The sequence below is a fragment of the Ornithorhynchus anatinus genome, chromosome 4, assembly GCF_004115215.2.
Source record: "Ornithorhynchus anatinus isolate Pmale09 chromosome 4, mOrnAna1.pri.v4, whole genome shotgun sequence".
NCBI lineage: Eukaryota > Metazoa > Chordata > Mammalia > Monotremata > Ornithorhynchidae > Ornithorhynchus > Ornithorhynchus anatinus.
Window position 1 is genome coordinate 130,966,327 of NC_041731.1, and position 144,179 is coordinate 131,110,505.

Genomic DNA, 144,179 nt, shown 5'->3' on the forward strand with positions numbered 1-144,179 from the left:
AGGTGTAGGCGGGAAGTGGGACACCCCCCATGACAGCTCTGATGTAGATATAATAATGTTGGTATTTGTTAAGCGCTTACTATGTGCCGAGCACTGTTCTAAGCGCTGGGGTAGACATAGGGGAATCAGGTTGTCCCACGTGGGGCTCACAGTCTTAATCCCCATTTTACAGATGAGGGAACTGAGGCCCAGAGAAGTGAAGTGACTCGCCCACAGTCACACAGCCGACAAGTGGCAGAGCTGGGATTCGAACTCATGAGCCCTGACTCCAAAGCCCGTGCTCTTTCCACTGAGCCATATTTATAAATATATATATTTAAACCAATAATTATAAATATACATGTTGTGAATATACATGTATTTATAAGAATTATGGTATTTGTTAAGCGCTTAATGTGAGCTAAGCACTCTAGGGCAGGGAGCTGTCAGTCGGGGGCCGCGAAGGCTTCTGGGAAGTGTAGGCCCAGCCGGGCAGGTGACCCCCCCCCCAGCTGACAGGGGTATTCATTCATTCAGTGGTACTTACTGAACGATTCCTATGTGCAGAACACTGTACTAAGCGCTTGGAATGGACAATTGGGCAACAGATAGAGACCATCCCTGCCCAACAAGTCTAGAAGAGGGGGAGACAGGCAAGGCGCGAGGCCTTCTGGGAAGTGTAGGCCCAGCCGGCCGGGCAGGTGACCCTCCCCCCCCCAGCTGACAGGGGTATTCGTTCAATCAGTGGTATTTATTGAGCGATTACTGTGTGCAGAGCACTGTACTAAGCGCTTGGAAAGGACAATTGGGCAACAGAGACATAATCCCTGCCTAACACCGGCCTCACAGTATAGAAGGGGGAGACAGACAGGCCGCGGGGGTTTCTGGGAAGTGTAGGCGGCCCCCTCCCACCTCTGACAGCGGCAGCCCAGGGGAGCTGTCAGGCCGGAGCCGCGGGCGCTTCTGGGAAATGTAGGCGGCCGCCGCCAGGTCAGGGGAGCTGTCAAGCCTGGGCGCGGGGGCTTCTGGGAAATGTAGGCGGTGGCCGCCCGGCCCGAGGAGGGGTCAGCCCGTACCGCGAGGGCTTCTGGGAAATGTAGGCGGTGGCCGCCCGGGCAGAGGAGCTGTCGAGCCTGGGCGCGGGGGCGTCTGGGAAATGTAGGCTGCGGCAGCGCGGCCAGGGGAGCTGTCAGTCCGAAGCCGCGGGGGCGTCTGGGAATTGTAGGCGGGCTGCGACCCCCTCCTCCCCACCTCCCCGCGGCCTCCCAGCGGCCCCCGCGCCTCCCTCCTCACAGCCTTCATTCAGGCCTACTGCCTGAGCGCCTCCTCTCTGCAGAGCACTGTACTAAGCGCTTGGAAACCCCAATCCTGCCACAAATAGAGCCAACCCCCACCCAACAATGGGCCCCCCCACACAATGGCTCTCGCCCCCCTTCCAAGCCTTACTGAATTCCCATCTCCTCCTCCAAGAAGCCTTCCCTGACCCAGCCCCGTTTTCCTTTTCTCCCACTTATTCATTCATTCCATAATATTTATTGAGCGCTCACTAAGTGCTGAGCACTGTAGTAAGCGCTTGGAATGGACAATTCAGCAACAGGGAGAGACAATCCCTGCCCAATGACCCCCTCAAAGTCTAGAAGGGGGAGACAGACAACACAACAAAACATGTAGTCCCTTCTGCCTCACCCTGACTGGCCCCCTATAATAATAATAATAATAATAATGAAGATGGCATTTGTTAAGCACTTACTGTGTGCCAAGCACTGTTCTAAGTGCTGGGGAGGATACAAGGTGATCAGGTTGACCCACATGGGGTTCACAGTCTTCATCCCCATTTGACAGATGAGGGAACTGAGGCACAGAGAAGTGAAGTCCACAGTCACACAGCTGACAAATGGCAGAGCCAGGATCCATGATCTCTGACACCCAAGCCCGGGTTCTTTCCACTGAGCCATGCTGCTTCTCTATAATAATAATGTTGGTATTTGTTAAGCGCTTCCTATGTGCAGAGCACTGTTCTAAGCGCTGGGGGAGATAAAGGGTCATCAGGTTGTCCCACGTGAGGCTCACAGTCTTCATCCCCATTTTACAGATGAGGTCACTGAGGCACAGAGAAATGAAGTGACTTGCCCACAGTCACACAGCTGACAAGGGATAGATCTGGAATTCGAACCCATGACCTCTGACTGCCAAGCCTGGGCTCTTTCCACTGAGCCATGATGCCATCTCCCAGCATCACACCATTTAGGTCCACATCTGACATTTATTTACACATATTAATGTCTATCTTCCCCTCCGGACTACAGGCCTGTTGTGGGCAGGGAATGTATCTTTTGTGTTGTAGTGTACTCTCCTAACACTGAGTCACTTCACTGCCCTGTGCCTCAGTTCCCTCATCTGTAAAATGGGGATGAAGACTGTGAGCCCCAAGTGGGACAGGGACTGAGTCCAATCTAATGATATTGTATCTACCCCAGTGCATAGTAATAATAATAATAATAATGTTGGTATTTGTTAAGCGCTTACTATGTGCCAAGCACTGTTCTGAGCTCTGGGGGAGATACAGGGTCATCAGGTTGTCCCACGTGGGGCTCACAGTCTTGAGAAACAGCGTGGCTCGGTGGAAAGAGCCCGGGCTTAGAAGTTGGAGGCCGTGGGTTCTAATCCCGCCTCCGCCACTTGTCAGCTGTGTGATCTTGGGCAAGTCATTTCACTTCCTCTGTGCCTCAGTGACCTTATCTGTAAAATGGGGATGAAGACTGTGAGCCACACGTGGGACAACCTGATTACCCTGCATCTACCCCAGCACCTAGAACAGGGTTTGGCACATAGTAAGCACTTCACAAATACCAACATTATTATTGTTATTCATCCCCATTTTACAGATGAGGTAACTGAGGCACAGAGAAGTGAAGTGACTTGCCCAAAGTCACACAGATGGCAAGCAGTGGAGCCGGGATTAGAACCCATGACCTCTGACTTCCAAGCCTCTCAACTAAGTGCTTAAAAATTATCATAATTATTATTTCTTATTATTACCTCATCTGTAAAATGGGGATGAAGGCTGTGAACCCCATGTGGGTCCGGGACTGTGTCCAACCGGATTGGCTTTTATCCACCCCAGCACTTGTGCAGTGCCTGGAACATAGTAAGCACTTAACAAATACCGCCATTATTATCATTGTAATTTATTAATCGATACACTTGAATGAAGGACTCTAGCAAAGAGAGCTGTCACTCCAAGCCTCTGGGAAGGCTGGCTCTCAGATCCCCGTCGACCCCTGGCCCACGTCCTCCCGCGGTCCAGGAACGCCCTCCCTCCTCACCTCCGCCAAACTCATTCTCTTCCCCTCTTCAAAACCCTACTTAAAGCTCACCTCCTCCAAGAGGCCTTCCCGGACTGAGCTCCTCTTTTCCCTCTGCTCCCTCTACCCCCCCTTCACCTCTCCGCAGCTAAACCCTCTTCTCCCCCCTTTCCCTCTCCTCCTCCCCCTCTCCCGTCCCACCCCCTCAGCACTGTATTCGCTCGCTCGACTGTATATATCTTCATCACCCGATTCATTTTGTTTAATGAGATGTACATCACCTTGATTCTATTTATTTGCTATTGTTTTAATGAGATGTTCTTCCCCTCGACTCTATTTACCGCCATCGTTCTCGTCTGTCCGTCTCCCCCGATTAGACCGTGCGCCCGTCAGAGGGCAGGGACCGTCTCTATCTGTTGCCGATTTGTCCATTCCAAGCGCTTAGTCCAGTGCTCTGCACATAGTAAGCGCTCAATAAATACTATTGAATGAATGAATGAATCCCCAGTGGCTTGTGCTCTAGACCGTGCTGAAATCAAACTGGAATCAATCAATCAATCAATGAGATTTTTTTGAGCACTTAGCGTGGGCACTAAAACGTACACTTAAATTATATATTAGAAATGATTTATTTGTATTAATGTCCCCCCCTCTAGACTGTAAACTTGTTGTGGGCAAGAAACCTGTCGACTAAAACTGTTAGAGACTCGTCGTGGACAGGGAACACGTCTGCAGCTCCGTTAGATCGTATACTCCCGAGAGGTTAATACAGTGTCGGTCAGGCAGTCAGGCGGTTGTATATATTGAGCACTTGGGAGAAAACAAAATAGAACCTCGGGTCCCGGAACCAGAACCAGCAACGATGGGCTTCGCGGCCCACTTAAGGGACACCCAAAGGCCCAAGGGCAGCTGATCCAGCACTGGGCATTCACTTATTCAATTATTTTTCAATTAACAATAGTAATAATAGTGGCGTGGCTCAGTGGAAAGAGCCCGGGCTTGGGAATCAGAGGTCATGGGTTCTAATCCCGGGCTCCGCCGCTTGCCAGCTGTGTGACTGTGGGCAAGCCACTTAACTTCTCTGGGCCTCAGTTACCTCATCTCGCTCAGTCCAGTGCTCTGCACATAGTAAGCGCTCAATAAATACTATTGAATGAATAAAATGGGGATTAAAACTGTGAGGCCCCACGTGGGACAGTCTGATCACCTTGTACCCCCCAGCGCTTAGAACAGTGCTCTGCACATAGTAAGCGCTTAACAAATATCACCATTTATTTTTAGACTGTAAGCCCGTCGATGGGCAGGGATTGTCTCTATCTGTTGCCCAGCTGTCCATTCCAAACGCTTAGTACGGTGCTCTGCACATAGTAAGCGCTCAATAAATACTATTGAATTTGTTAACTGCGCACTCTGCTAAGCGCTGGGGTGGATACAAGCAAACCGGGTTGGACCCAGTCCCTGCCCCACGTGGGGCTCCCAGTCTCCATCCCCATCTTACAGATGAGGGAACTGAGACTCAGAGAAGTGAAGTGACTTGTTCAAGGTCCCACAGCAGACAAGTAATAATAATGTTGGTATTTTTTAAGCCCTTACTATGTGCCCCCGCACTGTTCTAAGCGCTAGGGTAGATACAGGGTCATCAGGTTGTCCCACGTGAGGCTCACAGTCTTCATCCCCATTTGACAGATGAGGTCACTGAGGCACAGAGAAGTGAAGTGACAAGTGGCGGAGCGGGAATTAAAACCCATGACCCTAGGACTCAAGGGGGCTGCTCTCTCTCCACTACGCTGTGCCGCTTCCCTAAGCGCTTAGTACAGTGCCCTGCATAGAGGAAGTGCTCAATAAATACCATAGTTTGGTTGATATCGAGTGGAGGAATTCAGATTCCCTTCGGGGGGGGGGGGACACAGAGCTTGCTCAATAACCCTTCAGAACGTAAAGGCTAGAACACTGGTTGATTTAAATGAAACAATAGGAGGGATGGGTTGATCTCAGAGTCTCATGTGAAAATCATTGTCTTGTCTTCCCAGCATAGAAGACAAGTGGCCTCGTTACACAACAGGAAAGAAAAAAAAAATCATTCTGTGTCAGGGAAGGCCGGGCGAAAAGCCTTTCTGTTGCACACCATAATACACAACTCCTAATTCTTCCCGATAACGAGGAATAGATGACTGAAATCTGCAGAGAAGGCCCCAAACGTCCGGCCTTCTCTTTCGCCAAACTTTCCACCTGCAGTTGCTACCAAGAAGAAGAAAAAAAACAAACCAAAAAAACAACTGGCCTGATTTCATTTGTTTTCATTTCCCCTGCCCGGGAAAATTGCCGGAGGGAGAGGAGAGAGAGGTTAAGGGGAGAGAAGATAAGACGCCATTGCCGAGCAAGTCTAAACGTGCAACCTTCCACTCTCTGTACTAGGGAACTGATTCAAGCCGTCAGCTCATCAAGATGCTTGCGCAAGCCCGGTTCCCGAAAACGGATGCTTTCCAAATCGTTAACCCCCTCCATTTGGCTTAATTCAGCCTTTGGGGAACATGGTGAAATGGTTCTGAGAAAGAATAATAATAATTATTAATAATGATAATGTTGGTATTTCTTAAGCGCTTACTGTGAGCAGAGCACTGTTCTAAGCCCTGGAGTAGATACAGGGTCATCAGGTTGTCCCACGTGAGGCTCACAGTTAAACCCCATTTGACAGATGAGATCACTGAGGACCGGAGAAGTTAGGTGACTTGTCCACAGTCACACAGCTGACAAGTGGCGGAGGTGGGATTCGAACCCATGACCTCCGACTCCCAAGCCAGGGCTCTTTCCACTGAGCCACACTGCTTCTCTAATAATAATAATATTGGTATTTGTTAAGCGCTTATTATGTGCAGAGCACTCTTCTAAGCGCTGGGGTGGTACAAGGTAATCAGATTGTCCCACGTGGGGCTCCCTGTCTTCATCCCCATTTTACAGATGAGGGAACTGAGGCCCAGAGAAGTGAAGTGAGTTGCCCACAGTCACACAGCAGACAAGTGGCAGAGCTGGGATTCGAACCCATGACCTCTGACTCCCAGGCCCGGGCTCTTTCCACTGAGCCACACTGGGAATGATTGAGCGCTTACTTCATAAAAGCACTTACGCTACTGATGCCTGCCTACTTTTTTGTTTTGTCGTATGTCTCCCCCGATTCTAGACTGCGAGCCCGTTGTTGGGCAGGGATCGTTTCTATCCATTGCCGAATTTTAACAAAAATAATAATGATGGCGTTTGCTGAGCACTTACTATGTGCCGAGCACTGTTCTAAGCACTGGGGTAGACACAGGGGAATCAGGTTGTCCCATGTGGGGCTCACAGTCTTCATCCCCATTTGACAGATGAGGTAACTGAGGCGCTGAGAAGTGAAGTGACTTGTCCAAAGTCACACAGCTGAAAATGGCAGAGTCGGAATTAGAACCCACGACCTCTGACTCCCAAGCCCCTGCTCGTTCCACTAAGCCCCGCTGCCTCTCATAAAATAATAGTGGTATCTCTTAAGCACTTACTACGTGCCAGGCACTGTATTAAGTGATGGGTGGAACACAAGAAAATTGGGTTGGACACAGTCCCTGTCATTCATTCATTCAATCATATTTATTGAGCGCTTACTATGTGCAGAGCGCCGTACTAAGCGCTTGGAATGGACAATTCGGCAACAGATAGAGACAATCCCTGCGCAATGATGAGCTCACGGTCTAACGGGGGGAGACCCATGTGGGACTCACGGTCTCGATCCCCATTTTACAGATGAAGCAACTGAGGCCCAAAGAAGTCCAGTGACTTGCCCAAGGTCACACAGCAGACAATTGGCAGAGTTGGGATTAGAACCCATGACCTTCAGACTCCCAGGGCTCTGCTCTAGCCACTACACCATGCTGCTTCTCAATACAGTGCTCTGCACAGAGTAAGCGCTCAATAAAACGATTGAATGAATGAATACTGAGTTCAGAGCACTGTACTAAGTGCTTATTTCACAAACACCATCAAAAAAACTAAAAAAAAAAAAAAAAGCAAACGCTTAACAAACACATGGTGATGAGGATTAGAGCAGCGTGGCTCAGTGGCAAGAGCCCGAGCTTGGGAGTCAGAGGTCATGGGTTCGAATCCCGGCTCTGCCGCTTGTCAGCTGTGGGACTGTGGGCAAGTCACTTCACTTCTCTGGGCCTCAGTTACCTCATCTGTACAATGGGGATTAACTGTGAGCCTCAAGTGGGACAACCTGATGACCCTGTATCTACCCTAGCGCTTAGAAGAGTGCTCTGCACATAGTAAGCGCTTAACAAATATCAACATTATTATTATTATTATTATTATCATCTGTAAAATGGGGATGAAGACTGTGAGCCTCACGTGGGACAACCTGATGACCCTGTATCTCCCCCAGCGCTTAGAACAGTGCTCTGCTCATAGTAAGCGCTTAACAAATACCAGCATTATCATATAGGATGATCAGATTGGACACAGTCCCTTTCCCTCACAGGGTTCAAAATCCTCAAGGTATTTTGTAGATGAGGAAACTGAGGCACAGCCAGGTTGGATGACTTGATCGACACCGGGCTGGTGGCAGAGCTGAGAAGGAGCGCGACCTGATGGCTCGAGCACTGGCCTGGAATTCAGAATGACCTGGGTTCTGAACCCAGCTCTGCCACTCGTCTGCTGTGTGACCTTGGGCAAGTCACTTCGCCTCTCCGGGCCTCAGTTCCCTCATCTGTCAAATGGGGATTGAGACTGTGAGCCCCAAGTGGGACAGGGATTGGGTCCAAACTGATGAATTTATATCTACTCGAGCACTTATTACAGTGTCTGGCACATAGTAAGCACTCCATTCATTCATTCATTCATTCATTCATTCGATCGTTCATTCCAACCTGACTAGCTAGTATCTACCCCAGAGCTTAGTAATAATAATGTTGGTATTTGTTAAGCGCTTACTATGTGCAGAGCACTGTTCTAAGCACTGGGGTAGACACAGGGGAAACAAGTTGTCCCACGTGGGGCTCACAGTCTTCATCCCCATTTTCCAGATGAGGTAACTGAGGCACAGAGAAGTGAAGTGCCTTGCCCACAGTCACACAGCTGACAAGCGGCAGAGCTGGGATTCGAACCCATGACCTCCGACTCCCCAGCCCGGGCTCTTTCCACTTAGTACAGTGTCTGGCTCACAGTAAGCACTTAATAAATGGTATTTGTTAGAACTCGGGTCTCCAGGCCGTCAATCCCGTGGTATTTTCACTTTAGACCACACTGCCTCTGCTCAGATTCAAGAAGGAAGTCAGTGTTTTAGGTGGAGGGAATGAGAATATTTCTTCCCCTGGATAATAATGATAATAATAACTATGACATTTATTAAGCGCTCACTTTGTGCCAGGCACAGTTCGAAGCACTGGGGTAGACACGAGATTAGACTGTAAACCCATGAGTGGGGAGGGACTGTCTCTCTCTGTTGCCGATTTGTCCATTCCAAGCGCTTAGTACAGTGTTCTGCACATAGTAAGCACTCAATAAAAACTATCTGAATGAATATAAGCGTTTGGCTCAGTCCCTTAGCCCACACAATCCCCATTTTCCAGATGAGGGAACTGAGGCCCAGAGAATAATAATAATGATGGTATTTGTTAAGCGCTAACTATGTGCCGAGCACTGTTCTAAGCGCTGGGGTAGATACAGGGTAGTCAGATTGTCCCACGGGGGGCTCACACTTCTTAATCCCCATTTTTACAGATGAGGTAACTGAGGCCCAGAGAAGTGAAGTGACTTGCCCAAGGTCACACAGCAGACAAGTGGCAGAGCTGAGATTGGATCCCGTGAGCTTCTGAATCCCAGGCCAGTGCTCTATGATGATGATGGTATTTGTTAAGTGCTTATTATGTGCCAAGCCCTGTTCTAAGCTCTGGAGTCTGCGAGCCCTAGGTAGGACAATCTGATGACCTTCTATCTGCCCCACGCTTAGAACAGGGCTTGGCACATAGTAAGTGCTTAACAATATACCAACATTATTATTATTTATTATTATTATTATCACGAGGTTATTCATTCATTCAGTAGTATTTATTGAGCGCTTTCTATGTGCAGAGCACTGTACTAAACGCTTGGAATGGACAGTTCGGCAACAGATAGAGACAATCCCCGCCCAGTGACGGGCTCACGGTCTTATCGGGGGAGACAGACGGCAGAGCAAAACGGAACGAAACAAAAACAAGGCAACATTATCACCATAAATAGAATCAAGGGGATGTACACCTCATTAACAGAATAAATAGGGTAATAAATAATATATACAGATGAGCACAGTGCTGAGGGGAGGGGAAGAGCAGAGGGTAGGGGGGAGGGGAAACAGAGGGAAAGGGGGGGGCTCAGTCTGGGTAATAATAAGCGTGATATTTGTTAAGTAGGTTGTCCCATGTCGGGCTCACAGTCTTCATCCAAATTTTCAAGATGAGGTCACTGAGGCCCAGAGAAGTGAAGTGACTCGCCCAAAGTCACACAGCTGACACATGGCGGGGTCAGGATTAGAACCCACATCCTCTGACTCCCAGGTCCGACCTCTTTCCATTAGCCACACTGCTTCTCAAATAATAATAATAATAATGATGATTAGACTGTTGATGGGCGGGGATGGTCTCTATCTGTTGCCGAATTGTCCATTCCAAGCGCTTAGTACAGTGCTCTGCACATAGTAAGCGCTCAATAAATACTACTGAATGAAGGAATGGCATATGTACACTAGGCCCTGTCTTAAATGGCTGTAGTGGATTAGCTGGCTCGGGGATAAATCTACCAACCCTCCAAATTTGGAGTTTTGTCATTAATAATAATGTTGGTATTTATTAAGCGCTTACTATGTGCCGAGCACTGTTCTAAGCGCTGGGGGAGATACAGGGTCATCGGGTTGTCCCACGTGAGGCTCACGGTCTTAATCCCCATTTTAACAGATGAGGGAACTGAGGCCCCGAGAAGTGAAGTGACTCGCCCACAGTCCCACAGCTGACAAGTGGCAGAGCCGGAAGTCGAACCCACGACCTCTGACTCCCAAGCCCGGGCTCTTCCCACTGAGCTACCCTGCTTCCCCAAATTATACATTCCAAGTGCTCAATACAGTGCTCTGCACACAGGGAGCGCTCAATAAATACGATTGAATGAATTAGTATTAGTGAATCAAAGAGCCGGGCAATTATGCTTTTTATTTTCTTAATGTTTCGACTAGCAACACGCTGAGAGAATTCCAACCAAGAATGGGTTGATGAGAAGAAATCACTTCATTGTAAATAGACACGATGTCTTTAAATACACCCCCAACCTCCATTCTACAACTAAAAATGAAAGTACAGTCGGGGAATCAATCGATAGTTCACCCCCCGACACCCCACACCAATTGTGTACTTATCTTAAACTCCTGTTGCTTCCCCTACCTGTTATTTATTTGACTTCTCTCTCCCACGCTCCATCGTAAGCTCTTTGAGGACAGGAATCCTGCCTTATGAACTATATCCTTCTCTCCCAAGCGCTTAGTACAGCGCTCTGCGGAGAGTAAGAGCTCGAGGAATGATACTTCCTGATGGGTTTATCGATTGACTGCTAGTTGAAGAGCACCGTTCTGGGTTTTGGGGGTCAAGCCGTCCGCAATCGATCGTATTTATTGAGTACTGGGTGCAGGGCACTGTACTGAGCGCGTGGGAGAGGGCAATACAACACAGTTGGTAGACCCTTTCCCAGCCCATCGGGAGCGTATAGTGTAGGGGGAAACACCCTTTAAAATGAATTGCAGAGCTGTACGTAATTGCTGTGGGGCTGAGGGTGGAGTGAATATCAAGCGCTTAAAGGATAATCATAATTGTGCTATTTGTTAAGCGCTTACTGTGTGCCAGGGCCTGTACTAAGGGCTGGGGTGGATCCAAGTAAATTCAAGTCCCTGTCCCACATGGGGCTCGCGGTCTCAATCCCCATTTTACGGATGTGGCACCTGAGGCTCAGAAAAGCAAAGTGACTGGCCCAAGATAACACGGCAGACAAGCGGCGGAGCCGGAATTAGAACCCACGACCTTCTGACTCCCTGGCCCGGGCTCTGTCTGCTTGATTCTACTTATTGTTATTGTTCTTGTCGGTCCGTCTCCCCCGATTAGACCGTGAGCCCGTCGAAGGGCAGGCACTGTCTCTGTTACCCATTTGTACATTCCAAGCACTTAGTACAGTGCTCTGCACATAGTAAGCGCTCGATAAATATTATTGAATGAATGAATGCCATCCTGCATCTCGCCACCAGTCCATGTGTAAGGGTGACCCAGAAGGGAGAGGGAGAAGGGGACCTGAGATCTAATCCTGGCTCTGCCACATACCCACTGGGTGACCTTGGACAAGTCACTTTACTTCTCTGGGACTCAGTTCCCTCATCTGTAAAATGGGGATTAAATCTGTGAGCCCCCTGTGCGACAACCTGATTACCTTGTATCCACTCCCCCAGCGCTGAGCACAGTGCTTGGCACATAGTAAGCCCTTAACAAATGCCATCATTATCATTATTATTACAATTTGGCAACAGATAGAGACAATCTCCGCCCAACAGTGGGGGGTATTGTACTCTCCCAAGTGCTTAGGACAGTGCTTTGCACACAGTAAGTGCTCAATAAATATGATAGAAGTGAATCTATTTCAGTGCTTAGGACAGTGCCTAGCCTATAGTAAGCACTTAACAAGTACCCACTGTTATTATTATCGGTATTATTATTAACAAATATGATTTAAAAAGGTCGATATGAAGGAGACAATAATAATAATGATAATAACGTTGGTATTTGTTAAGCGCTTACTATGTGCAGAGCACTGTTCTAAGCACTGGGGTAGGTACAGGGTAATCGGGTTGTCCCACATGAGGCTCACAGTCTTCATCCCCATTTTCCAGATGAGGGAACTGAGGCCCAGAGAAGTGAAGTGACTTGCCCACAGTCATACAGCTTACAAGTGGCAGAGTCGGGATTCGAACCCATGACCTCTGACTCCCAAGCCCGGGCTCTTTCCACTGAGCGGGGTTTAGGGGATAGACCAATTATCTGACAAGGTGCCTAATAGAGAAGCAGCAGAGCGTAGTGATAGAGCCCGGGCTGGAGAGTCAGGAGGTCATGGGTTCTAATCCCAGCTTCGCCACTTGTCTGCTGGGTGACCTTGGGCAAGTCACTTCACCTCTCCGGACCTCAGTTCCCTCATCTGTAAAATGGGGATTGATATGGTGAGTCCCACGTGGGACAGGGACCCTGTTCAACCCCATTCGCTTGGATCGACCCCAGCGCTTAGTACAGGCCCTGGCACACAGTAAGCGATCAACAAATAAGACAATTATTGTGATTATTACCCTTTAAGCACTTGATAGTCACTCAGACTGCGAGTCCCACGTGGGACAGGGACTGTGTGATTTGGTTCATTCATTCAATAGTATTTATTGAGCGCTTACTATGCGCAGAGCACTGTGCTAAGCGCTTGGAATGGACAAATCGGTAACAGCTAGAGACAGTCCCTGCCCTTTGATGGGCTTACGGTCTGATCGGGGGAGACGGACAGACGAGAACAATGGCAATAAATAGAATCGAGGGGATGAACAGCTCATTAAGACAATAGCCAATAAATAGAATCAAGGCGATGTACATCTCATTAACTAAAAAAGTCGGGTGATGAAGATATATGCAGTTGAGCGGACGAGCACAGTGCTGAGGGGAGGGGAAGGGAGAGGGGGAGGAGCGGAGGGAAAGGGGGGAAAAGAGGGCTTAGCTGATGTCCACTCCAATGCTTAGTACAGGGCCTGCCACATAGAAGGCGCCGAACACATACTATGATGATGATGATGATTAAAAATAATGATAATCAATACTGGGGCACCAGTTTATTCGCTTCAGGCTGAAAACTGGTTTGGAAGCCCGGTGGTTTTAGGGGCTGAATTGGATTCTACCCTGGGAACTTCCTTCTTTGGAGGGAAGAGTCCAGAGATCACATTCTTTCGGTCATTTACCGTGGCTGCGGGGAATTCTCCCGTTCCTTCTCTTCCAGGAAAGTTTCCCTGGCAGAGGGCTCGGCGGAGCGGAACGCCGTCACTGGTTTAATGTTTACTCGGGAATCATACATTTCCCCAGTTCCAAGAAGGGGCCAGAGAACAATATACCTGAGCTCTTCCCACCTGAAACCATCACGGTGGCATTTTTAAGCGCTTACTATATTCCAAGCACTGTACTGGAGAAGCGGCGTGACTCAGTGGGAAGAGCACGGGTTTGGGAGTCAGAGGTCGTGGGTTCTAACCGCTCCTCTGCCACTTATAATGTTGGTATTTGTCGAGCGCTTACTATGTGCAGAGCACTGTTCTAAGCGCTGGGGGAGATACAGGGTCATCAGGTTGTCCCACGTGAGGCTCACAGTCTTAATCCCCATTTTCCAGATGAGGTCACTGAGGCCCAGAGAAGTGAAGTGACTTGTCCACAGTCACACGGCTGACAAGTGTGACAAGACCCCACTTCCCCCTCCAGTTATCGCCCTATCTCCCTACTACCCTTCCTTTCCAAAATCCTAGAACAAGTCGTCTACGATCGATGCTTAGAATTCCTGAACTCCCATTCTCTCCCGGACCCCCTCCGATCTGGCTTCCGTGCCCTCCGCTCTACCGAGACCGCTCTCTCTGAGGTCACCCGTGACCTCCTTCTTGCCAGATCCGATGGCTCCTACTCCATTCTGATCCCCCTCGACCTCTCTGCTGCCTTCGACACCGTCGACCGTCCCCTCCTCCTCCATACCTCATCTCACCTCGGCTTCACGGACTCCGTCCTCTCCCGGTTCTCCTCGTACCTCTCCGGCCGGTCCTTCTCGGTCTCCTTCGCCGGCGCCTCCTCCCCCTCCCATCCTTTAACTGTCGGAGTTCCTCGAGGGTCAGTTCTCGGCCCTCTTCTCTTCTCCATTTACACTCACTCCCTCGGTGAACTCGTCCGCTCTCACGGCTTCGACTTCCATCTCTACGCAGATGACACGCAGATCTACATCTCCGCCCGTCCTCTCCCCCTCCCTTCGGGCCCGCATCTCCTCCCGCCTCCCGGACGTCTCCGCCCGGATGTCGGCCCGCCACCTAAAACTCAACGTGAGCAAGACCGAGCTCCTCGTCTTCCCTCCCAAACCCGGTCCTCTCCCAGAATTCTCTATCACCGTGGATGGCGCGACCGTCCTTCCCGTCTCTCGGGCCCACAATCTCGGTGTCTTCCTCGACTCGTCTCTCTCGTTCACCCCGCACGTCCTATCTGTTACCGAGACCTGCCGGTTTCACCTTTACGATATCGCCGAGATCCGCCCTCTCCTCTCCACCCAGACGGCTACCTTACCGCTACGGGCTCTCGTTATATCCCGGCTAGACTACCGTGTCGGCCTTCTCTCCGATCTCCCTTCCTCCTCTCTCGCCCCGCTCCGGTCTGTCCTTCGCTCCGCCGCCCGGCTCATCTTCCCGCAGAGACGATCTGGGCCTGTCACTCCCCTTCTTAAACAACTCCAGTGGTTGCCTATCGACCTCCATTCCAAACAAAACTCCTCACTCTAGGCTTCAAGGCTCTCCATCACCTTGCCCCTTCCTACCTCTCCTCCCTTCTCTCTTTCCACCGCCCACCCCGCACGCTCCGCTCCTCCGCCGCCCACCTCCTCGCCGTCCCTCGGTCTCGCCTTTCTCGCCGTCGACCCCCGGGTCACGTCCTCCCGCGGTCCTGGAACACCCTCCCTTCTCACCTCCGCCAAACTGATTCTCTTCCCCTCTTCAAAACCCTACTTCAAACTCACCTCCTCCGAGAGGCCTTCCCAGACCGAGCTCCTCTTCTCCCTCTACTCCCTCTACCGCCCCCCCCTTCACCTCTCCGCAGCTTAACCCTCTTTTCCCCCTTTTCCCTCTGCTCCTCCCCCTCTCCCTTCCCATCCCCTCGGCACCGTACTCGTCCGCTCGACTGTATATATTTTCATTACCCCATTTATTTTGTTAATGAAATGTACATCGCCTCGATTCTATTTAGTCGCCATCGGTTTTTACGAGATGTTCTTCCCCTCGACTCTATTCATCGCCATCGTTCTCGTCCGTCCGTCTCCCCCGATTAGACCGTGAGCCCGTCACAGGACGGGGACTGTCTCTATCTGTTGCCGATTTGTACATTCCAAGCACTTAGTACAGTGCTCTGCACATAGTAAGCGCTCAATAAATACTATTGAATGAATTAATAATTTTCTATGAAAGAAACATTTAGCAGTTCCGCGTTCAGAGAGGAGGCCGTGTCGCAACTCATTTTGGAGCTCTCCAATTGCCCATGCGATGTTTGAAGTCAAGAAGGGAATTAATTATCGAGGAATGACGGAAGCTAATGAGAGGACCAACTGGGGTTGATTAAAGATTAAAATTATCATTCAGGATCAAAGAAGACTGGATGAGAGGATTGCAGAGGAGTTATGAGTCAAAGCCTTCTGTTGTCCATGGAAAGAATGACAAATCAGATAAATACTGCTTCGGGGAAAATCGAGGAGGGGTGACTCGGGAGTCAGAAAGAGCTCCGCCACTTGTCTGCTGTGTGACTTTGGGAGAGTCACTTCACTTCTCTGGGCCTCAGTTACCCTATCTGGAAAAGAGAAATTAAGACTGTGAGCCCCACGTGGGAAAGGGACTGTGTCCAACCTGATTAACTTGTATCTATCCCAGTGCTTAGTACAGTGGCTGGCACATAGTAAGCGCTTCACAATCAAATACCATAGGGAATTCAGACTCAAGGTGGGAATGGTAAGGGACTTTTCTCTCCATCTTTTTGATAAAATGGCAGAGACAGTTCCCTGAGAGATTGGAAGCAATAATTGGTGGTGGAAAGAACACAGAGAGGGGGCGGTTACGAGATTCGGGTTTGTGTTCCATTTATGTCGGGGCCCTCCTGTCTACCTTCTTGGGTAATAATAATATTGATATTCGTTAAGCGCTTACTATGTGCCGAGCACTGTTCTAAGCGCTGGGGTAGATACAGGGTCATCAGATTGTCCCACGTGAGGCTCCCAGTCTTCATCCCCATTTTCCAGATGAGGGAACTGAGGCCCAGAGAAGTGAAGTGACTTGCCCACAGTCCCACAGCTGACAAGGTGGCAGAGCTGGGATTCGAACCCATGACCTCTGACTCCCAAGACCGTGCTCTTTCCACTGAGCCAAATCACATAACCTCTCTGGGCTTCGTAATGATACTAATAAGGATTATAGTTCTTGTTAATCGCTTACTATGGGCCAAGCACTGTATTAAGTGCTGGGGTAGATACAAGTCAATCAGGTTGGACACAGTCCCTGTCCCACATGGGGCTCACAGTCTTATCCCCATTCTACAGATGAGGGAACTGAGGCACAGAGATGTTAAGTGACTTGCCCTAGGTTACACAGCAGATATTTGGCGGAGCCAGGATCAGAACCCAGGTCCTTCTGACTCCCAAAAGACACGGGGAGGAGGAGTTAGGGGACCTAGGTTTGAGTTCCATTTTTGTCTCTGGCCGGCTGTGTGACCTTAAGTAAATTCATTCATTCATTCATTCATTCATTCATTCATTCATTCACTAGTATTTACTGAGCGCTTACTATGTGCAGAGCACTGTACTAAACACTTGAAATGTACAAATCGGTAACAGAGACAGTCCCTGCCCTTTGACGGCCTTACGGTCTAATCGAGGGAGACGGACGGACGAGAACAATAGCAATGAACAGAATCAAGGGGATGAACATCTCATTTAAAACAATAGCAAATAAATGGAATCAAGGCGATGTACATTTCATTAACAAAATAAATAGGGTAATGAAAATTTATACAGTAGAGTAAATCACATAACATCTCTAGTCTTCAAAATAAGAATAAAAGTTATGGTACTTGTCAAGAGCTTATTTTGTGCCAAGCACTGTTCTAAGCCCTGGGGTAGATACAAGATAATCAGGTCGGACACAGTCCCTGTCCCGCGTGGGGCTCACGCTCTTAATCCCCATTTCCCAGATGAGGGAACTGAGGCCTAGAGAAGAGAGATGACTTGTCCAAAGTCACACAGCAGACATGTGGCGGAGCTGGGATTAGAACTCAGGTCCTTCTGACTTTCAGGCCCGGGCTCTACCCACTAGGCCTCGCTGCTTCCTCAGCTGTAACATGAGGCATCGGCTTTCCATCCCTCTTTGATTATGGATCTGTTTCTCTAGACTGGAAGCTTCCTGTGGGCAGGGAACGTGTCTACCAACTCTATTCTATAATAATAATAATAATGTTGGTATTTGTTAGGCGCTTACTACGTGCAGAGCACTGTTCTAAGCACTGGGGGAGATACAGGGTAAGCAGGTTGTCCCACGGGAGGCTCACAGTCTTCATCACATTTTCCAAATGAGGGAACTGAGGCGCAGAGAAGTGAAGTGACTTGCCCACGGTCACACAGCTGACAAGTGGCAGAGCTGGGATTCGAACCCGTGACCTCGGACTCCCAAGCCTGGGCTCTTTCCACTGAGCCATGCTGCTTCTCTCCCAAATGTTTAGTACAGTAGAAAGAGCCCGGGCTTGGGAGTTAAAGGTCATGGGTTCTAATCCCGGCTCCGCCGCTTGCCAGCTGTGTGACTTCGGGCAAGTCACTTCACTTCTCTGTGCCTCAGTTACCTCCTCTGGAAAATGGGGATTAAAACTGTGAGCCCCACGTGGGACAACCTAAACACCTTGTAACCCTCCCAGCGCTTAGAACGGTGCTTTGCACATAGTAAGTGCTTAACAAATGCCATCATTGTCATTATTATCATTACAGTGCTCTGCAAACGGTAAGAGCTTCATAAATATCATTCCTCGCTTGATTTTTCCCCTTTCTGGGGGGAAATGACCACTTGCTATCCTTCATAATTATTAATCATTATTGTCCCACATGGGGCTCACAGTCTTAATCCCCATCTGATATTGTAAGCGCTTAACAAATACCCTAATTATTATTATTATTACTATGATTACTCCTAAGGCCAGTGTAGGATAGGGAATGAACCTGAGCCGATCCCCTTGGGTTTACCGGAGTGTTCGGCTCAGAATAAGGAATTAAAGAGTGTCAGGGTAAACGGGGAACGTCACCTATGGACTTGTGGCTTTTGCTCCGGTGCGCTGTTTGCTACGGATCATCCGGAAATAGCGGGAATCGCGGGAGGAATTCCTTTCCGCTCGGAGCCAAAGAGGCAGCTGCAGTGAAGTAGCCAAACAGGATGCCGAATTGTCGGAGCGAGGGAACACGACGGGAGTGAAAGGAAATGTATCCTTACCCAGGAAGGTATCCCGACCTCCCCCACATCACTCTTTTCAACTGAGCTTTAAAAGAAATTAAATAAAAAGGAAGATACGGACGAGTTGCTTTAAATTCCTTCTCAGCATTTTGGAAGCAGGGTCGTTCAGTGGTTAGAGCCCAGGCCTGGGAGTCAGAGGACCTGGGTTCTAATAGAGGCTCTGCCTCTTGACTGCTGGCTGACGGTAGGCAGATCACTTCTCTGGGCCTCAGTTCCCCCATCTGCAAAATGGGACTTCAGTACCTGTTCTCCCTCCTATTTACACTGTGAGCCCTGTGTGGGATCTGCTGATAATAACAATAATAATGTTGGTATTTGTTAAGCGCTTACTATGTGCCAAGCACTGGTTTTTTTTGTGGTATTTGTTAAGCGCTTACTCTCCGTGGCTCAGTGGAAAGAGTATGGGCTTTGGAGTCAGAGGTCATGCGTTCGAATCCCAGCTCGGCCACTTATCAGCTGTGTGACTTTGGGCAAGTCACTTAACTTCTTGGTGCCTCAGTTACCTCATCTGTAAAATGGGGATGAAGACTGTGAGCCCCACGTGGGACAACCTGATTCCCTTGAGTCTACCCCAGTGCTTAGAACAGTGCTCTGCACATAGTAAGCACTTACCAAATACCAACATTATTACCTTGATCACCTTATATCTACCCCAGTGCTTTTAACAAATACCAAAGCCATTATCGTTATCATCACTAAGCCATTAAAAAGCTCAATAAATATCGCTGAATAAATGAATGAACTTCCCCGGGCCTCAGTGACCTCCTCTGTAAAATGGGGATGAAGACTGTGAGCCCCGCGAGGGACGGGGACTGTGTCCAACCCGATTTGCTTGGATCCATGTGGGACGGGGACTGGGTCCAACCCCATTTGCTTCTATCCACCCCAGCGTTTAGTACAGTGCGTGGTACCTAACGAGCCCTTCAGAAAAACCAACCACAAATACCAACCACAAGCTTTCGAATCCAAGGCGGAGCGCTGCTAGTGGGCAGAGCGAGTCTCCTCAGGGCCGGGAGAAATAATCTGTCCGTCGATGACATTTATGTTGGTATTTGGTAAGCGCTTACTATGTGCCGGGCACTGTTCTAAGCGCTGGGGTAGACACAGGGTAATGAGGTTGTCCCACGTGGGGCTCACAGTCTTCATCTCCATTTTACAGATGAGGTAACTGAGGCACAGAGAAGTGAAGTGACTTGCCCACAGTCACCCAGCTGACAAGTGGCAGAGCTGGGATTCGAACTCATGACCTCTGACTCCAAAGCCCATGCTCTTTCCACTGAGCCAAACTGCTTCCCATTTATCAAGTACTTAATGAGTGTTGGGCACTTAACCTTATCCCTGAGGATGATGATGAAAATAATAATAATAATAACGATGGTAGTGGTTAAGTATTTACTTCTAAGCTCCGCTCTAGACTGCAAGCACATTATGGGCAGGGCTTGTTTAATCGTTGGGTTGTCCTCTCTCAAGTGCTTAGTACAGTGCTCTGCACACAGCAAGCGTTCAATAAATATGATTGATGATTGATTTCGTACACATCTGTAATTATTTATCCTCTTGTCTGTCTCCCCCGTTTAAAGTGTAAGTTGGTTGTGGACAGGGGATATGTCTATTTGTTGTACTGTGCCCTGAACATAGTGAGCACTAAATAAATACGATTGACTGACTTATTATGTGCTATGCACTGTACTAAGTGCAAACAGGGCGGGTCTGGGTTGTGGCGTCATATAATAATAACAAGAATAATGGTATCTGTTAAGCGCTTACTTCGTGCCAGGCACTGTACTAAGCGCTGGGGTGGACACAAGCCAATCAGGTTGGACGCAGTTCCTGTCCCACATGGGGCTCACAGTCACAATCCCCATTTTACAGATGAAGTTACTTAGGAATGGTGAACCGGGGGGCTGGGAATTAGTTGGGGAAGACTTCCCGGAGGCGGCGAGATTGTTTCAGAGGCAGCTTGGCCTAGCGGAAGGACCCCCGGTCTGGGAGTCAGAAGGACCTGGGTTCTAATCCTGATCTGCCACTTGCCTGCTGGATGACCTTGGGCAAGTGATGGCACTTCTCTGGCCCTCAGTGACCTCATCTGGAAAATGGGGATTAAGAATGTGAGCCCCGTGTGGGACAACGACTGTGTCCAACCTGATTAACTTGTATCTTCCCCAGAGCTTAAAAGAGTGCTTGGTACATAGTAAGCACTTAATAAGTGCCATAATTATTATTACAATTATTACATGGGAGTTATTGCCTAAGCTTGCTATTGTTTTTGTCCATCTGTCTCCCCCGATTAGACTTTAAGACCATCGATGGGCAGGGACCGTCTCTACCTGTTGCCGATTTGTCCATTCCAAGTGCTTAGTACAGTGCGCTGCACATAGTAAGCGCTCAATGAATACTATTGAATGAATGGATAAGGTTGGAGTGAGAACAGCTTTCTTGCCTGCTGTGAGCCTCAGATTAAGTCATTTAAGAAGCAGTGTGGCTTAGTGGATAGAGCCCAGGCCTGGGAGGCAGAATAATGATGATAATGGTATTTCTTAAGCGCTTACTATGTGCCAAGCACTGCTTTAAGCGCCGGGGTTGATACAAGGTCATCAGGTTGTCCCACGTCGGGCTCACGGTCTTCATCCCCATTTTACGGACGAAGGAACTGAGGCACAGAGAAGTTAAGTGACTTGCCCAAGGTCACACAGCTGACAAGTGGCGGAACCGGGATTAGAACCCACGACCTCTGACTCCCAAGTCAGGGCTCTTTCCACTAAGTCACGCTGTTTCTCAGAAGAACCTGGGTTCTAATTCTAGCTCTGCCACTTGTCTGCTGTGTGACCTTGGGCATGTCATTTCATAATAATAATAATGATGATGATGATATTCGTGAAGCTGTGTGTACCAAGCACTGTTCTAAGACTTGGGGTAGATACGAGGTAATCGGGTTGTCGTCCGTGGGGCTCCCAGTCTTAATCCCCATTTTACAGAGGAGGTAACTGAGGCACAGAGGAGTGATGTGACTTGCCCAAAGTCACACAGCTAAGTGGCATAGCCGGCATTCGAACCCACGACCTCTGACTCCCAAGCCCGGGCTCTTTCCACTGAGCCACACTGCTTTATTTCTCTGAGCCTCAGTTCCCTCATCTGGAAAATGCAGATTAAGACTCTGAACCCCACATGGGACAGGGACAGTTTCCAACCCAATTACCTTTTATCTACCTCAGCCCTTACAGCTGTATCTCACACATAGTAAATGCTTAATAAATGCCATTAAAAAAATCCATTAACTTCTCCGTACCTCTGTTTCTTCATTTGAAAAGTGAGTCTGAGCTACCTGTTCTTAATGTTGGTATTTGTTAAGCGCTTACTATGCGCCAAGCACTGTTCTAAACTCTGGGGGGGTTACAAGGTAATCAGGTCATCCCATGTAGGGCTCCCAGTCTTCATCCCCATTTTACAGATGAGGTCACTGAGGCACAGAGAAGTGAAGTGACTCGCCCACAGTCACACAGCTGACAAGTGGCAGAGCCGGGAGTCGAACCCATGACCTCTGACTCCCAAGCCCGGGCTCTTTCCACTGAGCTACGCTGCTTCCCCGTTCTTCCTCCTCTTTAGATTGGGAGCCTTATGTGGGCTGGGGACTGGATCTGACCAGTCAATCCTATTTATTGAGCGATTACTATGTGCAGAACACCATACTAAGCGCTTGGGAGAGTAAAATACAACAATAAACAGACACCTTCCCCGCCCATATTGAATTTACAGTCTAGAGGGGCTATTCAGAATAATAATAATAATAGCAATCGTGATATTTGTTGAGCGCTTACAATGAGCCGGGCACTGTACTAAGCACTAGGGTGGACCCAAGCAAATCAGATTGGACGCAGTCCCTGCCCCACATGGTGCTCACAGTCTTCATCCCCATTTTACAGACGAGGTCACTGAGTCCCAGAGAAGTGAAGTGACTTGCCCAAGGTCACACAGCAGACAGTGGCGGAGCCGGGATTAGAACCACGAGGCTCAGTGAAGCACTTAGCAAGCATCAGTCAGTCAATCATATTTATCGAGCGCTTACCATGTGCACAGCATTATACTAAACACTTGGGAGAGCACGGTATAATTATATAACAGACACATTCCCTGCTTGCATTGAGTTTACAGTCTGGAGCAATATCTGTTGCTGAATTGTCCATTCCAAGTGCTTAGTACAGTGCTCTGCACATAATAAGCACTCAATAAATACTATTGAGAGAAGCAGGGTGGCTCAGTGGAAAATGGGGATGAAGACCGCGAGCCCCACGTGGGACAACCTGATCATCTTGTACCCTCCCCAGCGCTTAGAACAGCGCTTTGCACATAGTAAGCGCTTAACGAATGCCATCATCATCAAAAAGCCCCAGGCTTTGGAGTCAGAGGTCATGGGTTCTAATCCCAGCTCCGCCGCTTGTCGGCTGGGTGACTTTGGGCAAGTCGGTTGACTTCTCTGGGCCTCGTTTACCTCATCTGTAAAATGGGGATGAAGACTGTGAGCTCCACATGGGGCAACCTGATCACCTTCTATCCTCCCCAGCGTTTAGAACAGTGCTTTGCACATACTAAGTGCTTAACAAATGCCTTCTTTTTTTTTTTTTTTTGAATGAATGGATGGAGCATCACCAGCGATTCTTCTGGTGGAGACTGTCCCGCCGGGAGAAATGGGAGCCAAGAGGTCAAATCCCTCTGTCCCCGCTTGGCCTGCTTTTCTAAATGGGGATCCCTGCCCTGGAAGTGACCATTTATTGGACGGCCCGGATGGGACGGAGCCACTTCTCAGCTGGAATTGATCAGGAGGGGCAGGTCTGTCAGCTGAAGGTCGCCAGGGGGTTGGCCGCAGTTGGCTGCTGGGGAGGATAAAGGGAGAGGAGGCAGGGAATGGGGGGCAGAGTTTGGAGAGGATTTCTAAAGTCCATTGGGGGTGTTGAAGGGATTTGCCTTGCTTGGGGGAGTGTGGGTGACCATCCCGCCTTGGGTGAGGTGAGTGAGGGGCGACATCTTGGCTTGGTTGAGGGAGGGGTGGTCATCCTGGCTCAGGTGAGGGAGGGAACCATCCTTGTCTGGGGAGGTGGTAAGGTGAGGGAGGGGGCCATCCTGGCTTTGGGGAGGAAGGGAAGTGAGCGAGGGGGTCATCTTTGCTTGGGTGAGGAAGTGAATGATGGTATTTGTTAAGCGCTTCCTATGTGCCGAGCACTGTTCTACTGTTCGGGTTGTCCCATGTGGGGCTCACAGTCTTCATCCCCATTTTACAGATGAGATCACTGAGGCAAAGAGAAGTGAAGCGACTTGCCCAAATTCACACAGGTGATCAGTGGCGGAGCCGGGATTAGAACCTACGACCTCCGAGCCCCGGCTCTTTCCACCATGCCATGCTGCTTAGTGAGGGGGCCACCTTTGCTTGGGTGAGGAAGTGAAGAGAATGAGGGGGCCATCTTTGCTTGGGAAAGGAAGTGAAGTGAGTGATGGGCCATCCTTGTTTGGATGAGGAAGTGAGGTGAGTGAGGAGGCCATCCTTGCTTGGGAGAAGAAATGAAGAGAGTGAGGGGGCCATCTTTCCATGGGTGAGGCAGTGAAGTGAGGGAGGGGCCCCTCCTTGCATTGGTGAGGAAATGAAATGAGGGAGGAGGCCATCTTTGCTTGGGTGAGGAAGTGAGGTGAGGGAGGAGGCCATCTTTGCTTGGGTGAGGAAGTGAGGTGAGGGAGGGGCCCATCCTTGCTTGGGTGAGGAATGAAGTGAATAAGGGGACCATCTTTGCTTGGGTAAGGAAGTGAAGTGAATAAGGGGACCATCTCGGCTTGGCTAAGGAAGTGAAGTGAGTGAGGGGGGCATCCTTGCTCGGGTGAGGAAGTGTAGTGAGTGTGGAGGCCATCTTTGCTCAGGAGAGGAAGTGAAGTGAGTGATGGGGTCATCTTTGCTTGGCTGAGGAAATGAAGTGAGGAAGTGAAGTGAGTAAGGGGACCATCTTTGCTTGACTGAGGAAGTGAGGTGAGTGAGGAGGGCATCCTTGCATTGGTGAAGAAGTGAGGTGAGTGAGTAGGCCATCGTTACATTGGTGAGGAAATGAAATGAGTGAGGAGGCCATCTTTGCTTGGGTGAGGAAGTGAGGGGAGGGAGGGGCCCATTCTTGCTTTGGGGAGGAAGTGAGGGGAGGGAGGGGCCCATGCTTGCTTTGGGGAGCAAGTGAAGTGAGTAAGGGGACCATCTTTGCTTGACTGAGGAAGTGAAGTGAGTGAGGGGACCATCCTTGCATTGGTGAGGAAGCGAGGTGAGTGAGTAGGCCATCGTTACATTGGAGAGAAAATGAAATGAGTGAGGAGGCCATCTTTGCTTGGGTGAGGAAGCGAGGGGAGGGAGGGGCCCATCCTTGCTTGGGTGAGGAAGTGAGGTGAGTGAGAGGGGTATTCTTCCTTAAGTGAGGTGAGGGGGCCATGTTTGCTTGGGTGAGGAGGTGAGGTGGGTGTTTAAGCTCCGGTTGTAGAAGGGCCAGTGCTCCTGGGAGGTAGTCGTGAGCGGGAGGAGGAAGAGATTCAGGGGCTGGTCAGGGGCTTTAGGATACTGGCTGAGGCTCAGGTTGGTTCCAATCCTTTTCCCAAGAACCTTCTCCCAAGTTCTGCCTTGAGGTCTTCTTTTTTTTAAAGAAAAAAAAATGGTGTCGAAGTGCTTCTTATATGACAGACACCGTGCTAAGCACTGGGGTAGTTCATTAGGTAGGACACAGTCTGTGTCCCACTGGGGCTTGCAATAATAATAATGTTGGTATTTGTTAAGCGCTTACTATGTGCAGAGCACTGTTCTAAGCACTGGGGTAGACACAGGGTAATCAGGTAATGAGGCTCACAGTTAATCCCCATTTTCCGGATGAGGTCACTGAGGCCCAGAGAAGTGACCTGCCCACAGTCACACAGCTGACAAGGGGCAGAGCCAGAATTCGAACCCATGACCTCCGCCTCCCAAGCCCGGGCTCTTTCCACTGAGCCGCGCTGCTTCTCTGCAGCCTTAATCCCCAGTTTCTTGTCTTATGCCGTCGAGTGGTTTCCAACCCATAGCGACGCCAAGGACACATCTCTTCCTGAAGGCCCCGCTCTCCATCCGCAATCGTTCCGGTTGTGGATCCGGAGGATTTTTCTTGGGAAAAATCCAGAGGCGGTTTACCATTCCCGTCTTCCGTGCGGTAAACCTGAGTCTCGGCCCTTGACTCTCTCCCGGGCCGCCCGGCACGGGGGAGTCTTGACTTGTAGCCGATGGCCTGCCGCTCGTTAGCCACCGCCCGAGCTGGGAATGGGATGGACAGGCCTCGGCTTCACTCTCCCTCTCGTAGCCGAGACTGGTAGAGGACTGGAAACTGTCCGGGTGCCACCCTGAGAGGGGAATCCCCACTTTACAGACGAGGTAAGCCAGTATAGAGGAAGTGAAGTGACTTACCCAAGGTCACGCAGCAGACAGGTCCTAAACTGGGAGATTAGAAGGCAGGTCCTCTGACTCCCGGGCCCGTGCTCTAATAATAATAATAATGATAATAACGTCGGTATTTGTTAAGCTCTTACTATGTGCAGAGCACCGTTCTAAGCGCTGGGGGAGATACAGGGTAATCAGGTTGTCCCACGTGAGGCTCACAGTCTTAATCCCCATTTTACAGATGAGGGAACTGAGGCACAGAGAAGTGAAGTGACTTAATAATAATAATAATAATGTTGGTATTTGTTAAGCGCTTACTATGTGCCGAGCACCGTTCTAAGCGCTGGGGTAAACACAAGGGAATCAGGTTGTCCCACGTGGGGCTCACAGTCTTAATCCCCATTTTACAGATGAGGTAACTGAGGCACCGAGAAGTGAAGTGACTTGCCCACAGTCACACAGCTGACGAGTGGCAGAGCCGGGTGTCGAACCCATGACCGCTGACTCCGAAGTCCAGGCTCTTTCCACTGAGCCATGCGCTCTATCCACCAGACCACGCTTCCGTCAGAGGGAGGAATGTCCCAGCATGAACAGACCAGTAAATTTGCCAGTCCTGCCTCTCTTTTCCATAGGAGAGGAAATAGGGAAGTGTTGGGAAAAATTTAATGGATTCCTAAACTTCTCAAGGAGCCCTATTAAATGATAAGCCCTTTGAGGGGAGGTGATGTGGGTTTAGCTTCCATTATATTCTTGAGCTCTTAATAGGATGCTCTGTACTCAGTAATAATCATAATATTTCTTTTGTGTCAAGTACTGTCCTAGGCACTGAGATTGACATAATAATAATAATAATAATGTTGGTATTTGTTAAGTGCTTACTATGTGCAGAGTACTGTTCTAAGCGCTGGGGGAGACACAGGGGAATCAGGTTGCCCCACGTGAGGCTCACAGTTAATCCCCATTTTACAGATGAGATCACTGAGGCCCAGAGAAGTGATTAATAATAATGTTGGTATTTGTTAAGCGCTTCCTATGTGCAGAGCACTGTTCTAAGCGCTGGGGGAGACACAGGGGAATCAGGTTGTCCCACGTGAGGCTCACAGTTAATCCCCATTTTACAGATGACGTAACTGAGGCACAGAGAAGTGAAGTGACTTGCCCACAGTCACACAGCTAACAAGGGGCAGAGCTGGGATTCGAACCCATGACCTCTGACTCCCAAGGCCGGGCTCTTTCCACTGAGCCAAGATGTCCCACATGGGATTTAATCTGAGGGAGGGAGAACAAGTATTTTATCACTTCATTGATGAGACTGCTGAGGCACAGATAAATTGCTTGCCCAGAATAATACGGCTGGTAAGTGAAATGGCAGAGCTGGGATTCAAACCCAGGTCCTCTGACTCCTCTGACATTGCCAGGCACTGTATTAAGCGCCAGGGTGGTTACAAGTAAATCGAGGTGGACAAAGTCCCTGTCCCAATCAGGCCTCACAGTCTTAATCCCATTTTACAGATGAAGTAACCGAGGCACAGGGAACTGAAGTGATTTGCCCAAAGTTACACAGCTGACAAGTGGCAGAGCTGGGATTAGAACCCATGACTTCTGAATCCCAAGCCTGGGCTCTTGCCACTAGGCCATACTGCTCCATTACTATAATAATGGTATTTGTTAAGTGCTTGCTAGGTGCCAGGCACTGTTTTTAGCATTGGGGGAGACACAGGGGAATCGGTTTGTCCCACATGGGGCTCACAGTCTTAATCCCCCCCTTGACAGTTGAGGTAACTGAGGCACAGAGACCTTAAGTGATTTGCCCAAAGTCACACAGCTGATGTGGCAGAGCCAAGATTGGAACCCATGACTTCTGACTCCCAAACCCATGCTCTTTCCACTAAGCCATGCTGCTTATCTGCTCTGTGTTCTTGGACAAGTCACTTGACTTCTCTGTGCCTCAGTTTCTTCGCCCTGCAATATGGGGCTCAATACATGGAATAGTGGATAGAGCATAGGCCTGGGAATCAGAAGGCCATGGGTTCTAATCCTGGGTCCCCCACTAGTCTGCTGTGTGACCTGGGGCAAATCATTTCACTTCTCTGGGCCTCAGTTTCTTCACCTGCAATATTGAGCCCCACATACATGGCATAGTGGATAAAGCTCAAGCCTGGGAGTCAGAAGGTCATGGGTTCTAATACAGGGTCCCGCACTAGTCTGCTGTGTGATCTTGGGCAAGTCATTTCACTTCTCTGAGCCTCAGTTACTTCATCTGTAAAATGGGGATTGAGTCTGCGAGCCCCAGTGAGGACAGGGACTGTGAACTACCTGATTTGCTTTTATTCACCGCAGTGCATAGAACAGTGTCTGGCACAAAGGAAACACCTAAAAAAATACCACAATTATTATTATTGCTATTATTTGTGTTCCCTCCTACTTAGACTGTGACCTCCATGAGGGATCGGATTATCTTGTCTTTACCACAATGCTTAGCACATAGTCCTAAACAAATACCATAGTCATTATTGGGATTATCATTATTAATAAACCTTCTCCAGTAACCCCTGGGAGTACAGGGCTTGCCTCTATAAGAAGTGCTTAAATATTGTTATTACTCTAAGTATTATATAGTGTCCCGAGGTGCTCATTATGGGCAGGGAAGGTATCTGTTATATCGTACTCTTCCAAGCGCTTAGAACGATGCTCTGTCTGCACACAGTAGCACTCAATAAATATGATTGAACATAATAAGCGCTCAATAAATACCACTGATTGACTGAGAAGCAGCAGGCTGCCACTAACTTCACGGCAGCAGGGACTGATCAGCTGCCATTTTGAGCTACAACTCTACTGCGCAACTGAGAAGCAGCGTGGCTTACTGGAAAGAGCCCGGGCTTGGGAGTCAGGTGTCATGGGTTCGAATCCCCCCTCCGCCACTTATGAGCTGTGTGACTTTGGGTGAGTCACTTCACTGCTCTTAGCCTCAGTTACCTCATCTGTCAAGTGGGGATGAAGGCTGTGAGCCCCATGTGGGACAACCTGATCACCTTGCATTTCCCCCAGCACTTAGAACGGTGCTTGGCACACAGTAAGGACTTAACAAACCATTATTATTATTGCTAATTCAATCGTATTGAGCGCTTACTGTGTGCAGAGCCCTTTACTAAGCGCTCTCGGGAGGCCAATGTAACAGATTTGGTAGCTCGTTCCCTGCCCACAGTGAGCTGGAAACCAACAAAGAGTCAATCCTGTGTATTATCTGCCTCGTTCCTACTACTGGGTTTGAATAGAGATGGAATGCAAAAATGCTTCCGTTTATTTTTGGCTTGCTTGAGCTGGGTTATTAATGAGTTATTCTGATTCAAGAACTTGGACTTTATTTTTTAAAAACATGTCTCTGAGCTAGCAGACTTTGGTTTTGGGAAAATTCTAAACTTTACTGACAGGTTGATATGTTTTTTCACTAATGCAGTTGGTTTCCTATTTTAAAAAATGGTATTTAAGCACTTACTATATACCAAGCGCTATACTAAGTGCTTGGGTAGATGCAAGGTAATCAGATAACACTATGAGCTCCATGTGGGACTGTGTCCAACTTGATTTGATTCATTCACTCTTATTTATTGAGCGCTTACTGTGGGCAGAGTCCTGTACTAAGAGCTTGGAAAGTACAATATGGCAATAAAGAGAGACAATCCCTGCTCACATCCACCCCAGCACTTAGTACAATGCTTCGCACATAGTAAGTGCTTAACAAATAGTACGGTCATTATTATTACTATTGTTAGTAGGTCGGACACAGTCCCCGTCGCACGTAGGGCTCACAGACTTGATCCCCATTTTATAGATGAGGTGACTGACGCCCAGAGAAGTGAAATGCCTTGTCCGAGCGGATGGTTGTTGGAGTTGAGATTAGAACCCAGGTCCTCTGATACCCAGGGTCCTGCTACCAGACCTCGCTGCCTCTTTAGTTGTCGGAAAAATGGTTGGAGCCACTGCCTAGTCCAATGGTAGTATCCTCTCCCAAGAGCTTAGTACAGTGCACCGCACACGGTGAGCACTCGATAAATACGATTGAATGACTGAAATTGTCACTTTCAAGTTGTCCTGGAAGGGTTCGTACTCCTGTACAAACTAGGCTCTGTTTGGTAAAACCTGTGGGTTTCTCTTCCCCCGTGCTGTAAATAATATCAATGTTATTTATTGAGTGCTTACTTTGTGCAGAGCACAAAGCACAGAGTACAAAGCCCGTGAGAGAGTACATTAAAACAAACCTGCAGTCTAGAGTCTTCATCTCTTCCCCTCTTCAAAACTCTACTTGAAAATCAACTCCTCCAAGAAGCCTTCCCAGACTAAGCTTCCCCTTTTCCCGCTGCTCCCTCTACCCTCCCCCTTCACCTCTCCGCAGCTAAACCCTCTTCTCCCCCTTTTCTCTCTGCTCCTCCCCCTCTCTCTTCCCCTCCCCTCAGCACTGTACTCATCCGCTCAACTATATAGATTTTCATTACCCATACTAAGGCCCCATACTAAGAGCTGGGGTGGTTGCAAGCAAACTGGGTTGCAAATTGAGGCCGTGTCCCACTTAAGGCCCTAAATCTCAATTTCCTTTTTATAGATGAGGTATCGGAGGCCCAGAGAAATGAAGTGACTTGCCCAAGGTCACACTGCAGGCCAGTGGCAGAAGGGAGATGAGAACCCAGGTCCTTCTGACTCCCAGGGCCGGGTTCTAGTCACCAGGCCAGGAAGGGCAGGAATTTAATCCTCATCTTACAGCTGAGAAATCTTCAGCCCAGAGTAGTGAAGTGACCCGCCCAAGGTCACACAAGTGGCAGAACCAGAATTAGAATCCAGGTCTCCTGACTTCCAAACCGATGCTCTTTCCAAAGACCACTCAGCTTCAGAAAAAGGCTAGAAAGGGTTTCACTGGCTCTTAGAATTTATTGAGCAGGAAATGCTTGGGTTTGGGGGTTTTATATGCACGAAAGGACATTTAAGGAAGCAGCGTGGCTTAGTGGCTAGAACCCCGGCCTGGGAATTAGAAGGATCTGGGTTCTAATTCCGACTCCACGCGTCTACTGTGTGACCTTGGGCAAATCACTACACTTCTCTGAACCTCAGTTCCCTCATCTGTAAAGGGGGCATTGAAACCGTGAGCCCCAGGTGGGGCAGGGACCGTGTCCAACCCGATTTTGCTCGTCTCCACCAGAACGCTTAGGACAGTGCTGGGCACATAGTAAGTGCTTAACATATAAGACTAGTATTTATATTCGAATTATGGCTTTTTAAAGTGTTTTGGGTCAAGCTCTCTAGCTGACCTGGCTCAGAAGATCCCGGGGAGGAGAGGATTAATCACACTGCAAAACACTCATTTCCTGCTTCCCCACATCGCCATAAATCTCAAATCAAATGAACTAAAAGGCCCAGAGCGCTGGTAGAAGTTAAATGGCAAACCCCTTAGAAAAACTTGAAAAAAATCAGCCTTCGCGTGTCATTTTTGCCCTTAATCTCCGTGTACGGAGGGAGGGGGGGAAGAATCAAAAGTAAAAGGACGGCTCACGTCGTTTCACAACGGCAGATAAAATGATTTAAAACTGAGGAGAGGCCAGTGGGTGATCAGAAATAGTTACGACACAGCAGAAACCCAAGGAAAGATAAGCGCTTTCCGTGGACTTCCCCAATCTTTCCTGTTTATAGTTCTAGAAAATATCTCTACTGAGCCTAGCCCTGTTTCCAAAACATGAAGAACTTCGGTGAGGGAGGCAGACCCAGCTGCCCCCGGGGATTTGTAGACCCGGATCAGGGAAACCGGGGGTATCGGCCGGTTGAAGATTAACTTTTTTTATTCAGATATCCACGCTGGGCCGGTGAGAGCCGACAGGAAAAAGGCAAAGAGGTCAAACAGGAAGGGATGGATCCCTAGGCGGTTTGAAAGGGGGCCGAGGGCCGGCGGTTGGTGACCGGGATGTTGGGACGGAGCTGATTCCCGAAAAGGTAGGAGGAAAATCGAAGTCTTTATCGCTGGGATCCGAACGAGTTTGCTTTGTCCTGGGAACCGAGGGGTCCTGAAGGCCGGATGTCCTCTCCCCGAGAACGAATGTGGAGCTTTCGATGGAGTGGACTTGGGGGAAGGAAGTAAGGAGAAAGCTTGTGGTGGAGTTTACCTCGTGGGGGAAGGACGGCAACGATTTTCTGCCGCCTTCAGCCCCTACGGGGTTGTCTCCCGGCCTGCCTCTATGCTTCCCGGGAGGAATATTTCACTATTTCGATCTGGGACTGGCCGAGCGGGGAAACTGTGGGCTTTAGGAATCGGAGAAGCTCCCTTGGTGGTGTAGGAACGGGTCAATCGACATGCTTTCAAGGGGGATGTTCTGATGCGAAATGGAAAAATTCAAGCTGCTTTCCAGGACGTGGTTCTCAGTGGGGAGAAGGACAAGGTTACGGACTAGTTTTTCAGCCCAAGAGCGAGCCGAACGAGGTCTCGCTGACACTTTAACCAGGTCGTGCGAATGCTGACAGGGACGGGAACTGGAGAGGGAATGAACTCTGACATGCCTGTTTAATCATTTTCTCGTTTCACTGAGCTCGCCGAGGTCGGGGAATGTCACTGTTTATTGTTGTATTGTAGGTGCTCTGCACACAGTAAACGCCTAATAAATACCATTGAGTGAATTCATTCAATGGTATTTATTGAGCACTGTGTGCAGAGCACTGTACTAATCGCTCGAATGAAGAAAACCATGCTGACCTCTAGGCGTAAAAGGGAGAGCTGAGTTGTGGTCTAATCGTGTTTTTCTAAATGAAATCTGTCGCGAATATCAATGCCGAACAGCAAAGGCCCAGAGGCCGGAAGTGTGATGTATTGGGTGGTTTTTATTGAACATTTCCTGTTTGCAGAGCACTGTGCTAAGCACTTGGAAAGTATAAGGCAACAATAGACATATATTCCCAGCCCACAACGAGCTGACAGTCTAAAGGGTTTTCAGAAATAACAAGTTTTGCCCTAAGAGACTGCTGCTGGGGAGGGGGAAACTGGAAGGTGGAGATGGCTGCGGAGTGGAATTCTGGATACAGTACTTGAAGATGGAATTCTGCTTAGGGTGGTCAAATCTGTCCAACTTCCAGACACCTAAAATTGCTTCTTGTCTTAAAAATTAAAAACCTTTGCAAGAAGCGATGGGCAGCCCAGTTCATTCATTCAATCGTATTTATTGAGCGTTTACTTTGTGCCAAGCACTGTACTAAGCACTTGGAAAGTACAATCCGGTGACTGAGAGAGACAATCCCTACCCGCAAAGGGCTCTCGGTCTAGAAGGTGGGGAGGGGGACAGGCATCCTAGTAGAATGGTTTGAGAAGCAAGCAATAAAAGGTATTTATTTAGCACTTACTTTCCGGAGAGCGCTGTAGTAAGTATTTGGGAGATGACAATATCATAAAAATAACCATAATAAGGATAATGTTGGTATTTGCTAAGCGCTTACTGTGTGCAGAGCACCGTTCTAAGCGCTGGAGTAGATTCAGGGTAATCAGGTTGTTCCAAGTGAGGCTCACAGTTAATCCCCATTTTACAGATGAGGTGACTGAGGCACAGAGAAGTCATGGTATTTAAGTGCTTACTATGTGCCTAACACTGGGGTAGATGAAAGATTGAGGTCAGACACAGCGCCTGTCCCACATGGAGCTCACAGTTAAGTAGAATGGGAAGCAGATATTTAAGCCCCATTTTACAGAAGAGGAAACTGAGGCACAGGCATGTTAAGTGACTTGGTTAAAGTCACACAGCAGGCAAAAAGTAGATCCACGTTTAGAAGGTAGCATGGCTTAGTGGAAAGAGGTTGTGGGTTCTAATCCCACCTCTGCCACTTCAGCTGTGTGACTTCAGGCGAGTCATTGAACTTCTCTGTGCCTCAGTTACCACATCTGTAAAATGGAAAGTAAGTCTGTGAGCCCCAAGTGATAACCTTGTATCTCCGTCAGCGCTTAAAACAGTGTTTGGCACTTAGTAAGTGGTTAACAAAACCATCATCATCATTATTAGAGAAGCAGCGTGGCTCAGTGGAAAGAGCCCGGGCTTGGGAGTCAGAGGCCATGGGTTCTAATCCGGACTCCGCCACTTCTCAGCTGTGTGACTTTGGGCCAGTCATTTCACTTCTCTGTGCCTGTTACCTCATCTGTAAAATGGAGATTAAGACTGTGATCCCCACGAGGGACAGCCTGATCACCTTGTATCCCCCCCGCAGCACTTCGCACACAGTAAGCGCTTAACAAAGCCATCGTTATTATTATTTGTTCATTCAATCGTATCTATTGAGCACTTATTAAGTGCAGAGCACTGCACTAAGCGCTTGGAAAGTACAATTGGGCAGCAGATAGAGACCATCCCTGCCCAACAACGGGCTCCCAGTCCAGAAGGGGGGAGACAGACAACAAAACAAATAGGCATCGATAGCATAAGAGCAAGGTTCACTTCTCTGGGCCTCAGTTGGCTCATCTGTAAAATGGAGATTGACCCTGTGAGCCTCACGTGGGACAGGGACACTCGGGCCTGGGCTATTTCCACTAGACCACACTGCTTTGTGAAAGACCTGATGGACTTGTTCACTGTCCACTAGAGTTTAGTGAAGCCGGGGAAGCAGACATTAAATAAACTACGTACTTAAGTCCTCAGGGTCTGAGGGTGGGGTGACTATCGACTAATAAGAATGTTGGTAATAGTGTTGGTATTTAAGCGCTTACTATGTGTCAAGCACTGTTCTAAGCGCCGGGGTACATACGAGGTAATCAGTTTGTCCCATGTAGGGCTCACAGTCTTCATCCCCATTTTACAGATGAGGGAACTGAGGCCCCAGGAAGTTGTGACTCGCCCAAGGTCACGCAGCTGACAAGCGGAGGAGCCGGGATTAGAACCCATGACCTCTGACTCCCAAGCCGGGGCTCTTTTCACTAAGCCACGCTGCTTCTAGTGCTCAAGGGGCATAAATCCAAGTGCCTATAGAAGAAGGGAGAGGGGAAAGAGGAAATGAGGGAAGGCGTCTGGGAGGAGGTGTGCTATTAACAACGCGTTGAAGGTGGGGAGGGGGTGGCTCAGTGGAAAGAGCATGGGCTTGGGAGTCAGAGGTCATGAGTTCGAATCCCGGCTCTGCCACTTAGCTGTGTGACTGTGGGCGAGTCACTTCACTTCTCTGTGCCTCAGTGACCTCATCTGGAAAATGGGGATTAACTGTGAGCCTCACGTGGGACAACCTGATGACCCTGTATCTACCCCAGCGCTTAGAACAGTGCTCGGCACACGGTAAGCGCTTAACAAATACCAACATTATGGTCTGTTGCATGTGAAGGGGAAAGAGGTTCCAGGGTAAGAAGTGAACGGCGAGATAAGATGAGATCGAGGTGCACGGCGTAGGGTGGTGTTAGACGAGAAGCGGCGTGGTCTAATGGAAAGACTCCGAGGTCAGTCCTGAGTTCTAATCTTGGTTCTCCCACCTCCCTGCTGTGTGACCTCGGACCGATCCCTTAACTTCTCTGTGCTTCCATTTTCTTGTGGGTAAACTGGAGGTTCAGAACACATTCTCCCTCTCCCTTAGAATGTGACCAGAGACCTCCTGACCTGAGCGTATTGTATTTCAGTGCTTACTATGTGCAAAGCACTGTTCTGAACATGGTGGGGATGCAAGGTGATCAGGTTGTCCCACGTGGGGCTCACAGTCTTAATCCCCATTTTAGGGATGAGGTCACTGAGGCCCAGAAGTGACTTGCCCAAAGTCACACAGCTGACAAGTGGCAGAGCCGGGATTAGAACCCATGACTTCTGACTCCCAGGCCCGCGCTCTTTCCACTGAGCCACGCTGCTGTTTTTCATCCCAGGGTTTAGCACAGGGCTTGACACATCATAAGCACTGTTGTGTTATACTGGGCTCTCTCGAGGACTTAATACGGCTTTCTGTGCCCAGTAAGTATTCAATAAAAATTCGATGGGCTGTTGAAGAAATACCCCAATTTATTATTCTGATCACTCGTTTGGTTTTATTTATTCAATTCATTCATTCAATCCTATTTATTGAGCGCTTACTGTGTGCAGGGCACTGTACTAAGCCCTTGGGAAGTACTTTTCAGCAACAGAGACGGTCCCTTCCCACAACCCACGAGAAGCAGCGTGGCTGAGAAGCAGCGTGGGTCAGTGGAAAGAGCGTGGGTTTTGGAGTCAGGGGTCATGAGTTCGAATCCCAGCTCTGCCACTTGTCAGCTGTGGGACTGTGGGCAAGTCACTTCACTTCTCTATGCCTCAGTTCCCTCATCTGTAAAATGGGGATGAAGACTGTGAGCCCCACGTGGGACAACCTGATTCCCCTGTGTCTACCCCGGCGCTTAGAACGGTGCTCTGCACATAGTAAGCGCTTAACAAATACCAACATTATTATTATTAACCGGCTCACAGTCTAGAAATGTATTCACTGAGCACTTACTGTATGTGAAGCACTGTACTAAATGCTTGGGAGAGTACAATACAACAATAAACAGACACAACCCTGCCCACGACGAGCTGACAGTCTAGTAATAGTAACTGTGGTATTTAAGGGCTCACTCTGTGCAAGGCACTGTACTAAACGCTGGGGTGGTTACAAGCAAAGCGGGTTGGACACAGTCCCTGTCCCACATGGGGCTCACAGTCTCAATCCCCGTTTTCCAGATGAGGGAACTGAGGCTCAGTGAAGTGACTTGGCCAAGGCCACACAGCAGACAAGTGGCGGAGGCGGGATTAGAACCCAGGACCTTCTGACTCCCAGGCCTGGGTTCTTTCCGCTAAGCCGTGTGTATTCGCTGGTGCAATTGCTCATCTCCGGAAAGAGAGGAGAAAAGGCATTAGGTCCAGTCCTTGCTTCTCTACATTTTGTGGTGGTTTCTAGGGTGCTGGTCCCTCATGCCTGTGGGAGGAAAGGAGGTGGTTACACAGCTCACGCCTATTTTTCTTATATTTGTTAAGCACTTACTATGTGTCAAGGACTGTTCTAAATGCCGAGGTAGATATTCATTCAGTGGTATTTATTGAGCACTTACTGTGTGCAAAACACGGTATTAAGCACTTGGGAGAGGACACTATGAGAATACTGTACTTTCAATAACGCAGCGTGGCTCAGTGGAAAGAGCCTGGGCTTGGGAGTCAGAGGTCATGGGTTCGAATCCCCACGCTGCCCCTTGTCAGCTGTGTGACTGTGGGCAAGTCCATTCATTCATTCAATAGTATTTATTGAGCACTGTACTAAGCGCTTGGAATGAACAAGTCGGCAACAGATTCATTCATTCATTCAATAGTATTTATTGAGCGCTTACTATGGGCAGAGCACTGTACTAAGCGCTTGGAATGAACAAGTCAGCAACAGATTCATTCATTCATTCAATAGTATTTATTGAGCGCTTATTATGGGCAGAGCACTGTACTAAGCGCTTGGGATGAACAAGTCGGCAACAGATAGAGACGGTCCCTGCCGTGTGACGGGCTTACGGTCTAATCGGGGGAGATGGACAGACAATGGGCTTAGTCTAATCACTTCTCTGGGCCTCAGTTCCCTCGTCTGTACAATGGGGGTGAAGACTGTGAGCCTCACGTGGGGCAACCTCAGTCCCCTGTATCTCCCCCAGCGCTTAGAACAGTGCTCTGCATGTAGTAAGCGCTTAACAAATACCAACATTATTATTATCATTAGAGTCCCCGTCCCACACGGGGCTCACAGTCAAGTAGGAACAGGTGCTTAATCCCCATGTTGCAGTTCAGGAAACTGAGGCGCAGAGAAGGGAAGTGACTTGCCCAAGGTCACACAGCGGACGAGTGGCGGAGCCGCGATTAGAAGCCAGGCCAGTACTCTACCCGCTGGGCCACATTGCTCCACGCCTTTTGTGAGCGTGAAATCTTGCAGAGCTCAGAATACATTTCCAGGATCTGTCTTACCATCAGTTCAGTAGACGTGATAAAATTCAGGAAGGAAAGAGAGGAAAGGAAGCAGGGCTACAGGGCAACGATAAAAAAGAAAATCATTCCATTATCTGGTCTTGTAAAGAGATTAGTATTCCCGGGAATGAACAAATGAGGGAGGTAGGCTGTATGGAGATTGTTTGGGACAGGCAGGTTTTTCGCTCACTTGCAATTTTTGAGGTAAAAATGTTCAAAACCCCCTGTGGTCCTTCAGGACGAAGAGGGAACGGGGGTGATGTGAGAAGCGACGGGGCGGATGGAGCCTGGGCCTGGGATTCAGGTCACGGGTTCTAATCCCGGCTCCGCCGCTTGTCGGGGTGTGACCTTGGGCAAGTCCCTTTGCTTCTCGGGGGCTCGCTTACCTCAACAATAAAACTGTGATTGAAACTGAGACCCACATTGTTTCCAACCCGATTTAATAATAATAATAATGTTGATATTTGTTAAGCGCTTACTATGTGCCGAGCACTGTTCTACGCGCTGGGGTAGATACAGGGTCATCGGATTTACTTGTATCCACCCCACTGCTTAGGTCCAGGCACGGAGTAAGCGCTTAACAAATTCCATTATTATTATTATCACCACTTTTCACGGAAAAAAGATACTCAGGTATCCAAGGCAATTGCATTCAATAATATTTACCGAGCACCTACTGGGCTTCATAGTTCTTGGGAGAGGAATCAATCGGTGGAATTTACTGAGCGCTTACTATACACAGGGCAGTGTATATGTTAATTATTACCCTATTTATTTTGTTACTGAGGTGTACATTCGCTTGATTATATTCTGTTTTGCTTTGCTGTCTGTCTCCCGCGTTTAGACTGTAAACCCGTCATTGAGCAGGGATTGTCTCTATCTGTTGCTGAATTGTCCATTCCAAGCGCTTAGTACAGTGCTCTGCACAGAGTAAGCGCTCGATAAATACTATTGAATGAATGAATATTAAGCAACCGGGAGAGTACAGTTCAGTGGATAAACTCTTTGTGGGCAGGAAATGTCACTGTTGTTGTCGCATTGTACTTCAAGTGCTTAGTACAGTGTTCTGCACACAGTAAGCACTCAATAAATACAATTGAATGGTAGACTCGCTCTCTGCCTGCAACAAACTTCTAGTCTAGAGAGGAGCTCACAGTCTAGTAAGAGAAAATCACTGCCCTTAGTACAGTGCTCTGCACATAATAAGCGCTTAAATGCCATTATGATGATGATGATGATGATGATGATATTATTTATGATCAAACAGGGAGACAGACCCCCAAATTGTCTAAGTGTAGGAGGAGAAAGAGAATGGAAAGATGGGTATTGGGTATAGGAGAGTCCTTAAATCACTTTAGTCATTTGGTTGGGCTTCAGAGTGCAGAACACTGTACTAAGTGCTTGGGGTAATATTCATTCATTCAATAGTATTTATTGAGCACTTACTATGTGCAGAGCACTGTACTAAGCGCTTGGAACATACAAATTGGTAACAGATACAGTCCCTGCCCTTTGAGGGGCTTAAGGTCTAATCGGGGGAGAGAGGCAGACAAGAACAATACCAATAAATAGAATCAAGGGGATGAACATCTCATTAAAACAATAGCAAATAAATAGAATCAAGGTGTTGTACATCTCCTTCCTGAATCAATAATAATGTTGGTATTTAACTGCTTACTATGTGCAGAGCACTGTTCTAAGCGCTGGGGTAGATACAGGGTGATCAGGTTGTCCCACGTGGGACTCACAATTTTTTAATCCCCATTTTACAGATGAGGTCACTGAGGCCCAGAGGAGTTAAGTGACTTGCCCACAGTCACACAGCTGACAAGTGGCAGAGCTGGGATTCGAACCCATGACCTCTGACTCCCAAGCCAAGGCTGTTTCCACTGAGCCAGACGCCCCCCAACTAGACCATAAGCTCAATGTGGGCAGGAAACACGTCTACCAACTCATTACGGCAGGAACTGTCTCTATCTGTTGCCGACCTGTTCATCCCAAGCGCTTAGTACAGTGCTCTGCACATAGTAAGCGCTCAATAAATACTATTGAATGAATGAATACTCTCCCAAGCACTTAGTACAGTGTTCTGAGCACAGTAAGCACTTAATAAATACGATTGATTAGTAAGTGTTTAAATACCACTGGAAAAAAAAAAATTCTACAGGAAGCAAGACTGCGTAAATGCTCAGTTGGTATCTGGGAGGAACAGTGTGATTTTGTTGTTGTTGTTAGTTGTTTAAAAAGGGATCATCTCAAAACCATAGAGATGCAAGGGGTTCCTGACCCTTTGCTGAGCCATTCATTCATTCAATAGCATTTACTGAGCGCTTACTATGTGCAGAGCACTGTACTAAGCGCTTGGAATGGACAAATCGGCAACAGATCGAGACAGTCCCAGCCCTTTGACGGGCTTACGGTCTAATCGGGGGAGACGGACAGGCAAAAACAATAGCAATAAATAGAATCAAGGTGATGTACATCTCATTACAACAGTAATAGTAATGTTGGTATTTAAGTGCTTACTATGTGCAAAGCACTGTTCTAAGCGCTGGGGTAGATACAGGGTGATCAGGTTGTCCCAGGTGGGGCTCACAGTTTTATTCCCCATTTTACAGATGAGGTAACTGAGGCCCAGAGAAGTTAATGATAATGGTACCTGTTAAGTGCTTACTATATGCCCAGCACTATTCTGAGCACTGGGGAGATGCAGGCTCATTAAGTTGGACACAGGGCCTGTCCCAAATGGGGCTCCCAGCCATCATCCCCATTTTACAGATGAGGTCACTGAGGCCCAGAGAATGCAACTGACTTGCCCAGGGTCACACACAGCAAACGTGGTGGAGGCGGGATTAGAACCCAGGTCCCTCTGACTCCCTAAGCCAGGCTGCTTCTGGAAAATCCTACATACTCTGTATAGCAACAATATCTGATGGGGTTTTCCATCTGGTTTTATGGTTTTGCATCTGTTTTGTTAATCTCGGGGATTCCTGCTCTTCGCTGGGCAAGATTATTTGTGATAACCTCATTTTCCCAAGATGGGCCCCTCTCTGCCTATTTACTCCAGCTCAGAGGAAAAAGCCCCTCCTCCCCTTCTCCGCCCCCCCGTCCATCGATCTGGGATAAAACAGGAAAAATATCTTTCCCGCTTCCACTTGTGGGCTCTTTTAATCTAAATTGTTCTTCTGCCTTTCCTTTCCTATGACAATTAAAATGGCGGGAATTCTGGAAACCAGGTAGGGTAGCCCAGATGGCTAACGAATCTAAATCATAAACATCTCTGTGTTTGTTTTATTTATAACCTAAGCCTCAGCACACCTCCCTTACACAGAACTTCAATCCCTGGCTTATTTGAAAACAGAGTTTGAATCTTGTATCCGCACACCTAAGCCAGTTTAAACAGGGAAGAGGAGATTACAAAAGCCTTTGATCAGTCTGGTGTTCAAAACATTCACCGGGAGGCTACTCCTTTCCCTAAGTATTTCACTAGCTTTGATAGTAAGCGCTTAACAAATACCAATATTATTATTACTATGTGCAGAGCACTGTTCTAAGCGCTGGGGTAGACACGGGGGAATCAGGTGGTCCCACATGGGCTCACGGTCTTAATCCCCATTTTACAGATGAGGTCACTGAGGCCCAGAGAAGTGAGGTGACTTGCCCACAGTCACACAGCTGACAAGTGGCAGAGCCGGGATTCGAACCCACGACCTCTGACTCCAAAGCCCGGGCTCTTTCCACTGAGCCACGCTGTAAGCACACAGCAGATACAGTTGGATGAGTGAGTTCTTCATATGCTGGAACTAAATCCACTCACTCCACCGAATTCTTCCAAGCTCAATACAGTGCTCCAAAAACAGTAGGTGCTCACTGAGCACTATTGATTGAAAAAGGGCTCTGGGTTTTTTTCCAGGGTAAAAAACCACATAGTAAGCACTTAACAAAAACCATTATCGTTATTATCTGGCCATACAATCAATTGGGAAGACTAACAGGAGGGTGGATTCCCACAGACATAAATAAATCCCTGCCGCACGGACAGAAGCCGACAACTCTTTCATTCATTCAATAGTATTTATTGAGCGCTTATTATGTGCAGAGCACCGTACTAAGCGCTTGGAATGAACGAGTCGGCAACAGATAGAGACGGTCCCTGCCGTTTGACGGGCTTACAGTCTAATGGGGGGAGACGGATAGACAAGAACAATGGTAATAAATAGGGTCAAGGGGAAGAACATCTCGTAAAAACAATGGCAACTAAATAGAATCAAGGCAATGTACATTTCATTAACAAAATAAATAGGGTAATGAAAATATATACTCTGGTGTAGCACGATCAGTTTTCCAATTTTCCGATCCCCTTGCAGGCTATGGAAAAGGGGGAAAGCCCAGTTAAGATCCTGCAAGTTTGGAATTGTCACGGAGCGGGATAACATTGCTTTTGTCCTTGAGTTGGACGGATTCAATCAGTGAGTCAGGAACAAGGCGACAAATCTTTCCACGGCACTGAGTTGGCAATGGTATTCTCGCGTTAAATTTTCTTGGCACAGACAAGGTCTAAGAAGTTGGAAGTCCAAGCCTGGCTACAAAGCTCACGATTATTATTTTTACACAATCCCTGTCTCACACGGGGCTCACAGTCTTCATCCCCATTTTACAGATGAGGTCACTGAGGCACAGATAATTCGAGTGCCCTGCCCAAGGTCACACAGCAGACAAGTGAACCTGGGGAGAAGCAGCGTGGCATGGTGGAAAGACCCCGGGCTTGGGAGTCAGAGGTTGTGGGTTCTAATCCCGTCCGCCACTGATCAGCGGTGTGAATTTGGGCAAGTCACTTGATTTCTCTATGCCTCTGTTACCTCCATCTGTAAAATGGGGATTAAGACTATGAGCCCCACGTGGGACAACCTGATGACCTCGTATCTATCCCAGCACTTAGAACAGTGCTGGGCACAGAGTAAATGCTTAACAAATACCATCATTCTTCTTCTTATTATTATTATAATAATAATGTTGGTATTTATTAAGTGCTTACTATGTGCAGAGCACTGTTCTAAGCGCTGGGGGAGATACAGGGTGATCAGGTTGTCCCAAGTGGGGCTCACAGTTTTAGTCCCCATTTTACAGATGAGAGAACTGAGGCACAGAGAAGTGAAGTGATTTGCCCACACTCCCTTCTGCTGCACCCTGACTTGCTTCCTTCATTCATCCCCTGCTTCCAGCCCCACAACACTTATGTCCAGAGCTGCGATTCCTTTATTCCTACTCATGTCTGTCTCCGTCTCTCGACTCTAAGCCCGTGGTGGGCAGGGGGATGTCTGTCTACTGTTCTATTGTACTCTCCCAAGCGCTTAGTACAGTGTTCCGCACAGAGTAAGCGCTCACATAAGATTCACTGACTGGGCCATGCTCTTTCCACTAGGCAGACTGCTTTTTTTTCTCTTCAACTGCTAATACCCTGCTGGACCCCAGGAAACCAAATTCCAGCTCTGTTGTCTTTCAGAGCGCGTGAATTCCTAAGGCCACTTGGAAGTGTGTGGTGATTCTCAGTGTAAATACAACCACTCCTCTCCATTTTGTCCATTTTGAGTTCTCTGGCATTTCTTGCTTTGTCTTTGAGTGGACCTTCACTTTGGCCTTGCCCTGGTCTTTTAGAGGCAGTGTTGTTGACTATCCTGAGGGTTTGGCTTTGCTCCTTAATACGGTTGGCTTTTAAGTGGAAAACACAAGATTAGCTAGATGAGCAAATTCAGCCTTCTCTCCAAGAAAGGGCCGGACTCTTTAGACCCTTAAGGAACAGTCTTCATTCATTCAATAGTATTTACTGAGCGCTTACTATGTGCAGAGCACCGTACTTAGCGTTTGGAATGGACAAATCGGTAACAGTCAGACCCCTGCCCTTTGACGGGCTTACAGTCTAATCGGGGGAGACGGACAGACAAGAACGATGGCAATAAATAGAGTCGAGGGGAAGAACATCTCATTAAAACAATAGCCAATAAATAGAATCAGGGCGATGTACATCTCATTAACAAAATAAATAAGGTAATGAAGATATATACAGTTGAGTGGACGAGTACAGTGCTGAGGGGATGGGACGGGAGAGGGGGAGGAGCAGAGGGCCTGCTTTCTAAATTGATGGGTAATTATCTAAATTCACGCATTTATTCAGGCGTATTTACTGAATGCTGACTGTGTGCAAAGCACTGTACTAAGCGCTTGGAAGAGTACAACAGAGTCCCTGCCAAAAACGAGTTCACGGTCTAGAAGGGGAGAGAGACATTAATATACGTAAATAAATGAATGACAGATATGTACGTAAGTGGTGTGGGGCTGGGAGGGAGGATGAATGAAGGAGCAGGTCAGGACGACGCAGAAGGGAGTGGGGGAAGAGGAAAGGCGGGCTTAATCAGGGAAGCCTTCTTGGAGGAAATGGGCCTTTAATAAAGCTTTGAAGTGGGGAGAGCGATTTTCTGTCTGATAGGAGGAGGGAGGGTGTTCCAGGCCAGAGGAAGGTTGTGGGCGAGAGGTTGGAGGTGAGATAGATGAGATGGAGGCCCAGTGAGGAGGTTGGCGTTAGAGGAGAGAAGTGTGCAGGCTGGGTTGGAGTAGGAGAGGAGCGAGGAGAAGTAGGAGGGGGCGAGGGGATGGACCGCTTTGGAGCCAAGAGTGAGGAGTTTTTTGTTTGATGTGGAGGTGGATGGGCAACCACTGGAGTTTCTTGAGGAGGGGGGGGAGCATGGTCTGAGTGTTTTTGAGGGAAAATGATTTGGGCAGCAGAATGGAGTATGGACTGGAGTGGGGAGAGACGGGAGGCAGGGAGGTCAGCAGGGAGACTGATCATCCTCAAGGCAGGATAGGATAAATGCTTGTATTAATTTGGTGACGGTCTGGATGGAGAGGAAGGATGGATTTTAGGCATGTTATGAAGCTACACTGCGAGCCCGTCATTGGGCAGGGATTGTCTCTATCTCTTGTCGAATTGTCCATTCCAAGCGCTTGGTACAGTGCTCTGCACTTAGTACGCGCTCAATAAATACCATTGAATGAATGAAGGTAGAACTGACAGGATTTAATGAAGGCTTGAACATTTGGGTTAAATGAGAGAGAGGAGTCAAGGATAACGCCAAGGTTATGGGCTCGGGGGTCAGGAAGGGTGGTGGTGCCGTTCACAGTGAGGGGAAGGCGAGTGGGAGGACAGGATTTGGGTGGGAAGATAAGAAGTTCAGTTTTAGCTATATCAAGTTTGAGGCGACGGGAAGACATCCAGGTAGAGCTGGCTTGAAGGCAGGAGGAGATGCGAGACTGCGGAGAGGGAGAGTGATCTGGGCTGGAGATGGAGATTCGGGTGTCATCAGCATAGAGGTGAAGGGGAAGCCGTGGGAGAGAATAATAATGTTGATATTTGATATTTAAGCTCTTACTATGTGCAGAGCACTGTTCTAAGCGCTGGGGGAGATACAGGGTAATCACGTTGTCCCACGTTAATCCCCATTTTACAGATGAGGTAACAGAGGCCCAGAGAAGTGAAGTGACCTGCCCACAGTCACACAGCTGACAGGCGGCAGAGCCGGGAGTCGAACCCATGACCTCTGACTCCGAAGCCCAGGCTCTTTTCCACTGAGCCACGCTGCTTCCCCAGAATGAGTTCTCCAAGGGAGTGGGAGTAGATGGAGAAGAGAAGGAACTGAACCTTGAGGGAGCCCCACAGTTAGGGGGTGGGAGGCAGTAGAGGAGCCCGTGAAAGTGACTGAAAATAAATCACCAGAGAGAGAGGAGGAGAACCAGGAGAGGACAAGGTCAGCGAAGCCGGGGTTGGATAACCTTTGCAGGAGAAGGGGGTGGTCAGAGAAGAGGGTGGTTAGAGAAGCAACGTGGCTCAGTGGAAAGAGCCCGGGCTTTGGAGTCAGAGGTCATGAGTTTGAATCCCGGCTCTGCCACTCGTCAGCTGGGTGACTGTGGGCAAGTCACTTCACTTCTCTGGGCCTGTTACCTCATCTGTAAAATGGGGATGAAGACTGTGAGCCCCACGTGGGACAACCTGATTCCCCCGTGTCTACCCCAGCGCTCAGAACAGTGCTCTGCACATAGTAAGCGCTTAACAAATACCAACATTATTATTATGGTCCACGGTGTCGAAGGCAGCTGAGAGGTGGAGGAGGAGGAGGATGGAGTAGAAGCCATGGGATTTGGCAAGAAGGAGATCATCGGTGACCTTGGAGAGGGCAGTTTCTGTGGATTGAAGGGGACGGAAGCCAGATTGGAGGGGGTCAAGGAGAGAATTGGAAGAGAGGAAGCGGAGACGGCAAGTGCAGACAACTCACTCAAGGGGTTTGGAGAGGAATGGAAGAAAGGAGATGGGGTGGTAACTGGAGGGAGCGGTGGGGTCAAGGGAGGCTTTTTTTGTGTTTTTTTTTTTGGTACGGGGAGGTAAGGACACATTTAAAAGCAGTGGGGAAGAAGCCATTGGAGAATTAACAGTTGAAGATGGTAGAGAGGGAATAATAATAATACTAATAATGACGGTATTTAAGAGCTTACTTGTGCCAAGCACTGTTCTAAGCACTGCCGGGAGGGATGCAAGGTAATCAGATTGTCCCACATGGGGCTCACGGTCTTAATCCCCATTTTCCAGATGAGGTAACTGTGGCCCAGAGAAGTGAAGTGACTTATCCAAAGTCACACAGCTGACAGGTGGCGGAGCCGGAATTGGAACCCATGACCTCTGACTCCCCAACCCATGCTCTTTCCACGAAGGGAGGGGGAGATTTTTGCTAAGGTGCCAAGGAATGGGGTTGGATGTGCAGGTGGAAGGGGTGGATTTTGAGAGAAGGCAGGAGGTCTCCTCTAGAGGTATTGCTGGGAAAGAGGGAAGCGTTAAAGAAAAGGCAGGAGGCGGGGAGGGGATATTTGGGGGCCAGCACATCGCAGAGTGGAAATTCTAGTGATAAAGTAGATGGCCAGGTCTTTGGGGGCAAGAGAAGGAGGCAGGGGTTTTAAGGAGGTCATGAAACACGTGGAAAACTGGTGAGGGTGATGGGCATGGGGGGTCAGTAAGGATGGAGAAATAATTTTGCCGGGGAGAGGAGAGGGCAGAGTTAAAGCATGTAGCGCAAGGTGTTGGTGATCAGGGACAAAGCCACTGACCAGTGCATCTCATTTTCCTTTCCATATTTTCCTTGCATAATGAATAAATGGTATTTAAAAAGTGCTTACTCTGTGCAGAATGCTATACTAAGCACTTGGGAGAATAATAGACAACTGAGTGGTAGACACGTTCCCTGAGCTTAGAGGCTAGTTAAACTCTGAGTTTAGAGCTTACTGTCTGACTTTCATTGTCAATGGTGGGGTTTTTTTTTTTTTTAAGAGAAGCAGCGTGGCTCAGTGGAAAGAGCCCGGGCTTTGGAGTCAGAGGTCATGGGTTCAAATCCCTGCTCTGCCACTTGTCAGCTGTGGGACTGTGGGCAAGTCACTTCACTTCTCTGGGCCTCAGTGACCTCATTTGGAAAATGGGGATGAAGACTGTGAGCCTCACGTGGGACACCCTGATTCCCCTGTGTCTACCCCAGCGCTTAGAACAGTGCTCTGCACATAGTAAGCGCTTACAAATGCCAACATTATTATTAATACAGAACGCTGCACTAAACGCTTAGCATACGATAGAATAGAGTTAGTAGACACATTCCCTGCTCTCAAGGGATTTGGGCTCTAATCCCATATCTGCCATTTTTTTCTTGTGTGACCTTGGGTGAGTCACTTAGCTTCTCTCGGCCTCAGTTTCCTTGTCTGTAAAATGGGGACTGAGATTGTGAGCCTCGTGTGGGAAAGGGACTGTGTCCAACCTGATTAGCTTGTAGCTACCCCGGTGCTTAGAATAGTTCTTGACACATAGTAAGCACTTGACAAATACCGTTTTTCAGTAATTTCTTGGATTTGTTCCTTAATCGGGATGGCAAGATGAAGGTGGAGTAAATACTTCTGTGCCTCAGGTACCTCATCTGGAAAATAATAATAATGATGGCATTTTTTTAAGCACTCACTATGTGCCAAGCACTGTTCTAAGGACTGGGAAGGATACAAGGTGATGAGGTTGTCCCACATGGGACTCAGTCTTAATCCCTATTTTACAGATGAGGTAACTGAGGCCCAGAGAAGTGAAGTGACTTGCCCAAGGTCAATGGCTGACAAATGGCAGAGCTGGGATTTGAACCCATGACCTCTGACTCTCAAGCCCAGGCTCTTTCGACTGAGCCATGCTGCTTTTCTTGGGAATTAAAACTGTAAGCTTCATGTGGGACAGGGACCGTGTCCAACCTGATTATCTTGTATTTCCCCCAGGGCTTAGTACACCGCCTGGCATATAATTATAATAATAATGATGTTGGTGTTTGTAAGGGCTTACTATGTGCCGAGCACTGTTCTAAGCACTGGGATAGACACAGGGCATTCAGGTTGTCCCACGTGGGGCTCACAGTCTTAATCCCCATTTTACAGATGAGGTAATTGAGGCACCGAGAAGTTAAGTGACTTGCCCAAAGTCACAGCTGACAAGTGGCCGAGCCGGGATTCGAACCCATGACCTCTGACTCCAAAGCCCGTGCTCTTTCCACTGAGCCACGCTGCTTCTGGCATTTAGTAAGCACTTAACAAATAACATTATTAAAAAAAAATAAAAAAGGCACTCACAGATAGAGGGGAAGATGGATGTTAATATAAAAGAGGGGAATCCTCCTATCAAAACAGGTTTGGATCAATCTGGGATTCTCCATCCTGACCGGATTTAGCCTGGCCCTCCTGGATTTTCTGTCGGGGGATTAACCCGTTTATCAAAGCCGTTAACTTGGTTTTCCACAACAGAGCTGTTCCCTGAGGGCTCGGATCTTGTCTACTTTTCTACTGTACTCTCCCAAGCGCTTAGTAATAATAATAATAATAGTTTGTATTTGTTAAGCACTTACTATGTGCAGAGCACTGTTCTAAGTGCTGGGGAGATACAAGGTCATCAGGTTGTCCCACGTGGGGCTCACAGGCTTCATCCTCATTTTACAGATGGAGGTAACTGAGGCACAGAGAAGTGAAGTGACTTGCCCAAAGTCACACAGCTGACAGATGGAGCCGGGATTAGAACCCATGACATCTGGCTCCCAAGCCCGGGCTCTTTCCACTGAGCCACACTGCTTCGCTAACCACGCTGCTTCTACTATTCTTATTCTTATTCTTCTTATTATTACTATAACAATACACTGAAGCAGCATGGCTTGGTGGCCAGAGCCCGGGTTTGGGAGTCAGAGGTTGTGGGTTCTAATCCCGGCTCCGCCACTTGTCCGCTGCGTGACCTTGGGCAAGTCACTTCACTTCTCTGGGCCTCAGTTACCTCATCTGTAAAATGGGGATTAAAACTGTGAGCCCCACGTGGGACAACTCAATTACCTTGTATCTGCGCCTGTACTTAGAACAGTGCTTGGCACGTAGTAAGTGCTTAACAAATACTTTAATTATCATTATTATTAACATTATTATTTATTCTATAACAGGCCCATTCCCTGCCCACAACAATCTTCCAGTCTTGAGGGGGAAACACACATTAATGCTAATTTTAATATTAATTAATATCAAAAAGCAGCACGGCATAGTGGAGAGAGCCCGGGCCTAGGAGTCAGAAGGTCATGGGTTCTAATCTTGACTCTGCCACTTGTCTGCTGTGTGACCTTGGTCAAGTCACTTCACTTCTCTGGGCCTCAGATATCTCATCTGTCAAACGGGGATTGAGACTGTGAGCCCCCCTTGGGGCAGGGCCTACATCCAACCCGATTTGCCTGAATCCACCTCAATGCTTAGAGAAGCAGTGTGGCTCAGTGGCATGAGCCCGGGCTTGGGAGTCAGAAGTCTTGGATTCAAATCCTGGCTCTGCCGCTTGTCAGCTGTGTGACTGTGGGCAAGTCGCTTCACTTCTCTCTGCCTCAGTTACCTCATCTGTAAAATGGGGATGAAGACTGTGAGCCTCACGTGGGACAATCTGATTACCCCGTATCTCCCCCAGCGCTTAGAACAGTGCTCGGCACATAGTAAGCGCTTAACAAATACCCACATAATAACTCTGTGGTATTGTACTCTCCCAAGCTCTTAGTACAGTGCTCTATGCTCAGTAAGCATCGATTGACTTGTCTGCTGTGTGACCTTGGGCAAGTCACTTCATTTCTCTGGGCCTCCTTGACCTCATCTGTAAAATGGGGTGAAGACTGAGAGCCCCACTTGGGGCAACCCGATCACCTAGCGTCCTCCCCAGCACTTAGAACAGTGCTTGGCACACAGTAAGCGCTTAACAAATGGCATCCTTATTTTTATTATTACAGTGCCTGGCACTCAGTTGCCATTCTGTTGCCGAATTGTCCATTCCAAGCGCTTAGTACAGTGCTCTGCACATAGTAAGCTCTCAATAAATAATAATGTTGGTATTTGTTGAGCGCTCACTATGTGCAGAGCACTGTTCTAATCGCTGGGGGAGATACAGGGTCATCAGGTTGTCCCACGTGAGGCTCACAGTTAATCCCTATTTTACAGATGAGGTAACTGAGGCACAGAGAAGTGACGCCCACAGTCACACAGCTGCCAAGCGGCAGAGCCGGGAGTCGAACCCATGACCTCTGACTCCGAAGCCCAGGCTCTTCCCACTATAAAGACTATTGAATGAAAGAGCTTAGCATAGATCACTATTATCATCATGACTAGTAGACTATTTGATTAGACCGTAAGCCCGTCAAACGGCAGGGACCGTCTCTATCTGTTGCCGACTTATTCATCCCAAGCGCTTAGTACAGTGCTCTGCACATAGTAAGCGCTCAATAAATACTATTGAATGAATATCATTTACGTTATCCTTAGCATAAATGAATGGCCCGTTGAGGCCGGTTTGCGGAGCCGAATGTCTTCTCCGTCCTTCGTCACAGAAAGCTGGCCATGCCCGTCGTGGAGGGGGGCCCCGGCCTGAATCCCATGGAGGCCGCAATCGTCAGCGGTCGCGACTGGAGCCCCCGGGGCTCGGCCGAGGGCCCGGGAAGCCTGGGGCAGGAGGAGCGGGACACCGACCAGGCCGACGCCGGCGACGACCTTCCCGGTCGACCCCCAGATTCCCCCCGACGCCCAGGAGATCGGGAAGGACGAGGCGACGGTCCGCCACAACCGCTGGGTAAGAACCGCAATGTCGAAAATCTCCCCCGATTAGACCGTGAGCCCGTCAAAGGGCAGGGACCGTCTCTATCTGTTGCCGATTTGTCCGTTCCAGGCGCTTAGTCCAGGGCTCTGCACCTAGTCATGGCTCGATAAATACTATTGAATGAATGAATACTTCAATCAAGTTTCTTTGATCCTGCGGATGGACTTCAGCTTGGTTTTCTGGAGAACCAGAAAACCTTGGAGAAGCAGCGTGGCTCAGTGGCAAGAGCACGGGCTTTGGAGTCAGGGAGTCATGAGTCCGAATCCCGGCTCTGCCACTTGTCGGCTGTGTGACCGTGGGCGAGTCACTTCACTTCTCTGTGCCTCAGTTCCCTCATCTGTAAAATGGGGATTAAGACTGGGAGCCCCACGTGGGACAACCTGATTCCCCTATGTCTACCCCAGTGCTTAGAACAGTGCTCGGCACATAGTAAGTGCTTAGCAAATACCAACATTATATTCTAATAATAATAATAATTGTGGTATTGGTTAAGCGCTTACTAGGTGCCAGGTCCTTGGAGAGGCTTCCGTGATGCAGCCTGGGCCTGGGAGTCAGAAGGTCATGGGTTCTAATACGGGCTCTGCCCCTTGTCTTCGGGGGAGCGTGGCTCAGTGGAAAGAGCCCGGCCTTGGGAGTCAGAGGTCATGGGTTCGAATCCCAGCTCTGCCCCTTGTCAGCTGTGTGACTGTGGGCAAGTCACTTCACTTCTCTGTGCCTCAGTTACCTCATCTGGAAAATGGGGATTAACTGTGAGCCTCAACGGGGACAACCTGATTACCCTGTACTACCCCAGTGTTTAGAATAGTGCTCTGCACATACCACTTAATGAATACCCACATTATTATTATTATTAGTTCACTTCTCTGATGATGGGATTTGTTAAGCACTTGCTATGTGCCAAGCGCTGTTGTAAGCGCTGGGGTAGATTCAAGGTCATCAGGTTGTCCCACGTGGGGCTCACAGTCTTCATCCCCATTTTACAGATGAGGGAACTGAGGCACAGAGAAGTGATGTGACTTGCCCAAAGTCACTCAGCTGATAAGTGACGGGTTCAGGATTAGAACTCATGACCTCTGACTCCAAGCGCGGGCTCTTTCCGCTAAGCCAGGCCGCTGGCCTCACCACCCTCATCTGTAAAAATGGGGAAGGAGATGTTGAGCCCCATTTGGGCCAGGGACCGCGTGCACCCCGATTTGCTTCTGTCTACTCCACTGCTTAGTACAGTGCCTGGCACAGAGTACGCACTTAAGAAACACCATTATTATTATTATTATCATTATTACTAAGATCTGGGGTGGTTACAAGCAAATTGGGCTTTCTTCATCCGTAAAATGGAGATGAAACCTTATTCATTCGATAGTATTTATTGAGCGCTTACTATGTGCAGAGCACTGTACTAAACGCTTGGAATGGACAAATCGGTAACAGATAGCGACAGTCCCTATTCCCTCCTCGGACTCCGAGGCCCATGTGGGACCGGGACTGCGATCAACCCGATTTATCTTTTATCTACCCCAGAGCTCAGTCGAGTGTTTGGCACAGAGTAAGTACTTAATGAAAACCATAATTAAGTACGTAATTTTTACTGAGCACTCGCTCCGTGCCGAACACTCTGCTTAACGCTAGGAAAGGTGGAATACCATCAGATGCGTCACTGATCTGACACCTAGGGGATGCACCGTTTATGATGGTGAGAAGCAACGTGGCTCGGTGGAAAGAGCCCGGGCTTGAGAGTCGGAGGTCATGGGTTCGAATGCCGGCCCCGCCACTAGTCAGCTGTGTGACTGTGGGCAAGTCACTTGATTTCTCTGTGCCTCAGCTACCTCATCTGTAAAATGGGGATTAACTGTGAGCCTCACGTGGGACGACCCGATGACCCTGTATCTCCCCCAGCGCTTCGAACAGTGCTCGGCGCATAGTAAGCGCTTAACAAATGCCAACATTATTATTATTAATGGTGAGGAGAACAGGTATTTTATCCCCGTCTTTACAGATGACGAAGTCGAGAACTAGGGAGGTGAAGTGACTTGTCCAAGGTCACCCAGCAGGCGGGTGGCAGAGCCAGGATTAGAATCCAGGTCTCCTGACTCCCAGCAGGCCTGGGATCTTTACACTGTCGGGTTTCCTCATGTGGTCTGAAGGATAACAGCCTGCATTTTTTTTAGATATCTTGCAAAAGCTTTTCTCGTGAAGGAAATAAGACAAGGCTCACAATTTCCTAGAAAAGCAGCTGAAAAATGGGAAAAGCGATGTGGGCTGGGGGAAGGGAGGCCAAGAAAAAGAGCAACGTTGCCTAGTGATTGCAGCCAGGGCCTGGGTTCTAATCCCGCCTCCACCACTTGTGCGTTCTGTGACGCTGGGCAACTCAATTCACTTCTCTGGGCCTCAGTTCCCTCATCTGTAAAATGGGGATTAAGACTGTGAGCCCCAGGACTGTGTTCAACCCGATTAGCTTGTATCCACCCCAGCGCTTAGTACAATGCTAGGCACATAGTAAGTGCTAGAGAAGCAGGGAGCGCGGGCCTCGGAGTCAGAAGGACTTGGGTTCTAATTCCAGCCTCTCTGCCATGTGACCCTGGGCAAACTTCCACTTTGCTGTGCCTCAGTTCCCTCACCTGTAAAATGGGGATTAAGAGTGTGAGCCCCATGTGGGACAGGGACTGTGTCCAAACTAATTAGCTTCTATCTACTCCAGCGCTCAGTACAGTGTCTGGCACATAGTAAGCGTTTAATGTGTACTATTTAAAAAAAAAAAGCAGCTAACTTCTTGTCCTTCACAGAGCCATCGAAAGCCACTTATCATTAATCGTATTTATTGAGCACTTACTGTATTTATTTACTGTAATCGCATTTATTGAGCAAAACACTGTATTAAGCACTTGGGAGAGGACAATAGAACAACAGACAGAAGCAGCGTGGCTCAGTGGAAAGAGCACTGGCTTGGGAGTCAGAGGTCATGAGTTTGAATCCCGGCTCTGCCACTTATCAGCTGTGTGACTGTGGGCGAGTCACTTCACTTCTCTGTGCCTCAGTGACCTCATCTGTCAAATGGGGATTAACCGTGCGCCTCCCGTGGGACAACCTGATGACCCTGTATCTACCCCGGCGCTTAGAACAGTGCTCTGCACATAGTAAGCGCTTCACAAATACCAACAAATACCAACATTAGACCCCTCAGGGTCTAGAGGGGAGCTCACGTTAGGTGCCTGGCATAGAGTAAGCACTGAACAAATACCATACCTCAATAAATCAAGCCCATTGCTCATTCAGTCGTACTTTTTGAGCGCTTACTGTGTGCAGAGCACTGTACTATGCACTTGGAAAGTACAATTCAGCAACAGATAGAGACAATCCCTGCCCAACAATGGGCTCTGTAGCAGAGATAACAGTTCCTGAATTTCAGTCCTCAGGATCTTCATCTGTAAAATAGGACTCAGATACCTGCTCTTCCTCTGTTTTAGACCACGCAGTCTGTGTAATAATAATAGTGGTATTTGTTAAGCACTTACTATGTGCCAGGCACTCCACTAAGCACTGGGGTGGATATAAGCAAATCAGGTTGGACGCAGTCCCTGTCCCTCGTAGGGCTCACGGTCTCAATCCCCATTTTCCTGATGAGGGAACTGAGGCCCAGTGAAGGCGACTAGCTCAAGGACACGCAGCAGGCAAGCGGAACCAGGATTAGAACCCAGGACGTGCCGACTCGCGGGCCCGGGCTCTAGCCACCAGGCCACGCTGCTTTGTTCCGTCGGTTGAGGTTCTGTCTGCCTCAGTGTTTAGCACAAGGACTGGCACACAAAGCAAGAGCTTGATGAACGCCTTGGTATTAAATTCATTCATTCAATAGTATTTACTGAGCGCTTACTATGTGCAGAGCACCGTACTAAGCGCTTGGAATGGACAGATCGGCGACAGATAGAGACAGTCCCTGCCCTTCGATGGGCTTACTAATCGGGGGAGACGGACGGACAGAAACAATAGCAATAAAATGTGGAGGGAAAAGAGAGAAGTGAGAAGCAGTGTGGCTTGGTGGTTGGAGCCTGGGCCTGGGATTCAGAAGGACCCGGATCCCAGTTTCCCCGCCTGCCTGCTGTGTGACCGTGGGCAAGTGGCTTCACTTCTCTGTGCCTGTTAACTCGTCTGTAAAATGGGGCTTAATTCGGTGAGCTCCATGAGGAACATAATAATAATTGTGATATTTAAGCACTTATTATGTGTTAAGCACTTTTCTAAATGCTGGGGTTGTCCCAAGCTCATCAGGTCAGACACAGTCCCTGTCCCCCTTGGGGCTCCCAGTCTTAATCCCCATTTTCCAGAAGAGGTCACTGAGGTCCAGAGAATGATGTTGGTATTAAGCGCTTACGACGTGCAGAGCACTGTTCTAAGCGCTGGGGTAGATACAGGGTGATCAGGTTGTCCCACATGAGGCTCCCAATCTTCATCCCCATTTTACAGATGAGGTAACTGAGGCCCAGAGAAGTGAAATGACTCACCCAAGGTCACACAGCAGAGAAGTGGCAGAGCAGAGATTAGAACCCAGTTCCTTCTGGCTCCCAGGTCCGACTCTATGCACGAGGCTATGCTCCTTCTGTGAACGTGGACTGTGTCCAACCTGATTAGCTTGATTTTACCTCGGCGCTTCATTCATTCGTTCACTCATTCAGTCGTATTTATTCATTCAATTCATTCAATTGTATTTATGGAGCGCTTACTGTGTGCAGAGCACTGTACTAAGCACTTGGAAAGGACAATACAGCAATAATAATAATAATAATAATGTTGGTATTTGTTAAGCGCTTACTACGTGCCGGGCACCGTTCTAAGCGCTGGGGTAGATACAGGGTCATCAGGTTGTCCCCCGTGAGGCTCACAGTCTTCATCCCCATTTGACAGATGAGGTAACTGAGGCCCAGAGAAGTGAAGTGACTTGCCCACAGTCCCACAGCTGACAAGTGGCAGAGCTGGGATTCGAACTCATGACCTCTGACTCCCAAGCCCGGGCTCTTTCCACTGAGCCACGCTGCTTCTCTAACGAGAGATGATCCCTACCCACAATGAGCGCACAGTCTAGAGGGGGGAAGGCAGACATTAAAACAAATAAACAGGCCTCCATATAAATAGTCCCGAGGGCCAGGCGCTGTACTAAGCGCTGGGGTGGATCCAAGCCAATCTTGTTGGAGGCAGTCCCTGTCCCAATTTATTGAGCGCTTACTGTGAGCAGAGCCCTGTACTAAGCGCTTGGAATGGACAATTCGGCAACAGATAGAGACAATCCCTGCCCATTGACGGGCTCACAAGTGTGCCTGCAATTGGGTGGAAGAAAATTCTTAAATGGCTAATGGCAGACTGGCCAAGAGTTTCCATGCAAAAGCCATTTTGAGCGTTTTATTCATTCAATAGTATTTATTGAGTGCTCACTATGTGCAGAGCACTGTACTAAGTGCTTGGAAAGTACAATCAATGAAGCAGCGTGGCTCAGTGGTAAGAGCCCGGGCTTTGGAGTCAGAGGTCATGAATTCAAATCCCAGCTCTGCCACTTGTCAGCTGTGTGACTTTGGGCAAGTCACTTCTCTGGGCCTCAGTCACCTCATCTGTCAAATGGGGATGAAGCCTGTGAGCCCCAAGTGGGACTACCTCATGACCTTGTATGTAGTTTTGTTTTCCCAGAAGAAGCAGCGTGGCTCAGTGGAAAGAGCCCGGGCCTAGGAGTCAGAGGTCACGGGTTCGAATCCCGGCTCTGCCACCTGTCGGCTGTGTGTCTTTGGGCAAGTCCCTAAACTTCTCTGTGCCTCCGTTACCTCATCTGTAAAATGGGGATAGAGACTGTGAGCCCCTCGTGGGACAGGGACTGTGTCCAATCCGATATGCCTGGGTCCACCTCAGCGCTTAGTACACTGCCTGGCACAGAGTAAGTACTTTACAAATACCATAATATTATTATTAGTGTCTGGGCCTCAGTTACCTCATCTGTAAAATGGGGATTAAGAGGGCGAACTCCACGTGAGACAGGGACCGTGTCCAACCTGCTTTGTTTGGATCAACCCTAGTGCTTAGTACAGTGCCTGGCACATAGTTATCATGTAACAAACATTATCATTACTGTGTCACTCTTGCCCTGTTGTCCGTCCCCTCGTTATTGTCAGGGATCATGATGATGATAATGACGGTGTTTATTATCTCCTCCGATTAGACCGTAAGCCCGTCAAAGGGCAGGGACTGTCTCTATCTGTTACCCATTTGTCCATTCCAAGCGCTTAGTACAGTGCTCTGCACATAGTAAGCGCTCAATAAATACTATTGAATTAAGCACTGTGCCCAGGCATTGTTCTAAGCGCTGGATCATGTCCACCAACTCTTCTTTTTTTTGAAGTGCACTTTCCCAAGCGCTCAGTACAGAACTCTGCATGCCTTCCTTCATTCGATCGTATTTATTGAGCACTCACTGGTCGCAGAGCACTGTACTAAGCGCTTGGAAAGTACAATTCAGGCAACACATGGAGACCATCCCTGCCCAACAACGGGCTCACAGTCTAGAAGGGGGGAGACAGACAACAAAACAAAACAAGCAGACAGGCATCACTACCATCAAAATAGAATTATATATATACATACATACATATATGTATATATATACACATCATTGATAAATAGAATAATAAATATGTACATATATACACAAGTGCTGTGGGGCAGGGAGTGGGGGTAGAGCAGAGGGAGGGAGTCGGGGCGATGGGGAGGGGAGGAGGAGCGGAGGAAAAGGGGGGCTCAGTCTACACATGGTAAGGGATCAGATACCACCGACTGATAGAAAATTGGGTGAACTACTTCCCGTTATCTGTTTCAGAGAAGAGACAAAGTGACCGACGCAAATCTATATCTGGAACATCCGCCGGACACACGGAAAACTACCCGACAGGTAGGCACCTTCCCTCGTAAGCCCCGGGATCTCGTTTTAGACGGTCCAAGCGCTTACTACAGTGCCCTACACACAGTAAGTGCTCAAAAAATACGATTGAACGAATGCATGAGCTCCCAGTGGGCCTGAAACAGACCCTCCTATTGGTTCGAGAAGCAGTGTAGCTCAGGGAAAGAACGTGGGCCGGGGACTCGGAGGTCATGGGTTCAAATCCGAGCTCCGCCGCTTGTCAGCTGTGTGACTGTGGGCAAGTCACTTCACTTCTCTGTGCCTCAGTTCCCTTAACATTAAAATGGGGATGAAGACTGTGAGCCCCACGTGGGACAACCCGATGACCTTGTGTCCTTCCCCAGTGCTTAGAACAGTGCTTTGCACATAGTAAGCGCTTAACAAATGCCATCATCATTATTATTATTATTATTATTTAGTTAGCCAGTCGTATTTATTTGAGCACTTACAGTGTGCAGAACACTGCACCGGTTGCTTGCGAGAACACGATTAAACAGTAAACACATTCCCTGCCCTCAACGAGTTTACAGGCGAAAAGGTTTAGTCAGTCGATTGTATTTATTGAGCACTTACTGAGTGCAGAGCACCATACTAAATGCTTACGAGAGGACAATAGAATGATCAATAAATTCCCCGCCCACATGAAGCTTATAGTCTCGAGGGGGAGACAGACATTAATGGAAATAAATGACAGTGCTCTGCACCGATCCACAGTGAGTGCTAACTGGCTGATGATTAGTAATGATAATAATAATTGTGGCATTTGTTAAGTGCTTACTCTGTGCCAGGCACTGTACTAAGCACTGGGAGAAAAGCAGCCTGGCTCAGTGGAAAGAGCCTGGGCTTGGGAGTCCGAGGTCATGGGTTCAAATCCCGCCTCAGCCACTTGTCAGCTGTGTGACTTCGGGCAAGTCACTTCACTTCTCTGGGCCTCAGTTACTCCATCTGTAAAATGGGGATTAAGACTGTGAGCCCCACGTGGGACAACCCGATCACCTTGTATCCTCCCCAGCGCTTATAACAGTGCTCTGCACATCGTAAGTGCTTAACAAATCCCATAATGATGATGATGCTTATTATAAGCTATTTGGCTTAGACACAGTCCCTGTGCCATGTGGGGCTCGCAGTCTTAATCCCCATTTTCCAGGTGAGGTCACTGAGGCCCAGTGAAGTGACCAGCCCAAGGTCACACGGAGGACATGTGGCTTAGTGGAAAGATGCTGGGTTTGGGAGTCAGAGGTCACGGGTTCTAATCCCGGCTCCGCCACTAGTCAGCTGTGTGACCTTGGACAAGTCACTTCACTTCTCGGTGCCTCAGTTACCTCATCCGGAAAATGGGGATGAAGATTGTGAGCCCCACGTGGGACAACCTGATTACCTTGTATCTATCCCGGCGCTTAGAACAGTGCTCGACACATAAGCGCTTAACAAATACCATCATTATTATTATTATCATTTATTCTGACTCCCAGGCATGTGCTCAATCCACTAGGATACACCGCTTCTCAGTAATTAGGGCATCAGTCCATACAGTCTGAATTTGGTGGAGACTATGAGCCAGGCCCCGTACCAAGCACGGGGGTAGGTTCAAACGAATCAGGTTGGACATAATCCTACAACCCGATTGTCTCCACGTGGAACAACCTGATGACCTCGTATCTCCACTAGGGCTTAGAACAGTGCTTGGCACATAGTGAGTGCTTAACAAATGCCATCATTACTACTAGGCTTCGAGGCTGTCCATCACCTCGCCCCTTCCTACCTCTCCTCCCTTCTCTCTTTCTCCTGCCCACCGCGCACGCTCCGCTCCTCCGCCGCCCACCTCCTCACCGGCCCCCGTTCTCGCTTGTCCCGCCGTGGACCCCCGGCCCACGTCCTCCCGTGGTCCCGGAACGCCCTCCCTCCTCACTTCCACCAAACTGATTCTCTTCCCCTCTTCAAATCCCTACTTAAAGTTCACCTCCTCCAAGAGGCCTTCCCAGACTGAGCTCCCCTTTGCCCTCTGCTCCCTCTACTTCCCCTTCGCCTCTCCGCAGCTAAACCCTCTTCTCCCCCCTTTCCCTCTGCTCCTCCCTCTCTCCCATCCCACTCCCTCAGCACTGTAATCTCCCACTCAACTGTAATATATCTTCATTACCCTATTTATTTTGTTAATGAGATGTATATCACCTTGATTCTATTTATTACTATTGTTCTCATCTGTCCGTCTCCCCCGATTAGACCGTAAGCCCATCAGAGGGCAGGGACTGTATCTGTTACCGATTTGTACATTCCAAGTGCTTAGTACAGTCTCTGCACATAGTAAGTGCTCAATAAATACTATTGAATGAATAAATGAATTATTATATGGAGGGGGAGGGAGTTCCAGGCTAGGGAGAAGAGACGGGAAAGGGGTCAGCGGCGGGAAAGATGAGGTCGGGGCACAGTGAGAAGGCTGGCACTAGAGGAGCGGAGTGTGTGGGATGGGATGTTTTTAAGCAATCAGTAAGGTGAGGTAGGAGGGGGTCAGCTGATGGACGGCTTTAAAGTCGACGGTGAGAATCTTCTGTTTGATGGGGAGGTGGATGGGCAACCGCTGGAGGTTCTCAAGAAGCGGGGAGAGACGGACTGAACGCTTCTCCTTCAATAATCCGGGCAGGAGAGCGAAGTGTGGACTGGAGTGGGGAGGGACGGGAGGCCGGGAGGTCGGCGAGGAGGCTGATGGGGTCATCCAGGTGGGAGAGGACGAATGAATGGATCGGCCCAGTACCAGTCGGGATGACAGGTCGGATTTTAGCCACTTGAATTCCACCTCTTCCAACTTCCAGAAAGGAAGCGAGGGGGAGGGAGATTTCCACCCGGATCCCGTCTCTTTCAGACCTTTCCCTGAAGTTAAGGATGGTGAGGCAGAAGGGAGGACTTCCAGACCCCAGGTTGCAAGCGGAGCTGAGGGGGAGACTCCGCCTCCTGGAGAATGACAGCGGGGAGGTCACGGCCGTCTTCAATGTAAGTCGAAGACTCCTAACTGTCCGCTCTGGTCAGTGCCAAGCGTTCAGTCGTGTTTAGTGAGCATTTACTGCGTGCAGGGCACCGTACTGAGCGCTTGGAAAGTCTAATACTGCAATAAAGAGAGACCATCTCTGTCCACACTGGGCTTACGGTCTAGAGTGGGGGAGATGGATATCAAAACAAGTCAACGGGCAACATTATCAATAAATAGAATTATATATACATAATAATGTTGGTATTTGTTAAGCGCTTACTATGTGCGGAGCACTGTTCTAAGCACTGGGGTAGACACAGGGGAATCGGGTTGTCCCACGTGGGGCTCACAGTCTTAATCCCATTTTACAGATGAGGTAACTGAGGCACAGAGAAGTGAAGTGACTCGCCCACAGTCACACAGCTGACAAGTGGCAGAGGTGGCGTTCGAACCCATGACCTCTTTTCCACTGAGCCACGCTGCTACATCTATACAAAGTGCTGTGGGGTGGGGAAGGGGGGTAGAGCAAAGGGAGGGAGTCAGGGCGGTGTGGAGGGGTGGTGGAGCTGAGGAAAAGGAGAGATTAGTCTGGGAAGGCCTCTTGGAGGAGGAGAGCCTTCAGTAGAGCTTCGAAGCACTGTTCTAAGCACTGAGGTAGATAACGTCAACAGGTTGGACGCCGTCCCTCTCCCACATGGGGCTAGCAGTCTCTATCCCCATTTTTCAGGTGAGGTAACTGAGGCACAGAGGTGACTTGCCCAAGGTCACACAGATGACACGTGGCAGCACTTATTACAGTGCTTGGCACATAGTAAGCACTTTCTGTCTATTTTGATGCTGTTGATGTGTGTCTACTTGTTTTGTTTTGTTGTCTGTCTCCCCCTTCTAGACTGTGAGCCCGTTGTTGGGCAGGGATCGTCTCTATCTGTTGCCCAATTGGCCATTCCAAGCGCTTAATACAGTGCTCTGCACACAGTGAACGCTCAATAAATACAATTGAATGAATGAATGGACCTGACTCGTCCGCCGTGTGATCTCCGGCAAGCCGCTTAACCCCTCTGTGCCTCAGTTCCCTCATCTGCGAAATGGGGATTAAGATGGTGAGCCCTTTGAGGACATGGATTGGGTCCAACTTGGAGCTACCCCAGTGCTTAGTACAGTGCCTGGCACCCAGCTTACTACAGGGCTCTGCACACAGTAAGCGCTCAATAAATACGACCAAATGAAGAAAGCACTTCAGAGATACCTTAAAAAAAAATCAGTTGTATTTATGACGCACTTACTGTGTGAGGAGCACTGAGATCGACATAGCCCCTAAGTGCATAAAAACCACGGTTAAGTAGACCTGAACCCGAATTAAAGTTCAGATGGAAAAATATGATTTTGTGTGTGTGTGTGTGTGAGGAGAATTAGTCTTAACTGAAAGGGTGTGGTGATGCTTAGCTCAGACACTGATTACAGCTACTGTTGTGGCTCGGATTTCTGAACTTCCCTATATTTCCCACATCTCTAAAATAAGGCAGTGACTCACCACCTCTTCCAGGACAGAGGAATTGGAAGTTGGTACACACTAAACGATTGCCCAAGGTCTTGGAGACCACACTCCGCTACCCCGAGGCCGAAATCTTTTTCCTCACATCCTTTTTTTCATCTCGTCCACATGACAGAGGCAACTTGCGGGGAGGGCGGTGTTCTCAGAGAAATATGTCATTGCAGTCCCCATTCACTCATTCAGTTGTGTTTTTGGAGTGCTTGCTGTGTGCAGAGCAATAAATTCAGCAATAGAGAGAGACGATCTCTGCCCACAGCAGGCTCGCAGTCTAGAAGCGGGGAGACAGACATCAAAACAAGGAAACGGGCATCAGTAGCATCAGTATAAATAAATAGAATTATAGATATATACACCATTAGTAAAAATAGAATTCTAATTATATGTGCATATATACAAGTATAAATAAATAGAATTATAGATATATACACCATTAGTAAAAATAAATAGAATTCTAATTATAACTATGTGCATATATACACCCCTTTACCAAAAGCATCAGGAAGCTCAGGAGCCCAGGCCTAGGTGTCTGAAGATCTGGGTTCCGATCCTGGCTCCCTGCCTGTTGTGTGACCCTGGGCAAAGCCCTTACCCTCTCTGTGCTTTGGTAAATCAACCATATTTGAGGGTTAACGATGTGCAGAGCACTGTATTAAGTGCTGGGGAAAAGACAGTATAAGAGCACGGTGTAGCGGACAGAGCACAGGCCCGGGAGTCAGAAGGTCATGAGTTCTAATTCTGGCTTGTCTGCTGTGTGGCCTTGTGTAAATCACTTTGCTTCTTTGTGCCTCAGTTCCCTTATCTGGAAAATGGGGATTGACACTGTGAGTCCCATTTAGGACAGGGACTGTGTCCAATCTGATTTGCTTCTGTCTATTGCAGTGCTTAGTACAGTGACTGGCGCATAGTAAGTGCTTAACAAATACCATTATTGTTATTATTATTATTAATAAACGCCCCTTACCCACAACAAGCTTATAGCCTAGAAGGAGATTAATCTTGCTTCATTTTCCTAATCTAAAATGGGGTTTGAATGTCCGTTCTGCCTCCTACTTAACTGCGAGCCCCACGTGGGGCAGGGACTGTGTCTAATCTGATGATCTTGTATTCATTCATTCATTCAACCATATTTATTGAGCACTTACTGTGTGCAGAGCACTATACTAAGCACTTGGGAAAGTACAATACAGCACCCACTGCAGTGCTTGGTACGTGATCAACGTTTAAATATCGCCACTCTTATGAATTCACCTGAAGTACTTCAGATTTTATTTAAAATAACCAACCTATTAGTTCGATTGCTGGGATTCTGAGTTGCCAAGGATCTCACCTCCCCACCCCCTTAAACTACTTTGGGAGATCTGTAAGAATAATAATGGTATTTGTTAAGCACTTACTATTTGCCGAGCACTGTTCTAAGCGCTGGGGTAGATACATCTTTAAAATGGGGATTAAGACTGTGAGCCTCATGTGGGACAATCTGATTACCCTGTATCTGCCCCAGCGCTTAGAACAGTTCTCTGCACATAGTAAGCGCTTAACAAATACCAACGTTATTATTATTATTGTTATACAAGGTGATCAGGTTGTCCCCCGTGGGGCTCACAGTCTTAAACCCCATTTTCCAGATGAAGTAACTGAGGCACAGAGAAGTGAAGTGAGGTGCCCAAAGTCACAGAGCTGAAGAGTGGCGGAGCTTGGATTCGAACCCCTGACCTCTGACTCTCAAGCCCGGGCTCTTGCCACTGAGCCACACTGCTTCTCTATAGTCAGCAAACATTTTGTTGGACGGGGATTGTCTCTGTTACCGAATTGTACATGCCAAGCGCTTAGTACAGTGCTCTCCACACAGTAAGCGCTCAATAAATCCGATTGAATGAATGAGACCTTTGTAAAATGCATCTTTTTATTCTTTTTCCATTTGCCCTGGGTTTCTCCTTCCCATCATCTTCCCATTGGGAAGCAGCGTGGCTCAGTGGAAAGAGCCCGGGCTAGGGAGTCAGAACTCATAGGTTCGAATCCCGGCTCTGCCACTCTCCAGCTGTGCGACTGTGGGCGAGTCACTTCACTTCTCTGTGCCTCAGTTACCTCATCTGTAAAATGGAGATCAACTGTGAGCCTCACGTGGGACAACCTGATCACTCTGTATCTCCCCCAGCGCTTAGAACAGTGCTCTGCACATAGTAAGCACTTAACAAATACCAACATTATTATTATCATTATCATCAGAATCAGAATTTCCCCAGGGCAGGTGGAAATCTGAGGCAATCTATCAAGACCAGACCCTTGGATTTGTCTGCAATTTATGTAGCCATAATTTATTTTACTGCCCGTCTTGCCCCTCTAGACTGGAAGCTCACTGTGGGCAGGGATCGTTTCTACCAACTCTGTTGTATTGGACTCTCCCAAGCTCTTAGTACAGTGCTCTGCACAGAGTGAGTGCTCAATAAAGACCTCTGATTGAATAAACTCATTTGTGTGAACTCCGGGAGACACCAGATTTAAATCAATCGGTGGTATTTATTGAACACTTACTGTGAGTAAGAGCAATCAATCAACCATTTATCGAGCACTTACTATGTGCGGAGCACTGTACTAAGCACTTAGAGTACACTGCAACGGAATTAGCAGGCATATTCCCTGCCAATGACGAACGTAGTCTAGGGGCTAAGGCTTAGTGGAAAGAGCACAGACTTGGGAGTCAGACGTTATAGGTTCTAAACCTCCCTCCTCCACTTGTTTGCTGTGTGACCTGGGGAAAGTCACTTCACTTCTCTGTGCCTCAGTTCCCTCATTTGTAAAATGGGGAGCCCCACTGACCCTATATGTACCCCAGCACTTAGAACAGTGCTTGATCCGTAGTAAGCACTTAACAAATACCATTATTGTTATGCTTATTGAATAAATAAGTAAATAAATTATATAAGTATATCTATATAAGTATATATATATAATATAAGTAAATATTTATTGAATAAATAAATAACAAGAAATATTATTTATTGTATTCTCGCAAGAACTTAAGTCGCCGCAACATAAGCACACTTTCTGTGAACGTTTTTAACCTCACGTGTCAATGCACCTGTCTGGTTTTCTCCCTTAAGGAATTATCAGCCAGAATGTTATCCATTCACAGTGATCAAGACTTAATTGTGGTTACCTTTAAGACTTTCGAAGAAATCTGGAAGTTTTCTACCTACTATTCTCTTGGTAAAGTAGACGTTTTATTCGTTCATGTTGTCCCTCTCTCCCCAGATCCGTAACTAAGCAAGGTCCTATTCTAAATAATAATGTTGGTATTTGTTGAGCGCTTACTATGTGCAAAGCACCGGTACAAGGTGACCAGATTGTCCCTCATGGGGCTCACAGTCTTCATCCCCATTTTACAGATGAGGTAACGGAGGCCCAGAGAAGTGAAGTGACTTGCCCAAAGTCACACAGCTGACAAGTGGCGGAGCCGGGATTGGAACCCACGACCTCTGACTCCCAAGCCCGGGCTCTTTCCCCTGAGCCACGCTGCTTCTCTAATGAAATATGAAACGTTCTAATGTTCTGTGGATGAAAATCTGATTTCATTGGTGAAGAAATCCCAGAAGCTGTTCCAGTACGTGAAACGTTAATCAGTCGATCAGAGGTATTCGCTGAGGGCGTACTGTGTGCAGAGCACTGTACTAAGCACTTGGAGAGTACAATACAACAGTTGAATAGTACTCATTTAGCGCTTACTATGTGCCAAGCACAGTTCTAAGTGCTGAAGCAGATGCCAATTAAATAGCTTGGACAGAGTCCCTGTCCCACAAGGGGCTCACACCTTTAATCCCCATTTTCCAGATGAGGTAACTGAGACCCAGAGAAGTGAAGTGACTCGCCCAAGGTCACAGCCTACGTGTGGCGGAGTGGGATTAGAACCCAGGGCCTTCTGACTCCCAGGCCCGGGCTCCATCCACTCACTAAGCCACGCTGCTTCTCCGCCCTCAAGGAGCTGACAGTTGAGAAGCAGCGTGGCTCAGTGGATGGAACCCGGGCTTGGGAGTCAGATGTCATGGGTTCTAATCCCGCCTCCACTTCTTGTCAGCTGTGTCACCTTGGGCAAGTCACTTAACTTCTCTGGCCCTCAGTTTCCTCATCAGGAAAATGGAGATGAAGACTGTGAGCCCCACGTGGGACAATCTGATTACCTTGTATCCTCCCCAGCGCGTAGAAAAGTGCTTGGCACCTAGTAAGTGCTTAAATACCAACATTATTACAGCATCTTATAGGTGAGGGAAGCAGCGTGGCACAGTGGAAAGAGCCCGGGCTTGGGAGTCGGAGATCATAAGTTCGAATTCTGGCTCTGCCACTCGTCAGCTGTGTGACCTTGGGCAAGTCACTTAACTTCTCTGTGCCTGTTACCTCATCTGGAAAATGGGGATTAACTGTGAGCCTCTCGTGGGACAACCTGATGACCCTGTATCTCCCCCGGCGCTTAGAACAGTGCTCTGCACATAGTAAGCGCTTAACAAATACCAACATTATTATTATTATTGTGTAAAAATGAGCAATTTCCCTCCAGAGGAAGGGAGGACTCATTCATTCATTCAATTGTATTTATTGAGCACTTACTGTGTGCAGAGCACTGTACCAAGCGCTTGGTCAGTACAATTCAGCAACACATAGAGACAATCCGTGCCCACACCTCTGGTCCTCAAGTTTGGTCTGAAGCCCATCACCTGCTGTCAACACAGTTGTTCGAAGAGTTTCCCCAGGAAGGACCTAGCCTTTTTCATTTGATTTTCTATTTCCTTGTCTAACGCTGCCCAACTCGCTGCCTGGGAAGCAGATTGGTGGGACAGCATTTGGCTCCGTGTAACCAAGGAGGATAATGAGCTTTGGGTAGAGTTTAAAGACTGAGAAGAACGAGGAAGATCCTTCAGTCTGCGGAGACGCGACTGAGGTCTACAGCGGTAGCTGGGGTGTGAAAAACTTCTCATGAAATCCCTCGTTAGGACAGATAGGGCACCCACTGAAATTTGATGTCTGAGTGCCAAATATACCTCTGGAATTTACTGTTACAGTAGTGCAGGAAAAAAAAAAATATCTGTAAGCCACAGAGGGGATTGGATCAATTCATGTCCAAGGTCACACTGTTCCTTCAAACAACCTGTAGCCATCCCAGGCAAAGAAGCAACCCAACTCACAACCTGTGGTGGGACCGCCGCCCCCCAAAAAAGCAAAACAATGAAGCTAATGTCTCTGTTTTCTGCCGGGGCCAGGTTTTCTAAATCACTGCATGGAAAACGTGCTTTTGGATCCATCGTTCTGGCTGCTCTCCCACGAGGAAGACGGAGCCGACTTTGAGGAAGCTGGCATCGAAGTGGAGATCAACGAGGAAGCTTTAAATCTCATGTACAGAAGCCTCTTAATCCAAGAAGGTGAGGATTTGGGTATATGTCAGGGGAGTAGTCAGAGCATTTCATTACGGTACTTGTTAAGCGCTTACTAGGTGCCGAGCCCTGTTCTGAGCACTGGGCCGGATACCAGACAATCAGATTGGACACAATCCCTGTCCCACATAATAATCATAATGTTGGTATTTGTGAAGCGCCTACTATGTGCAGAGCACTGTTCTAAACTCTGGGGGAGATACAGGGGAATCGGGTCGTCCCACGGGAGGCTCACAGTTAATCCCCATTTTACAGATGAGATAACTGAGGCACAGAGAAGAGAAGTGACTTGCCCACAGTCACACAGCTGACAAGTGGCAGAGCCGGGATTCGAACCCATGACGAACGAATGAATGAATACTATGCTATAAATGATTTCTATGCATTTGCGGAGATGGGTTGACTGTCCTACTGTGGGACCCGTCTGGGAATCGGGACACCTGAGTTTCGGTCCCGACTGCACGTTAAGGGTTGGGCCCATCACTGGGGAAGATTTCTCACTGATGGAGCACCTTGGGAGCCGCGTGGGTTGGATGAAATCGCCAGTCCGTGTGGACGGCAGACTCCGGAAGTTGCCAAGGCCACTCCCTCGCCCCATCCCGATAATTGAAGGGTCAAACCCGGAGCTCGCCCATGGCTTAATGGAAAGAGCCCGGGCTTGGGAGTCAGAAGTCGTGGGTTCTAATCCCGGCTCCGCCGCTTGTCAGCTGTGTGACTTTGGGTGAGTCACTTCACTTCTCCGAGCCTCAGTGACCCCAGTTGTAAAATGGAGATTAAACCTCTGAGCCCCTTGTGGGACAACCTGATTACCTTGTATCACCCTCCCCCAGCGCTTAGAACAGTACTTGGCACATAATAAACACTTAGCGTGGCCCAGTGGAAAGAGCACGGGCTTTGGGAGTCAGAGATCATGGGTTCTAATTCCGTCTCTGCCACTTTGTCTGCTATGTGACCTTGGGCAAGTCTCTGAGCCCGTTACCTCATCTGTAAAATGGGGATTAAGACTGTGAGCTCCATGTGGGACAACCTGATTACCTTGTATCTACCCCAGAGCATGGAAGCAGAGTGGCTCAGTGGAAAGAGCTCAGGCTTGGGAGTCAGCGGTCATGGGTTCGAATCCCAGCTCGGCCACTTGTCAGCTGTGTGACCGTGGGCGTCACTTAACTTCTCTGTGCCTCGGTTCCCTCATCTGGAGAATGGGGATTAACTGTGAGCCTCACGTGGGATGACCCGATTACCCTGTATCTACCCCAGCGCTTAGAACAGTGCTCTGCACATAGTAAGCGCTTAACAAATACCAATATTATCGTTACCCCAGCACTTAGAACACTCCTTGGCACATAGTAAGCGCTTAACAAACACCATAATAATTATCATTAAGAAATACCCTCATCATCATCATCATTATTATTACTATAAGCCCCCAGGGAAGACCGAACTCTGCTCTGAAGTGCTGAGTTGAAAGAAACCCTCTGGTGCGTTTTTTAAGGGTCATTCTTTGTATTGTGTCCCGACAACGAAATAAGAGAGATGAACGTCCCGGAGGGGGACAGGAAGTCTTGCCGCCGGTCGTCAGCGATGTCAGTGGAAGAGGCAGGCGGAGGAGGGATGCGGGGAATGAGACCGACAGGGCCCAGCCTCGTCCCCGCCTCCGAAGCTTCTCCGGAGCCTCTGATTCCGTTCCATCAGTAGGTACCTGACTTGCGTCTCTTCGGTGTATTATCCCTGACGCCTCTCAGCCTGTTCTTTTTTTGCTTTGTTTTGTTTTCTTAGTGGTACTTTTTTGTTTGTTTCGTGGTATTTGTTAAACGTGTCTCTGTGCCTCAGTTCTCTCATCTGTAAAACGGGGATTAAATCTGTGAGCCCCACGTGGGACAACCTGATTACCTTGTATTCTCCCTGGCGCTTAGAACAGCGCTTTGCACGTAATACTACTACTAATAATAATGTTGGTATTTGTAAGCGCTTACTATGTGCCGAGCACGGTTCTAAGCACTGGGGAAGATGGAGGGTAATCAGGTTGTCCCACGTGAGGCTCCCGGTCTTAATCCCCATTTTACAGATGAGGGAACTGAGGCATCAAGAAGCGAAGTGACTTGGCCAAAGTCACACAGCTGACAGGTGGCGGAGTGGAGATTAGAATCCACAACCTCTCACTCCTAAGCCGGTGCTCTTCCCACTGAGCCACGCCGCTTCTCATAGTAAGCGCTTAACAAATACCGATATTATTATTACCAAGTGCTGGGGTAGATCCAAGGCAGTCAGTCGATTGTATTTGCCGAGAGCTTACTGTGAAAACACTGTCCTAAGCGCTTGGAGGAGTACAATAGAACAAATGCACAGTCCCTACCCACAAGGAGTTTACAGTCTAGAGGGGGAGAAGAGCTAATAGAAATAAATAAATGACAGATATGGACATTAGTGCTGTGGGCCTGGGAGGTGGGGGATGAATAAAGGGAGCAAATCAGGGTGGCGCAGAAGGGAATGAGAAAAGAGGGTTTATGAATAATTACTAATCATTGATAACTATGTGCCAGGCACTGTACTAAGAACCGGGTTACCGATTTGTCCATTCCAAGCGCTTGGTACAGTGCTCTGCACATAGTAAGCGCTCAATAAATACTATTGAATGAATGAACCGGGTTGGATACAAGCTAATCAAGTTGGACACAGTACCTGCCCCATGTGGGGCTCACAGTCTCAATCCCCTTTTTACAGATGAGGGAACTGAGGCCCAGAGAAGTGAAGTGACTTACCCAAGGTCGCACAGCAGACAGTCGGGAGCAGATTCTGACTCCCGGGCCTGTGCTCTAGCCACTAAGCCATGCTGCCTCTCAAACTCTGCTTCTTAGTCAGGGAAGGCCTCTTGGAGGAGATGTGCCTCCAATAAGGCTTTGAAGGAAAGAGGAGAGCCATTGTGTGTGAGCCCGTTGTTGGGTAGGGATTATCTCCATCTGTTGCCAAATTGGACTCTCCAAGCGCTCAGTACAGTGCTCTGCACCCAGTAAGCGCTCAGTAAATACCACTGAATGAATTGTCTGTCGGATACGAGGAGGGAAGACCATCAGTTTGGACAGAGTCCATGTCCCACGTGGAGCGCACAGTTTTAATTCCCATTTTACAGATGAGGTGAAATAGGAGGGGACATGGTGGTAGAGTTCAAGCTCACTGCGGGCAGGAAAGGTGTCTTTTACATTGTTATATTCTCCTGAGCACTTAGTAGAGTGCTCAATAAATCCAATTGACAAAAGCCCGTGGTAAAAAGAGTTTCTTGTCGCCCCGGAGGCCTGGGTCAGGCTGCACCCTAGGACAGGCTTGGAGTGGGGCACCATGCTGGATCGTGGCTCAACCCTGAAAAGATGCCCAGGCAGATTTGGGAGCCAGTCAAACGTGCGCAAATTGGGCGGACCCCTCTGTCCGATACCCAGAGGGCACGAACCCATCGTGGACCCCCCTGCTTTGAACACAGCTGGATCTGTGGGATTCAAGGTCAATTTAGAAGGGACGGCGAAGTGAGACAATCAGAATCCTCAGAGACCACCCCCCCCCCATCAACTTCCGCAAATTATCGGGGCAGGGGGAGACAGACAATCTGGAAGCCAGTGTGGAAGCATGCTGCTCCCGTACATTTCTTTACATGAAATCTTATAAATTATTGATTTATATTAAAGCCTGTCTCTCCCTCGAGATTGCAGGCTCGTTATGGGCAGGTGACAGGTAAGCTGATTCTGTTGTACTCTTCCAAGGGCTTAGTACAGTGCTCTGCACATAGTAGGTGCTCAATAAGTGGCAATGATGGATTGAAGGATGGATTCTAAAAAATGAATTTTACCGCCTAGGTGGGTTTTGAAAATGAACTCGGAGTTTACTGACCTCTCCAAGGCTGAACCGGCGATCGACCTTCCAATCGGTAAGAAGGTTTGGTTCATGATATTGAATCTTCGGGATGTTTGGCTGAAGATTAGATCTCCATTGGCATCCGCCCCGTGTGGTGACAGACTTTGCCTTATCTACGGCTGATTGGGAAACGGCGTGGCCTAGTGGAAAGAACCCAGGCTCGGGAGTCAGAAGGACCTGGGTTCTAATTCCGGGTCTGGCCCCTCTCTGTTGTGTGACCTTGCGCAAGTCACTTCATTTCTCTGGACCTTTGTTCCCTCATCTGCAAAATGGAGATCAAGACTGTTAGCCCCTTATGGGCTAATCTGATCAGCTTGTATCTAATAATAACAATGTTGGTATTTGCTAAGCGCTTACTATGTGCCGAGCACTGTTCTAAGAGCTGGGGTAGACACAGGGGAATCAGGTTGTCCCACGTGGGGCTCACAGTCTTAATCCCCATTTTACAGATGAGGTCACTGAGGCACAGGGAAGCGAAGTGACTCGCCCACAGTCACACAGCTGACAAGTGGCGGAGCTGGGATTAGAACCCGTGACCTCTGACTCCTAAACCCGGGCTCTTTCCACTGAGCCATAATAATGATGGTATTTGTTAAGCGCTTACTATGTGCAAAGCACTGTTCTAAGCGCTGGGGTAGACACAGGGGAATCAGGTTGTTCCACGTGGGGCTCACAGACTTCATCCCCATTTTACAGATGAGGTAACTGAGGCACAGAGAAGTGAAGCGACTTGCCCACAGTCACACAGCTGGCACATGGCAGAGCTGGGATTTGAACTCATGACCTCTGACTCCAAAGCCCGGGCTCTTTCCACTGAGCCACGCTGCTTCTCTATAAGCCATGGGAGTGCTTAGTACACTGCTTGACACATAGTATGCACTTCACAAGCAGAGTGGTTCAGTGGAAAGAGCCCGAGCCTGGGGTCAGACAGAAGCCATGGGTTCTAATCCCAGGCTCTGTGTGACTTTGGGCAAGTCACTTAACTTCTCTGTGCCTCAGTTACCCCTTCTGTCAAATGGGAATTAAGACTGGGAGCTCCACGTGGGACAACCTGATTACCTTGTATCAACCCCAGTGCTTAGAACAGTGCTCTGCACATAGTAAGCACTTAACAAACACCAGCATTATTATTATTACCCTTTAAAAAAAATTCCTCTAGTGCCCACTTTTTTTTTTTCCTAAATGGTGTTTAAGCAATCACTGTGTGCCAGGCACTGAACTGAACACTGGGATAGATACAAGGTAATCACGTTGGACCCAGTCCCTGTCCCACATGGGGCTCACGGTCTTCATCCCCATTTTACAGATGAGGGAACTGAGGCCCAGAGAAGTGAAGTCATTTGCCCAAGCTCACACAGGAGACCAGTGGTGGAGCTGGGATTAGAACCCACATCCTCTGACTCCCAGACCTGGGCTCTAGGCATTAGGCCACACTGCTTCTGATTTTGGAGGTGACCAGCTCTGCAGCTGTTGTCCACTGAGGTCACCACCAGGCCGGGACTTGAGCTGGAAGAACTTTCTACCTGAGGCCTTCTGTTTGACTATCGTCATTCATTCATTCAATTCTATTTACTGAGCGCTGACTGTGTGCAGAGCACTGTACTAAATGCTTGAGAGACTACAATATTTCTCACTCTAGGCTTCGAGGCTGTCCATCCCCTCGCCCCGTCCTACCTCTCCTCCCTTCTCTCTTTCCATCGCCCACCCAGCACGCTCCGCTCCTCTGCCGCCCGCCTCCTCGCCGTCCCCCGTTCTCGCCCGTCCCGCCGTCGAGCCCCGGGCCGCGTCCTCCGGCGGTCCCGGAACGCCCTCCCTCCTCAACTCCGCCAAACTCACTCTCTTCCCCTCTTCAAATCCTTACTTAAAGCTCACCTCCTCCAAGAGGCCTTCCCACACTGAGCTTCCCCTTTTCCCTCCGCTCCCTCTACCCCCCCTTCACCTCTCTGCAGCTAAACCCTCTTCTCCCCCTTTTCCCTCTGCTCCTCCCCCTCTCCCGTCCCCTCCCCTCGGCACCGTACTCGTCCGCTCGACTGTCTATATCTTCATCCCCCGATTTATTTTGTTTAATGAGATGTACATCACCCTGATTCTATTTATTCGCCATCGGTTTTAATGAGCTGTTGTTCCCCTCGACTCTATCTATCGCCATCGTTCTTGTCCGTCCGTCTCCCCCGTATAGACCGTGAGCCCGTCGAAGGGCAGGGACCGTCTCTATCTGTTGCCGATTTGTCCATTCCAAGCGCTTAGTACAGTGCTCTGCACATAGTAAGCGCTCAATAAATACTATTGAATGAATGAATACAATAGAGCAATATAACAGACACATTCCTTGCCCACAGTGAGTTTACAGTACAAAAGGGGAGGGAGACATTAATAGAAATAAATTTGCAAGTCCACACTTCCTAATGTCACCCCCGCCCTTCTACAGATGAGGAAACTAAGTCAGCCCGAGCTTTGACCAGCCACAACCACGCTGTTGACCACATTCCAGGCACTTCCAAGGGCAAGACGGCCAGTCCCGCCCGGTCTTCCGAGAATTCCCGGTGTTGTCGTGAATTGAATTTCCATTCCATTTCCTCCCTTTCAGCGGTAGGCTCCACGCTGGCCGTCGCCAGCTACGAGAGCAGAGGGCCGGAAGAGCTCAGTTTCCAAAATGGCGACAGGATCGAGATCATCGGTTCCCTGCTAGCCTGCCTGCCCTGGTTTGTGGGAAGACACGAAGCCACCGGCCGCATTGGTTTTGTAAAGACCGGCCTTGTGAAAGGCGACGCCCGTACTTTGGGGTGAGTGGATTAATGAGCGTAACCCTCCAATAATAATAATAATTGTGGTATCTGTTAAGCACTTACAATGTACCAGGGACTGTACTAAGCACTGGGGTGGATCCAAGCAAATCAGGTTGGACACAGACCCTCTCCCATGTGGGACTCCCAGTCTCAATCCCCATTTTGTAGAAGAGGGAACTGAAGCCCTGAGAAGTGAAGTGACTTGTCCAAGGTCACACCACAGACAAGTGGAGGAGCTGGGATTAGAGCCCATGTCCTTCTGACTCTCAAGCCCTTGCTGTAGAGGAGCAGCATGGCTATAGAAGCAGCCTGGCTCAGTGGAAAGAGCCCGGGCTTGGGTGTCAGAGGTTGTGGGTTCTAATCCAGGCTCCACCATGTCAGCTGTGTGACTTTGGGCAAGTCACTTTACTTCTCGGTGCCTCAATTCCCTCACCTGTAAAATGGGGATGAAGACTGGGAGCCCCACGTGGGACAACCTGCTTACCTTGTATTTACCCCAGTGCTTAAAACAATGCTCGGCACCTAGTAAGCGCTTAACAAATGCTAACATTATCATTTTATTATTATCTACTACGCCATGCTGCTTCTCCCATCAGTGTCGTTTGAGTACTTACTGTGTGCAGAGCACTGTACTAAGCACCTGAGGATGATGATGGTATTTGTTAAATCTAGCTATGTGCCAGACACTGTTCTAATCGCTGGGGTGGATACAGGCAAATTAGGTTGACACAACCCCTGTACCACGTGGGGCTCCCAGTCTTAATCCCCATTTTAAAGACGAGGTAACTGAGACCCAAAGAAGTGAAGTGACTTGCCCAAGGTCACCAAGTTAACATAGTTGGGAGACATGTTCTCTTCTCACCAAGGGGTTTTCGCATATCTTCCCTTGCCTGGCTATGATAATAATAATAATGTTGGTATTTAAGTGCTTACTATGGGCCGGGCACTGTTCTAAGCGCTGGGGTAGACACAGGGGAATCAGGTTGTCCCACGTGAGGCTCACAGCCTTCATCCCCACTTTCCAGATGAGGTAACTGAGGCACAGAGAAGTGAAGTGACTCGCCCACAGTCACACAGCTGATAAGTGGCAGAGCCGGGATTCAAACCCATGACCTGTGACTCCCAAGCCCGGGCTCTTTCCACTGAGCCACGCTGCTTCTGCTGTCTGCTAGCTATCTGCTAGAGTTTTTTCTAAGGGTCATCTCTCTTGCCCCAAGGTGGAAGATAATGAATTCATCTGTAAAGAAGAGAATGGAGAAGTAGAACAAGCAGGCTGTAGTTTCTGTTTTAAGGAGAGGCCTGGGAAGATAAGATTTTATAGCTAAGCTTTAGAGGTGGGTGTTACAAGGAAGTCCAACCTATAATTTTGTCTCAACTGCAAGATAAGCACCTAAGAACAACCCTCTGCTCGGTCATTTGCAGGGGCTGGTGCTATTTTTGACCTTCATGACACTTAAAGAAACAAACCAAAAAAACCCAAATCGATCCGTGGAATTTATCCAGCATTTATTCTGTTCAGAGATTATAGTAAGGTCTTGGGAAAGCATAATAGAATCATCTCGCTGTGGGCAGGGAATGTCTGTTTATTGCTGTACCCTCCCAAGCGCTTAGTACAATGCTTTGCACCGAGTACGCACTCAATAAATACTACTGAATGAGTAGACGTGATTTCTCCTCCCCCGTCCTTCCCCCACCCTCGCTCTTCCCCCTTCCCCTTCCCTCAGCACTGTGCTCATTTGTATTTATCATTTATTACCCTATTAATTTTGTTAATGAGGTGTACATCTCCTTGAGTCTATTTATCTCGATGATTTTGTCTTGTTTTGTTCTGTTTTGCTTTGCTGCCTGTCTCCCCCGTTTAGACTGTGAGCCCGTCATTGGGAAGCAGTGTGGCTCGGTGGAAAGAGCCCAGGCTTGGGAGTCAGAGGTCATGGGTTCGAATCCCGGCTCTGCCACTTGTCAGCTGGGTGACTGTGGGCAAGTCGATTAACTTCTCTGTGCCTCAGTTCCCTCATCTGTAAAATGGGGATTAAGACTGTGAGCCCCACGTGGGACAACCTGATTCCCCTATGTCTACTCCAGCGCTTAGAACAGTGCTCGGCACATAGTAAGCGCTTAACAAATACCAACATTATTATTATTATTATTATTAACTTCTCTGTGCCTCAGTTCCCTCATCTGTAAAATGGGGATTAAGACTGTGAGCCTCACGTGGGACAACCCGATTACCCTGTATCTCCCCCAGCGCTTAGAACAGTGCTCTGCACATAGTGAGCGCTTAACAAATACCAACATTAGTATCATTATTCTTATGAAACACTCAGTGTGTGTGAAGCAGAGGGTTTGATTGCAGGTAAAGAGATAGGACAGAGCCCCGGTGCCAACAGAGCGGCCTGCTGCCAAGGTAGCAAAACTCAGTATCCAAAATCTGAGCCCAAATCGTGTTGGTCGCCTTTCCCAATGTCCACTATAGGGAACTAATTAATTTGTGCAGAGCTTTTCTTCAGACAGACCCCACCTCGTTTGTATCAATCAATCAATGGTATTTATTGAGCACTTACAATGTGAAGGGCCCTGTGTATTCATTCATTCATTCACTCAATAGTATTTAATAATGTTAATAATAATGTTGGTATTTGTTAAGCGCTCACTATGTGCAGAGCACTGTTCTAAGCGCTGGGGGACATACAGGGTCATCAGGTTGTCCAATGTGAGGCTCACAGTCTTCATCCCCATTTTACAGATGAGGGAACTGAGGCACAGAGAAGTTAAGTGACTTGCCCTCAGTCACACAACTGACAAGTGGCAGAGCCGGGATTCGAGCCCATGACCTCTGACTCCCAAGGCCGGGCTCTTTCCACTGAGCCACGCTGCTTCTCTGAGCACTTACTATGTGCAGAGCACTGTACTAAGAGCTTGGAATGTACAAATCGGGAACAGATAGAGACGGTCCCTGCCCTCTGACGGGCTTACGGTCTAATCGGGGGAGGCGGGCAGACAAGAACAATGGCAATAAATAGAGTCGAGGGGAAGAAGGTCTCATTAAAACAATAGCCAATAAATAGAATCAGGGAGATGTATATCTCATTAAACAAAATAAATAGGGTGATGAAGATATATACAGTCGAGTGGACGAGTACAGTGCTTGAGGGGAGGGGACGGGAGAGGGGGAGGAGCAGAGGAAAAGGGGGGAGAAGAGGGTCTAGCTGCTGAGAGGTGAAGGGGGGGGTAGAGGGAGCAGAGGGAAAAGGGGAAGCTCAGTCTGGGAAGGCCTCTTGGAGGAGGTGAGCTTTGGTGAGCTCTTGGAGGAGGTGAGCTCCTCTTGGAGGAGGAGTCTATCATGGCCTAGGGGATAGAACACGGGCCTGGAAGTCAGAAGGTCATGGGTTCTGATCCCGGCTCTGCCACTTGTCTACTATTTGACCTAGGGCCAATCAGTTCACTTCTCTGGGCCTCAGTTTCCTCATCTGTAAAATAGGAATCGAGACCGTGAGCCCCATGTGGGACAGGGACCGTGTCCAATCCGATTTGCTTGGATCCACCCCAGCAGTTAGCACAGTGCCCGGCGCCAAGTAAGTGCTTAACAAATGCCACGATTATTTATATTAAGCTCTTGAGAGAGTACAATACAACAGAATCAGCAGAAATGTTTCCTCCCTGTGATGAGCTTATAGTCTTATCAAAACCTTATATTAAACAGTTGGTCAAGATGGAAATGATCTGAAATCCAATGACTGTTTCTTTGTCATTTCAGCCTAGTTGAACTAGAAATACGTAGTTCATTTTTTGTCTACATCTGCGTGCGTCCCACTCGAGACTGTAAGTTCGTAATGGGCAAGGAGCGTGTCTGCAAATTCTGGAATGCCATCAAAAATCTCCAGAGGTTGCCTATCCACTCTAATAAGAATTATAATCACATTTGTTAAATTCTTACTATGTGCCAGGCAGGGGAGTAGATGTAAGATAATCAGGTTGGACACAGTCTCTGTCCCACATGGGGCTCCCAGACGTAATCCCCATTATACAGATGAGGGAATTGAGGCACAGAGAAATGACGTGACTTGCCCAAACTCACCCGGGAGATAAGTGGTGGATCTGGATTAGAACCCATGACCTTCTGACTCCCAGACCCTTGCTCTATCCACTAGGTCACGCTGCTTCTCCAGGAACAGTGCTTGGCACATAGTAAGTGCCATAGCGGGAAGCAGCGTGGCTCAGTGGAAAAGAGCCTGGGCTTCGGAATCAGAGGTCATGAGTTCGATTCCCGGCTCTGCCACTTGTCAGCTGTGTGACTGTGGGCGAGTCACTTCACTTCTCTGGGCCTCAGTTCCCTCATCTGTAAAATGGGGATGAAGACTGTGAGCCTCACGTGGGACAACCTGATTCCCCTGTATCTCCCCCAGCGCTTAGAACAGTGCTCGGCACATAGTAAGCGCTTAACAAATACCAACATTATTAAGTGCTTAACTAGAGAAGCAGCGTGGCTCAGTGGGAAGAGCCCAGGCTTGGGAGTCAGAGGTCATGGGCTCGATCCCGGCTCTGCCTCTTGTCAGCTGTGTGACTGTGGGCAAGTCACTTCACTTCTCTGTGTCTCAGTGACCTCACCTGTAAAATGGGGATGAAGACTGTGAGCCTCACGTGGGACAATCTGATTACCCTGTAAATCTTAGAACAGTGCTCTGCACATAGTAAGTGCTTAGCAAATACCAGCATTATTATTATGATGATTAACAAATACCATAATAATTATTCTTATTATTATTTATGTGGGCTAGGACCCATATCCAACCTGGCTATCTTGCACATACCCCAGTGCTTAGTAACTGTTAGCACTAAGTGCTTAACAAATATTATTATTATCATTATCACCTTTCAGAGATGGCCCAGTTAGGTCCTGCTCATCTCAGTGATGAATAAATAATGATAATTAACAATAATTGCTAAATGAAGGGTTTGGCAGTGCCTTAGAGTATACAGGGTATAGACAAAGCTTCATTATCCTACTTGTCGAGTGCTCCTGAGTTTCTACCAGGTACTGAGGATCTGGGTATATTACACCCAAAACCTGCCTTCCAGGAATTTGCAATCTCCTGCGAGATGCAAGATGAATCAACTTGGGATCAAAGTATATAATGATGATCACGATGGAATATATTAAGGGTTTACTATTTGCCCAGGACTGGGACAAATGCAAGACACTGGAAATCAGATCAGACACAGAGTTCGCTGTCCAGGAGGAAATAAGAATAATAATTATGGTATTTAAGTGCTTACTATGTGCCAAGCACTGTTCTAAGCACAAGGTAATCAGGTTGGTCACAGTCAGGTTTTGCATGGGCTCACAATCTTAATCCCCATTTTACAGATGAGGTAATTGAGGCTCAGGCAAGAAAGGTAAGGAAAATAGCTATTTTATCTTCATCCTATAGTTGAAGAAACTGAGGCACAGAGAAGTGCCTCTCCTCCTCTAGACTGTAAGCTCACTGTGGGCAGGGAACGTGTCTGTTATATTTTGTTGTACTGTCCCTAACTCTTAGTACACTTCCCTGCACATAGTAAGCACTCAATAAATACGATTGATGGAGTGAAGTGACTTGTCCAAGGTCACCCAGCAGGTAAGTGGTGAAGCCAGGATTAGAACCCAGGTCCCCCAACTTCCAGGCCTGAGCTCCTGCGACTAGGCCACGCTGTAATCCTGTGGGAAGCAGATGATCTGGAAATTGAGTTTGAGGAATCGGCGACAGAAAGGAAGAGGGAGATGTCAGGACAAATTTCAACCAAAAGAATACCATTTGGCTGCTCTTAGAAAGACGTGAAGATCTCCTAAGGCTTCCTGTATCTCCCTCTTCAGAGGCGTAAAAACGAGACGTTGGTTTGGAAGCTCACTTCCAATTTCCCAGTTCCTCAGGTGACTCGGAAGCAAAAAGCCCCAAAAGGAAACAGTTGTTTGTGTAAGATTCTGAAATAAAGACTTCGTCTAGCCTCCTCCCCCCATTTATGATACGACCGCCAGTCACTACCTGAAGATGACTGTTTTCATTGCAGATTGGAAACTATTTATTTCCTGGATGAGAAAGAGGAGTCCTTTTTCACTCCCACACAGTGTTTTTCTGAAGATGAGGTGATGCGGTTATTGAAGAGGACGTCGACGATGGATGTCTGTACCGTGTATTGTGTGGGTAGGTAAAATGCTGCGGGTTTCGCATTCCGAAGACGGAGTTCTTTGTCGATATCCTCAGGTCCTCGCTGTCTGGCTACTAGCTGCCATTTTCTCCTGGCTCCTGCGTGGATCCGTCTTTTCCTCTCCACCTCGGATGGAGGGTTTTGTCATCTGCTTCAAGTTCCTCACCGGCCTCCCTGCCTCAGACGTGTGTCCTCCTCAGCCCAGCCCACATTCTGCTGCCCAGATCTTCTCTCTACATCGTTTGGGATACTTGTCTCTCCTTCATCAATATCAAACGCTTATTGTATGCAGGGCGCTGTACTAAGCTCTTGGAAAGTACAATTTGGCAAGATAGAGACAACCCCTGCCCAGCGACGGGCTCACAGTCTAGAAGGGGGAGACAGGCAACAAAACAAGTAGGCATCAATAGCCTCAAAATAGATAAATAGAATTATAGATGTAGTCACATCATTAATAAAGTAGAATGATAGATATGTACAAATATACCCAAAGGCTGTAGGTTGAGGGAGGGAGTGGAGGGGTGATAGGGAGGGGGAGCAGAGGAAAAGGGGGGCTCCGTCTGGGAAGGCCTCCTGGAGGATGGGGGGCTCTCGGTAGGACTTTGAAGAGGGGAAGAGAGTGAGTTTGGCGGAGGTGAGGAGGGAGGTCGTTCCGGGACAGCGGGAGGATGTGGCCCGGGAGTCGACGGCGGGATAGGCGAGAACGGGGGACGACGAGGAGGTGGGCGACGGAGGAGCGGAGCGTGCTGGCTGGGCTGGAGAAGGAGAGGAAGGAGGTGAGGTAGGAGGGGGCGAGGGGATGGACGGCTTTGAAGCCAACAGTGAGGAGTCTTTGCTTCATACGGAGGTGGATGGGCCACTGCTGGAGTTTTTTGAGGAAGAAGGTGACTTGCCCCAGGCATTTCTCGTACTGATTGAGCCCTTACTGTGTGTGAAGCACTGTACGAAGCCCTTGGAGTAGGACAAGAAGCAGCATGGCATAGTAGGTAGAGCACGGGCCTGGGAGTCGGAAGATCATGGGTTCTAATCTTGGCTCTGCCACTTGTGTGCTATGTGACTCTGGGAGAGTCACTTCGTTCTCTGGGCCTCAGTTCCCTCATCTGTCAAATGGGAATTGAGACTGAGCCCCATGTGGGACAGAGACTTGTCCGACCTGATTTATTTGTATCCAACCCAGCGCTTAGTAAAGTGCCTGGCACATAGTAAGTGCTTAACAAATGCCACTATTAATATTATTATTACCATATAACAATAAACACACCTTCCTTGCCCACAACAAACTTATACCGTGCCTCAGCGTCACCCGTCTTGCCACTGACCCCTGGCCCCCGTCCTGCCTCTGGCCCGGAACGCCCTCCCTCCTCAATCCCACAGACAATGACTCTCCCCACCCCATTTCAATGCCTTATTGAAGGCCCATCTCCTCCAAGAGGCCTTCCCCGACTCAGCCCCAGTTTTCCTCATCGCCCACTCTCTTCTGCGTCGCCCTGACTCACTCCCTTTGCTCTTCCCTCCCCTCCCAGCCCCACAGCACTTTAGTACAGATCTGTCATTTTATTTATTTGTACTGATGCCTCTCTCCCCCACTTTAGACTGTAAACTTGTTTAGGGCAGGGAATGCCATTCAGTAGTATTTATTGAGCACTTACTATGTGCAGACCACTGTACTAAGTGCTTGGGATGTACAGTTCGGCAACAGATAGAGACAATCCCTGCCCAATGACGGGCTCACAGTCTAATCGGGGGAGACAGATGGACAAAGACAAGACAATATAATCACGATAAATAGAATCAGGGGGATGGACACCTCATTAACAAAATAGGGTATTAAAAATATATACAAATGAGCACAGTGCTGAGGGGAAGGGAGGGGGGAGGAGCAGATGGAAAGGGGGCTTAGCTGAGGGGAGGTGAAGGGGGGGAAGGTGGAGGGAGCAGAGGGTGGAGGGGGAGCAGAGAGGGAGCAGAGTTGGTTGGTGTATTGTACTTTCCCAAGTGCTTAGTACAGTGCTCTCCACAGGGTAAGTGCTCAATAAATGATTGAATGAATGGAAGGGGAGACAGACATTAATGTGAATAAATACAGAAATAAAAATATCTACATAGGTGCTCTCATAAACCATCAGCGAGCATCCGTTACTTTCTGCATCAAGAGGCAAAAGCAAAAATTAAGCACTGGTTTTGAGGCTCTCTGCCCATCTCCACGATCCCGGCTCTGCCGCGTGACCTTTGGCAAGTCACTTCTTCTTTGGCCTCGGTTCCCTCCTCTGTAAAATGGGGATTGAGACTGGGAGCTCCATGTGGGACAGGTACTGCGTCCAGCCCAATTTGCTTGGATTAGTACAGTGCCCGGCACATGGTAAGCATTTTACAAATACCACTATCATCATTAGACTCCATTTCCACAACTCCGGTCTCCTCTTCCTGTCCTGTACCGATTACGACCATGAGCGCTTGAAGAAGAAAACTCATCAGCCACGTAACATGGTGCCGTCTCGTTTTTGTCTTTGCCGTTCAGACAGATTGGAAGAAATGGAATGCCAGAGGCTGGAAGAGTCAGGTAAGGCGATGCTTGATTTTTCCGGCGGACCCCGTAGAGAGAACCCTCTGTGGAGTTTTGGGAGAAGACTGGGGCTGTGAGATGAGGCTTTTGAGATGAGAAGCCTCGTGCCGGTAAGAAGGCGTGAAGAAGAGAAATACTTGCTCCTCGTCTGTGAAAGTACACCTTTTTGTAACTAGGATGCCGAAAGCTAGGGGAGATGCATTGTAATAGGATTACAGTGAGAAGTAGCGTGGACCGGTGGATAATAATAATAATGATGATATTTGTTCAGTGCTTACTATGTGCCAGGCACTGTACTAACCCCGGGTGGATACAAGCAAATCAAGTTGGACACAGTCCCTGTCCCACCTGGGTCTCACAGTCTCAATCTCCATTTTACAGATGCAGTTACCGAGGCCCAGAGAAGTGAAGCGACTGCCCAAGGTCACACAGCAGGCAAGTGGCACGGCCGGGATTAGAACCCAGGTCCTTCTGACTTCCAAGCCGAGGCTGTTGCCACTAGGCCATGCTGCTTCTCATATGCTTCTCTTGCTTGCTGCGTGACTTTGGGCAGGTCACTTCACTTCTCAGGACCTCGATTTCATCTGTGGTAAAATGGGGATTCAATCTCTGTTCACCCTCATGCCCCATCTGGGACATGGACTGTGTCTGACATGGTTGAATTCTATCTGCCCCAGTGCGTAGAACCAGTGCTTAATAAATATCATTACTATTATTATTATCATCATCAACAGGACATGCTCTTGAATATTTTTTCAGTAGTAGGGATGGCTTACACGGTCACCTTCCTCATTCTCTCATCAATCCCTTGGGCCCAATTCTGTAAAGTGGTGTCCAGGACCTCAAATGATAAGCATTTCTGATTTTGCAGTTCTTCATTTAGTGGCTTCGATATCTCAATCAGGCCATGGGGTGAGTTAGCTCATCTTCACTCTCCGCAGACTTCTGAGAAGCAGCGTGGCTCAGTGGAAAGAGCCCGGGCTTGGGAGTCAGAAGTCATGGGTTCGAATCCCGGATCTGCCGCTTGTCAGTTGTGTGACTGTGGGCAAGTCACTAAACTTCTCTGTGCCTCAGTTCCCTCATCTGTAAAAGGGGGATGAAGACTGTGAGCCCCACGTGGGACAACCTGATTACCCTGTATCTCCCCCAGCGCTTAGAACAGTGCTCTGCACATAGTAAGCGCTTAACAAATACCAACATTATTACATTATTATTACTCTCTTTTCTCCCCATGGACTAGTGAGCTGTGATTTGTCTCTGGATTCTGTCGGTGGTCAAGTCCCTTTGAACTCAACTGACATGGGGAAAAATCTCAAACTGCCCTAGAAAATTCAGCCTGCAATGCAAAATTTCAATTTTCTTTAAAGCTCCTGGATTCGCCTCCCCTCCTAAGGAAACTTTTCCCTATCCTTTTCTCCGTAGACCCCCAAAAGAAAGGGAGAGAGAAGTAATCAATCAAATATGAGCACTTACTGGGTGCAGAACACTGTACTAAGCACCTGGGAGAGTACAATACAACAATAAACAGACACATTCCCTGCCCATAACGAGTTGAGAAGCAGCATGGCGTAGTGGCTAGAGTCCGGGCCTGGGAATCGGAACATTATGAGTTCTAATCCCGGCTCCGCCACTTGTCTGCTGTGTGACCTTGATCAAGTCACTTCACTTCTCTGTGCCTCAGTTACTTCATCTGTCAAATGAGGATTGAGACTGTGAGCCCCACGTGGGACAACCTGATTCCCCTGTGACTACCCCTGCGCTTAGAACAGTGCTCGGCACATAGTAAGGGCTTAACAAATACCAACATTGTTGTTATTATTATTATTATTAAAGGCAAAGTGTTCTGTTTAATGGTAAAGAGTCTGTGTGAAGAAGCAGCACTTAGTACAGTGTCTGGCACATAGGAAGTGGTTAAAAATACCATAATTACTATAATTTGAGGACAAAATATAGTTGACTTTTTGTGAGACTCCATTAGATAGGTAATCTTATTGCATCCTTAAGTAATTAAGTTGGTAATTAATAGAATGTATTGATCATCACCTGTGTGCAGAGCCCTGTACAAAATGCTGGGGAGAGTACAGTAGAGGAGTAGCAGTAGAGAAGCAGTGTGGCTTAGTGGAAAGAGCCCGGGCTTGGGAGTCAGAGGTCATGGGTTCTAATCCCGGCTCTGCCGCTTGTCAGCTGTGTGGTTTTGGGCAAGTCACTTCACTTCTCTATGCCTCAGTTACCTCATCTATAAAATGGAGATGAAGACTGTGAGCCCCACCTGGGTCAACCTGATCACCTTGTATCTACCCCAGCGCTTAAAACAGTGCTTGGCACATAGTAAACGCTTAACAAATACCATCATTATTATTATTAATTTAAGAGGAAATCAAAAAGCCAGTGGATACTCTAAATGCCACTTGCCTTGGTAGCAATATTTGGACTGAACACAGGGAGAAAGGAAGACAAAATGGCAAATATACCAGTCCAACCCAGCAGAACAATATTGCCTGAAGTAGTGGATGAAGAACCCTACTAATGATTGCGACATTTGACCGATGATGATGATGATGATGATGATGATGATTGTGCTTTAAGTGTCTGCTAGATACCAAGCCCCGGGGTAGAAAAGCTAATCACATCAGACCCCATCTGTGTTCCATTTGGAACACTGGATGCAAGGCACTGATGATAATAATTGTGGTATTTGTTAAGCTCCTGCTATGTTTTTATATGCCATATATTTGAGAAGCAGCGTGGCTCAGTGGAAAGAGCCCAGGCTTGGGGGTCAGAGGTCATGGGTTCGAATCCCGGCTCGGCCACTTGTCAGCTGTGTGACTTTGGGCAAGTCACTTCACTTCTCTGGGCCTCAGTTCCCTCATCTGTAAAATGGGGATTAAGACTGTGAGCCCCACGTGGGACGACCTGATTTCCTTGTGTCTACCCCAGCGCTTAGAACGGTGCTCTGCACATAGTATGCGCTTAACAAATACCAAGATTATTATTATGTGTCCAGCACTGTATTAAGATCTAGCAAGATTACAACTAAATCAGGTTGGACACAATCCCTGTCCCACATGGGGCTCCCATTCTTAACCCTCATTTTACAGATGAGGTAACTGAGGCCTAGTGAAGTGACTTGCCCATAGTCCCAAAGCAGATGTGTGGGGGAGCGGGGATTAGAACCCAGGTCCTTCTGCCTCCTAGGCCTGTGCTTTAGCCACTCTGCTTAGACTGTGAGCCCCGTGTGGGACATGAACCGTGTCCACCTCGATTAGCTTGTATCTCTCTCGACTGTCAGTACTGTGCCTGGCACATTGTAAGCGCTCAACAAGCAGCGTGGCTCAGTGGAAAGAGCCCGGGCTTGGGAGTCAGAGGTCACGGGTTCGAATCCCAGCTCTGCCATTTGTCAGCTGTATGACTGTGGGCTAGTCACTTCACTTCTCTGTGCCTCAATTAACTCATCTGTAAAATGGGGATTAAGACTGTGAGCCTCCCGTGGGACAACCTGATTACCCTGTGTCTACCCTAGCTCTTAGAACAGTGCTCTGCACCTAGTAAGCACTTAACAAATACCAACATTATTATAAATAAAGGAAGAGAGGAAAAATCATTGAATTCCGTCCTCGCGGGCCTTCGTCACCTGTGTGCCTCTTGTGAATTTCAGAAGGTGCCGCCGTATCCAGAAGTCCCGAGTTGAGCGACGTGAAGCGCTTGGTGGAGGAAGCCCTGGACTGTTGTCGAAGAGCCGCCCCCGGCCCCACAGAGGAGGCCGGCGCGGACCCCCCGCCGGACGGAGACGAGGCCCCGGCGGCCACCCAAGACCCCCGTTTCTGCGTGAGGTCCGGGGAGGGCGGAGACGACACGGAGGGGCTTCATCCGCTGCTCCTGTTCCTCAATCGCGAGGACTTCCAGCCCGGCTTCCGTCCCCTGTACGACTTCTCCTCCCCGTTCCCGGCCTCCGTGCTCCACGGCTACGCCGACGAGGAGGAGGCGGTCGCTTTCCTCACGGAGGCCAGGGGGACGGCCAAGAGAGCCAACCTGCCCATGGCCCTGAGCCGCCTCTGCTTCCTCCTGGGGAGAGCGTGCCTCAAAAAACTCAAGCTTTCCCAAGCCCGCGTCTATCTGGAGGAGGCCTTGGGAGCCCTGAGGGGGAACTTCGGCGACCGATTCCTCGTGGCGGCGGTCTACGCCAACCTAGCCGCCATCTACCTCAGACAGAAGAACCGGGAGAAATGGGAGCCCGCGTGGGGGAAGGCGGCGGCCCTGCTGATGGGAATCCCGGGGGCCGCCTCCGGGGCCGCGGAAACGGCTTCGGACGTCCTGAGGCGGGCCCTGAAGGGAGCCGTCCGCGGACGCAGCCGGGCGGCGGAGGCCAGGGCCTGCTTTCTGCTGGCCAGGCACCACGTGGCCCTGAGGCAGCCGGAAGGCGCCCTGCCCTTCCTGGAGAGGCTGCAGGTCCTGAACGAGGCCTTGGGCCTGGGCGGAGGCCCGCTGGCCACCCGCTGCTACTTCCACCTGGGTGAGCTGTACGCGCTGAGGTGCCTGCCCCGCCTCACGCTCAGCTGCGTCGAGGTGGCTTCCTCGAGCGAGGCCCGCACCTTGGCCGACACGCTGAGGAGCGTCGGCCTGGTCCTCGAGCACACCCCGCGGGACTGCGGGCCGGGGGGTGACGGACGGGCCGCGCCCTCGCAGGCCGCGCGCTACCTCCGGAGAGCGCTCCGCGTGGCCTCGCGCGAAGGCCGCCGGCTCCGCGCCTCCATCCACCTCAGCCTGGCGGGCCTCCACGCCGCCCACGGGAGATACGGGCCGGCCGCGGCCTACGCGGCCGAGGCGGCCCGGCCGGACCCGGCCGCGCCCGCCGGGGCCGTCGTGGACCGTCTGGTCTCCCTGGCCTGGCTGTACCTCCTGCGCCGGGAGCCCGCCGCCGCCTCGGACGTGCTGGCCTCCGTCCTGGACTTCCCGGGCAGCGGCCGGAGGCAGGTCGGCGTCGCCAGCAACATGAGGGCCCTGGCGCTGAAGAGGATGAACCGGACCCGGCAGGCGGCCCGTGGCTACGCCCGAGCCCTGCGGGTGGCCCGGGAGCTGGGCCTGGCGAGGAACGAGGCGGTGGCCCTGGCCAACCTGGGGAGCCTCTGCCTCCAGGTGGACGCCCGCCGGCTGGCCGAGAGCTACTACGTGGCTGCGGTGAAGGTGTTCTCCGGCCTGCCGGGCCGTGGCCGGGATTTCTCTCAGGTCCTCCTCCGCCTGGGGCACTATTATACCAGCGGGGCTCACCGGGACAAAGGAAAGTGTTACTACGAATGGGCATTTCTGGTGGCGCTGGAGTCGGAGGACTTTGAAGGTAAGCCCCCCCCCCCCCGTCCCCTTGCTGGGAGGAATAAACGATAGTCGTTCAGGCACTCGTATTTACTGAGCCCTTACTATGTGCAAAGCACCGTGATAACCACCGAAGCGGCCTGGCCGAGTGGGGAGGGTACGGGCCTGGGAGTCAGAAGATCATGGATTCTCATCGCGGCTCCGCCGCTCGTCCGCTGTGTGACTTTGGGCAAGTCACTTCACTTCTCTGGGCCTCTGTTCCCTCGTCTGTAAAATGGAGATTGGGATCGTGAGCCCCACACGGGACATGGACTGTGTCCAGTCTGATTTGCTGGTATCCACGCCAGCGCTTAGTACAGTGTCTGGCAACGTAGCAAGGATTTACCAAATATCATAGTTATTATAATCATTATTAACGGTATTCATGCAGTCGTACTTATTGAGCGTTTACTGTGTGCAGAACACGGTATTAAGTGCTTGGGAGAGGACAATAGAACAATAAACGGGCACATTCCCTGCCCACAGTGAGCTTACAGTCTAGAGGGGGAGACTATCAGTCAACCAATTCACGATATTTTTGAATATCGTAGTATATCGTAGTAGAATCGTAGCGTATCGTAGTAGAATATCGTAGTGTTTGTAGTATAGTAGAGCACTAATAATAATAATAATAATAATAATGTTGGTATTTGTTAAGCGCTTACTATGTGCAGAGCACTGTTCTAAGCGCTGGGGTAGACATAGGGGAATCAGGTTGTCCCACATGGGCTCACAGTCTTAATCCCCATTTTACAGATGAGGGAACTGAGGCCCAGAGAAGTGAAGTGACTCGCCCACAGTCACACAGCTGACAAGTGGCAGAGCTGGGATTCGAACTCATGACCTCCGACTCCAAAACCCGTGCTCTTTCCACTGAGCCACGCTGCTTCTCTAAGCTATACTATACTATACTATACTAGGGGAAGCAGCGTGGCTCAGTGGAAAGAGCCTGGGCTTCGGAGTCAGAGGTCACAGGTTTTACTCCCGGCTCTGCCACTTCATTCATTCAGTAGTATGTATTGAGTGCTTACTATGTGCAGAGCACTGTACTAAGCGCTCGGGATGTACAATTCGGTAACAGAGACAGTCCCTGCCCACTGACGGGCTCACAGTCTAATCGGGGGAGGCGGACAGACAAGAACAATAGCAATAAATAGAATCAAGGAGACTCTGTTTACTGAGCGCTTACTGTGTGCGTAGCACTGTACTAAGCACCTCGAAGACCCGCAAAGAGATGAGAGTTTCGAGGGGGAGGCAGAGAGGAATAGAAAATGGAGCAATTATTGAATCGTCGGCTCATTCCGTCGTATTTACTGAGCGCTTGCTGTGTGCGGAGCACTGTACTGAGTGCCTGGGACAGTGAAGTGGAAGAGTAGAAGACACAGTCCCCGCCTACACCAAGCTGACGGTTTAGAGGGGGAGCAGAGAAGGAAGAGAAAATAAAGCAATTATTCAGTCCGACAGTCGTATTTATTGAGCGCTTGCAGCATGTAGAGCACTGTACTGAGCACCTGGGTCGAGGATCGATCACTTAGAGAAGCAGTGTGGCTCAGTGGAAAGAGCACGGGCTTTGGAGTCAGAGGTCATGAGTTCGAATCCCAGCTCTGCCACTTGTCAGCTGTGTGACTGTGGGCAAGTCACTTAACTTCTCTGTGCCTCAGTTCCCTCATCTGTAAAATGGGGATGAAGACTGTGAGCCCACGTGGGACATCCTGATTCCCCTGTGTCTACCCCAGCGCTTAGAACAGTGCTTGGCACATAGTAAGCGCTTAACAAATACCAACATTATCATTATTGTCAGCTGTGTGACTGTGGGCAAGACACTTCACTTCTCTGTGCCTCAGTTCCCTCATCTGTAAAATGGGGATTAACTGTGAGCCTCACGTGGGACAACCCGATGACCCTGTATCTCCCCCAGCGCTTAGAACAGTGCTCGGCACATAATACGCGCTTAACAAATACCAACATTATTATCAAGTGCTTAGAGTCTAAACAACAGACCTGGCAGACATGTTATCTGCCCATAATGAGCGTACAATGCGACAAGCCCTGGGGAGAGGCAAGATAACAAGATTGGCCAAGGCCTAAGAGGAAAGGAGCGGGGATATCTTATCCATGTTGAAAAGATGAGGAGCAACATGGCCTAGTGGAAAGAGCCTGGGCCTAGGAATCGGAAGAACCTGGGTTCTAATCCTGGCTCCGCCACTCGAAAGCTGTGTGACCCTGGGCAAGTCACTTCACTTTTCTGTGCCTGTTCCCTCATCTGTAAAATGAGGATGAAGACTGGGAGCTCCATGTGCGACAACCTCATGACCTTGCATCTACCCCAGTACTTAGAACACTGCTTGCCACATAGTAAGCACTTAACAAATACCAACATTATTATTATTATTTCCTGTCTTCTCGTCCCATGTCCTTTCCCTTGGACCACTTTGGCCCCCTTCGCTCAGATGAATCAGACTCTGTCCCTTTCCTTCTAATCCTTAGCAGTTGTGGGACTGTGACCTGAGAATTTGAAATGGAGCCTCCTGTTGTTAACTGAAGCTGAGCCTGGCTCCGGGTACAAGGCCTTCAGCAATGAGACCATAATAATTATGGTACTTGTTTAATGGTGCCAGGCACTGTTCTAAGCGCTGGGCATGGCTCAGTGGACAGAGCCTGGGCTTGGGAGTCCGAGGTCACGAGTTTGAGTTCTGGCTCTGCCACTTATCTGCTGTGTGACTGTGGGCAAGTCACTTCACTTCTCTGTGCCTCAGTTACCTCATCTGGAAAATGGGGATTAAGTGTGAGCCTCACGTGGGACAACCTGATTACCCTGTATCTACCCCAGCACTTAGAACAATGCTCTGCACGTAGTAAGCGCTTAACAAATACCAACATTACAAGCTAATCAGATTGGACGCGGTCCCTGTCCCACCTGGAGCTCACAGCCTTTATCCCCATTTTACAGATAAAGGAACTGAGGCCGAGAGAAGTGAAGCGACCTGTGCAAGATCACGCAGCAGACATGAGCTGGGATTAGAACCCATGACTTTCCGGCTTCCAGGATCATGATCTAACCACTATGCCATGCTGCTTCCCTAGTATTTGTTAAGCACTTACTATATGCCAGTCGCTGTTCTAAGCGCTGGGGTGGTTACAGGCAAACTGGGTTGGATGCAGTCCCTGTCCCTCATGGGGCTGGCAATCTTAACCCCCATTTTACAGATGAGGTCACCGAGGCCCAGAGAAGTGAAGCGATTTGTCCGAGGCCACACAGTAGACAAGTGGGGGACCGGGATTAGAACCCATGACCTTCTGACTCCCAGGCCCGGGCTCTAGCCACTACACCGTGCTGCTTTCTGTACTGAGAACTGTACTGAGGCCTTGGGAAAGTACAAAAAACTGAAGGAGCACTGACCTAATGGATAGATCCCGGGAGTCAGAGGACCTGGGTTCTAATCCCAGCTCTGCCACTGCTCTGCTGTAGGACCTTGGGCAATCACCTCACCTCTTTGGGCCTCGATTCCCTCATCTCTAAAGTCAGAATTAAGCTGCGAGCCCCCCCTTGGGGTGTTGATTTATTTTTCTTATTTGTATTAACGTCTGTCTCCCCCTCTAGACTCTAGTCTCATTTAGGGCAGGAAATGTCTTTTCTATTCTACTGCCCCAAGGGCTTAATACAGAGCTCTGCACACAGTAAGCGCTCAATAAATACGACGGAATGAAGGAATGAATCCTGAGATAGTCAGTCAAGCTTACTGACTCTCTCTCTCAGGATTCATTCCTTCATTCCGTCGTACCTATTGAGCGCTTACTGTGTGCAGAGCACTGTACTAAAAGCCCTTGGAAATTACAATTCAGCAACAGATAGAGACGATTCCTAACCAACAACGGGCTCATAGTTTAGAAGGGGGGAGACAGACAGCAAAACAAAACAAGTAGACAGGCATCAGTGGCATAATGATAGGAGACTGTAAGCTCCTTGTAGGCAGGGGATGTGTCTGTTTATTGTTCTTTTGTCCTCTCCCAAACATTTAGTCCAGTGCTGTGCACACGGTAAGCGCTCAGTAAATAGGATTGACTGACCGACTCTGTTTTTCTCCCCCTAGGCCAACTCCAAGCGCTCCGCCGCCTGTGCCACTTCTACAGTGTCCTGTCTCCCAACGAGGCCCAGTGTCTCATCTACAACGAGTGTCAGCTGGCCCTGGCCCGGAGGACGTCCAATAAGGAGCTGGAGGGGCAGCTATTGGAGACCATCAGTCAGCTCTATCTCTCCTTAGGCACAGAAAGGTGAGAAGCGCGGAATCCATCGCACGGCCTGGGGGATGGAGGCCGGCCCTGGAAATCCCAAAGGGCTGGGTTCTCCTCTCGGCTCCGCCGGTGGTCTGCTGGGTGACCTTGGTCAAGTCGCTTCACTTCTCTGGGCCTCAGTTCCCTCATCTAAATGCTTGGGAGAGGACAAAAGGACAATAAACAGACACCTTCCTTGCCCACGGGGAGCTTACAGTCTACTGAGGGAGTCAGCCATGCTTTAAAATGTTAAGTGAGCCCCATGTGGAACCGGGACTGTGCTCAATGTGATTAACTTCTATCTACCCCAGTGCTTAGAACAGTGTTTGGCACCTAGTAAGCACTAAACAGGAACCATAATTAATGCGTCGATTATAGCTCAGATCCACCCCAGTGCTTAATAGAAGCTTAATAGAGAAGCAGCGTGGCTCAGTGGACAGAGCCCGGGCTTGGGAGTCATTCATTCATTCAATAGTATTTATTGAGCGCTTACTATGTGCAGAGCACTGTACTAAGCGTTTGGAACGGACAAATCGGGAACAGATAGAGACGGTCCCTGCCCTTTGACGGGCTCACGGTCTAATCGGGGGAGACGGACGGACGAGAACAATGGCAATAAATAGAATCGAGGGGATGAACATCTCATTAAAACAATAGCAAATAAATAGAATCAAGGCGATATACATCTCATTAACAGTCAGAGGTCATGGGTTCAAATCCCAGCTCCGCGGTTTGTCAGCTCTGTGACTTTGGGCAAGTCACTTCACTTCTCTGGGCCTCAGATACCTCATCTGTAAAAATGGGGATTAAAACGGTGAGCCCCACGTGGGACAACCTGATCACCTTGTATCCCTCCAGCGCTTAGAACAGTGCTTTGCACGTAGTAAGCGCTTAGCAAATACCACCGTTATTATTATTAATACATTGCCTGGCACATGGTAAGCACTTAAAAACCACTGGAAAAGAATGGGTTGAGTTTGTCAGCTCGCAGGGCTCGGAGCAGTGAGCCCAGCCTCTCGGGAAGGGGGTCGCGAGGCCTGGTGATAAAAGCAGAGGGCTGGGAGTCAGGATCCCTGCCTGGTTTCTGTTCTCGGCTCTGCCACTGCCGGGCAAGTTACTTCATCTCTCTGGGCCTCAGTTGCCTTGTCTATAAAATTGAGTAAGATGCCAGCTCTCCCTACCTCTTAAATTGTGAATCCTAAGTGGGAGAGTCTGTTTGATCGCAATCAATAGTATTCATCCAACTCATTCATTCATTCATTCATTCAATAGTATTTATTGAGCGCTTACTATGTGCAGAGCACTGTACTAAGCGCTTGGGATGAACAAGTCGGCAACAGATAGAGACGGTCCCTGCCGTTTGACGGGCTTACGGTCTGATCGGGGGAGACGGACAGACAAGAACTCATCCCCTAAACACTTAGATGCTCATCCTCTCCCCGATAGATGGTGTTTAAGGGCTTACTATGTGTCAAGCACTGTTAGAGAAGCAGCGTGGCTCGGTGGAAAGAGACCGGGCTTGGGAGTCAGAGGTCATGGGTTCGAATTCTGGCTCTGCCACTTGTCAGCTGTGGGACCGTGGGCAAGTCGCTTCACTTCTCTGGGCCTCAGTTACCTCATCTGGAAAATGGGGATGAAGATTGTGAGCCTCACGCGGGACCACCTGATTACCCTGTATCTCCCCCAGAGCTTAGAACAGTGCTCTGCACATAGTAAGCACTTAACAAATACCAACATTATTATTCTAAGCGCTGGGGCAGATACAAGGTAATCAGGTTGTCCCACGTGGGGCTCACAGTCTTAATCCATTTTACAGATGAGGGAACTGAGGCACGGAGAAGTGAAGTGGCTTGCCCAAGGTCACGCAGCGGACAAGTGGCGGAGCCGGGATTAGAACCCACGTCCTCTGACTCCCAAGCCCGGGCTCTTTTCACTGAGCCAAATAGATGATGACTCTTCCCATCTTCCAAGCCTTACTGGCGGCCCACCTCCTCCAAGAGGCCTTCCCTGACTAAGCTTTCTTTTCCTCTTCTCCCCCCACTTCTGTTTCGCCCTGACTTGTTCCCTTTTGTCATTCCCTCTCCCAGCCCTACACCGCTTATCTCCATATCTGAAATTTATTTATTTCTTTTAATGTCTGCCTCCCCCTCTCTAGTCTGTCAGTTCGTTGTGGGCAGGGAATGTTAATTATATTGTTCTATTCTACTCTCCCAAGCGCTTAATACAGTGCTCTGCACAAGCGTTCCCTGAAGACGATTGACCGATTCCCCTCAGCCTTTACGTACAAATATTTATAATTGGTGACTCGTTCTACCTGTAATTGATTTTAATGTCTGTCTCTCCTGCTACCATGTAAAATCCTCGAAGGTAGGGATTGACCATTTTACTCTCTCAAGGACTTTGAACAGTGCTCTGCACACAGTAAGTGCTTAATAAACATCCCTCGTTCTTGAGTACCTATAGTACTCTGCACTATACTAAACTCTTGGGAGAATATGATCAAATGAGAAGCAGCGTAGCTGAGTGGAAAGAGCACGGGCTTTGGAGTCGGAGGTCATGAGTTCGAATCCCAGCTCTGCCACTTGTCAGCTGTGTGACTGTGGGCAAGTCACTTCACTTCTCTGGGCCTCAGTGACCTCATCTGTAAAATGGGGATTAAGACTGTGAGCCCCACGTGGGACATCCTGATTCCCCTGTGTCTACCCCAGCGCTTAGAACAGTGCTCGGCACATAGTAAGCGCTTAACAAATCCCAACATTATTATGAGTAGATCTAGTAAGTTCTCTCAGTGAATGTCCTCGAGTAAATGCTTAATAGATACCATCATCATTATTAATATGAGTTTCTGATCACTAAAGGGTATGACTGCTTTTAAGAAAGCTGGGCTATGATCAGTCAATCATACGTATTGAACGCTTACTGTGTGCATCACCAATAATGTTGGTATTTGTTAAGCGCTTACTATGTGCGAGAGCACTGTTCTAAGCGCTGGGGAAGATACAGGGTGATCAGTTTGTCCCACGTGAGGCTCACAGATAATCCCCATTTTACAGATGAGGTAACTGAGGCACAGAGAAGTGAAGTGACTCGCCCACAGTCACACAGCTGACAAGCGGCAGAGCCGGGAGTCAAACCCATGACCTCTGATTCCGAAGCCCACGCTCTTTTCACTGAGCCACACTGCTTTTCCAAATAATGTTGGTATCTGTTAAGCGCTTACTATGTGCAGAGCACTGTTCAAAGTGCTGGGGTTGATACATGGTCATCAGGTTGTCCCACGTGAGGCTCACAGTTAATCCCCATTTTACAGATGAGGGACCTGAGGCACAGAGAAGTGAAGTGACTTGCCCACAGTCACACAGCTGACAAGTGGCAGAGGTGGGATTTGAACCCATGACCTCTGATTCCCAAGCCTGGGCTCTTTACGCCCCTACTAGGTGTCAGGCACTGTTCTAAACACTGGAGTGAGTAGAAGGTAATTGGCTTGGACACACTCCACATAGGGCCCACATCCGGATGATAGAACTGAGGCACAAAGAAGCGAAGTGACTTCCTCAGCGTCTCACAGGAGACAAGTGGCGAAGCCGGGATTAGAACCCAAGTCCTTCTGACTCCCAGGCCCGGGCTTTATCCATTAAGCCATGCTGCTTTCCTATAATTATGGTATTTAAGCGCTTATTATGTGACAGGCACTGGGGTAGATACAAGCAAATCAGGTTGTACACAGTCCCTGTTCCACGTGGGGCTCGCAGTCTCAATCTCCAGTTTGCAGATGAAATAACTGAGGCACGGAGAAGTGAAGTGAGTTGCCCAAGGTCACACCGGAGACAGATTTAGAACCCACGACCTTCTGACTCCCAGGGCCCGGCGGTAGCCACTGAACTAAGCATTTGGGAGAGCACAGGAGGAGAGGGGGGATAGACATTCCCCGTCCACGAGGAGCTTATGGTCTAGATGGGGAGATGGACATTAAGAGAAAGAAAGAAATTACAGATAGGGGCCTAAGTGCTGTGGGGCTGAGGGAGGGGGTGAATACATGGTGCAAATCCAAGGGTAATCGATCATTCCTGAATGAGGAAGCAGCGTCGCCTAATGGCTAGAGCCCTGGCCTGGGAGTCAGGACTGGGTTCTAATCCCAGCTCAGACACGTGTCAGCTGTCTGACCTTGGGCCAGTCACTTCACTTCTCTGTGCTTTGGGTATCTCATCTGGAAAATAAGGATGCGGACTGTGAGCCCCATGGGGGACATGATGAGCTTGTATCTACTCCAGCGTTTAGTACAGTGCCTGGCACATAGACGCGTAACAAACACCATTTAAAAAAAAAAAAAGATCTCCATTCATTCATTCAATAGTGTTTATTGAGCGCTTACTATGTGCAGAGCACTGTACTAAGCGCTTGGAATGTGCAATTCAGCAACAGATAGAGACAATCCCTGCCCATGGACGAGCTCACAGTCTAATCGGGGGAGACAGACGGACAAAAACAAGACAACTTAATCGCCATAAGTAGAATCGAGGGGATGTGCACCTCATTTACAAAATAAAAGAATAAAATAAAATAATCAAAGAGCTGCTTTCAATAAAGGGAAGTTATGAACCTGTACTTACATTTCCTTGTTCACAGTGAGTTTACAGTCTCGAGAGTTTACAGTCTCCTCCTTCTAGACTCTGAGCCCATTGTGGGCAAAGATTGTCTCTGTTTCTGTGTTGTCCATTCCAAGCACTTAGTACAGTGCTCTGCACACAGTAAGCGCTCAGTAAATACCACTGAATGAAGGAAGGAAGGAATGGAGAACCTCATCAGAGAGGTTTCCTTAGTTTTCAGTGTAAGCTCGTTTAGGGCAGAGAACGTGTTGACCAACACTGTTGCACTGTACTTTCTGAAATGTTTAGTTCAGTGTTGTGCACACTGAACACCACTGATATGAGACAAAATTAATAATGTTGGTATTTGTTAAGCGCTTACTATGTGCAGAGCACTGTTCTAAGCGCTGGGGTAGATACAAAGTAATCAGATTGTCCCACGAGAGGCTCACAGTCTTAATCCGATTTTACAGATGAGGTAAGTGAGGAACGGAGAAGTGAAGTGACTCGCCCACAGTCACACAGCTGACAAGTGGCAGAGCCGGGAGTCGAACCCATGACCTCTGACTCCCAAGACCAGGCTCTTTCCACTGAGCCACGCTGTGTGTACCCTCAGTTCCCCACTTCCCAAGTAATTAATACAGTGTAATTTATTTTTTGTTGTATTTAAATGCTTTCTATGTACCAGAGACTGTACTAAGCGCTGAGGTAGATAGAAGCTAATCAGGTTGGACACAGTCCCTGCCCCGCATGGGGCTCACAACTTTATTCCCCATTTTACAGATGAGGGAACTGAGGCCTAGAGAAGTGAAGCGATTTGTCCAAGATGTCACAACTGACAAGGGTCAGAGTCAGGATTTTTCACCCAGTCCCATGAGCTATCCACTAGGCGACACTGCTTCTCTAATGCATCAAGCGGCTGCTCAATAAATAGTCAATCGTATTGAGTGTTCATTGTTTGCAGAGCACTGTACTAAGCGCTCTGGGAGAATAATAAACAGACGCATTCCCTGCCCACAACAAGGTGACACAGTTGAATAGGTGTGCTCTGAATCTGAGGAACTCTGTTTCTCATTTGTTCATTCATCCCATCCTATTTTTTGCAAACTTACTGTGTGCTAAGCACTGTACTAAGCAAGCGGGAGAGTACGATATAACAACAGACACATCCTGCCCACAACGAGCTCACGGTCTAGAGGGGGAGACCGACATTGATATAAATAAAAAAAAAGAGATCAATTCATTCAATCGTATTGATTGAGCGCTTACTGTGTGCAGAGCACTGTACTAAGCGCTTGGAAAGTACAATTCGGTTACAGATAGAGACAAATCAGTGATAGATATTTAGACACATGCTGTGGGGACGGGAGGGAGGATGAACGAAGGCGCAAGTAAGAGCAACGCAGAAGGAAGTGGGAGAAGGGGGGGGGGCTCAATCAGGGAAGGCTTCTTGGAGGAGATGGGTCTTCAATAAGGTTTTGGAGCAGGGGAGAGCAACTGTCTGTCTGGTAGGAGGAGGGAGGGCTTTCCAAGCACGAGGTAGGAGGGGGGCGAGAAGTCGGCGGCGAGATAGAGGAGACCGTGTGTCATATGTCCAGGTTCCCCGAAAACAGACTAAGCTCCTTCACAGCTTCTCCCGGCCCTTTACTCACCTTCATTATATGTTATTGCATTCTAAAGTACTTGAGTAAATACAGAGAATTACTGTGGGGTGTTTGTGGTATTTAATCAAAGGGTGCTTATTCTATTTTTACTAAACCTTAATCTCCCTCTTCAATCTCGTCTATCTAACCGCCAACCCCTCACCCACGTTTTCCCTTGGGCCTGGAACTCCTTCCCCCTTAACATAATAATAATGTTGGTATTTGTTAAGCGTTGCCTATGTGCAGAGCACTGTTCTAAGCGCTGGGGGGATACAGGGTGATCAGATTGTCCCACGTGAGGCTTACAGTTAATCCCCATTTTACAGATGAGGTCACTGAGGCACAGAGAAGTGAAGTGACTTTTCCACAGTCACACAGCCGACGAGTGGCAGAGCCGGGAGTCGAACCCATGACCTCTGACTCAGAAAGCCCAGCCTTGTTCCACTGAGATGTTCTTCCCCTCGACTCTATTTATCGCCATCGTTCTCGTCCGCCCGTCTCCCCCGATTAGACCGTGAGCCCGTCAGAGGGCAGGGACCGTCTCTATCTGTTGCCGACTTGTTCATTCCAAGCGCTTAGTACAGTGCTCTGCACATAGTAAGCGCTCAATAAATACTATTGAATGAATGAATGAATTCCCTAATATCTGACAGTCGATCACTCTCCCCACTAAAAAAAAAAAAAAATTATAGTATCTGTTAAGCGCTTCCTCTGTGCAGAGCACTGTTCTAAGCACTGGAGCAGATACAGGGTAATCAGATTGTCCCACGTGGGGCTCACGTTTTTTAATCCCCATTTTTACAGATGAGGGAACTGAGGCACAGAGAAGTTAAGTGAGTTGCCCAGGGTCACACAGCAGACAAGTGGCAGAGTGGGGATTAGAACCCATGACCTCTGACTCCCGAGCCCGTGCTCTTTCCACTAAGCCACTCTGCTTCACTACTCCCTTTCCGTCCTGTATCAATCTTATTTATTGGGCATTTACTACGTGCAAAGCACTGTACTAAGTGCTGGGGAGAGTACGATAATACAGAGTTGGTAGAGGTGGTCCCTGCCCATAACAAGCTTACAGTCTTATAATGCCCCCTGGGCACTTGGATCTGTACCCTTTAAGCACCTAATATTAGCTCCAAAAAGCATTCATTCATTCAATAGTATTTATTGGGCGCTTACTCTGTGCAGAGCACTGTACTAAGCGCTTGGAATGAACAAGTCGGCCACAGATGGAGACGGTCCCTGCCGTTTGACGGGCCTACGGTCTAATCGGGGGAGACAGAGTTTACATGATTTGGGAAGCAGCATAGCCTAGTGTAAAGAACATTTTGAAGACCAGAGTTATACCACCGGCCTGCTGTGTGGCCACGGGCCAATTACTTAACCTCTCTGGCCCTTCTTTTCCTCATCTGCAGAAAGGGGAAAGGAAAGCGAGCCTCATAGGCGTTCGAGCTGATAACCCTTGGATCTACCTCGGTGCTTAGAAGAAAGCAAGTACTGGATAATAATAATGTTGGTATTTGTTAAGCGCTTACTATGTGCAGAGCACTGTTCTAAGCGCTGGGGTAGATACAAGGTCATCAGGTTGTCTCACGTAAGGCTCACAGTCTTAATCCCTATTTTACAGATGAGGGAACTGAGGCACAGGGAAGTGAAGTGACTTGCCCATAAATGTCCTAATCATGGCATAGTGGCTAGAGCCCGGGCCTGGGAGTCAGAAGGTCATGGGTTCTAATTCCAGCTCCTCCACTTGTCTGCTGTGTGACCTTGGGCAAAGTCACTTCACTTCTCCGGGCCTCAGTTCCCTCACCTGTAAAATGGGGATTGAGACTGTGAGCCCCACATACGACGAGGGACAGGGTCCAACCCGATTTGCTAGTGTCCACCCCAGCGCTTACTACAGAGCCCGGCAAATAGTAAACTTTTAAAAGCACTATAATTATTATTATTGTTGTTATTATTATAACTATTACAAATGCAGATATTTTAGACTCGTGTAACCACTCTCTTTTCAGGGCTTACAAATCGGCTCTTGAGTATACCAAAAGAAGTCTGGGAATATTTATAGACCTTCAGAAGAAGGAAAAGGAAGCATACGCGTGGCTACAGGCTGGGAAGATCTATTACATTTTGAGACAGAACGAATTGGTAGATCTGTACATTCAGGTATGTTGACTTTACCTATCAATCCATCAGTGGTATTTACTGAGCACTTACTATGCGTAGAACACTGCACTTGGGAGAGCACCGATACAGTTGAATTAGCAGAGGCGTTCTCTGTCATAATGAATTGACATTCTAGAGGGGGAGACAGTCTTGAAGATAAATAATTTATAGCATCTCATTTAAAGATCTGTACATAAGCGCTTCAGCCGTGGATGTCAGAGGGTCACAGTCACGGGAGCAGTGTGGAGAATGACTGGATAGGGAGAGAGAGAATAAATACTTTGTTCATAGGACTTGTTCGGTTTTTTTTTATAATAATAATAATGTTGGTATTTGTTAAGCGCTTACTATGTGCAGAGCACTGTTCAAAGCGCTGGGGGAGATACAGGGTCATCAGGTTGTCCCACGGGAGGCTCACAGTCTTAATCCCCATTTACAGATGAGGTCACTGAGGCCCACAGAAGTGAAGTGACTTGCCCACAGCCACACAGCTGACAAGTGGCAGAGCCAGGATTCGAACCCATGACCTCTGACTCCCAAGCCCGGGCTCTTTCCACTGAGCCACGCTGCTTCTCAACTGCAGCTGCCACCGTCCACAACAACAGAGCTCTGTCAGTTGTATTTATTGAGTGCTTACTGGGGGCAGAGCACTGTGCTAAGCACTTGGGAGAGGAAAACAATAAACACACATTCCCTCACCTCAGTGAGCTGTCCCCAGGAAGAATCCAGACAAGGGGCCTGTGACTCTTGTAGGCTTTTCCTAGGGAAGCTGGGATTTCTCTTGTTCTCTTCCCATGGGCTTCTGGAGCCAGGTTCCACTCAACTACAATGTGGGATGGGAAGGAGCCAAGACCAAAAAATCAATAAAAAAGCCAAGATCTTTTCCCATTACTACCCGAAGCTCAACCTTTCTCTTCCAATCCTGCCCTGACTTAATAATAATAATAATAATAATAATGATGATGGTATTTGTTAAGTGCTTACTGTTTAAACTGTGAGCCCGTCATTGGGTAGGGATTATCTTTATCTGTTGCCGAATTGTACATTCCAAGCGCTTAGCACAGTGCTCTGCACATAGTAAGTGCTCAATAAATACTCTTAAAGGAATATGTGTGCTTCGGAGTCAGAGGTCATGGGTTCGACTCCCGCTCTGCCACTTGTCAGCTGGGTGACTGTGGGCGAGTCACTTCACTTCTCTGTGCCTCAGTGACCTCATCTGTAAAATGGGGATTAACTGTGAGCCTCACGGGGGACGACCTGATGACCCTGTATCTCCCTCAGCGCTCAGAACAGTGCTCTGCACATAGTAAGCGCTTAACAAATACCAACATTATTATTAATATGTCAAGCACTGTTCTAAGCACTGGACTAGATACAAGGTAATCAGGTTGTCCCACGTGGGGCTCAGACCATTTTATAGATGAGGGAACTGATGCTCAGAGAAGATACGTGACTTGCCCAAGGTCACACAGCAGACTAGTGGCGGAGTGAAATTAGAACCCACATCCTCTGACTCCCAAACCCCGGATTCTTAATAATAATAATAATAATGATAATAATGATGATGGTATTTAAGTGCTTACTATGTGCCAACCACTGTTCTAAGCTCAGGGGTAGATACAAGGTAATCAGGTTGTCCCTCGTGAGGCTCACAGTCTTAATCCCCATTTTACAGATGAGGGAACTGAGGCCCGGAGAAGTTAAGGGTTCTTGCCACTAGTCCATGCTGCTTGGCATTTTGGGTCTCATTCCCCTCGCCATTAATAAGGTTGGTATTTGTTAAGCGCTCACAATGTGCAGAGCACTGTTCTAAGCACTGAGGTAGATACAGGATCATCAGATTGTCCCCCATGGGGCTCACGGTCTTCATCCCCATTTTACAGATGAGGTCACTGAGGCACAGAGAAGTGAAGTGAGTTGCCCACAGTCACACAGCTGACAAGTGGCAGAGCCGGGATTCGAACCCTTGACCTCTGACTCCCAAGCCCGGGCTCGTTCCCCTGAGCCACGCAGCTTCTCATTACCCAACTCCACCTCCATGCTCCCTCCCTTCACCCTCTGACTTCCTCTTGAAGGACACTTTGGCCTGCAATTCAACGGACAAAAGGGTTTTCAGAGGTAATGTTGGTCAAACGTTGCGCCTAGCTGCCTCCGGACCTCGCTGCCACTGCGAAACCAGATTCTCGGAAGCTGCCGTCCTCTGACCTCGTTGTTCTGAGAATGGGTATTGTCCAGAAGAGGAAAACAATATAGATACACTTCATGTTTCATGTGTAGTTCACGTGAATAATGTTGGTAATTGTTCAGCGCTTACTATGTGCAGAGCACTGTTCTAAGCGCTGGGAGAGATACAGGGTCATCAGGTTGTCCCACGTGAGGTTCACAGTTAATCCCCATTTGACAGATGAGGGAACTGAGGCACAGAGAAGTGACGTGACTCGCCCACAGTCACACAGCTGACAAGTGGCAGAGCCGGGAGTCGCACCCATGACCTCTGACTCCGAAGCCCAGGTTCTTTCCACTGAGCCACGTGCAGAGCACTGTACTAAGCCCTGAGAAAGTAGAGAAGCAGCGTGGCTGAGTGGAAAGAGCCCGGGCTTGGGAGTCGGAGGTTGTGGGTTCTAATCCCGGCTCTGCCACTCGTCGGCTGTGTGACTGTGGGCAAGTCACTTCACTTCTCTGGCCTCAGTTCCCTCATCTGTCAAATGGGGATGAAGACTGTGAGCCTCATGTGGGACAACTTGATAACCCTGTATCTCCCCCAGCACTTAGAACAGTGCTCAGCACATAGTAAGCGCTTAATGAATACCAACATTATTACTATTGAAAATAAAATAAAATAATAAAATACTATTGAATGACTATTACAATTCGGCAACACATAGAGACAATCCCCGCCCAAAACAGGCTCACAGTCTAGAAGGGAGGAGATCTGCTTTTCTCCCCAGGTGCGTCTGGGCCCAGGTCGCACCCAAGTAGCGATACGATGGGAGAGGACAACAGAGAGGAAGCACAAGCCCTACCCCCCAGGGAGCTTATAATAATAATGTTGGTATTTGTTAAGCGCTTACTATGTGCAGAGCACTGTTCTAAGTGCTGGGGGAGATACAGGGTCATCAGGTTGTCCCACGTGGGGTCACAGTCTTCATCCCCATTTGACAGATGAGGTCAATGAGGCACAGAGAAGTTGTGACTTGCCCACAGTCACACAGCTGGCAAGTGGCAGAGCTGAGATTTGAACCCATGACCTCTGACTCCCAAACCTGGGCTCTTTCCACTGAACCATGCTGCTTCTCTATTGGGGAAGAAAAACACAGCTGTCTTTTCAGGCAGGAGGAAATTAGACAGTGGAAAAATGGACGGGGAAGCAGTTTGTACGGCTGGAGCCCGGGCCTGGGTGTCAGAAGGACCTGCGTTCTAATCCTGGCTCCGCCACACGTCTGCTGTGGGACCTTGGGGAAGACACCTCCCTGTGTCTCAGTTCCCTCATCTGTAAAATGGGGATTAAGATTGCGAGCTCCATGTGGGACAGGGACTAGGTCCAACCCAATTTGCTTGTATCTACCCCAACGCTTAGTACAGTGCTTGGCACATAGCACTTAACAATGACCATTATTAGTAGTAAAAATAACTGTTTGGCCCATAATAAGCACTTACCAAGTATTATCGTTATCATCATTATTATATTAATACCTGTTTACTTGTTCTGATGTGTATATATACCTATAATTCCATTTATTTACACTGATGCTATTGATACCTGTTTACTTGTTTTGATGTCTGTCTCTCCCCTTCTAGATTATGAGCCCATTGTGGGCAGGGATTGTCTTACTTTGTTGCTGAGTTGTACTTTCCAAGCACTTAGTACAGTGCCCTGCACACAGTAAGCACTCAACAGATTCATTCAGTGGTATTTATTGAGTGCTTACTGTGTGCAGAGCACTGTACTAAGCGCTTGGAAAGTATAATAGCCTCACTGAGAGAAGATCTCTCCTTTCAGGTCGCACAAGAGGCCGCTCTGTACACGGGCGATCCCGAGACGGGGGCACGGCTGTTTGAGGCGGCCGGCGACATCTTCTTCAACGGCCCTTGGGAGAGAGAAAAGGCGGTGTCGTTCTACCGGGTCAGTCGTTTCTTCGTGCTAACGGGCGGGGGGATTTGTTCAGCGCTCACTCTGTGCCCAGCATTCTGCTAAGCACTGGGGCAGATTATTATCATCACTATTATTATTATTATTGTACATTTTATCTGTAAAATGGGGTTTAAGACTGTGAGCCCCACATGGGACAATCCGATTACCTCGTATCTACCGCAGCGCTTAGGACAGCACTTGGGCCATAGTAAGAACTGAACAAATACCCTAATTATTAATGAAGCTGGTATCTACGCTAACGTTCAGTACGGTGTAGAGAAGGCGCTTACCACGGTGAGGGGGGAGGTGAGGCAAGTGGTGTTAGGAGTCAGCCCTATGTTCCCAGAAAGAGGGGTGTCGAGAAGACTCAACTATCAACGGGATGATCCGTTTATCTCTAAGGGCCAGGGTTTTTTAGCCCCTTTGCCATGAGACTGTGTCTGTAAACGTCGTTTCAGGACAAGGCTCTCCCGCTGGTCATCGGGATCGGAGACAGAGAGGCCGAGCTGCGGCTTTGCAACAAACTGGTGGAACTGCTGTTTGCACTGAAGGCTCACGGGGAGTGCCTGGAATTCGCCCAAATGTCTCTTGCCCTCAGCGTGAACCTGGGTAAGTACCCAACTGAGACGTGGCCCTGCCCATCCGTTGGAAGAGCAACGTGTCCTCGGGCGCGGAGAAAGCCCGGGCCTGGGAGTCAGAAGGTCCTCCCCTCCCCGTCCCCCCCAATCCCGTCCTCTGCTCTTCCCACTTCCCCTCCCCTCAGCACTGGGCATATTTGTATATATTATTTATTACCCATTTATTTTGTTAATGAAATGTATATCTCTATGATTCTATTTATCTTGATGTTTTGTTCTGTTTTCCTTTGCTCTCTGTCTCCCCGGTTTAGACTGTGAACCTGTTATTGGGCAGGGACTGTCTCTATCTGTTGCCGAATTGTACATTCATTCATTCAATAGTATTTATTGAGCGCTTACTATGTGCAGAGCACTCTACTAAGCGCTTGGTATGTCCAAACCGGTAACAGATAGAGACGGTCCCTGACCTTTGACGGGCTTACGGTCTAATCGGGGGAGACGGACAGCAAGAACAATGGCAATAAATAGAATCGAGGGGAAGAACGTCTCATTAAAACAATAGCAGATAAATAGGATCAAGGTGATGTACATCTCATTAACAAAATAAATAGGGTAATGAAGATCTATACAGTCGAGCGGATGAGTACAGTGCTGAGGGGATGGGATGGGAGAGGGGGAGGAGCAGAGGGAAAGGGGGCAGAAGAGGATTCATTCCAAGTGCTCTGCACATAGTAAGTGCTCAATAAATATTATTGAATGAATGAGTGACCTGGCTTCTCATCCTGCCCCCGATACCTCTCTGATGGGTGATTTTGGGTGAGACGCTTATCTTCTTTGGGCCTCAGTTCCCTCATCTGTCAAATAATCATAATAATAATAATAAGCTTTTGTTAAGCGCTTACTATGCACCAGACACTGAACAAGTGCTAGGATAAATAATGGGGCTGGACACAGTCCCTGTTCCAAATAGGGTTCACAGGCTTAATCCCCACTTTGCAGATGAGGGAACTGAGAAGTGAGGAACTGAGGCCCAGAGAAACAAAGTGACTTGCCCAAGGTCACACAGCAAATAAGTGGCGGAGCTGGAATTAGAACCCATGTCCTTCTGACTCCCAGGCCCGGGCTCTAGCCTCTAAGCCTCTATCCTCTCAAATGGGGATGAAGGCTGTGAGCTCCATGTGGGACAGGGACTGGGTCCATCCTGAATGACTTATAATAATAATTATGGTATTTGTTAAGAGCTTGCTATGTGCAGAGCACTGTTCTAAGCGCTGGGGGAGATACAGGGTCATCGGGTCGTCCCACGTGGGGCTCAGAGTCTACATCCCCATTTTACAGATGAGGGAACTGAGGCTCAGAGAAGTGAAGTGACTTGCCCACAGTCACCCAGCTGACAAGTGGCAAAGCAGGGATTCGAACCCATGACCTCTGACTCCCAAGCCCGGGCTCTTTCCACTGAGCCAGATGAGGAAACTGAGGCCCAGAGAAGTGAAGGGACTTGCCCCAGGTTGGGCTGGGGAGATTTAGTGGAGGAAGAAATTCGTGCGGAGGGTCGGTTTGGATGGTTCAGTATCCCACTTTCCTCTGTAGGGGAGTCCTTAGTAATAATAATAATTAATAATAATGTGGCTTTAGTGACAGGGAGCATGGCTTACTGGATAGAACCCAGGCCTGAGAGTCCGAAGGATCTGGGTTCTAATCCCGGCCCCTCCACTTATCTGCTGTGTGACCTTGGGCAAGTCACTTCCCCTCCCTGCGTCTCAGTTCCCTCATCTGTAAATAATACTAATAATGATAGCTTTTGTTAAGCACTTACTATGTGCCGAGCACTGTTCTAAGCACTGGGGTAGATACGAGGTCATCATGTTATCCCTTGTGAGACTCTGTCTTAATCCCCATTTGCAGATAAGGTAACTGAGGCACAGAGAAGTCAAGTGACTCACCCAAAGTCACACAGCTGATCAGGGGAGCTGGAATTAGAACCCACGACCTCTGACTCCCAAGTCCGGGCTCCTTCCATTAAGTCATGCTGCAAACGGGGATTAAGACTGATCCCCATATAGGACAGGGACTGTGTCCGAACCAATTACCTTGTATCTACCCCAGTGCTTAGTACAGTGTCTGGCACCTAGTAAGCGCTTGACAACTATTATCATTATTATTATTATTCTGCCATGGTAGTAACCATTGGAAAAGGGACAAGTTTAGCAGGTTTATGGGGCTCACAGTTTAAGTAGGAGAGAGAACAGGTATTAAGTCCCAATTTTATAGATTCATTCATTCATTCTATCGTATTTATTGAGCACTTACTCTGTGTGGAACACTTGACTAAGCACTTGGAAGGTACAATTCGGCAACCAATAGAGACAATCCCTACCTAACTAAGGGCTCCTGGTCTAGAAGAAATGAAGTGACTTGCCCAAGGTCATCCAGCAAGTGGCAGAGGAGGGATTAGAACTCAGGTCCTCTGGCTCCCTCCCCCAACCCCGCCAGGGCTGGGTTCTTTCCACTAGGCCTTGCTGGGCCTCCAGACGCCGCCTTGGGAAGCAGCATGACGTCGCGGCTAGACCCTGGGAGTCAGAAGGTTATGGGTTCTAATCCTGACTCCCCCACTTGTCTGCCGTGTGGCCTTGGGCAAGCCACTTAACTTCCCTGTGCCTCAGTTACCCCATCTGTAAAATGGGGATTAAGACCGTGAGCCTGACGTGGGACAGGGACCGCGTCCAACCCGAATTGCTTGTATCCACCCCAGTGCCTGGCACGTAGTAAGTGTTTGAGAAATACCATCGTTGTCATTTTATTAGAACGGGGTGTGACCGGTCTCTACCTGTCCCTCCGTCCCCTTGCCAGGCGACCGGCTGAACGAGCGGGTGGCTTATCACAGGCTGGCGGCCGTCAACCACCGGCTGGGTCACAGCGAGCTGGCCGAGCACTTCTACCTCAAGGCGCTCTCCCTCTGCTCCTCCCCGCTGCAGTTCGACGAGGAAACGCTCTATTACGTCAGGGTCTACCTCATCCTGGGAGACATCATATTCTACGACCTGAAGGTCAGGACGTCTCTTTCCTCCCCCCGGCTCCCCTCTTCTGAGCCAACAGGAATACCGGAGCAGTCCGTCGGTCCTATTCCCGGAGCGCTCACTGCTTGCGGAGCACTGTACCGAGCGCTTGGGAGAGGGCGACGGGACAGAGTGGGTAGGATGCGATCCCTGCTCCCCACAAGTTTGCAGTCTACAGGGGGAGGCTACCGACGTCAAAATAGATTAGGGGGAGGGAGGGAATGTCGTGAGCTGCAAACCTTTCTTCTCCTCGTCCTCCTCAGACGGTCATTCTATTTACTGAGCGCTGGCTGTGTGCACAACACTGTACCACTATACTAAGCGCTTGGGACAGTACAGTATAACAATATAACAGACACATTCCCTACCAACAGTGAGTTTACAATCTAGAGGAGGGTCCTTTTTCTCCTCCTCCTCTTCCTTCTCCTTCTCTTTTTCTCCTCCTCCTCCCTCCTTCTTCCCCCCCTCCTTCTCCTCCTCCTTCCCCCTTCTTTTTCCCTTTTCTTCCTCCTCCTTCTCATTCTCTTCCTTTCTGCTCTTCCTCCCCCTCCTCTTCCTTCCCCTTCCCCCTCCTCCTTTCTTCTCCTCCTCCTCCTTCCCCTTCCTCATCCTCCATCACCTTCTTTCCTCCTTCCCCCTCCTTCTTCCCTTTTCCTCCTCCTCGTGCTTCTCTTCCTTTCTCCTCCTCCTCCTTTCCCATTCCTCCTTCTTCCTCCTCCTTCTTCCTCATCTTCCACCTCCTCCTTTCCTCCTTCCCCCTCCTTCTTCCCTTTTCCTCCTCCTTTTCTTCTCCTCCTCCTCTTCCTCCTTTCCCTTTCCTCTTCCTCCTCCTTCCCCCTTCCCACTCCTCCACCTCTTCCTTTCCTCCTCCTCCTCTCTTCTCCTCTACTTCCTCCTCCTTCTTCCCCCATCCTTTTCCTGCTCTTCTTCCTCCTCCTTCTCTTCCCCCTCCTTCTTCTGTTTTCCTCCTCCTTCTCTTACTTTCTCCTCCTCCTCCTCCTCCTTCCCCTTTCCTCCTACTCTTTCTCCTCTTCCCCCCCCCTTTCCACCTCCACTTCCTTCTTTTCTCCTCCTCCTCCTTTCTCCTCCTCCTCCCCCTCCTCCTTTGTCCTCCTCCCCCTCTTTCTTTCCTCCTCCTCCTCCTTCTTCCTTCTTCCTTCTTTCCTTTTCCTTCTCCTCCCCCTCTCCTTTCTCTTTCCTCCTCCCCCCCTTCTCCTTCCCCCTCCTTCTTCCCTTCTCCTTCTCCTACTTCTCCTTCTTCTCCTCATTGTTCTTCCACTCTCTTCCTCCTCCTTCCCCTTTCTTCCTCCTCTTCCTCCTCCTTCCCCTTCCTCATCCTCCACCTCCTTCTGTCCTCCACCTCCTTCTGTCCTCCTCCTCCTCCTCCTTCTGTCCTTCTCCTCCTCCTCCTGCCCTCCTCCTCCTCTTCCTTCAGTCCTCCTCCTCCTGTCCTCTTCCTTCTATCCTCCTCCTCCTCCTCCTTCTGTCCTCCTCCTTCTGTCCTCCTCCTGTCCTCTTCCTCCTGTCGTCCTCCTCCTGTCCTCCTCCTGTCCTCCTCCTCCTGTCCTCTTCCTCCTCCTCTTTCTGTCTTCCTCCTCCTCCTCCTCCTTCTTCTGTCCTCCTCCTTCTCCTGCCCTCCTCCTCCTCTTCCTTCAGTCCTCCTCCTCCCGTCCTCCTCCTCCTGTCCTCTTCCTTCTATCCTCCTCTTCCTCCTGTCCTCCTCCTCCTGTCCTCTTCCTTCTGTTCTCCTCCTCCTGCTTCTGTCCTCCTCCTCCTGTCCACCTCCTCCTGTCCTCCTTCTCCACCTCCTTCTGTCCTCCTCCTCCCTCTTGTGTCCTCCTTCTCCCCCTCCTGCCCTCCTCCTCCTCCTGTCCTCGTCCTCCTGCCCTCCTCCTTCTGCCCTCCTCCTCCTCCTCCCCCGAGAAGAGCCCGTAGGCCGTGAGCGAAGCGCCCCCATGTGGTCAAAACATTTCAGCGCGAAGCAAAGCTTAGTGTTAACGGTCTTCAAAGTGAGCGCTCCCTGTGTGCGGAGCACTGCGCTAAGCGTCGGGGGCCGTACGCTAGTACGGAATGGTAGATACGGTCTCTGCCCTCGAGCTCAGTCTGCCGCGTGGCCTTGGACGAGACACTCTTCTTCTCCCGGCCTCAGTTCCCCCCTCTATAAGATGGGAACGGAGACCGCGAGCCCCACGTGGGACAGGGATTGGGTCCGACCCCATTTGCTTGGATCCAGCCCAGAGCTTAGTACACCGCCTGGCCCAGAGTAAACGCGTAACGAATACCATTATTATTATCATTAGTAGATCAGGGTCCAAGCCGGACCAAGGAATGGGAGGACGGGGGTGGGAGGTGAGCTTGGAAATCTAGCTGGGGGGTCTCCAGAGGTCAGCAGATGCACAGAGAGAGTCCAGCCTGGTCAAGGGGAAAATGCCATGGGGCCTGGAACTGATAATGTTGGTATTTGTTAAGCGCTTACTAGGTGCCGAGCACTGTTCTAAGCGCTGGGGTAGACACAGGGGAATCAGGTGGTCCCACGTGGGGCTCACAGTCTTCATCCCCATTTTACAGATGAGGGAACTGAGGCGCAGAGAAGTTAAGTGACTCGCCCAAAGTCACCCAGCTGACAAGTGGCCGAGCCGGGATTCGAACCCATGAACTCTGACTCCAAAGCCCGTGCTCTTTCCACTGAGCCACGCTGCTTCTCAACTGCCAGCCCAAGATCGAAGCCTGGGCACAGCCTGCCCCAACAGACCCAACCCCGGGGGGCGTGGGGGGAGAAGGGGCTGGGGTGAGATTCCGGGAGCAATCTCTCCAGCCAGGCCTCTGGATGCCACAGCTGACTCAGCTCAAGGAATTAAATTGGAGCTTCTTTTATTTTTAAATGCTACTTGTTAAGCACTTTCTACGTGCCAGGCATCGTACTAAGCGCTGGGATGGATATTAGCTAATCAGGGAGGACACAGTCCCTGTCCCACATAATAATAATAATCATTATTATTGTATTTGTTGAGCGCTTAGTATGTGCCAGGCACTGTACTAAGCACTGGGTGGAACAAGCAAATCAGACTGGACACAGTCCCTATCCCACATGGGCCTCACACTCTTAATTCCCATTTTACAGATGAGTGAACTGAGGCCCAGTCAGGTGATTTGCCCAAGGTCACACAGAAGACAAGTGGCAGAACTGGGATTAGAACGCCCCAGGTCCTTTTGATTGCCAGACCCGGGCTCTTACCACTAGGTTACTCTACTTCTCTTGTTAAGCACTTATTATGTGCCAAGCACTGCATTAAGCACTAGGTTAGATCCAAGATAATCAGATGCCACATGGGGCTCACAGTCTGATGGAGAACTGGTATTGAATCCCCATTTTGCAGATGAGGGAACTGAGGCACAGACAAAGGAAGTGACTTGCCCACAGTGCACAAAGCAGGTATGTGGTAGAGCTGGAAATAAAACCCAGGTCCACTGACTCCCAGACCTGGGAATTTCTGCCTGCTTATTCCATAGACAAGCATCACAGCCTAGAGGAAAGAGTCCAGGCTGGGATTCAGAGGACCTGGGTTCTAGTCCCGACACCTCCACAAGTCTGCTGGGTGATCTTGGGCATGTCACTTCATTTGTCTGTGCCTCAGTTCCCTCATCTGTAACATGGGCATTAGGGTTGTGAGCCCCATGTGGGACAGGGACCGTTTTCAACCTCATTATCTGATTATCTTATATCTAACCCACCACTTAGAACAGTGCTTTGCACATATAGTAACAGCTTAACGAATACCACACTCATCATTATTATTATTATTTCGCTTAGACTGTGAGCCCCTGCGGGACAGGAAATGTATCCAAATGATCAACTTGTATCTACCGCAGTGCTTAGAACAGTGCTTGACACAAAGCAAGCATTTAACAAATGCTAATTCTCCCATTACTGGGCCAACTTCATTTCACTTAAGCTGTGAGCCTTAGGTGGGACAGTGACTCTGTCCATCTTGTATATCTACCCCAGCGCTTAGAACAGTGCATGACATAAAGTGCTTAATCATAATAAAAACTGTGATATTTGTTATGCACGTATCGTGTGCTAGGCACTGAACTAAGTGCTGGGCTGGATACGAGATCGGCAGGTTGGACCGAGTCCCTGTCCTACCTGGGAGTCAGTTCCCTCATCTGTAAAATGGGGAATAAGACTGAGGCCCAGAGAAGTGACTTGCCCAAGGTCACCCTGCAGACAAGTGGCGGAGTTGGGATTAGAACCCAGATCCGTCTGACTCCAGGCCCGGGCTCTATCCACTACTCCATGCTGCTCACTTTGACTATGAGCCCTAGGTAATAATAATAATAATGTTGGTATTTGTTAAGCGCTTACTATGTGCCGAGCACTGTTCTAAGCGCTGGGGTAGACACAGGGGAATCAGGTTGCCCCACGTGAGGCTCACAGTCTTCATCCCCCTTGTACAGATGAGGGAACTGAGGCCCAGAGAAGTGAAGTGACTTGCCCACAGTCACACAGCTGACAGGCGGCAGAGCTGGCAGGGACTGTGTCCAACTTAGTCAACTTGTATCTACCCCAGCGCTTCACACGTAGTAAGCGCTTAACAAATGCCATTTAAAAAAACAAAGAGAAACCAGCTGTGTTTCCCGTTTCAGGACCCTTTCGACGCCGCTGGCTATTACCACTTGGCCCTGGCGGCTGCCATGGACTTGGGCGACAAGAAGGCCCAGCTGAAGCTCTACACCCGCCTGGCCATCATCTACCACAACTTCCTCGTCGATCGGGAAATGTCCCTCTTCTTCTATCAGAAAGCCAGGGCCTTGGCCACGGAGCTAAACGTCAAACGGATCAACCTGGCCCCCGATCGGTGTCAGAGGGGCTCGGCCAAGACCATTTCCAAATCCCCCCGGTGAAACACTGGCCCCGTCGCCTCTTCTCCCCACCCCCTTCCCCCCACCAACACTCCCCAAGATATTTTTGCGTTTCACGCCGGAAAGGCTATGGAGGCAGGTCAGTTCGGATCCGTAGCTGAGAACGGTCACTTGAAAGATGGTTTTGCTCTGGGATTGGGCCTTAGCCGGCCATCTCTTGGGCGGGGATGGAAAGGGCGCGACAGCTGCTACGGCTCATTAAAATCTTTTCGAGTTCACGCTTTGACACGATGAACAGGAATCGGATTCTTGACCCTCCGACGTGGTGGTTTTTGCAAAATGTTAAAGCTTGGGGAAATCAACCTCTGTTGAACAAAACTGACTTTACTCTGTCATCTGGGTTGGATTGGCTTTGTTTCCACCCTTTGTATCAAGGTTTGTTGGGTGGTATTTTGGAGGAGGGAGGGGGAATAAATGAGCAATGTCCAAGTCAGGCTATTGTAGATCAATCAATCAAAGGTATTTACTAAACATTTACAGCGGAACGAACACTGTACTAAGCACTTGGGAGAGTATAGAACAACAGAATTGGTCAACACATTCCCTGCCCACACGGAGCATCCAGTTTATAATTTATAAATCAGCCAGGCAATTGTATTTATTGTTTACTGTGTGCAGAGCACTGTCCCTGCCCACAGTGAGTCTGGAGGGGGAGAGAGACATGAATAGAAATAAATATTAGATTTGAAAAGGTTTTAGTGTCCCAAGGATGTCATGGTGATGTTGAATGAAACAGAGACCTAGGCCAGATAACGTTCTTAAATAGTAATTGTGGTATTTGTTAAGCGCTTACTATGTACCAAGCACTGTTCTAAGCACTGGAGTATATACAAGGTAATCAGGTTATCCCATGAGGGGCTCATAGTCTCGATCCCCATTTTACAGATGAGGTGACTGAAGTCCAGAGAAGTGAAGTGACATGCCCAAGGTCATACAGCAGGCAACTGGCAGAGCGGGGATTAGAACCCATGACCTTCTGACTCCCAAGTGAGAATTCCCAGAGCAAGGGGAAGTTGGGGCTTTTTTTTTAACAGTTTTTGTTAAGCATTTACTATGTGCCAGGCACTGTACTAGGCTCTGGGTTAGATACAACCTAACTAGGTTAGAACCAGTCCATGTCTCACAATTGTCAGTCAGTTGTACTTACTGAGTGCCTATTGTGTGAAGAACACTGTACTAAGCTGTTGGGAGAGTATGCTATAACAGACACATTCCCTCACCACAGCCTAGAGGGGAGGTAGACATTAATATAAATAAAATTACACTGATGTATATGGGACTCTACCCTCTCAGGGTGGCATCTGGAGAGTTTCCTGTTCTTTACCAGTCTCGGTTAGGGGAGGGCAAGTGAAGCAGAGGCCTGTCCATGTCATTCCGAGCTCCGGCAGTGGCTAGCAAGCGGCAGGCCATCGGCTACAAGGCAAAACTCCCCTGAGCCGGGCAGCAGCGGCACGGGAGACAGTCGAGGGCGGAGACTCAAGTTGACCGCGCAGAAGGCGGCAGTGGTCAACCACTGCTGGATTTTGACCACGAAAACTCTGTGGATCCACTACCGGAACGATTGAAAATGGAGGTGGGGCCTTCTGGGAGAGTCGTGTCCATTTTGTCACTATGGGTCGGAGACGACTCGGCGGCATAAATCGAGACATGGAACTGTCTTAATCCCCATTTTACAACTGAGGTAACTGAGGCCCAGTGAAACGAGATGCCCAAGGTCACGCAGCAGGCAAGTGGAGGAGCCGGGGTTATTAGAACCCAGATCCTTCCGCTCCCAGGCCTGGGCCCTATCCACTAGGCCATGCTGCCTCTGAGGGAGTGGGCCTGGGGCCAGAGCAGGCAGAACCTCAAGGCGATGCCGAAGCCGGGCTGGCCAAGCCTTGCTAGACCAGAATCCCCCCTCACCCTGCTCCTCAATCCCCTCCTGAGCCCTCCTGACTGCCTCTCTTTCTGACCACTCACCCTTCCATCCTTCTTTTTTTTGTTTTTACTTACAGCATTTGTTAAGTGCTTACTCTCTGCCGGGCCCTGTACTAAGCACTGGGGTAGCTAAAAGTGGCACAGTGGAAAGAGCCCGGGCTTGGGAGTCAGAGTTCATGGGTTTGAATCCTGGCTCTGCCGCTTGCCAGCTGGATGACTTTGGGCAAATCACTTAACTTTTCTGGTCCTCAGTTACCTCATCTGTAAAATGGGGATTGAAACTGTAAGCCTCACGTGGGACAACCTGATCTCCTTGTATCCACCAGCGCTTAGAACAGTGCTTTGCACATAGTAAGCGCTTAACAAATACCACCATTTTAAAAGCTAATCCGGTTGGACACAGTCCATGCCCCACAGAGGGCTGACAATTTTGCCTCATCTCTAAAATGGGGATTAATAATAACAATTATGGTATTTGTTAAGCGCTTACTATATGCTTGCTATATGTGTCCAACCCAATTAGCTTATATTTATCCCAGCGTTTAGTACAGTGCTTGGCTCATAGTAAGTGCTTAATAAGTACCATTATTATCATTGTTATTATTACTATTAACCTTCACTTTACAGATGAGGTCACTGAGGCACAGAGAAGTGAAGTGTCCACCATAAGGTCACACAGCAAAGGACAAAGGCAAAGCCGGGATTAGAACCCAGGTCCTTCTGACTCCCAGGCCCGGGCTCTAGCCACTGGGCCACACTGCTGTTCTCTGGTTACGTCACCCATCGCCATCCTTTGATATCTGTCATTAGGCTGTTAGCCAGATGTGAGAGTCAACCCTAGGACAAAAGAGAATTAACAGCTGACTGAAGACATGCTTTCATCTTTTTTTCCATTTCCTTTGCATCTGGGGACTTTAGGAAAACAGTACAGTATTGCAACTATTAAGAATGCTATTTAATAATAATAATTATTATTATGGTATCTGTTAAGTGCTTACTATGTGCCAAGCACTGTTCTAAGTGCTGGGGTAGATACAAGGTAATCAGGTTGACCCCCTTGGGGCTCCCAGTCTTAATCCCCGTTTTACAGATGAGGTAACTGAGGCACAGAGAAGTGAAGTGACTTACCCAAGATCACTCAGCTGATGAGTGGTGGAAAGGGAATTAGAACCCATGACCTCTATCTCCCAAACCAGTGCTCTTTCCACTAAGCCACTCTGCTTCTCCAAAGTGCTTACCATGTGCCAGAGATTCTTCTAAGCAATGGCAATTTAATCAGGTTAGACACAGTCCCCAATCATTCATTCACTCAGTTGTATTTCTTGAGCACATACTGTGTGCAGAACACTGTACTAAGCACTTGGGAAAGTACAATGCAGCAATAAAGAGACAATCCCTGCCTGCAATGGGCTCACAGTCTTAATCCTCATTTAACAGATGAGGGAACTGAAGCCCAGAGAAGTGAAGTGCCTTTCCCAAGGTCACACAACAGACAAGTGGCAGAGCTGGGATTAGAACCCAGGTCCTTCTGATGCCCAGGCTCGGGCTCTAACCACTAGGCCATGCTTCTTCCCTTAGCAGCAACTGAAATCACATATCTCCTCCAAATGGTTTTCTCTGATTAACCGCTCATCCGCCTACCCCTTTTTCGGCTCCCCCGTTTCCACTACCGCCATGACAACACTTATTGAGTGCTTACTCTGTGCAGAGCACTGTGTTGGGAAAGCAGTTACAAGGTGGGAATTAGACCTTGTCCCTGGCTCACAAACTGAGAATAAAAGAGGGAAGAAAGGAGTGGCAAAAAATACATTAAAAATGGATGAAACAGTAAAAGAAACCCCAAAATCAATCCATCAGTTCTATTTGTTGAAAGCTTACTGTGTGCAGAGCACTGTACTGAGCGGGTGGGAGAGTACTGTGGAACAGATAAAATGGCAGGAAAGCTTGGGACAAATACACAAAAAACAAAGCAAGAGGGTTCTGTAGCTAGAGGAGAAAAATTTCAGACTCCTCTTGGCTCAGAGTCAATCAATTAATGTCATTTATTGTTTTTTTAATGATGGGATTTGTTAAGCGCTTACTATGTACCAAGCACTGATCTAAGCACGGAAAAATTATGGTATTTGTTAAGAGTTTACTAGGTACCAAGCACTGTTCTAAGTGCTGGGATAGACACAAGGTTGGACAGTCCCTGTCCCACACGGGGCTCACAGTCTTCATCCCCGTTTTACAGATGTGGGAACTGAGGCCCAGAGAAGTGAAGCGACTTGCCCAAAGACACAGCAGACAGGTGGCAGAGCCGGGATTAGAACCCACGTCCTCTGACTCCCAAGCCTGTGCTCTATCCACTAGGCCATGCTGCTTGCAGAGCACTGTACTAAACGCTTGGGAGTCCAGGCCCACTGGTAGCCACAGCGATGGCACTTGACTTCTTCAGGTTCTGTGAAACAAGACCACATCTGCTCACTCTACTCCACTCTGCCCAGTGCATAGTACAGTGCTCAGCACAAGGTAGGCTCTCCATTCCTTCTCTTGATCGATTAATTAATTGATTGATTAGAGAAGCAGCAAGGCCTAGTGGAAAGAGCCCCTGCCTGGAAGCCAGAAGTTTTGGGTTCTAAATCTGTTTCTGCCAATTAATTCATTCAATCCTATTTATTGCATGCTTATTGTTCAGTAGTATGTACAGAGCACTTTACTAAGCACTTGTTGCGCTTACTCTATGGCGAGCGCTGTACTGAGCACTTGCCAATTGCACGCTGGGTGACCTCGGCTGAGTCACCTAATTTCTCTGGGCCTTCGTTTCCTGAACTGTAAAATGGAGATTCAATCCTCGTTCTCTCTCCTACTTAGACTGTGAGCCCCAAGCGGGACAGGGACCGTGTCCAGCTTAATTCACTTGTATCCATTCCCGTGTTTAGAACAGTGTTTGATGCATAATAAGAGCTTAACAAATTATTTTGATTATTATTATTAAGAGCCACCGAGTCATTTCCAATTCATAGCGACACCATGGATAGACTTTCTCCAGAACGGTTATGCGGGTGCCATAATCCGCAACCTTTCTAACGGTTTGACTTCATTTGCTCTAAAATCCCTTTGTCTTTGGGGCAGTCCATGATATTCACAAAGGCCTTCTCCAACCCCACATTTCAAAAGAATCGATGTGCTCTCTATCCTGACTTAACAAATACCATAAATATTATTATTATTATGGCATTTGTTAAACACTTACTATGTGTAAAGCACTGTTCTAAGCGCTGGGGAGGATACAAGGTGATCAGGTTGTCCCACGTGGGGCTCATGATCTTAATCCCCATTTTACAGATGAGGTCACTGAGGCCCAGAGAAGTTAAGTGACTTGCCCAGAGTCACACAGCTGACAAGTGGTGGAGCCGGGATCAGAACCCACGACCTCTGACTCCCAAGCCCAGGCTTTTTCCACTAAGCCACGCTGCTTCTCTATTATTATATTATATATAAATATTGGAGTCCAATAGTGTGTGTGTGTGAGAGAGAGAGAGAGAGAGAGAGAAAGAGATGCGGGGAGGAGGGGCGAGGGGGTGTCATTTTGCAGGGTCAGAAAATGGGAATCTTCTAGAGGGGGTGGAATCTTCTGGACCAGCTTTCCTTGCTTCCATCCAGCAGGAGTCTCCCTAATCCTACTCCTTTTTGGAGGACAAAGACTCCCTGCTCCCATTCCCTCCACTGGGGGATGTCAAGTTGAAAATTGAAAAGTTCCTGCCCAAATTACAAACCCCTGTGGAAGAAATCAAATTCTGCAAGTTCTTAAGCAGCCTGAGAAAGCGGCGTGACCTAGTGGATGGAGCCCGGGCCTGGAAGTCAGAAGGACCTGGGTTCTCATCCTGGCTCTGCCGCCTGTCTGCTGGGTGACCTTGGGACAAGTCACTTCACTTCTCTGGGCCTCAGTTCCCTCATCCGTAAAATGGGGATTAAGAATTTGAGTCCCATGTGGGACAGGGAATGTGTCCACGAGTAACCTTGTATCTACCTCCACGAGTTACCTTGTAGCTACCCTAGCACTTAGTACAGTGCTTGGCACATAGTAAGTGCTCAACAAATATCACAAATACCACAGTTGTTAAGGTCATGGGTTCTAACCCCGGCTAAAACCTGTGTGCTGTGCGACCTAGAGCAAATCACTTCACTTCTCTGGGTTTCATTTACCTCATACATGGGGATTAAGACTCTGAGTCCCATGTGAGACAGGGACTGTGTCTGACCTGATTATTTTGTATCTCCCCCAGCACATAATAAGAGCTTAGCAAATGCTTAGTATAGTGCTTTGCACGCAATAAGCACTCAATAAATATGATTTAAAATATGACCAAACTACCAAATACCACAAGTATTGCATTATTCATGCATTCATTCATTTGTATTTATTGAGCACTTACTGTATGCAAAGTACTGTACTAAAACCTCGGGAGAGTACACTATAACAATAGACACATTCCTGCCCACCACAACCTCACAGACTGGAGAGGGAGAAAGATATTAATATAAATAAACAGATATTTAAATATATTATTATTAAGGGATAGATTCTACAGGATCTGTATAATAGACACATGAAGAATTGTGCATGCCTTTGTAAAGAATGACCAAGGAAGACCTTAAGATGATGATAATATTTGTGGAACACTTACTTTGTGCCAGGCACTGTACTAAGCGCTAGGGTGGCTACAAGCAAATAGGATTGGACACAGTCGCTGTCCTCTTTGGGGCTCACAGTCTTAATCCCCAATTTACAGATGAGGCAACTGAGGTACAGAGAAGGGAAGTGAGTTGTCTAAGGTCACACAGCAGAAAAGCAGCAGAACCGGGTTGAGAACTCTGGATCTTCTGACTCCCGGGCCCCGGCTCTATCCACTAGGCCATGCTGAGAGTAGAGACTCTTCATTCATTTAGTCTTTCACTCAGTTGTATTTACTGAGCGCTTACTGTGTGCAAAGCACTGTACTAAGTGCTTGGGGGACTACGAATAGAACAACAGACACATTCACTGCCCTTGGTGAGCTCACAATCTAGAGAGCAGCATACCATAGTGGATAGACCAGAGGCCTGGGAGAAGGAAGGTCATGGGTTCTAATCCCGGCTCCACCATTTGTCAGCTGCGTGGCCTTGGGCAAGTCACTTCACTTCTCTATGCCTCAATTAACTCATCTGTAAAGTGAGGACTGAGGCCATGAGGACTGAGACCGTGAGCCCCACGTGGGTCAGGGACTGTGTCCAAACTGATTTGCTGGTATCCACTCCAGTACTTAGTACAGAGCCTGGCACATAGTAAACGCTTAACAAATACCATTATTAGAGACTACGGTCAGAACCACCCCCCAACCAACACACACACAGACACACACCCCATGACAAGCCTGGGGCAGTCACAGAGACTCAGTACGGAGGGCAGTTTGACGGCATCGAAGGGATAGGAGTAAATGAGCTGAGTTCAGGAGAGAGGGTGGCGTTGAGAGCGTCTATTTAGACATCAAGGGAAGGTATTTTGGGTACGGAGGCTAAATGGGGCAGGATCAGTTGAGAAAATTGGAACGGGGTCAAAAAGGCTGAGGTCCCTGCGAGGGAATAATACAGATTTACGGGGAGGAGAAGTGTGGGAGAGGAGACAAGTGAGGAGGTTGGGGTCAGAGAGGGGGATTCCAGAGTTGGCGAGGGTAGAGATGGTGCAGCCGTTAGAGATGACGAGATGGAATGTGTGCCCAAGTTGGTGAGTGGGCGAAGTGGAGAGGGGCAGGAGGTCGGCGGAGATGAGGCGTGATCGAAGGCGGGCGGCGGAAGGTTCATCGGGAACATGGATGTGCGATTTTGAAGTCCCCAAGGATCAATGTGAGCATGGAGAGAGAGAAGGAAGGTGAGAAAGGGATCAAAATGGTGGAGGTGGAATGTGTGGGGAGCTGGTTGCCGGCTAGAGAAGCAGCGTGGCTCAGTGGAAAGGACACGGGCTTGGGAGTCAGAGGTCATGGGTTCCAATCCCGGCTCCGCCACTTATCAGCTGTGTGACTTTGGGCCAGTCACTTCACTTCTCTGGGCCTCAGTTCCCTCATCTGTAAAATGGGGATTAAGACTGGTAGCCCCAAGTGGGACAAGCTGATCACCTTGTATCCGCCCCCCAGCACTTAGAATATTGCTTTGCACATAGCAAGCGCTTAGCAAATGCCATCATTATTATTATCATTATTATTATCTGGAGGGGGTGGTCGAGGCAGATGATATGGGCTACGAAGGAGGAGAAGGAAAGGGGAGGAGGGATGGTGCGAAAGCAGCACTGGGGCGAGAGAAGGAAGCCAACACCTCCTCCTTTCCCTGTGAGTCTGGGGGAGCGGGAGAAGCTCAGGCCTCCGCTGGAGAGAGCAGCAGGGGAGACTGAGTCATGGGGGGAGCCAGGTTTCACTGATGGCGAGAGGGAGGACTGACTGAGTCAGGAACAGGTCAAGGATGAAGCAGCGTGGCTTAACGGAAAGGGCACGGGCTTGGGAGTCAGAGGTCATGGGTTCTAATCCCGGCTCTGCCACTTCCCTGCTGTGTGACCTTGAGGCAACTTGAACTTCTCTGTGCCTCAGATACCTCATCTGTAAAATGAGGATGAAGACTGAGCCCCACATGGGACAACTTGATTACCTTGGATCTACCCCAGTGCTTAGAACAGTGCCTGGGCACATAGTAAGTGTTTAATAAATATCATAATACAAATTTGCTCCCTTTATTCTCCCCTCCCTGAGCCCCACAGCACTTACGTCTATATCCTCAGTTCATCTATTTGTGCTCTCGTCTGCCTCCCCCTCTAGGCTGCAAGCTCTTTGTGGACATGGAGGATGATTACCAACTCAGTTATATTGTACTCTCATTCATTCATTCATTCATTCATTCATTCATTCATTCATTCGTATTTATTGAGGGCTTACTGTGAGCAGAGCACTATACTAAGTGCTTGAAACGTACAATTTGGCAACAGATAGAGACAATCCCTACCCAAGAACGGGCTCAAAGTTCCTCTCCCAAGTGTTTAGTACAGGGCTCCGCATACAGTCTTGTCTTATGCCGTCGAGTCGTCGCCGACCCATAGCGGCTCCACGGACACGTCTCTCCCAGAGCGCCCCACTCCCCATCTGCCATTGTTCTGGTAGTGGACCCACAGAGTTTTCCTGGGAAAAATCCGCAAGTGTTTGACCGTCGACTCCTTCGGCGCGGTCAACTTATGCTATCGATGCCTGTCTACTTTTTTTGTTTTGTTGTCTGTCTCCCCGCTTCTAGACTGTGAGCCCGTTGTTGGGTAGGGAGGGGTCTGTTATCAAACTGTACTTTCCAAGTGCTTAGCACAATTCTCTTCCCCTCTTCAAATCCCTACTTAAAGCTCACCTCCTCCAAGAGGCCTTCCCAGACTGAGCTCCCCCCTTTTTCCCTCTGCTCCCTCTACCACCCCCCAACCTCTCCGCAGCTAAACCCTCTTCTCCCCCCTTTCCCTCTCCTGTCCCACCCCCTCAGCATTGTGCTCATTCGCTCAACTGTATATATTTTCATTACCCTATTTATTTTGTTAACGAGATGTACACCACCTTGATTCTATTTATTTGCCATTGTTTTTACGAGATGCTCTTCCCCTCGACTCTATTTATCGCCATCGTTCTCGTCCGTCCGTCTCCCCCGATTAGACCGTAAGCCCGTCAAAGGGCAGGGACCGTCTCTATCTGTTGCCAATTTGTACATTCCAAGCACTTAGTACAGTGCTCTGCACATAGTAAGTGCTCAGTAAATACTATTGAATGAATGAATGAATGTTCTGCACACAGTAAGTGCTCAATAAATACGATTGAATGAAAGAATGAATGAATGAACTCGAGTCTCCGCCCTCGACTATCTCCCATGCCGCCCCGCCATAGGGGAGTTTGGACTTCCCAAACTGAGCCCCCTTTTCCTCTCCTCCTCCTCCCCTCCCCATCGCCCCGACTCCCTCCCTCTGCTCTACCCCCCTTCCCGCCCCACACTACTTGTGTGTACATATGTACATAATCTATCATTCTATTCATTTATATTAATGCCTGTTTACTTGTTCTCATGTGTATATATCTATAATTCTATTTATTTATATTGATACTATTGATGCCTGTTTACTTGTTTTGATGTCTCCCCCCATTCTAGACCGTAAGCCTGTTATGGGCAGAGATTGTCTCTCTTTATTGCTGAATTGGACTTTTCAAGTGCTTAGTACAGTGCTCTGCACACAGTAAGCGCTCAATTATGATTGAATAAATGAATGAATCAAATTTCTCGAGGCTTGAGTCTCCCCCCGTCTAGACTGTGAGCCCGTTGAGGGCAGGCATCGTCTCTCTTTATTGCTGTATCGTACTTTCCAAGCGCTTAGTACAGTGCTCTGCACACAGTAAGTGCTCAATAAATATAATGGAGTGAATGAACGAATAACCTGTAGCCGATGGCCTGCCGCTCGCTGACCACTGGCCAAGCTGGGAATGGTATGGACAGGCCTCTGCGTCACTCTCCCTCCCATAGCCGGGACTGGTAGAGGACGGGAAACGCTCCAGGTCCCATCCTGAGAGGGCGTGCATACAGGAAGTGTTCAATAAATAAACTCTCATTGATTGATTGATTGATAGAAGGATCTTCACAGTGCTTGGAGCAGTCTCATCAACCAATGGAATTTACCGAGTACCTAAAGTGTACTCAGCAATCGGGAGCGTACAAGACACAACGGCTGCTTTCAAGGAGCTTGCAAGAGAATGGTGGGGACAAACAGGAAACTATTTACAGTTAAGAGGATAAAGTGGAAACGTGGATTGGTGAATGAACAAGTATTTAAACAGGAGAATAAGAGAAGCAGCTTGGCCTGGTGGATAGAGCCTGGACCTGCAAGTCAGGTGGACCTGGGTTCTAACCCTGACTCCGCCACACGTCTGCTGTGTGACCTTGGACAAGTCACTTCACTTCCTCTGTTCCTCAGTTCTCTCATCTGGAAGTTGGGGATTAAGAGTGTGAGCCCCATAGGAGACAGGGACTGTGTCTACCCTGATTAACTTGTATCTACCCTACACTTAGAACAGTGCTTAGTACATAGTAACCGCTTAACTGGTGGAATAATAATTATTATTATTGTTGTTAATAATGAAAAGCAGCGTGGTTTAGTGGAAAGAGCACAGGCTTGGGAGTCAGAGGTCATAGATTCTAATTCCAGCTCCGCCACTTGTCAGCTGTGTGACTTTGGGCAAGTCACTTCACTTCTCTGTGCCTCTGTCCCCTCATCTGAAAAATGGGGATTAAGACTGTGAGCTCCAAGTGGGACTGTAAACGCCAGTGCTTAGAAGAGTGCTTGGCACATATTAACACTTAACAAATACTATCATTATCATTATTATTATTATTATTATCCTATCTCCACCATCTGTCTGCTGTGTGACCTCAGTCAAGTCACTTCACCTTTCTGGACCTCAGTGCCCATCATTTGGAAAATGAGGATTAAGACTGTTAATACTTGACAACCTTGTAATAATAATAACGTTGGTATTTGTTAAGCGCTTACTATGTGCCGAGCACCGGTCTAAGCGCTGAGGTAGGTATGAGGTCATCAGGTTGTAAAATCCACATTTTACAGATGAGATAACTGGGGTACAGAGACGTCAAGTGGCTTGCCCAACATCACACAACAGACAAGTGGCAGAGCTGGGATTAGACTCATGAGTTCAAATCCCAGCTCTGCCACTTGTCAGCTGTGTGACTGTGGGCAAGTCACTTAACTTCTCTGTGCCTCACTTCCCTCATCTGTAAAATGGGGATTAAGACTGTGAGCCCCACGTGGGACAACCTGATTCCCCTGTGTTTACCCCAGCGCTTAGAACAGTGCTCTGCACATAGTAAGCGCTTAACAAATACCAACATTATTATCTCTGAGATCAGAGATCAGAGATCTCAGAGCCTCTGACTCCCGAGCCTGGGTTCTTTCCAATATGCCACGCTGCTTCTCTGTAATTACCCTAGAGCTTCTTAATACAGTGTCTGGTACAAAGTAGACACTTAACACAAGCCATTTCACATCAAGAAAATGTAAATCAGACCGTAGAGATGTGTCGTGGGAAGCTGTGAGCAAGTACAGGGAGAGGCGGTGATGGAGAGCACGTGGTCTGGGGAGAAGACAATCAGGAAAGGCAACCAGGAGGAGGTGAGCTTTCAGGAACTTTGAAGAGCAGGAAAGCTGTGCCTCGGTGGATTATAAGGGGGTGTGAGGCACCGTGTTTGAACTGCTTATCTTCTATCTACACCAGCACTTAGCAAATATCACCGTTATTGCTGATCCAGATCGTGGTGTTGGTTAAGCGCTTCTTAAGCGTCAAGCACTGTACTGAGCGCCGGAGTAGGTAGAAGATAACCAGGCCGGGCACGGTGTGGCTTAGTGGCTAAAGCCCTGGTCTGAGAATCAGAGGATTTGAGTTCTGATTCTGGCTCTGCTCCTTTTCTGCTGGTTGACCTTGAGCAAGTCACTTCAGTTCTCTGTGCCTCAGTTCCCCCATCTGTTCAATGGGGATTAAGACTATGAGCCCCACGTGGGACATGGACTGTGACTAACCTGATTAGCTTGCATCTACCCCAGCGCTTAGGACAGTGCCTGACTTTTAGATTGTGAACCTGTAGTTGGGCAGGGCTTGTCTCTATCTGATGAGGAACTGTACAGTCCAAGCACTTACTACAGTGCTCTGCACACAATAAGCGCTCAATAAATATGATTGAATGAACATAGTATGTACTTAGCAATTAGCATAAAAACAAAGAGAAGACTTACAGTCTAAATTCACCAACCTTTTTCTCGTCCTATTGCTACTGTGGCATTTCTAGACCATTCATTCATTCGATTAAATGTATTGAGAGCTTACTGTGTGCAGAGCACTGTACTAAGCATTTGAAAAGTACAATTTGGCAACAGATAGAGACAATCCCTACTCAACAATGGGCTCACAGTCTAGAAGTGGGGAGAGAGACAACAAAACAAGTAGACAGGCAACGATAGCATCAAAATAGTTACCACCCAACAACTGTGGTTCTTACACAGTAAAATAATGTAGTGCATAATTATAAATAATAATAAATGATATAAATGAATATATGAATGACTATAATAAATAATATAATTTAAAATGTATGCCCCTTTCTCTCTTCCTCCTCATAAACTGTTTTAATGTCTGTCTCTCCTGCTAGACTGTAAGCTTCTTGAGGGCAGGGATCATGTCGACTTATTCTAGGATACTCTCCCATGTGCTTACAAGAGTACTCTGCACACAACTGATGCTCAATCAATTCTGTTCACTTGGTTAAGTGTTTAGTACAGTGTTCTGTCCACAGTAAGCGCTCAGTAAATCCCACTGATGGACGGACTGGTGGACATTAAGCAGGAGGATTTAGGATGGCTAACAAACCCATTTAAGAAAAAGGAGACGAGTCGTGAAGGGAAACAGCAATCATGACTGAAAACAGATTTACAGTTAATGGAAGTGGGAGGGAGAGCAAGGAAGAAACCAGAAGAAATCCTGACTTATGAAGACAAAGCACTGTTCACTGCCAGCGCTCCAAAAGCAGCTTGCTCCAAGAAGCAGCGTGGCTCAGTGGAAAGGCTTGGGAGTCAGAGGTCATGGGTTCTAATTCCGGCTCTGCCGCTTGTCAGCTGTGTGACTTTGGGCAAGTCACTTCACTTCTCTGGGCCTCAGTTACCTCATCCGTAGAATGGGGATTGAGACTGTGAGCCCCATGTGGGACAAGGACTGTGTCCAACCCTATTTGCTTGTATGGACCCAGTGCTTAGACAGTGCCTGGCACACAATTAGTGCTTCACAAATGCTAAAATTATTAATTATTATTATTACAGTGTCTGGCACATAGTAAGCGCTAAAGAAACATCATTATTATTATTATAGTATATCAACCCCAGCACTTAGGACAGTGCTTGGCACATAGTAAACGTTTAACAAATACGACAGTTATTATTAAAGTCATTATTTTGCTAGTATCATAAATTCCCCCCACGTTCCTCAGGGGATGGGCTAGGCACTGAATGATCTCTTCAGGGTCTCAGATGTCCCTGGAAAGGATGAACCTCTAGAAAATGCTGTGGATTTAACAATGTAACTGGAACTCCAAGTGGAGAACAATCTATTCTCTCGTGGGCCTGGTACCTTTCCCTCCCCGACCCCAGAGAATGAACTAAACGTTTTTAATTACATCTGCATGACTCCCGCCCATCCTATGTCCAGGGTCCTTTTGGACACGCAAGTGTAATGGAGTGACAGTCATTTCTTGTGGCCATTATTCATGCATTCAATTGTATTTATAGCGTATTTACTGCGTGCAGAGCACTGTACTAAGCACTTGGAAAGAACAATTTGGCAACAGATAGACACAATCCCTACCCAACAATGAGCTCACAGTCTAGAAAGGGGAGACAGATAGCAAAACAAAACAAGTAGACATTAGCCCCGACAGGAAAAAAGATTCCCATCTGGGAAGACAGAAGGGATGGATGCTTTTCCCGCCATTTCTGGGGAAGAGGGGGAAGGGGCGGAGAAGGACCCGAACTGCTCCAGACATTGTCTCCAGCTTTGAGGGAAGAGTCCCGTCCCACCAAACCGAGTCAGGTGGGGCGGTATTCCCCCTCCCTGCAGGGATTGTATCCCATCATTTCCCAGAAATGGCTAAGCTGAACAGATTGGGCCCCGGGATGCTGATGACTAGATTTTCCCTTCGGGGCTTAGAAGAGAAGGATAAATTGGATCTCCGTGACTCCATGAGGGAGTCCAGCTTCTGCTGGGTCAGAGGGGCCACATTGGGGTGATCACTGAGAAGCAATATGGCGTAGTGGATAGTGCACTGGCCTGGGAGTCAGAAGGTCATGGGTTCTAATCCTGTCTCTGTCAGCTGCCTGCTGTCTGATCTTAGGCAAGTCACTTCACTTCTCTAGGCCTCAGTGACCTCATCTGTAAAATGGGAATTGAGACTGTGAGCCCCACGGGGGACAAGGACTGTGTCTAACCCAATTTATTTGGATCTACCCCAGCAATACAGTGCCTGGCACATAGTAAGCGCTTAATAAATACCACAGTTATCACTGTCCAACACATGATGGGTGGAGAGCCTGGGGTATCTGGAATCGGGGGCAAAGAGTCGGCAGGAATCTGCCAGTCAATCACATTTACTGAGCGCTGACTCTGTGGAGAGCACTGGAATAAGCGCTTGGGAGAGGACGATAGGATGATAGACGCATTCCATGCCCGTACCAAGCTTACAGTTTAAATGGGGAGACCTATCTAAACTACCCAAACTACAGATATGCACATTAGAGCTGTGGGGCTGAATAAAGGGAGCAAGTCAGGGTGATGCAGAGAGAGTGGGAGAAGAGGAAAGGAGGGCTTAGTCAGGGAAGGCCTCCTGGAGGAGGTGTGCCTTCAAAAAGGCTTTGAAGGAGAGGAGAGACTTTGTCTGTTGGATTTGAGGAGGCCCGAAAGGGGGCTGGTCTGGCACTGTTTTGACTCAGATAAGTGAGGAGGAGCCACATTTGGAGAACGACTCATCAATCAATCGATGGTATTTATTGAGCACTTACTGGGGCAGGGAATGTGTCTATTATTGTATTGTCCTCTCTCAGGTGCTTAGTACAGTGTTCCTCCGCACATAGTAGTAAGCACTCAATAAATATGATTGAAAGAATGAATGAATGAACAACCTCCCAAGCCCTCAGCACTGAACAGAGACTCCTCACTATTAGCTTTAAAGCAATCAACCACCTTGTCCCCTCCTACCTCACCTTGCTGCTCTCCTACTCCAACCCAGCCCACACACTTCGCTCCTCTAACGCTAACCGTCTCACTGGGCCTGCGTAGCTTAGTGGAAAGAGCCGGGCATGGGAGCCAGAGGTCATGGATTCTAATCCTGTCTTCACCACTTGTCCCCTGTGTGACTTTGGGCAAGTCACTTAACTTCTCTGTGCCTCAGTTACCTCACCTGGAAAATGGGGATTAAGGCTGTGAGCCCCATGTAGGACAACCGCATTACCTTGAATCTACCCCAGAGCTTAGAGCAGTTCCTGGCACACAGTAAGAACTTAACAAATGCCATCATCATTATCTCACCGCCAACCTCTCACCCATGGCCTGGAACGAACTGCCTCCTCAAAACCCATATCTCATATCATAACTCTCGCCTCTACCCTCCTCCCTTCCTTAACTACCATCTTCAGTGACTCACTCTCCATTGGTTTCTTCTCCTCTGCTTTCAAACTTGCCCACATCTCCCCATCCTAAAAAAGCCCCCCTTGACAGCACAGCCCACTCCAGTTCTCACCCCATCTCCCTCCTACCCTTCCTCTCCAAACTCCTAGAGCAAGATGTCTACACTCGCTGCCTCAAATTTGTCTCCTCCAAATCTCTCCTGGACCCCCTCCAATCTGGCTTCTTCCCCTTCCACTCCACTGAAACCGCCCTCTCAAAATCCTTCTTGCCAAATCCAACGGCTCCTACTCCATCCTAATCCCCATTGCCCTCTTCTCTGCCTCTGTCAATGTGGACCATCTCCTTCTCCTCAAAATGTTATCCAACCTTGGCTTCATTGCCTCTGTCCTCTCCTGGTTTCCCTCTAATTTCTGTGGCCGTTCATTCTTAGTCTCCTTTGTGGGTTCCTCCTCCCCTCCCATCCCCTAACTGTGGGGTTCCTTAAGGGTCAGTTTTTGGTCCCCTTCTATTCTCCATCTACAATCACTCTCTTGGAGAACTCATTCGCTCCCAAGGCTTCAACTACCTTCTCTATGTGGATAATACCCGAATCTACATTTCCTCCCCTGTTCTCTCTCCCTCTTTCCCAGCTTGTATCTCCTCCTGCCTTCAGAACGTCTCCACCTGGATGTCCGCCCGCCACCTAAAACTCAACATGTCCAAGACTGAGGTCTTTATCTTCCCTCCCAAACCCTGTCCTCTCCCTGACTTTCCCGTCACCGTCGACAGCACAACCAACCTTCCCATTCCACAAGCCCGCAACCTTGGTGTCCTCCTCGACTCCGTTCTCTCATTCACCCTACATATTCAATCTGTCACTAAAACCTGTCGGTTTCACCTGCACAACTTTGCCAAGATCCACATTTTCCTCTCCATCCAAACTGCTACCACGTTAGTACAATCACTTATTCTATCCCAACCGGATGACTGCATCAGCTTCTTTTCTGACCTCCCAACCTCCTGCCTCTCCTCCCTTCACTCTATACTTCACTCAGCTGCCCGGATTATCTTTCTACAGAAAGGCTCTGGGCACGTCTCCCCTCTCCTCAAAAATCCCCAGTGGTTGCTTATCAACCTCCGTATCAAGCAAAAACTCCTCACTCTCGGCTTCTAAACCGTCCATCCTCTGGCCCCCTCATCCCTCCCCTCCCTTCTCTCCTTCTCCATCGCAGCCCGCACGCTCCGCTCCTCTGCCGCCGCTCACCTCCTCGCTGGGCCTCCTTCTCACCTGTGCCGCCATGGACCCCTGGCCCACATCCTACTTCTGGCCTGAAACGCCCTCCCTCCTCAAATCTTCCAAACAACCATACTTCCCCCCTTCAAATCCCTACTGAAGGCTCACCTCCTCCAAGAGGCCTTCCCAGTCTAAACCCCTCTTTCCCTCAGATCCCCCTCCTTTCCGCTTTACCTTGACTCGCTCCCTTTACTCTTCTCTCCCCTCCTTGCCCCACAGCACTTATGTATATGTGCATATATCTCTAATTCTATTTATTTATATTGATGCCTGTTTACTTGTTTTGATGTGTATATATCTATAATTCTATTTATTTACATCGATACCAGTTTACTTGTTTTGATGTCTGCCTCCACCCTTCTAGACTATAAAGCCAGTGTGGGCAGGGATTATCTCTCTTTATCGCTGAATTGTACTTTCCAAGCACTTAGTATAGTGCTCTGCATACAGTGAGCGCTCTATAAATACAATTGAATATTCATCCAAGTGAATGAACATCCGATGGACAATAACTTTTATTGCTATTGTTCTTTTATTGCTATTGTTCTTTTATTGCTATTCTTCTTGTCTGTCCGTCTCCCCTATTAGCCTGTAAGACCGTCAAAGGGCAGGGACTGTTTCTATCTGTTACCGATTTGTACATTCCAAGGGCTTAGTACAGTGCTCTACACATAGTAAGCGCTCAATAAATACAGCGTGGCTCAGTGGAAAGAGCACAGGCTTTGGAGTCAGAAGTCATGGGTTCGAATTCCGGCTCCACCACTTGTCAGCTGTGTGACTGTGGGCAAGTCACTTCACTTCTCTGTGCCTCAGTTCCCTCATCTGTAAAATGGGGATTTAGACTGTGAGCCCCATGTGGGACAATCTGATTCCCGTGTCTACCCCAGCGCTTAGAACAGTGCTCTGCACATAATAAGCGCTTAGCAAACAAATACCAACTATTGAATGAATGAATGAACTCAACCTGTCTCCATAGCTTTATTGAAGGCACATCTCCTCCAAGAGGCCTTCCCTGATTAAGCTCTCTTTTCGTTTTCTGCCACTCCCTTCTGCATTTCCCTGACTTGCTCCCTTCATTCATCCCTCCCTCCCAGCCCCACAGCACTACTGTACAGAGCTGTAATTTTATTTATATCTATCAGTATCTAGCTCCCCACTAGAATGTCAACTCACTGTTAACGTGGTCACTGCTGATGACATCCTGGATGTAGGTTGCACAAGTCTATGACATTATGACATTTACTCAGGAGATGCAAGGAAAGATGTTTAGTACACTGCCCTGCACACAATAAGTGCTCGATAAATACGACTGATTGATTGATTGATCACATGGAAACTTTTAGGGTATGATTCCTGGATCGGGGAGAACCAGAGGAACCCCTGACTCCAACCTCCACCTGACTCTGAGGACCCTACATTCCTCCCTCCCTCGATCTTCCATCCCCCAGGTCTCTGGAGACCTGGACACTGCTCCTAAGGGAGGCTGGATAATGCAGATAGTAATAATAACAATAATGTTGATATTTGTTAAGCGCTATGTGCAGAGCACTGTTCTAAGCACTGGGATAGATACAGGGTAATCAGGTTGTCCCACATGAAGCTCACAGTCTTCATCCCTATTTTACAGATGAGGTAACTGAGGCACAGAAGAGTTAAGTGATTTGCCCACAGTCACACAGCTAAGTGGCAGAGCTGGAATTCGAACCCATGACCCCTGACTCCCAAGCCCGTGCTCTTGCCACTGAGCTACGCTGCTTTGAGAAGAACTGTGGTATCTGTAAGTTGCATACTGAGTGCCAGACACATCTCTCAGCGTCACACCTGGAGAGTTTCCTGTATTCTACCAGTCTCACTACGGGAGGGAGAGTGTAGCAGAGGCCTGTCGGTTCCATTCTGAGCTTGGCCAGTGGCTAGCGAGTGGCAGCCCACTGGCTACAAATCAAAATTCCCCTGTGCCGGGCAGCAGTGACACAGGAGAGAGCTGAGGCAGGAGATTCAGGTTTACCGCACGGAAGGAGGTGATGGTCAAGTGCTTCCAGATTTTGACCAAGAAAACTCCATGGATCCACTCCCAGAATGATTGCAGATGGAGGTGGGGCTTTCTGGGAGAGATGTGCACATAGCATCACTATGGGTCAGACACGACTTGACAGCATAAGACAACGCCAATGTGCCAGACATTCTATTAAGCACTGGATGGAGACCAAATAATCGTGTCCGACGTGGTCCCTGCCCCACATTAATAATAATTATGGTATTTGTTAAGTGCTTACTCTGTGCCAGGCACTGTACTAAGTGTTGGGATGGATCCAAGCAAATAGGGTTGGACACTGTCCCTGTCCCACATGGGGCTCACAGTCTTAATCCAGTAGGCCATGCCGCTTCTCTAGAATCAGCGTCTTAGAAGGAGGAAGAACAGGTCCGTGGCCTAGTGGAAAGAGCCCAGGCCTGGGAGTCAGAAGAATCTGGGTTTTCAAACCCGGGCTGCTGCTTGTCTGTGTGACCTTGGGCAAATCACTTCACTTCACTGGGCCTTGGTGACCTCATCTGTAAAATGGGGATTAAGATTGTGAGCCCCATGTGGGACAGGGACTGTGTCCAACCTGATTTACTTGTATCTACCCTAGAGCATAGAACAGTGCTTGGCACATACGAGATGCTTAACAAGAAACTCTCTCCATGCCCAATTGATCCTTGGGGACTTCAATATCTACACAGATGTTCCTGATGACCCTTCTGCTGCTTGCTTCCTATCAGGCCTCAACTCCGCCGACCTCCTGCTCCACCCCACCTCACCCACCCGCCAACTTGGACACACCCTCCATTTCATCATCTCTAGCCTCTGCAGAATCTCTACCTTCACCAACTCTGAAATCCCTCTCTCTGACCACACACTTCTCACTTACCTCCTCCCCCACACACTCTTCCCTGCCAGTCTGTACTATTCCCCCATAGAGACTTCAAATCTTTTGACCCCATCCAATTTTCTCAACTCATCATGCCCCATTTAGCCTCCATACCCAAACTACCCTTCCCTTGATGACCAAATAGATGCTTTCAACACCACCCTCCCCTATCCCTTAACTGATCTAGTTCCTCTAACTCCCAGCCCTGGCTCACCTCCACCATCCTCCACATGTGCATTAGACCCCATTTCTTTGTACCTTGTCAAAACTCTCACCCTCCTCTCTTCTTCCCTCCCTAACAGGCATCTTCAACCATTCGCTCTCCAATGGCTTCCTCCTCACAGCTTTCAAACATGCCCATGTCTCCTCTATCCTGAAAACACCCTCCCTTGGCCCCACGGTTCCCTCCATTTATTGTCCCATCTCCCTCCTACCATTCCTCTCCAAACTCCTTGAGTGAGTTGTCTACATCCTCTGTCCCAAATTCCTCTCCTCCAATTCTCTCCTGGACCCCCTCAAATCTGGCTTCCGTCCCCTTTACTCCACAGACACCACCCTCTCAAAGGTCACCAGTGATCTCCTTCTTGCCAAATCCAAAGACGTCTACTCCATCCTAATCCTCCTCCACTTCTCAGCTGCCTTCGACACTGTGGACCAACCCCTTCTCCTGGAAATGTTATCCAACCTCATCTTCACTGACTCTGTCCTCTCCTGGTTCTCCTCTTATCTCTCCGGCCGTTCATTCTCAGTCTCCTTCACGGGCTCCTCCTCTGCCTCCCACCTCCAAACTGTGGGGGTCCCTCAAGCCTCAGCTCTGTGCCCCCTTCTCTTCTCCATCACTCACTCCCTTGGAGAACTCATTCGCTCCTATGGCTTCAACTACCACCTCTATGCGGATGATTCTCAAATCTCCATCTCTAGCCCTGATCTCTCTCCCTCTGTCTCTGCAGCCTTGATTTCTTCCTGCCTTCAAGACATGTCTACTTGGATGTCCTTCTTTCGCAGTTTCAAGAACAGTGCTTGACACATAGTAAGCACTTAACAAATACCATCATTATTATTTCACTTCTAGCTTAACATGTCCAAAACTGAACTTCGTATCTTCCCACCCAAACCCTGTCCTCCACTTGACTTTCCTATCATGATTATGATAATAATAATAATAATAATAACTCTGGTATTTGTTAAGCACTATGTTCCAGGCACTGTACTAAGCACTGGGGTGGATTGTCTCTATCTGTTGCCAAATTGTACATTCCAAGTGCTTAGTACAGTGCTCTGTGCATAGTAAGTGCTCGATAAATACCACTGAATGAATGAATACAAGTACATTAGATTGGACATGGTCCCTATCCCACGTGGGGCTCACAGTCTCAATTTCCATTTTACAGTTGAGGTACTGAGGCCCAGAGAAGTCAAGTGACTTGCACAAGGTCACACAGCAGGCAAGTGGCAGCGCCACAATTAGAAACTACAACCTTCTGACTCCAGGCCCGGACTCTATAAACAACAGAGTGCTTCCACCATCCTTTCAGTCTCACAAACCCGTAGCCTTGGCCTTATCCTTGACTCCTCTCTGTCATTCAACCGACATATACAATCCGTCACTAAATCCTGTCATTCCTACCTTCACAACTTTGCTAAAATCTATGCTTTCCTCTCCCTCCAAACTGCTATCACCTTCATCCTCTCCCTCCTGGATGACTGCATCAGCCTCCTTGCTGACCTCCCAGCCTCCTCCCTCTCCCTTCTCCTGTCCATACTTCACTCCACTTCCCGGATCATCTTTTTACAGAAATGTCAGGGCATGTCACTCCCCTCCTCAAAAATCTCCAGTAGTTGCCTGTCAACCTCTGTATCAAGCAGAAACTCCTCACCATTGGCTATAAAGCCATCCATCCCCTTGCTCCTTCCTACCACACCTGGCTACTCTCCTCCTCCATCGCAGCCACACACTCCGCTCCTCTGGTGCCGCTAACCTTCTCCCTGGGCCTCCTTCTCACCTGTCTTGCTGCAGACCCCTGGCCCCCATCCTGTCTCTTGCCTGGAACACCCTCCTTCCTCAAATCCCACAGAATCTCCCCCCTTCAAAGCCTATTGAAGTCCCATCTCCTCCAAGAGGCCTTTCCTGACTAAGGCCCCCACTTTCCTCTTCTCCCACTCCCTTCTGCATCGCCCTGACTTGCTCCCTTTGCTCTTTCCCCTCTCGGCCCCACAGCACACATGTACATATCAGTCATTTATTGATTTGTATTGATATCTGTCTCCCCACTCTCTACTGTACTCTCTACTGTACTCTCTACTGTTTATTGCCATTGTTCTTGTCTGTCCATCTCCCCCGATTAGACTGTAAGCCCGTCAAACAGCAGGGCCGGTACTATCTGTTGCCGACTTGTTCATCCCAAGCGCTTAGTACAGTGCTCTGCACATAGTAAGCGCTCAATAAATACTATTGAATGAAAGTCACTGTGGGCAGGGAATGTGTCCGTTTATTATTGTATTGTACTCTTCCAAACACTTAGTACAGTGCTCTTCACATAGTAAGTGCTCAATAAATACCATTGAATAAAGTACAATAATAATAATAACAATAATTAACGTGAGCAAGAGGTTGAAGGTGAGTGGTTCGTGACTGAGGTCCAGGGAGTAGGTTGACATTAGAGGACAGAGTGGCTGGGGTGAAGTAGAAGAGCAACAAGAAGAAGTGGGAAAGAGCGAGCTTAATGAGTGCCATAAAGCCAAGGGTGAGGCATCTATGTTCGAAGCAGAGATGGATGAGCAACAAGGAGGCTGTTCTGGCAGAACTGAGGGTATTTCCAAACCTACAGATGATCTGATTTTTTATTCTTCCCTCCATTTCAGCTTGTTCAGCCAATGTTTTGATTTGGGGATGTGGTTTACTGTTGAAAGGGTGGAGCCCACATTTCGTTTTCCAAGAAAAGCATTTATGACATAAGATAAACATTCATCCTCAGACCCCGGTCTCTGTAAAGTTCAAGAAATCTTTAAAATCTTTTGTCGTAAATTAAATTGGTTTCTTAATCATGGAGCCTGGGGGTTTTTTAAGCCCTGGAAACTGATTTATGTCCTAAGACATGGTCCTGCAGTCACAGAATGACGCAGGTAGTCAAGCCACCGCCTGGTGAATTTGATCACCGTTACGTGAAACCCGCCTAAAGTACTCGCTGAGCATTTTCCCTGGAATAATTTGGAAAGTGCTCACAGTTCTCTATCTCGCTTGACCCAAGTAGAGATGGCACGGAAGAAGCAGTTTGGCCTAGTGGAAAGAGCAGGACTCTGGGAGTCAGAGGACCTGGGTTCTCATCCTGGCACTGCCAAATGCTTGCTGCGTAACCTTGGGAAAGTTACTTGACTTCTCTGGGCCTCAGTTCTCCTGTTCTCCTTCGTGAATTGACTGTGAGCCAATTCACAGCGCTTAAAAGAGTATTTGATACATGCTATTATTATTCATTTCCGATTCATAGTGACTCCATGGATATACTTTCTCCATAATGTTCAGTCCTCTGCCATAATCAACAACCTCTCTAATGGTTCTCCACTATCGATGTTATGTTCTCTCTCCATCTAGCTGCCGGTCTGCCTCTTCCACCTTTTCCCTGGACTTCTAGCATTAGTGTCTCCTCCAGAGAATTAGTCCTCCTGATCAACGTGTCCAAAATCTGCTAATCTAAGTCGAGTTATTTGGCCTTCCAAAGACCACTTTGGTTTAATTTGCTCTAAAATCCATTTGTTTGTTTTTCGGGCAGTCTGTGGTATTCACAAAAGCCTTCTCCCACATCACATTTCAAAAGAGTTTTAAAGAGGTTGACATGTAGTAAATCCTTAATCAATACCATTTTAAAAAATGGAGAATCCGGGTCCGATTTTCCCACTGGGCATCAATCAATCCATCAATCAAACAATGGTATTTATTGAGTGCTTCATTCAATCGTTCAATCGTATTTATTGATTGCTTACCGTGTGCAGACCACTGTACTCTTCACTTGGGAAACTACAGTAGAACAATAAACAGACACACTTCCTGCCCCAATAAGCTCTCAATCTAGAGGGGGAGACAGACATTAATAGAAATACATAAATGCCAGATATGGACAGAGGGTTCAGGGAAGGTCCTTCGACCGACTTGGAAGAAGTGTATGTGCGTCTGCGTGAGGCATGGGGTTTTCTTAACCCGGGGTTCATCGGGAAGGGTGAACCCACGATAACAATCGACACATGATCTCTCTCCCCCCTTTAAAGCCTTATTGAAGGCTCATCTCTTCCGAGAGGCCTTCCCCCACTAAGCCCTCATTTCCTCTTCTCTCTCTCCTTTCTGGGCTACCCTGACTTGTTCCTTTTATTCATCCCCCCTCCCAGCCCCACAGCACTTATGTCCACATCTGTCATTTATTGATTTCTATTAATGTCTGTCACCTCCTCTGGACTGTAAGCTCATTGTGGGCAGGGATTGAGTCTGTTTATTGTTATATTGTCCTCTCCCAAGTGCTTAGTACAGTGCTCTGCACACAGTAAGTGCTCAGTAAAACCATTGACTGAGTGACAAAAGCCCGTGGAGACAAGCCCTCAGCGGCTAGATTCGTGTCTCCCCTTGCCCTGGCTCTGTCCCAGTTGGCTTTATTTTCCAAAAGGAAATTATGCAGTGTTTGCATAGATGGTAAAACCACAAAGGCCTGATTAAGATAATTGTCCCAACGTCTGGATGTTTATGTAAAACATATGTGAACTTTCTGTGATTCTTCTCCCAAGACAGTTCGCTGTGGGCAGGCTGTTATATTGTTCTCTCCCCAGCGTTTAGCAGAGTGCTCTGCATACAGTTAGTGCTCAATAAATACCACTGAATGAATGAATGGCACCACCATCCTTCCTGTCTCCCAACCCCATAACCGTAACAGTATCCTTGACTTCTGTGTCTCATGAGAAACATGAGAAGCAGTGTGGCTTAGGGGAAAGAGCCTGGGTTTGGGAGTCAGAGGTTGTGGGTTCTACTCCCGGCTCACCACTTATCAGCTGTGTGACTTCAGGCAAGTCCCTTGACTTTTCTGTGCCTCAGTTCCCTCATCTGTAATATGGGGATTAAAACCGTGAGCCCCACGTGGGACAACCTGATAACTTTGTAACTACCCCTGTGCTTAGAATGGTGCTTGGCACATAGTAAATGCTTAACAAATACCATCATCATCATCATTCAACTCACATATTCGAGCCATCACTAAATCCTGTCAATTCTACCTTCCCAACATCGCTAAAATCCACCCCTTTATCTCCATCCAAACAGCTACCACATTAATACGAGCACTTATCTTTTCTTGCCTGGACGACTGCATCAACCTCCTCGCTGACCTCCCAGCCTCCTGTCTCTCCCCACACCAGTCCGTACTCCACTCTGCTGCCCGAATCATTTCCCTTCAGAAACGTTTAGACCATGTTTCCTCACTCCTCAAGAAACTCCAGTGGTTGCCCATCCACCTCCACATCAAACAAAACTCCCCCCCACTGGCTTTAAAGCCACCACGTTGCCCCCTCCTACCTCACCTCTCTACTCTCTTACTCCAACCCAGCCCACACACTTCGCTCCTCTAATGCCAATCTTCCCACTGGGCCTCCATCTTGCCCACGTCCTACCTCTGGCCTGGAACGTCCTCCTTCCTCATTTAGGGCAGATAATGCCCCAGCCCCCTCACTTTGAAGCCCTCTTGAAGGCACAACTCCTCCAAGAAGCCTTCCCTGATTAACCCCCCCCTTCTCCCACTCCCTTCTGCATTGCCCTGACTTATTCCCTTCATTCATCCTCTCTCCCATCCCCACAACACATATGTATAAATCTGTTCTTTAATTAAATTTCTTTATTTGTTTATTAATATTAATGCCTGTTTTCCTCTCTGTTCATTCAATCATATTAATTGAGCACTTACTATGTGCACTAAGCACTTGGAAAGTACAATTCAGCAATAAAGAGAGAAAATCCCTGCCCACAAGTGACTCACAGTCTAGACCTTGAGCTCCTTGTGGGCAGGGAATATGTCTCTTTATTATACTGTACTCTCTCAAGTGCTCAGTACAGTGCTTTGCACACTACAAGCACTCAATAAATACGACTGAATGAATGAATGAACACTCTACAGTTAATCCTGGCTCTGCCACCTATCTGTTGTGACCTTGGACAAGTCACTTCACTTCTCTGTGCCTCAGTTTCCTCATCTGTAAAATGGGGATTGAGCCCCACCATCCTTCCTTTCTTCCAACCCCATAACCTTGACAGTATCCTGACTCCTCTCTCTCAGGAGAAGTATGAGACACAGGGGACAGGGACTGCATCCAACTAGATTTTTTTATATCCACCTTAATGCCTAGTACAGTGCTTGGCACATAGTAAGCACTTAATAAATACTATTATTATTAGTAGTAATAGTACTTCAACATACATGCCCTCAAACCTCCCTTGTTTAGAGTGTAGCCACCCTGAGGGTGGGAATTTTGTTTCCTTCAAACTCTGAATGCTCTACCTCCAGAATCTTAAAACCCACTGGAACTTCCAGATCGATGAATAGTCCACTTAGGAAGCAGCATTGCCTAGTAGATAGAGCATGGGCCTGGGTATCAGGAGGATCTGGGTTCTAATTCCGTCTCTGCCACATGTCTGCTTTGCGATCTTGGACAAGACAGATAAATTCTCTCTGTCTCTGTTACCTCATCTGGAAATTGGGGATCAATACCTATATCTCTAATTCTAATTATTTATATTGATGCTATTGATGCCTGTTTACTTGTTTTGATGTCTGTTTCGCCGCCTTCTAGACTGTGAGCCCGTTGTTGGATATGGATTGTCCCTATTTGTTGCTGAATTGTTCTTTCCAAGTGTTCTTATCTATAAAATGGGGATTAAGATTGCGAACCCTACATGGGACAACTTCATGAGCGTGTACCTATCCCAGCACTTAGAACAGTGCTTGGCACATAGTAAGCACTTAATAAATACCATTATTGTCATTATTACTATGCATATCCGGGTTTATTTACATTAACGTCCGTCTTCCCCTCTAGACTGGAAGCTCCTTGAGGTCAGGGAACATGCCTACCCACTCTGCTGTTTTGTACTTTTTCCAAGCGCTTAGCCCATCATTCTTACAGTGCTTTGCACGCAGTCAGCGCTCAATAAAATACAACTGAGCCAGCGAGCGCTCAATAAACCTGATCGATAGATCGCTCCAGCTCTCTGCTGGATTGGGGCCAGGTAAGCAACTGAGTCAAGGAGGAATCAAAGTCGGGCCTGTCAACCCCAAAACATTTCCGGAGCCTGCCGGGCCTCCACTTGGCTCAAGGGGCTGATGCTACAACATCCAGCAGTAAAGCCTGGAACCGGCCAGAGCCCTGTGGGTTTGCTCAGACCCCAACTCTGAGACTCCCCCACTTTCCAACGGCCGCTGCGGGTTTCCGCACATCCCGCCCCCATCTTTGGAAGCTGAACTCAAAGCGGAAACCCGAAACCCACCCTGAGAAAGAAGGCCTCTTCACCCACTTATCTTAGGCGGTCTGGGCCAAGAGAAATGTCGTCAGCTTTCGTAGATAGACAGGGTTTATTTCCAAACGTAAGAGGCTTTTTTCAGTGAGGCATAAACGAGTCCTAAAGGCTCTGCTGTGTGACCCCTGGCAAGCGGCGTGGCATAGTGGAAAAAGTCCGGGGCCTGGGAGTCAGAGGCTCATGGATCCTAATCCCGGCTCCATCACTTGGCTGCTGTGTGACTTAGGGCAAGTCACTTCACTTCTCTGGACTTCAGTTCCCTCATCTGGAAAATGGACATTGAGAGTGGGAATCCCGTGAAGGACAGGGACTGTGTCCAACATGATGGCCTTGTTTCTACCTCATTTAGAACAGTGCCTGTTACATAATAAGCGCTTAACAAATACCATGAAAAAAGAAGAGAAACCAGAACAAGGATCAGGAAACTGAGGCTTAAATCTAGAACCGGTGAGAGAATGAGCGTATCTGCTCTTAGAACATTGCTTGGCACACATAAGTGCTGAACAAATACCATCATCATCATCATTATTATTATTATATCGGGAAACCAGCCTCTCACGAAAGAAATCCCTGGAGAATCCACACGACAGGCCTACTCCTGGCTTCTGTCAGCTGGCCTGGTGGAAAGACTATTGCTCTTAATGGCATTTGTTGTTAGTGGCTTATGTTAAGCGCTTAATATGTGCCCAGCACTGTACTAAGCACTGGGGTGGATACAAATAGAGTCCCTGTCCCTGTCCCACACGGGGCTCATAGTCTTCATCCCTGGGTTCTAAACCCAGTTTTGCCACACACCTACTGTGTGACCTTCACTTCTCTGGGACTCAGCTTCCTTCTCTGTAAAATGGGGATGAAATAACTCTTAATATCAATAAGAATATAGACAGTGGAATCCCCCCCTTCTTGACTATGAGCCCACTGATGGGTAGCAATTCTATCGGTTGCCAAATTGTACTTTCCAAGAGTTTAGTACAGTGGTCTGCACACAGTAAACACTCAATAAATATGATTGATGAATTAATGAATTTGGTATTTGTGAAGTGCTTATTATGTGCCAGGCACTGTACTAAGCACTGGGGTAGGTGGTGGGTGGATAATTGAGTTGGACACAGTCCCCTCCCACATAGGACTTGCAGATTTAATTCCCATTTTACAGATGAGGAAACTGAGGCATAGAGAAGTTCAATGACTTGGCCAAGGTCACACAGCAAATGGATGGTGGAGCCGGAATCAGAACTCAGGTCCTCTGAGGCAAAGGCCCATGCTCTTTCCCCTAGGCCACACTGATTCTCTTAGACTGTAAATCCTGTGCGGGACAGAGACTGGGTCTGAGCTGATTGCATTGGATCTACTCCAGTACCCAACACAGTGTTTCACACATATGAACACATATCCACCCCAATGCTAGTACAGTGCCTGCTACATATTAAGTGCTTAACAGACACCATCATTATTATTATAATCATTATTATCATATAAACCATTTAACAAATATCGCCCTTATTATTATTCACGTGCACTTTCCAAAGCTTTATTCACCCCTTCCTCAGCCCCAAAGCACTTGTGTACATATCCGGAATTTATTTATTTATATTAGCAGCATGGCTTAGTGGCTAGAGCATGGGCCTGGGACCCAGAAGGACCTGGGTTCTAATCCAGGCTCGGCCACATGTCTCAGTTCCCTCAGCTGTAAACTGGGGATTAAGAGTGTGAGCCCCATGTGGGACAGGGACCGTGTCCAAACTGATTAACTCGTATCTACCCCAGGTCTTGAAACAGTCCTTGGCATATGGTAGGCGCTTAAGTATCATAATTATCATTATAATTAGTAGTAGTATTAATAATCTAACCCTTACTGTGGGTGTCCCTCAGGGTACAGTTCTGGTCCCCTTCTCTTCTCCATCTACACCCACTCCCTTGGAGAACTCATTCACTCCCCTGGCTTCAACTACCACCTCTAAGAGGATGATTCCCAAATCTCCATCTCCAGCCCTGATCTCCCACCCTCTCTGCAGTCTCGCCTTTCCTCTTGCCTTCAGGACATCTCTACTTGGAAGCCCTCCCGTCCCCACAAACTTAACATTTAAAACAGAGCTCCTTATCTTCCCACCCAAATCTTGTCCTCCCCTGACTTTCCC

General features: G+C 48.5%; 1 protein-coding gene across 1 annotated transcript; it reads left to right on the top strand.

Annotated features, from left to right (window-relative positions):
• The first annotated feature begins 31,566 nt into the window (after positions 1-31,566).
• SH3TC1 (SH3 domain and tetratricopeptide repeats 1) lies at positions 31,567-114,579 on the top strand. Its single transcript, XM_029063715.2, has 18 exons — positions 31,567-32,002; positions 50,901-51,139; positions 58,011-58,082; positions 60,949-61,076; positions 65,707-65,812; positions 67,855-68,013; positions 69,515-69,713; positions 71,865-71,935; positions 74,510-74,705; positions 80,754-80,887; positions 83,410-83,451; positions 87,110-88,786; positions 92,892-93,072; positions 101,311-101,461; positions 105,462-105,584; positions 106,052-106,202; positions 109,022-109,218; positions 113,875-114,579. Exons 2-18 carry the CDS (start codon positions 50,911-50,913, stop codon positions 114,130-114,132), a joined length of 4,074 nt encoding a protein of 1,357 aa, XP_028919548.1. The 5' UTR covers positions 31,567-32,002; positions 50,901-50,910; the 3' UTR covers positions 114,133-114,579.
• The last annotated feature ends 29,600 nt before the right edge of the window (positions 114,580-144,179 follow it).

Excerpts from the sequence above, each read along its gene's own strand:
- SH3TC1 (XM_029063715.2), top strand. The coding sequence starts at position 50,911 with ATGCCCGTCGTGGAGGGGGGCCCCGGCCTGAATCCCATGGAGGCCGCA. Across the intron at positions 61,077-65,706 it reads AGGTCACGGCCGTCTTCAAT|GAATTATCAGCCAGAATGTT; the intron begins GTAAGTCGAAGA and ends TTCTCCCTTAAG. Across the intron at positions 93,073-101,310 it reads CTCTCCTTAGGCACAGAAAG|GGCTTACAAATCGGCTCTTG; the intron begins GTGAGAAGCGCG and ends CTCTCTTTTCAG.